A 138,843-nucleotide genomic window follows, 5' to 3' on the forward strand; every position below is an offset into this window, starting at 1 on the left:
TACTTCTGCATTGCTAACTTTTAGGTGCAGCTGACATCCTGTTGCACAAATGGTTGAGTTCTTTTAATTTCTTGTAGCCTCATTTGGGACCAGGGTAGTGATCAACGGCTCTTCACAGCCTCTTGCTCTCTGACGGGGTGAGCACTTAGTTGATTCCACTAAATTCTTATCTACAGGGTAGATACCCACTAAATTCATTATGCCCTAGGGAAGAAAACTCACCTGTACAGTGAAATCCAATTGTCTGAATCTATCTCGGGATTTGCTGATTTGTGTGCAAGGCTATTTTTCCTCATGGAGAACTCACAGAAGTGAGTGTGATAAGTGACAGGATAAATCAGCTCTGGCACTAGACTCCATGCGGGTGAGATGTTTGCTGTCCCAGCAGTGACATAGCTCCTGCTGAAAGCAATTTTATGAGTCCATACATGAAGACACAACCAATCCTTTAAGAAAGTGGTATGCTAACTTTGTGGGCTTAACCTCATGCTCCCTGTAAATAACCTAAGTGGGAAGTGAACTTGTGTAACTAAACCTTCTGTTTTGGTTGAATAGAAAGTAAAAAAATCTAAGCTGTAAATTAATGTGGGAAAGACTGAAAATGCAAAACCTTGCTTCTAGTGCAAGATTAGGGGATGAACTTATACACCTGGAGTTTTAGTTTTAGAGGCTATCACCTATTCTGGGTTAGAATAGGTAATGCTGCTCCCGAGCCAAACGGCTCTGCCGGATCACTGCAGGATGCCTATCCTAATGCCTCACCATTCCATCTGCCTGGGCTTGTAACTGTCTTGCAACAGAACAGAGAGAATGAAAGTTAAAATCTGAAATAGCACCTTAAGCTGCCAGAGCAAAAATGACAAAGTAATGCTAAGCAGAAATCTCAGTGCTGCCTTCTTTAGTGGGTTCTGAACCATCTAAGACAGTTTTCTAGATAAGAAGCAGGTCTGGTATCAGATGAGCACACTGATAATGTTCAGGTCTGCTAATACTCTTGTCAAGATAGGTCATAAGAAGATGTCCTGTTAGTAAAGATTGACAATCTATAGGTGAGTCAGCCTCTGTTCCTTCTTTGTGACAGAATCCCTACTCCTACTTTCTGTCTTTCTCTCCCAGTTGGGCTGCCTTTCCCCAGCAGTTGGTTGCTGATACTAAAGTAGGTGGAGACAGTAGTAAATACTGTGGCTTACAGGTTATTGTCACAGTTTCTCACCAAGACCTTGTGCCTGACAGAGAAGCAATATCACATATGTGGCTAATTCATTTTTCAGTGTCCAGGAATCATGGTTGTAGTTTGAGGGGTGGTTTTTTTTGTTTGTTTGCTTTTTTTTTGTTTGTTTATTTATTATTGTTGTTGTTCATAGAGACTGAGGGATATGTAGTGACTTAGAATGGAATCTGTTCCATTTTCCATTTTCCAAGAAACTTAAAACTTCATGTTTTCCATTGAGATTGCTCATGAGCTGCAAACTGAAGGCATAATATGCTTCACAGATCTTGTGGCGGGTCTCTTGCCTTGTGAAGTCGCTCACACCTTTGCAGGGAAGGTGTGGAAACAGCACCAGTTAGAGGTAACGATATTTGGTCACTGGGAAGCAAATCACTCCCGACTAAGAGGCAGTGAGAAGCTGGGCTCTGTGGTGTGTTGACAACTGGATATAGCTCTGTTGGGTTCTTGTGGATAAACTGCTTAAAAGGATCAGTGCTGAATGACACCATGGATAATAATAAAGTGATAACAATTAGCGCATAATAAAAACAAGTAGAATAATAGTAATAATAATAATAATAATAAAGCCACAGTAGACTGCTACTTAATGGGGGGGTTGCTTTTTTCCTTATAAGGTGATGATTTTCTGCACAGTAACATTAGTAAGGTGTATTAAGGTATATAAATTCCATGGCTGCTGCTGGCCATCTCTCCCACAGACTGAGCTGTTCAGGTGCTCCTAATGGGCTGTCATTGTCTTCTAACCATGAACAAAAGCTGCACAGTTCACTGGAGGTGTACAGTGTGCACATAGTGAATGTGATCAGGCCTGTCCTTTGCATGGCAGTTCCCCCTACACCCTCAGGCAGGACAGATGTGGCTGAGGTGCACTGCTTGTAAGGAGGGGATGGCAGATGTTGGTAAGGGACAAGAAGTGGTGAATAACATCCAAACGGAGCAATACGAAAAGTTTCCTGTGAGAGCTGCTTGAATAGTGTAGAAAGAGAAAGCAAGTATCTAGGCCTCTCTATTGAAAAACATAAGGAGGAAACATTTCAGAATGCCTATTAATTCTGAATGCATTACAGACACTGGTGAATATCATTTGGTAGGAAATGGAGACCTCTACAGACGCCTCATGAAAATGAGCTACAGTGGAGACATTATAATGCTTCACCTCACCAAGGGCACCCAGATGTTCATTTTATTCTGAGCAGTCTCATGTTCTGTGCTGAACTCAGCTTTATCCTTTCATGAAAATTAGCAGGTGAGGGGAAGACTATTTCACTAGGATATGAGGCACCATGCATTTATAAAGGGAGGAGGAAGGGGGATGGAAAAACCTTCAAATGGATGAACGCTGCAACCCATTTACTAGGCTGCAGAAATAAACTTCAGATCTGAGATGCGTATAGAGGTTCAGCTTACCATTATCAGTGCACCCTTAATACCATGCAGCTCTGTGAGGTCAGTGTCGTAACACTGATGACCCAGGTGTAGATGGAGACATCAGGGAACTCTCCTAAGGTTACCAATAATGAGAAAGTTGCTTTGCATCATTTTCTGCCACTGCACTTTCCTGATTTCCATGTGCAAATGTAAAGCACAGCCTACTGCACCACAAGGTTTTGATGTTCAATTCACTTGTATGACAGCACATCAGTCAGCAAAACACAGCATCTGTGGAGGTGGGCATACCTCTTTCACATCTCTAAAAGCAAAGTATTTGCAAACACCTTTTGACATTCTGAGATTTCTAATAATACCATCTCCGTAATTTGTTTTTTCTTAGCATTCCTATGTTTCAACTTACTTAGTCCATGATAAAAAAAAGTTTTGGGCAGTATTTATCAATGTACTTTCATAAAATGAAATATTCCCCACTTACTCTAGTAGAATAATTGGATTCTGTCCATTTTTGGGTTTGCTGGGAGCAGAACTACTAATACCAGTATTTCCAGGAGAATAATTCCTAGGAGAAGAAAGCTGGTAATCTGTGTTTTATATGCTAGCTTCCCTTTACTCTGAAAAATCTCTCTGTCATAATTCCATATTTTAAGTTACACCACAGCAGCTACTAGGGCTGTGATTGATGATAGTGTCCTCTGGACAAAGTAAAACTGCACCTTGAATTCAGAGGTCTAACGGAACTGGATCACTGAAAGAACAGCCTATCCACAAGGATATATAAAACTTCAAGTGAAACATGAATGTCCTAGAGTACAGTCTTTCTACACTCAGATTTCTCATGCAAAAATGTGAGGGCCAGTTTCTTAGCACATGCCAACTGGGGTATACTTATATCCTGACATTTCTTTCTCTTCCAGTGGTTAGTTACTTAACCCATGAAAATTGTACAAACTGAAAGTACTGACCATCAGATGTAGGACATTTATGGTTTACCACAGAGTTTATAAAATACAATGCAAGCCAGAAGACAATTGAAGATAAATTACTTTGAGGCTATGTCTTCCAAAAATTCAGTCCTCCAGGACTCTGAAAATTATTCAGGAAAATGTTAGCTAGCTTGTCTTTTATCCTCTTTAAGCAGGAATGTTTTCTTGAGATCAAACCTTGGTGGTTCACCATCTGACATTCAAGAACTACCAATTTGTTTACGTTTTCAGAAAGGGGTTCCTTTCTGAAAAGGATTTGATTACAAAGAAGAAAGTAGTGGAGATAAGGTATGATCATTGTCAGTGAGGGTTAGGATGCCACTTCTGCAGAAATTAAATTGTTCAAGCATTGACGTATAAAGTCAAGAGACTCAGAGGGTAAGGGATTCAGTACTGTGCTGATGTAGGGAGGGTGATCCCATGCCAAGAAGAGCACTAGGATCCTTCAATTTCCAAATATCCGATGCTGAGTGTCTTCTCTTTGAATTACTGAATTCTTATTCTCATTACTGCAGTCTCTCCCTTTCTTTCCATCTTTATTTTCCTCTTTTAGTGATTAAAGTGTGTTTTAATGCAGTTTTCAAGGTTTAGTTCAGCCCATCCTTGGTGCTTCATTTTATTCCTACATTTGTCTTCTAAGAAGTAGCTATCTTTGTATTCAGCCTGAGGCATTTCAGATATACACAGTCCTTCCATCTCTGTGAACAGAGTAACTCACCCTGTTAGTTATGAAGTCCCTTCTCACACTTAGGGGAAGCTTGTTTTCTGGAAGAAATTCTGGAAAGTTTCGTCTTCAGGGCCATGACTCCCCTGCAGTCTGTGTTACCGGGTGGTACTCTACTTGCACAACGCTTCTGTCTTTCTGGAAGTAAAAATTTTGTTTTTCTGCTGCAGCCGTGCTGTCTCACAAATGGTTCCTTTGATGACTAATTTTCTTTGGCATGCTTTTCCATAAGAAGCCTCTTTGTCCAAACACAGTCATAGCTCACTGATTATCCTGGGAGGACATGTACTAGCTCTCATACTCACAGCTCCTCAGCCTCTTTTATTTATTCTTTGTTTTTCAGTTTCCTCCCTGCTTATTCGTATTAATGGCACTGCATTGGCCTGCCTCTTCACATGCAGACTTTACAATCTCTTGTTATCCTGGTCATCTAACAAGGTAGCTGAGGCCTGCTTTGTCTTTTTTCAGTCTTACTATCAGCAAAGTAAGCTAAACATCAGACATTAAAGGTTCAGACTCTCCCTCCTGTGTGGAAGTCTCATCTGATTTGTTACATGAATGCATAAGATAGGAAGATTTCAGGAATATTTATGCAACCATTTTCTATAAATCACGAAGCCAAGCCTTGTATCTCTGATTAATTAGTAGTTCCCTCTCTCTGTTTAATGCATTTGCAAAATGGACAAGGGGAAAATTTGTAAAATGTGGACTATTCCAGATGGAAACAATTATGCTATGGGCTACTGAGTAGATTGGAGCAGGCTGATTCCTGTTGGAGCGGGCTGATTCCCAGTGCCTCTGCTGGTCTGAGGTCTCCTCTTGTCCATTCTCTCAGGGGCAAGGGGGTGTTGTTAGCCCCACCAGCTCCCTACTTTGTCAAATGTCATCCATTGATGCCCTCTTGAAACAAAAGGAGCTAAAATCCATGGCTTTTGTTCCAGGTACATATTTTGCTGGGCATCTGTCACAAGATAAAGAATAATTATCACATTCCTGGGTTTGTAGCCTTTGTGAGAAAAAAAGAACTCTCTTAAATTATACCTTATTTGTACCTTACCTTATTTTCTAACCCTGAATTTTCCTCCCAGTGTCTTTTACCTCCAATTACACTAAGGTCTCAGCATCATGCAATAACAGGGAAGGAAAAGACAGAACTGTCTATCCAGGTGCCTTGAGGGCAGCAGTAAGGGCCTGGATTAAGGGCTACACAGCAATTTGCAGACTGAATAGGTCGTGGAGCACAGTAGAGGTTCTAAGGCAGCACATATTTTGAGATGGAAGGTGTAAAAGGACCTTAAAGAGGCTAATAGTTGAGTTGTTACGCTGGGGAACTGTGGTAATGTCTAGAGGCACAGTAAATCCTTTGCATGGGAAGACCTACTCAGCATTCTTACAGCAAGGAAAAGGACTATCTGCAGAAACAGGAGCTGCACATGCCTTAATATCCTGCTTTCAAATGCTATTCGAAGCTGCATATATCTGGATATACACACAACTCAGTATGGGTGACAACACATGTTGGAAGCTGTCCTTCATCCACAACAGCAGAAATTACTCAAGGTAGCTTATCAGTGATAACATTTTTATGCCTTCAGTACTCAACTGTGGTTTTCCAGCATAGATCTATGGTCAGGATTTGTTTCTTACAATACACTTAATGAAAGATGTCAGATTTTGAGTATGTACCACAACCAGGTGCATATTTCTCTTACTGAAGTAAGATTGAGTCCACTGCCATTCTCTATAATATGCAATTCCTACAATGCAGGAAACTTAGGCAGTTGTATACTCCCCTCATCACTGCTCAAACAACTGCTCCATTCCTGCTCTGCATTTTTGTTTGCTTGTTTGTTTGTTTGTTTTTCCAATTTAATGAATATAGCTCCTAATTTTTCTCTCTGTATCATTAGACATCATACTGTCTTTCTTGTCTGGGGAGGGTTTTCCACTTGTCTTGTTGAGAGGTTGGAAGTAGAGGGGGAGAAGGCTTATGTGCCGCAAAATGAGTAGAGCTGGAGTTTATATAAGCAGAGAATGAAGTCAAGGAGTTGTACCAGGACCAGAAAGTGAGCAAGGCTAAAGATAATGCTCAGACAGAGAGGCAACACACTGTGACCATTACAGAAGCACAGGATGGCTGGGGTTGGCAGGGTCCATAGGAGATTGTTGAGTCCAACCCCCCTGTCAAAGCAGGTACCCTATAATAGGTTGTACAGGTTGGCATCCAGATGGTTCTCAGAAACTGCCATAAACTGTGGCCATAAAAAGAAACAGAAATGAAACTCCAGGAGGGGAGTAAACTCTTCAAAAGGGCTGACAACAGCAGGACTAGGGGAAATGGTTTTAAGTTGAAGGAGGGAAGATTTAGTTGGATGTTAGGGGGAAGTTCTTTACTAGGAGAGTGGTTAGGCCCTGGAACGGGCTGCCCAGGGAGGTTGTGGATGCCCCGTCCTTGGACGTGTTTAAGGCCAGGTTGGACGGGGTCCTGGGCAACCTGATCTGAATGTGTATGTTTGGTGGCCCTGCTAGGCAGGGGGGTTGGAACTACATGATCCTTGGGGTCCCTTCCAACCCGGGTGATTCTGTGATTCTGTGATTCTGTTTCTAACATAGCATGATGTCTTCTCTCAAAAGGTATGCATACCTTTAAACTAAGAGGAAAACCAGATGATCAAAGGCAACGCTTTGATGGTAGTAAGACTGCAAAGTTTTAGGAGTTTAATAGACAGATGGACATAACTGCAGAACATTTTAGGTAGCTGGCCATCTGCTACAATTCCTACTGACAACCAGCCTCAGTATTGTCTCCCACACAAAATACAACTATCTTTGCAAGGAATCCACAATTCCTGCATATGCCATAGAGATCAGATACATTACCAAGAACCCATGGTCCTCTGTAGAGAGTTCTGGTCCATGAGAAGCAAGCATATGCTCACCGATTTGCATGTCATCTTCTTGGGTGAGACAAAAGGTAGTGTAGAACAGACAGGACTGAGCACTTCATTTCAACAACTTTTCCAATTTTTCTCCTTTTAACTGTTGTACAGCCCTCTTTCAGATTTCACAGAATCATATTTGGGAGAATTTCCATACGATTCCAATAGGATAATAAGATATTCTAGTGATGGGACTTAACATTTCCTGTCACTGTCTGGTTTCCTGCCACTCAGACAAGTGAGAAGTATGGCCTTTGCAATAGTATTTGTCTTCAATAGTACTTAGCGTGCCATCTATGAGACGAGTAGTCATGTCCTCACTTTAGAACAAGACATCAGAGATAGAGGCAATAAAGAAGGCAAATATCTAAGTACACATGCATATATAATACAGACAAGGAAAGCAAATGTCATAGTTACGTACATTTATATATGTTATTGTATGTGTACATGGATGTTCCTGAAACCTTTGTAAGAGTCGAACAGGGCTAAATGACTCTAAACTACCAAGAATAAAACAAAGAGCAAGGTGCTGGCTTTAAACAGATGAACATATCAGAGCTTCAATGAGGTGCCAATGCTGAATTCAGTCTACCAAGGGAACTGTGAATCTAATGATGTAACTACAGAAAGGTCACCAAGATATCTCTAACCTAAAGGTTCAGGCTTGAGGCAAACATTCCAGGAATGCTCTTTTTCATTTCTAAATGTTCCAATTCTCTGAACTGTTGGAAGTCGGGTATAAAGTCTGCTCTCTATATAAGGAAACATCCAGCTCTTTAACTCACCAGACTTCCAGTAACCAAAACTTTTGGATTAGGTCTGAAAAGATTGCACATGCCCTGAAAAAGACCTTGCTTTCTCTCAGTTTGCACACTCCAACCCCAGCACTTAAAAGCAAATCCTTCTGCTGCACCAGTAGTGAAATCAGACAGCGGGTCACTCACTTGTTTTTGGCTGCCCAGTTGATTCAACTCAGCTCATTTCGCTCTCTAGCCAGTGCTCTCTGTGTTTTTCTAAAATGTACTCCTACACAATTTTGGCTAAAGGAAGGAGCCAGGCTCTTTCAAAGCTGTATATGTATTCACACTGTGGTGCAAAATCAGCTGAAATGCTGCTTATCATCACTGACGAACTGTAGCTCTGGAAAGAGGTAATTAGAGCTGGATCCGCAGTTGTGAACCAAACACAACACTGAGCACATGTTTTTGTCCTTTGCACAATGAAAGCAATGTGCTCTTTATGGCTATCTGTTTGAACAAAAATTATCTGCAGATAAAAAATATTGCTTCTAAAGATGCTGCAAGCTGTGCCAGTCCAGTGCAAAAAAACCCGATAAAGTGGGTTGAGGCTTCTTTGTTAGCATGCCTTTTTTTAATAACGACTCATGTTTCTCCTCCATAGGTTTATCAGCACAAAGTATCCCAGAAGCGTTTGTAACATGCGTTTTAATCTCAGTTCACTGACAATGATATCAGCACATGTAAGCTGATTTCCTTAGCCAGGTGTTTTGCTGCTTATACTGTTTATCCTGGCATTATTCTGCTTGTCCTGTGAATAAGATTTTCTAGCAAACCTTCTAAATCCCTCTTAATTGGACTTTGTGGACTTTTAAAATAAAAGTTAATGAATCTCTTACATAATACTGTAATACTAGTGACTTCTGACCTATAATAAATAGCAGCAACTACAGATTTATCCAAACCAGAGGAAAAGAAGTAAAGTATGCATGGATGTGGCACGCTTACTTTGGTGGAGGTTAAAGATACACCAGTCACTTTGTGAACCAGCTCTCTGAAAAGTCTAGCCCATGATTCAGTGCTCTATGTAGTCAGACTTGGGTTCCATTTACTATGGATCTTGGGTCTTGATCTTGAGTTCCATTTACTATGGTTGGTCCATTTACTATGGTTGGTTAGTTACTATCACTAAGCACCAGTGATTGCTGGAATGCAAAACTGAGCCTCTTTGATTTTCGTTACACCATATTTCTCTCGATCATTTCATTTTAATCAGTTGCAGCTTTTCATCATTACCATTCATAATTTATTTATGAGACTGCATGAGCAATTAGTGCCCCAAGATCTGTTCTTATGCCTTGGTACTAACTTCTATCTTCATCAAATAAATATCCACATTCTCATTCCAGAATTTACTTGGTTCTGGATAGAACAGTTCCATCACAAGTCAGCACTATTTCATGCAGAGTTGCACAGCCTTACCTGCTGCAGATAATTTAAATGCTGGAATTAAGATTCTATTTTCAAGCTACTTAGTAGAGACAGGCATGTAAGTGAAATAGCTGGCAGGGTGAGTGATTCTCCAAACAGTGCCTCTTTATAGAAATGCAGAAAGATTCTATATATGAGGTTTAGATTAAGATGCTTAGGTTCTCTTGTGGATGCCTAAATACAAGTCCTGACTAAATACAAGTACCTTGTGCCTTCAACTTTCTATCATGCAAAGCACTGTGTAATACAAAAGTGTCAATATTGTCTCCTTTTGTGTGTATCTGAAACTTACGGATTTCTGTGGTCAGGACTATTTTTGCTTTATACACAGCACAAGTATAGGAAACTTCCAACTCTTGCTGGATTTTTTAGTTACTACTGCAAATGAAAAAGATAAAGTAATCTACATCAAATTAACAAATTAATCCAGACAAAATTTAAATTCTGATTATAATGATTTACTGGGAGAAGGATCTCAAGGTAAGTCTAGCGAAGAAACACAAACCTGAATTCTAATGTTCCTTTTCTTGCTCTTACAATCACCTCTCAGGAGTGCTCATGGAGTTACACAAATTGTGCACGGCTAAGAAGAATGGCTATGGCACAAAGTGCCTGAAGGCTACCAGAATCTTTCTGCCAACCTGCAATTTGTGCAGATCTGCCCTGATTTGCACAAATAGATTTGTACCTCCTTCCTTGGAGAGAATTTTGCTTCTTCTAAAATGAACATACAGTTAAAGGGCAAGTTAGAAGAACTAAGTGGTTTTTGAGCTAGCAGCAACTGGCAGCACCTCTCCATCGGCAACAGGGAAGAACTACAGATGCCTTGGAGACATGAGAGTGAAGCACACAGGTAAAGAGCAAATAATTTCTGGTGGAGAGATGAAATGTTCTGACAAATTGGGAGCAAGAACAGAAAAGGAGAGGGTAGGAATAAAACTTGGCCTTCAGTGAAAATAAACAAAAATCAAAGGATGGTGGGAACAGGAACACCATGGAATTCTAAAAGGAAATGTGATCATAATCTCTTACTGTTTCATAAACTTGTTTACCAAACACAGGCAGAACAAGATGTAATTCTAGAAATAAAAAGCAGAAAAAAAAAAAAAAAAAAAAAAAGAAGAACAAGAATTGTTACTTAATGAGGTGACCAAACAAGAGCCATAACTTCAGATAAAGATGTAGTTGTGCAGGAAGTCACTGGGAACTGCTTCTTTGGTGACAATGAAATCGAGTGTTCCCTGGAGTCTCAGTCAAAATGGTGTCTGGTTGAGAACCACTTCAGTTCCAAGCAGGACTTAACTGGAAATTATTTGACTGAACATTAAATCCTGTCTTCCAGAAAATTAAGACTAAATTAAAGCTTCCTTAGAAAGCAATAACATCTCACTTTACAGAATGCCAGGATTTGCCAGGATGACAAATGGAATATTTTTCTTTGAATGTTGTAAGGGAGTGCTGGCTGCTGACTCAAGCAATTCAAATAAAGAAATAAATGAAAAGAGAAGACAGAAGAAACCTGGCAAATGAAGATTTGAAAGAACAGAGCAGAACAGCAACATCTGTAATCATGAAGGTAATACAGGTTTGAATGGCCTGTAAGAAAATCTATCCCAATGGCTTTAGGATTAAAAATATAAGAAGATGTTCACAGGTTGGTGAATTGAACCAATGCCTCACTGACATACGTTACAAGAAGGAAAAATACATAGTGATCATATAGCTTGCACTTTGCTCCAGGTCTTGTCTATCAGCACTGCTGGAGGTGCTCCAAGGTTGCGTTTTGTCTTACAGTTCTCCCTTACCTACAGTACTCCTCTGATGTTTCTATGTCTGTTGATCCTCTTAGCTCCTACATTATCTGTATGGGAACTGCTGAGTCACGGCCTGAACCTCTGATTGATCACCTGAGGTGAGCCATGAGTCAGCCAGAGGAGCACAGGTGAAGGCAATTCAGCTGTGCTGCCGGAAGGGGTGGAGCCAGGCTGCCCCCCTCCTGGACCTATTTAAGAGCTGGCTACCAGAGGGGAAGGATCTCTTCTGGAGATCCCTTCTTTTGGTGTCTTCTGGTGAGCTCAGCTTAAGGGTAAGCTCTTCCACTTATTCTCTTTTTGTTATTGTTGTCTGCTTTGCCTTATTCTCTTGATTATATTGCGATTATAACATCTTGGTTATACACTTGGTGAGTCAGGCAGGCCGAATATACTGAAATTAACATCATGTCTTTTCTATGGAATTTCTATAAATAGGATTGGGGAAAACCGAACAGGATGCTTTCCAACAAGCAAAGCTGGCAGTTAAACAAGCTCAGGCATTGGGTATATTCGATCCTACCCTCCCAGCCGAGTTGGACGTTCATGTTACTCAAGATGGCTTTGGTTGGGGCCTGTGGCAACGCCAGAGTTCTGTTTGGACCCCCATTGGTTTCTGGTCTCAGGTTTGGCACGGAGCAGAAGAAAGATACAGTATGATTGAAAAACAGTTATTGGCTGCCTATTTGGCATTACAGGCAGTAGAGCCAATAACTCAAACAGCTGCAGTTATAGTCAAGACCACTCTGCCAATTCAGGGGTGGCCCAAGCACAAACAGTGGCACGATGGGTCGCCTATCTCAGCCAAAGGAGCAGTCTGTCTTCATCACCCTTGAAAGAAGAACTCCAGAAGATCCTAGGCCCAGTTACGTATCACAGTGATGCACCAAAAGAAATACTGGTCGTTCCACCAGAGAAGAGTCACGTTCAGGAGGGAAAATATCCTATCCCTGAAGATGCCTGGTACACAGATGGGTCCAGCAAGGGCAACCCGAGCAAGTGGAGAGCAATAGCATACCATCCTTCCACTGAGACAATCTGGTTCGATGAGGGGGATGGTCAGTGCAGTCAATGGGCAGAACTGCGAGCTGTGTGGATGGTTATAACCAAGGAACCCGGTGATGGTATCCTGAACATCTGCACAGATAGTTGGGCTGTGTACCGGGGGCTCACTCTTTGGATTGCACAGTGGGTCACCCAGGAAAGGACTATCCACGCCCGACCGATCTGGGGCAAAGACATGTGGTTAGATATATGGAATACGGTCAAACACAGGACTGTACGTGTCTACCATGTTTCTGGTCATCAGCCCCTACAGTCACCGGGAAACGATGAAGCCGACACATTGGCCCGAGTTCGATGGATTGAGAATTCACCATCTGAGAACATCGCCCGCTGGTTACATCAGAAGCTACGGCATGCTGGACAAAAGACAATGTGGGCAGCTGCTAAAGCATGGGGACTGCCCATACAACTATCTGATATCGTCCAGGCATGCCAGGATTGCGACGCTTGCTCCAAGATGAGACCGAGATCGTTGCCCGAAACAACAGCCCATCTTGCTAGGGGACACAATCCTCTCCAGCGATGGCAGATTGATTACATCGGGCCTCTTCCTCGTTCCGAAGGGGCAAGATACGCCCTGACCTGTGTCGACACTGCAAGTGGGCTACTGCAGGCCTATCCAGTACCGAAAGCAAACCAGGCATATACCATCAAGGCACTCACTAAACTGATGTCTGCCTACGGGACACCTCAAGTCATCGAGAGTGACCAAGGAACTCATTTTACTGGTGCAATGATACAGCGCTGGGCAGAAGAAAATAACATCGAATGGCGATTCCACCTGTCATATAATCCAACGGGGGCAGGCCTCATCGAACGTTATAATGGTATTCTTAAGGCTGCCCTGAAGACAGAGTCCCAGTCCCTGCAGGGGTGGACAAAAAGACTGTATGAAACCCTGCGGGACCTGAATGAAAGACCACGAGATGGCAGACCCAGTGCCCTGAGAATGTTGCAGACAACATGGGCCACCCCGCTTAGGATTCAAATTACGGGCACTGATCATCAGGTAAGACCCCAGATTGGTAATGAAAATAATCTTCTGCTCCCTGCCCCTGAAAACTTAGAGCCAGGTACCCATAAAATAAAATGGCCCTGGAAGGTGCAGGTAGGACCCAAGTGGTGTGGCCTACTTGCACCTTGGGGGAGACTATTGGAGGTGGGAGGCTCAGTAGTCCCTCCAGTAATAGGTACATGGCCTACTGATATTGTGGTCAACACTCCGATCTTTATTGCTAAAGGGACCCCCATCATGTCCCTATGGCAGATCAGGACACCTCCTTTGGTGCCTGATATCGTTATGCAGCCGCAGATATCCGGCCAAAAGGTGTGGTACAGGCGGCCAGGACGTGCCCCAGTACAAGCGGAAGTGTTGACCCAAGACAGAAATACGGCCTGTATCTTGCCCTGGAGAGCAGACCTTCCCCTCCTGGTACCTGTAAAACATCTGTATTACTCCCCGTGAGTCTGTGAGCCTTCAGGACCACCGGAAGGAACAAAATGCCATCAAGCGTTCCAGTGTTGCTGTCAGATCACGTACAACACCTGGTGATGGTCTGCATGGGACTGATGGAACTGGATGGGCATTAAGGTCCCTTCCAACTCAAACTAAGGCAACAGAAAGCCAGTCTGAAGCCATCTGGGTCATACTCAGTGGCCCGAAGAGAGGCTCTTGGAAGCCCCTGGCCCCAGTGAAAAGAAAATGTATCTTCAATATCCAGAATACCACAGTGAGATACTCTTTTTGACTGCTACCTTTGCACAGAATGGCCACAGATGCACATGTGATACACAGCCCTAGAGCTTTCCTACACATACAAGAAAGGCACTGCAGGGCATTGCAGGGCCTTCTCTTGCACATTGGGTCTTTCCTTCTTTCATTAGTTCACTAAGCTGTTCAATATGAACAATACTTTGCAACTCCACTGACCTCACAGCACCATCTTGAGCACCCGCTGGCCCCAGAGTTCTTGGGTTACTCCAGATTCTGTATAGAGTGACTTGTCCTCACTGGGTGTAACAGAGATAGGCAGGTTCTTTTAGGCATCCCTGCTGGAATCAGGTCTGGCCGTTGAGTTGTGGCTGTAATTATAGCTTTATGATTACATACACACTCTAGTAATCAACAGAGCTCAGTATTATCTAGAATCTTTAGAAGTCAGCATAGCTTATTGTTACATTGATTTTTAATTCATTAATATAAATTTCTTATTTAGAATTTTTAGTCACTTTGAATTTTTAATCTGCTGCAAATCAGTCACCTCCCAATTACAGTACAGTAATCATAACCTAGGCTCAGAACTTACCTATAAGAGCATGAGTCACTCACTCCTTGGGAGAAGCAGACAACAGTGGAATTGTTCCTGGTCTTCAGGGTATCACAGTTTGCCATTCAGCAGCAGTTCCAATCTGAGTCCCACAGAGACATGCAGCTGCTTGATGTTATAGGCAACGTCTCACATCTCATGTGCTGCTACACATCCCCTGGTGTCACAGCAACCTGGCAAACCAGATTTTCAAAATGACAGTTGGGTAAAGCTTCTTATCACACTGCTGTCAGGAAGCTTTCTTGTTCTGTGATCGGTGTCACCACATCCTGATGTCAATATTGATTGGGCAAATGCTGTTCACAATGCCAAAAACGTAAAGAAAGGACAGGAGTGATACATGATCAGCCTGTTTACATAGAGTAGCCATTTGCCTTATTATTATGCCAGTGATATTATCAGAAGTCCGGAGCAGGGTGTACGTATCACAAACCAACCCTTAACTGTGAAGAACCCTGGTGATAAGTCTCTCTCTTTATCACACCTACAGCTTAGCAGTGGGGTCATAGAAGAGACTTACTGGTCACAGTGGTCCATATGTTGGCCAAAGCTGTTTACTTGAGAGGAGAATAGTGTACAAAACATTGATTTGAGTAGCTGACATACAAAAAGATTTGAAACATGATATAAAATAAAACAATGTATTTCCAGAAGCTATAACAAGAGTACAAGTATGCCTCCTTGTTACGCCAAAAGATAACCTGGAGTCCAACAGTTTTGAATGGTTAATCATGAAAGCCAGTAAATGTTAGACTGTGAATATTTTAAAGCATTTTAAATAACATCAAACATAGCAGAAATATTTACAGTAGCTATTTTGAGTTTCACAATACCTAAACCTGACAACAATGCAAGCATAAATTGATTGAATTTTATTTACCTGTCTACCAAGGGATTAATTATATTACACTTCTTTCTTGCAGAGTAATGGCTGTTTAAAAAGATAAAAGGATAACAGATTCCAGGAGTCGTCAGGAGTCTGATGAGGATAAATTCCTGGTCCAGGAATTGGAACAAACCAACCAGAGGTGAAGCATTACTAGATTTGGAGCTCATCAGTGCACAGGAGAACATTAAAGAGGTTAAGACTGGAGGCAGTCTGTGCTACAGCCACAATTCACTGGTTTACTTTGTAATCTTGAGAAACATCAGCCTGGCAAAGAGGGAAATCAGAACCTTGAACTTCAGCAGAATGAAATTCCAGCTGTGTAAGGAATTGTTGGATGAGAAATGTTCTTGGGAAATGTTCTTAGGATCTGAGAAACAGAACAGAGCTGGCAGAACTTTAAGGGTACTTTTCTGAGAGCACAAGAACTCTCCATTCCCCAGGATAAGAAATCTCACACAGAAGGCAGAAGAACAGCACAGCTGAGCAAGGACTGCTGGTCAGACTGAGGAACAAAAAGGTGAATTATAAGCAGTAGAAGCAGGGATGGGTGGCCTCAAAGTATATAGGGATGCTGTCTGGATGTGCAAGGATAGGGTCAGGAAAACCAAGGTGAAGATGGAACTGAGCTTGGCAAGGGATGTGAAAAATGACAGGAAGGAATTCTACAGGTATGCTGGTCAGAAGAGACAGGCTGCGGAAGTTGTACCCCCCTGATAAATGAGAGGGAAGAACTGGTTTTTACAGATATGGAGAAGGCTGAGGTACTCAACAAGTACTTTGCCTCAATCTTCAGTAACAATCAGGAATCCTATACCTCTCGTGTCCCTGAATCTTTAGGCAGAGGCTTAGGGAACAAAATCCCATACACTGTAAGAAACTGTTCGAGACTGAATGTGTACAAGTCTATGGAGCCAGACAACATGCATCACAGGGTTCTGAGGGAACTGGCTGATGAATTTGCCAAGCCACTCTCCATCATGCTTGAAAAGTCACAGCTGTCTGGCAAAGTCCTGGTGACTGGAAAAAGGGAAACATCATTCTTTTTTTAAGAAAGGGAAAAAGAAAGACTCAGGGAACTAGGCTCATGTTTGTGCCTGGGAAGATTATGGAGCAGAACTTCTTGGAAGATGTGTTGTGGCACATGCAAGACAAGGTCATCCAAGACAGCCAGCATGGCTTCACCAAGGGCAGATTGCGCCTGACCGATCTGATGGCCTTCTATGATGCAGTGATGGCCTTAGTGGACAAAGGAAGGGCAACCAACGTCATCTCCCTGAACTTATACAAGGTCTTGGGCATAGTTCCACACAGTGTCCTGATCTCCAGATTGGTCAGATGATGTGGAGTTGAAGGGTGGACTATTCCATGTTTAAAGTATTGGTTGGATGGTCAGAGTATTGTGGTCAGTGTCTCTGTGTTCATGTGGAGCCCAGTGATGAGTACTGTCCCCAGAGGTACATCTTGGGACCAGTGCTATGACCAATTCTACGATAAAATTTTTGATTGAAATGCATAGGGAGCAAGATATGCTAGAGTACAGCTAAAGGATGTAGTTTTTCCCAGTACAAGCATTGCTTAACTTATCTTTTCACTACCATTTATGATTTCCAAGCCACTGGGTGGCTGTGTACATCACTAGAATCAGTACGAACAGTGCTGGCTCCAGCTTCAAAAACTTGGGTAATGGGCAGTAATTCAGCCCAAGTTATCTTTGCTTTTCCATCAGCAGAAATGTCTATAGCTTTGTTGAACAAAACATGTTTTCTTACATAGACACTTCCATCTTTAAACTGTACTTCTAAAGTATCATTAGTGTTAAAAGGGAGCATCTTGAATAGGAATAGAAGATGGCATGTCTCTTATGCTCTCGAGACAGTCACATTCAAATGAGAGTCCTTCCTGAACAATAATTTTCCCAAGGGGCAGTGCAATGACAAATTTTAAGTGCACACTGCTGTACTGTAGACTTTTGGGCTACCCCTAGGGGTAGCTCTTGGCCTTCTACATGATCTTTAAAAATAGGCAGAGGGATATGCAAAGAATGATTTATACCGAGATTTACCATCTCCCTGAGATTGGTATAAATTGCCCTAAGCACCCTTCTGCAAAAGGGATGCGTTTATTTTGGGGAACTTGGCAGCCACTGACTGCTGAAATGTGAACAAAGTCAGATAAGATAGGAGTGCTAAGCATTACATTCTTACCATAAACACTGTTATCTCATTATGAGATGTAGGCAGAATAGGATAGTGGAATGATGGAATTATTATTATTTACATTAATTCTATTAAATGTGAATCATGGTTTTGTGACTGGAAGCCCATTCTCAGATTCATTTCTTCTTAAATAAATTATAGAGGCCAAGACAGTTATGAAAATAATGAGATTAGTCCTTAGAACAATTGCAAGAGATTTTTCATCTATTGAAAAAGACATATATAACAGGATATTGAGTGTCACAGCTAGGACTGATTTTTCTTCACCTTCCATTGGTTTCTTAGGTAAGTAACTTCCTGGATAGAGCCCTAATATTTTTCATGTGATATTCCCAGTCCTAATCTGGTTAAATATTCCCAACTTTGTGTGTGACTTTATAGACTTTGTAGACTAATTCTTCAGTGAAACCTCCTGTTAAAATATTAGCAATATATCACAATAAAGTTTTACCAGAAGGTAATGAAGTTCACAAAGCCAAAAGCAAGGTGCTGCACTTGGGTTGGGGCAGTCGCAGGTGTTTATACAGGCTGGGGGAAGAACCCCTTGAGAGCAGCCCCACAGAGAAAGACTTGGGGGTCCTGACAGATGAGAAGCTGGACATGAGCCAGCAGTGTGCTCTTGCAGCCCAGAAGGCCAACTGTGTTCTGGGCTGCATTAAAAAAGGGGTGGCCAGCAGGGAGAGGGAGGTGATTGTCCCCCTCTACTCAGCGTTGTAAGTCTCCATTTGCAGCACTGCATCCTGGCCTGGAGGCATTCAAGGTCGGGCTGGATGTGACTCTGGGCAGCTTGGTCTGGTGGTTGGCGACCCTGCACATAGCAGGGGGTTGAAATTGGATGATCATTGTGGTCCTTTTCAACCCAGGCCATTCTATGATTCTATGATTCTGTGAATCAAGGCAGCTTGTAAAAGATTTATTATGGACAACGCTGGCACCGTTTCTTTATCAGTAATTCTGATAGCCCATTTCATATTTTTCTTTTCACTTTTTTTTTTCACTTTTGTTTTTCGAATATTCACATCCAGTATATTTAGGTCTCCTAATAACATTTGATATTTCGGTTGAGCACTAAATGTGTTGTTTTGAAGCCCTCAATACAGGACATTATTCTATCTTAATCACGAATGGTTTTCTCCAGTATCTATAAATAAATCAGTTGTTAATTTATTGTTCAGTATGACTCCGAGGGTGGGGCAAAGTCCTTCTCTTGCAGCCTCCCAGTATTTAAAGGGAGATTTTAAGCAGGAGGGGGACCAACTTTTTACAGGTAGAAACAGATAGTGACTGTACATGGGGGAATGGCTTTAGATTGAAAATGGGGAGTTAGGAGGATGTTCTTTCCTTAGAGGGCAGTGAGGCCATGGCACAGCTGCCCAGAGAAGCTGTGGGTACTCCATCCTGGAGGTGTTCAAGGCCAGGTTGGATGGGGCCCTGGGCAGCTGAGCTGGTGGGGGGCAGCCCTGCTCATGGCATGGGGTTGGAACTTCATGATCTTTAAGTCCCCTTCAACCTAAAGCCATTCTATGATGCTACTATGATTTGTTCTACTTGTCTCATTCATTCTCACTTTGATTAAGAGATTATTATTTAGCGGTATCATTTTTTGATGTTTAAATTAGCCCACTGACTTTGCTGAGCTTTTGTTAAACCACTGATTTAGATTAAGGTAAACCACCTACTCCCTGTGAATGGGAGGGTCAGGATTTAGTTCTCATGCGACTGTCTGCAGTGGTCTGTCAGAGCTCTTGCAAAAAAGGGTTCTCACAGGTAAATTCTGGTGTAGTTGCATATATCCCTGTGGCTTCTTACCATACAATTCGCAAATGGGGATGCAGCAGGAATGTGCTATGGAATAGGGTCATCACCTTGGACTTCATCCTGATGCAGTGGTTTATTATTGGTGCTTGTTACAATGCATCCTGCAATTCATTTGGGCCTCACCAACAAACTGTAGGTTCATTGCCCTGATCTTAATAATATTAATAAAGGATCCCTTTTCACCCCTTTGATAGCTAAAGTCCATAAGGTTTGGAAGGGGAGGAAAATACCACGATGTCTGAACCCTTCTTTGTATTTGGCTTAAAGCTTGCTTTCTGAGGCATTTCTTGTGATAAGACTGACTAAGATTGAAATCATCTCTTGCTTTTGTAAATAGGGATACTCTTCACACCCTTTTATGCCAATGTTGGCAAAACCATTGAGCTATTGACTTTGTGGGTTGTTTTTTATATGTTCCTTGAATTTTCTGTAGATCATCTACTTTAAAATCTTGAGTTTTAGTGATGTCATACTTCTGCAGATTGTCCCTTTATGGGTCATCAGTGGTTCACAGAATCACAGAATTGTAGGGGTTGGAAGGGACCTCCAGAGATCATCGAGTCCAACCCCCCTGCCAAAGCAGGTTCCCTACAGCAGGTCGCACAGGTAGGCATCCAGGCAGGTCTTGAACATCTCCAGAGAAGGAGACTCCACCACCTCCCTGGGCAGCCTGTTCCAGTGCTCTGTCACCTCACTGTAAAGAAGTTCTTGCGCATGTTTGTGCGGAACTTCCTATGCTGCAGTTTCCAGCCGTTTCCCCTTGTCCTGTCTCCACTCACCACTGAAAACAGTCCGGCCTCGCCATTCTGCCCTCCACACCTTAGATATTTATAGACCTGGATCAGGTCCCCTCTCAGTCTTCTTTTCTCAAGGCTGAACAGACCCAGTTCACTCAGCCTTTCCTCGTAGGAGAGATGCTCCAGGCCCTTCACCATCTTCGTGGCCCTCCGCTGGACTCTTTCCAAGAGATCCCTGTCTTTTTTGTACTGGGGAGCCCAGAACTGGACGCAGTACTCCAGATGAGGTCTTACCAGGGCAGAGTAGAGGGGGAGGATCACCTCCCTCGACCTGCTGGCCACACTCTTTTTAATGCACCCCAGGATGCCATTGGCCTTTTTGGCCACAAGGGCACACTGCAGTTACTTCTTGTTTAATCAAAAGTCTAATTGATACTAGTAATTAGGAATTAATTATTTCTCCATCAGATTAATCTACACTATCCCAGATGTCTCTGTCACAACCACTATAATAAAGAGCTGTGCAAACCTTTATAGAAGCTAAATATTATGTTGTAATAGTTTTGAACAGTGCTGGAAAGTCTCTGGCATCCCAGCTATATGAAATACTGAGATGACTGAGGCAGTAAGTATTTCTGTGTGCAGCTGGTTTGCAGGTGATTTCTCAGTGATATTCTTGTCTTGGTCACACAAATGCATATTGCAGATGTCAAGGAGCAACAAGAGAAGGCAACAAGAGAAAATGAGATGGGAGCTGAGTGATACCAAAACAGGCTGCAAGAAGCAAGGATGTTGAGTCAGCAACCAGGATCTGTCTCACAGAGACAATTTTCTTTCCCCATAGGGGAAACCACATGGGAAAGAATACAGGTGTGTCCATGCTGGAACTACATCATGGGCACATGAGGGTCCCCTTCATTTCTCCGTAGGGGCTTTTTGAGGTACATTTGGGGTCTCTCCCAAGTCTCTCTTGAGTGACTCTGGACAATACCTGTAACAGACTGGGTGGAGAATACCTGATCAGTGCACCCAAACTCTCTCAGCATCTAACAATTGCATCTTGCCTCACCGAACTCTGTGTGTCCTTTTTAAAGGTGCCTCACACCTTCCCCATGACACATTTCTGACTTTCATAGCATTTAATATTTTAGTCACCCTCAAACTGCTCCCGTTTTACACCCAGTCCCTCTCAATGTCTTTGCAATACTTGGGAACATCATCAGAGGACTCCATGGAAACTTCTGCTGTTTCCCGAGAAAACTGGACAGCAATGCAGGTGAGAAGGCTCAATCCATCAGCAGCTTGAGATGATGCATAGTACCAAATAAGATGTAGCAGCAACATTCCTCTCCATGTAGGCCCAGAACCTAGACCCCTGAACCCTTCCACCTTCTCTTCTCCCAACTCAACGTACCTGGTTCCTTCAGCCTGTCCTCTTACATTATGAGGTCTGAACCCTAGACTACTTTTGTGGACTTATATAGACTATAGACTTGCTTCAGCTTAAGACTTCGTCTTGAGATACATTCTCACCAGTGCTCTGCACCTCCTTCCTGTTCAGCTCGTTGTTCACTCTTTTCCCACTGATCATCCTCCAGTCTGTTCTCTTGCAAGAGGTAACTGCTTCCAAACATGGAACTGTCTCTTCTGAACTTCAGGAGGCTTATGCTGGCCCATTCCTTACTGTCAAACTCCCTCTAAATTTCCCTCCAGTTTACTAACAATTATGGTCCTCTCAAACACATGGGTAGGACAAAGAAAAATTGCTTTAAACTACAAGAAGGAAGATTTAGAAGGAAGTTTTTTGCTTAGAGAGTGGTGAGGTGCTGGAATACGTTGTCCAGAGAGGTTGTGGATGTCCCATTCCTGGAGATGTTTAAGGCCAGACTGAATGGGGCACTGGGCAGCCTGATAAGTACTTGATCTAGTGGTTGTCAACCCTGCCTGTGTGAGGGTGTTGGAACTCGATAATCCCTGACGTCTGTTCCAACCCAAGCCATTCTGTGATTCTATGATTGGAAGAGAAAGAGAACTAGTCCAGGATGTCTGGCAGACAGACCTAAGAGAGTCACTGGATTTACCTTAAATAAACTCTTTATCTACAGGCTTTGTGGATGTTGACTTCTAGCTGACAGGCTAGCAACAACTTTCTGCTGACAAAATGATGACAGGGAGGTGTCATCCCTCAATCATTATCAATCTCCCAAAGCTGCTCTGCAAAGCTGCAATTAAGCTACTGTGCTTCTGTCTTGGAATTGCTAGCATTGGTAAGTGAAACACAAAGACAGTGTAAGACACGCGAGAAAGAACTGAACTCACTACAGGGTCCAGCAACTAGTCTGCTGTGATATCCTTCCCTTCTCACAAGAGACTAAACCCAGAATAATGAAAAAGAAGTAATCTGCAGTATTTCGTAGTGTGATCGTTCCACATTATTAAAAGAGAAACACCACATAAAAACAGGAGATGCTCTACTGCTCAGTCTGCTCTTCTCTTGCTCAGACAGACCTGTGTCATTTCTGTGGCACAGCTTTGAAATGCCCCAACTGAAGGTCAGCATGAATAACTGGCAGCAGCAGTGGAGGATTAAGGCAGGCTCTCCCCTGCCATCCAGCTATTGAGGAAGGGTTTCCCCAGAGGGTAATCAGAAAGGTGAACATGGAGTCACACTTTGGATGAAAGGTGGCATTTGCAGCTACTACTGATGTTGCCATCAGTATGCAAACAGTGTTTGCATCGACAACCTGCAGAATGACAGCAAGAGAAAGGGCAAACCCTGAACCTCATTGCAATATAGATAAACAGTACATAAATATGTCATTCTCCAACTGTTTTTCCTCAGAACATGGACACAGGCCAAGTTCTTTGAGAAACTCCAAGTTTCTCAAAGTGTGTGTTTTGTATCTCTGGGTAAGTACAGCCTCCACAGAAGGCTGTACTCAGACAAATCTTAAAAATTTTCCCAGTTATGGAAGGAAACGCAAGGTGCAGTACTGGCCAACAAAACTTCCATTCCCAACATACAGACGCTCAGGCGCCTTCACCGTGCTGAAATACTCACCAAAACAGAGGCCTAATGAGCACCTCTTTTAAAGACTGCAAAAGATGATTCAGCAGTATTTACACAGAATAAGCAATAATAAACTGGATTCTGTGAGCATCTCCAGCAATTAGACAGCAACATCATTCATACATGCACCTGTGCTGCTTTTGTTGCATCCTTGCAAAGATACACACTGTCCAAAGAATTAGTCAGGGCAGAACCAAGGCATCTGATTTTCTATAGCCCAGCAATAATATTTAGTACACCGTTAAGACATGCAAATACAAGATGTTTTGAAAAGCCAATTCAACTGTTCTGTTCAAAACAATCTAAGTACACATTGACAATTACAGGAAGAAATTGGAGATGTTTATGATTTTTTTAAAATAAACTTTTAATGTGCTATATAGGCATGATCACTACGAGATCGTTCACCCATATTCAATACTACACACCGCAACACACTGCATTTTCAAAGTACATTAAAACGTCTGGGAAGAATATTCCTTCACTGGAAAAAATATCATACAATCACTTAAATAAACAAAGACAACATTACAGTGCAAACAAAATCCTGGCTTTATTTATTCTGCAATTACTGAGTATTTTCTTTCTAAAAGTTTTTTTTTAAAAATAATTAAAAAACCTACCCACTGACAACCAACATTTTCTGAGATGATTTCCTTTTGCTCAATCATGGTCTGATCCTTGAAGCTGTAGTAAACTGTATACAGATCTGTATGTTGCACATTGACCTGATTTGTGCCAGGCTTGGGATCCCAACCCCAAACCTGCAGACAGCAATAAAGTGGCACTGCTGGCTTCAACAGACTTTTTATCAGCCTGTGTCAAGAAAAATTCAGTACAACAGTCCTCTCCATGAACTAAAGAAGTATAGGTAAGAAAGGGCAAGGTGTTGGTTTACAATTATTTTGCTTTCTGCTCCTAATTGTTAGAGAGTGTAGGGGCTTACTTTTCCATAAGAGAAGAAAAACAGTTGTAGGACAGCAACAATGGCAGATTTTTAAAAAAAACACTTTGCCATGGGAAAAAGGCAGTATCACATCCCTTTCACCCAGGAGGCATGTGGGCATTGCCAGAGTCACACAAGCAAAAAAGAAAAAAAAGAGACAGCAGCAGATGCAAGCAATCTGATTCCTAATCTGTGAGAGATCTGCCTTCATGTAGTCCTGCACCAGCAAAAACATGCTGATGTTAAAGTGCTTTTATGCTCCTGCCAATTGGGTGATTTTATGAGGAGAATGAAGGCATTAGGGAAATGCAAAGGGTGCAAGGTGAGAACACAAAAACTGGAGTAGTTGTTTCTTGGAGAGGAATGTTGTCTCTTTGTAAACTTCATTGTACAACCCTTCTCTCAGAAAACCAGTAAGAACCTCTGCCTTTGAATTCCATGTGAGACAGGGACAGCTTGACTCATGACTGTTAATATACAGAATGACACTAGGCTCCTCATGTACATATGGTCCGCTCCTGCTCAGACTGTGTTGGATGTCAATAAACAGAACAAGGCAGGTTTAAAAGACAGGCAGCAGAACATTCACCACTGATGACATTATATGTGACTTCCTTCAGGTTCTTATCAGATTAGACAATACAGTGAAGCACTACTTTTACAGGCAGTAAGTGATTATTTCATTACATTTTTTTTCAGATTTGCACTTCTACACATACATAAAAGAGAAGAAAGGAAAGAAAAGCTGAATTAAATAACACACAATTTCACAGTCCTTTTGCAGTCTGTAAAATACCTAAACTGCATGAAACCAGTTTGCTACTAAAACATCTGATAGGTTAATGCACAACACTCTAGATATAGGTGGGAGATGGCACAAAGTGAGGACTACCAGGCTATTGAATCCCCAGTTCCAATTGCTGCACAATTACAGTATTTCACTTATCAACGAGCACACAGAGCATGTACCAAATATCTCCCAAGTGAATGGGCACCGAGTTGGCAGGACTGAGGTAGAGAGCAGCTTCTGCAGTGCTTCTTGCTGGCAGTGTATGAAATACAGCAAGGGGAGTTCTGCTCATGGGGAAAATGAACACTGGCCAGAAGGTGTGTGTTGAGGCACCATGTTTTAAGAATGTCTTGCACACTGGAAAATCGAATTTCTGCTCTGCTACATACCACTGTTCTCATCTGCACAGCTGCGAAAGCCAGCTTGCGTAACGGCAGTGTAACACACACTTCTGAGTCTGCTACCTCAGTGTGACAACTGTTTGTTTCAGATGAAATAAGCAAGTGAAGATTTTGCCTACAAAAGCCTTTTAGAAGCCTTTGACCACCCTCATGCATAAATACTAACCCACATATTAAAATGACTCATTCTCAACTACTTAAAACATCAGGGTGCAACTTCCCCAAACGATATCAGCCACCTGCATCTAGGAATGAAACTTGCAAATGAAGACAGTAACCCTTATAGATTTATTATTGTACCAAAAAAGAAAAAAAAAAAAAAAAGGATAAAAATATAGAATAGACTACTTTTTTTTATTATATCCCCTTATTCATAAATAATTGACCATGACGTGCTCTCACAAAACTATTCATTAAGTTTGATGTGCCTAATAACATTTCCACATTTGACTACCCCAAGAAACACTGGGGTTTAAACTCTGGGCATTAAGAAAACAAAATGCACCAAGCTAAGTGACCACACTGAGCTGCAAGGATTTGCCTGCTATCAGCTCCTTCTCAGGTACACCAAGAACCTCACAGGCAGGTTACTTTTGCACTTGGAAAAGCTTCTAAGGGTAGGAAGAGAATAAATGTTGCTGGTGCTTTACTGTTGAGAAGAACTTGATTCAGTTTAAACCCCGGAGAAAGAACGTTTTGTTGGGAAGTATTTGCATTCACAGAGAAGCTCTGGGAAGGCTATCTGTTCTCTCTGTACTAAGGTAAGATTTCTTTCTCTTACACAGAAGCACAGTTTTAGGGGCATGCTGCAGCATAATATTCCCATACACAAAGTCCCATACGCAATTCTGTAGATGACCCACATGCCCCAGTCTAAAGGCAGTTGCTCTGCATCATAGACTTGAGCGCTGGATTCCAACAATGGATTTAGTGCAACCCTGCTTACCTCTCACCTCCCATCCACAGGAAGGGGTGAGACTAGGATATTAGAGGGTCCGCACAGCCACAGGGTAGAGCAGTGACAAGTGTTCTGCTCCTTTGATAGGAAGCTTTTTTGTAGTGTAGTAATGGATGACTTCAGGAACACTGTCGAAGGGAGGGCTATTCTGACCCAGGATGTATTTTTCTTTGGTTTTCGTCAGTTTCATGTGCATAAAACCTTGACTGCTCCTACAAGAAAAACAAAGTATTAGTTCATGATTTTGTACAGGAGGAGGACAGCACCACAACAGACTCATTCACAATGCAGGGGAATGTCAGAGAGCAAGACATTTTCTAAGTGACAGGTCTAGACTACTCCAACACACAGTGACTGTTAGTTGCAAACATTCAGAGGCAGTCCAGCACAAAGGCAAAGCAAGTTTGTTTTACCCTAGAGCTTACCTAGAGGCATGCAAGAGGACAGCCTCTTTCTCCTTCCCTTCCATTTTGCTGTGAGCATTTACTTTTCACAAAACCACCCATCATTTCTCAACAAAAGGTGTCACTTTTTTGTTGTACTGGGTCTATGCAGGCTGTAAGCCTCATTCAGATGAGACAGATCTTGTCCTAGGGAGACCTCTATGCACGGTACACCTTTCCTACCCTACAGCAATTGCCCAGAGTGTGGCCTTGTGCAGGCAGACCTGCTGCCTTCAGCTGGGGAAAATTCCTCAGATCAGCCCTTTACAGAGATCTAGGGCTTAAAAAATTCCATCTGCATTGTGCTTAGTTCTGGCTGTTGGCCTGCCGCCTTCCCGCAGGTGCAAGTCAGTATGAGATTTTGTTGAGGATTTTTTTTTTCACATTCTTAAGGCAAACTAAATACATGTTTTAGCTTAAACATAATAATAGTTAACTATCAATGCACGAGGCAAAATTCTACCACCATAGGCAGTTCTACAAGGAGTCTGCAAAGATGCACATCCTGAACTGACTTGAGCAGTGCTCTGGTCCAGTGGTCATAGCTTCAGACCATTTCTTACAAACAAGGGAACATCTGTGCTGCTTGTTTTTCCCTTCACTGCAAAGCAGTGAGGTATGGCAAGAACAAATACTTCTGTTATTATGTTACTCCATCAAAGCTCAGAGACATTGCTCAGAGAAGCTCCAGTGGTCCCATTTCTCATCAAAAGAAGAATTTTCTCGGCAATTTCTCTTTCTTTAGGTAAAACGTGTTTGCGGAGCAAACTGCAATCACAGAGAACTCCCCAGCACTGGTGCATCTCATTAGTGTATGCAGTGTTTGAAAGGAAACACGCAATTCATGCCAATGCTGGATACCATTCATTACCATAACAAAAAGCAATTTTTGATCAAAAGGCCTATGAAATACTGCTAATGAAATTGACCCTAGTAACAAAACCAATCTGCTTCTAAAAAGCCAAGATATTTAATAATACATGATGTAATTTTGCAGCTGCTGGTACATACTGCCCGCAGCTAATATGTACCTCTTACAGCTCTTACTTTTTCTGGTAATTGCTTGATGAATTTTTCATGAAAAATACAAGCCACACTCACCCTAGATCAATTCATTTCATAGCAGAATGACTGAAAAACCTTTCATACAAAACTGATATGACTGGAGGTAGAGGGACCACTTTCATCCTACAGAAACGGTAGTCCCCTTAATGTCAGCTACATGCAATTCATATTTATAGGATCAAAAATCCATCACTGTTTTCCAAGTCTTCTATTCTAACTCATCAGTATCTCAACACACATACTCTCTTTTCAATCAGACTGCACTATAATTTTTGAGAGGTGTAGACCTGCAATTGTTAAAACTCAGTAATGAAGCAAAATGAACTATTGGGAATAGAAGGATTAAACTGATGATCAAAGAACCTTTCCCTGCAGTCACTATATCATCATTTATGTCACCACTTAATCATTGTAGCCCTCTTGGATGCTGGCCTCACTTAGCCATTGAAAGATGAATTCCACAAGGCTAACACACCCAGGGATTTTATTTGCCCAAGGCTCTTCTATTAAAACCAATTGCTATTGAAGACCTTTGTGAAACTTCCCAGGTGATTCAACTTTCAACTGGTCACATGGAGATGAAAAACTGTATTCATTGTTATCTTCCATTATTTTCATTCTTAGCTATCTCCACTAGTTATTCAGCAAGATCTCTGACAGTTCTCAATGAAAGCTAGTTTTCTTTTAAAGGTATTTATTAGAAAACTAGTAGGAAATGCTAACCTAGTGTTCTGACTGTTGAAAATTTGGGATTCTGCACCTACATTTATGTCCCCCCTCCCTCCCCTGCTGAAGAAGATATAAAGAAGTCTGGTGTTTAGACAGCCCCAAACCCAGAGTTTCCCCTCCGCAGGTTTTCCCTGAATAGGTTTGAAATGGGGGTAGACCTTATTGTAGTTTCTTGTGAAATAAATACCAACCTCCCAAAAAACAAGCAGAAAACCAAAACAAGAAAACCCCCCTCACATCCATTGTATTTCCTCCCTTGCACTTCTGTGGTTTTGAGTTCTCCCCAAAATAGCATTATTTTTACTCAGTAAAACCCCATTTGAATGCACAGCCCTCAGAAGTAGATTTCTGATGTCCTTCTCTATGAGTGGCTAAGGAGCAGAGGTGCTAGCAGCCACATGAAGCTGATCTCAAAGCTTTGCAATAACAAGAATACTCGTTCACAAAAGAAAAAAGACTAAGAGGAAAGATCAGCATTCGACCAATGAACAGATTTTGCTGATTGCTAGTGTTTGTACGCAACAGTAACCACCACATTTTTAATGATGGAGTGAGTTCTAATTTCTATCCCAGCTGTCCAGAACTCTTTAAGCTGAGCGCTATTCCAAGATTACTGGCAGATGAAAGCAAAGATCATTAGAAGCTGAATTTTCTGTTTTCAGTATTTTCCTCCCTCCCTTCTTGCTTTCTTTTAAGTTTCCAAAAATTACACTGCGAATCTGTTATCTGCTTTCCTTGCTCCGAGTAAACTAACTGAGACATCATTTGTTGCAGCCAGAAATACCAAGATAGACATTTCCAGTCTTCTAGAATGAAGAACAAATTCACTCGGAAGGAAGTGGTGTGGCAGGTGGACTGAAAGATCTCTGTAGGTTTTTTCCAGCTGAGCCACTTAATTCCTTGTTGGAACCACGCCCTTGAAATTAGCTCTTCCAAGTGCCAAGGATTTCAAACACGGTTTGAAAGATCTCCATTCGGAGATCACAGGATTGGGATCCTGTGCTGTAAACCCTTCCCTTTTTGTTTCTGAAGTCTGCCTTACAGGCTCCCCTCTTCTGACATGCCTCAACTCAAAGAAAATTAGGGCCCATTAGTAACTGGCATGGACAGAATATGTCTACACTTGTTTTACAACACGACTTCTGTTAGACCAGTGACTAGAATTACAGGAATATAGTTCAGAAGGAAACTTGAAAGTAATATTCCTCCATCATCATCTCCTCCAAACCCTTTCAATTCATGCCTTGATCTTAGTAAATATAGAGGTTACTGAAATGTAAGGTAGAGATGAAGGAAAAGCTCTATGACTGAAGTGGCTGTAAATCAGTTTCTGCTTAGTTTTCTGCAGTGTCATTTGTGTTCACTTGAATTTTACAAGCACAAGCAAAACATGCCTTTGACAATGTATTGTCATGTTTTTGGAATCTGGATTACTCAATTATTTCAGCAACAATAGTTGCTAGAAACTTCCTGGGCTTCCAGGTCTGACAACCAAGAAGTAGAACCTAAAAGAAAACCCCAAATTGAACACATGAACATTGATGAAAGCCAGTGTCTTATGTAGATCTGACATAATCACTTTGCAAGAAAATATGCTGGAACCTTATTTAATTAATGTAACAAATAGTTCCTGTGTGACTTCCAAATGTTGCTATGATTTCACAGTGTTTCTCCCAAGTTTTTGTTCAGCTGAGAGTGACAAAACAAAGACAGCGTCAACACAGTGACACTACGGAAAACAATAATTCCTACCTTATTTCAACCATTCTCATGAGTTTCAAATGCAGAACTGGAGACCTCTTGGATACTGATCCCTGTACCAAACTGCTTTGGACTCTCTAGGGCAGGTGTTTATACAGACACAATACATGATACATGACTAATAGTCACACCTTGTTTAAAATGTTTTGCAACTCAACCATAAAACCAAGCGACTTTGAATTAGAGCTTTCCCACACATTTTACCTCAGGTTTTCAAAATCCAGAGAGGATGGGAAAATGGATTGTGCAGACTGCTCATCAGATCGCGCTTTGTTTGATCCTATGCCTGAACTCTGGTAAAAGAACCTTCAGGAAATATTAATTAGGCACTAAACCTAGCATTTTTTTTCCAGAAAATGCTAACAACTGTGAAATATTATTCGTGTTCACAATCAGGAAAATTGGTCAAGCCTTCTGAATACAGGTTTTGCTGTAGAAAGTGGTGTCTTGTCAGAACAGATTTTCTGCATCAAGGCATTTATAGTGAAATGCCACTCGGGCAAGGAAAAAGGCAACAACATTGCAGCAGCATCAGGAAAAGCATTCTAGCAATGCTGGAAATGAATGCTGTTTCATGTTGTCACTTTGAACAAAACTGACAATGTTTCACTGCAACTTAAAGAAACAAAGAAATGAATTCAAGTCTTTTCTGGAACAAACAAAAAACAAACCTGTTGTTTTCCCCCGTATATGAGTGATCAATTGAACAAATCACTTACTGGAAAAATCAAATTTCCGACCTGACTATTGTTCCTGTGGCTCAGCTCTGCTTTTTCAAACACAGAACACACAGCATTGTCATCCTGTGTCTAACAGCCATTATCTCCACTGTACAAGCATGTGTCACTTCCTCTGTAAAAAGGGTTTGCAGCACCATGCAAAACAGTACTCTGCAGAAGAGTGCTCTGTTGTGCCCAGGCTCTATTCTCTATAGCAATGCTAATCTGCTGCTAAGAAAGCAGGAATAATGTTTAGCCTGTTGGACTTCTGTAGAAGTGGCAAAATCCTCATCTGCTAACAGCCACCTCCTTGTAATTTCTGTTTAGGCTGAAAGCAGACTAGAAATGCATAGAGGGATAAGAATTAGGATTTTCTTATGTTACAACTACTGCTTTCCAAGAAGATGTTATGTGTTTTAAATTAACTAAAATGTATAGAGCCCAGGTTAATACAAAAACCAGAACCTACTGTAGAGCTTATGTAATCAGTCTTGAAAAACAGGACCTCTTCTACAAATCAGTCTTACATTTTCACACGCAACAAAAACTCTGCTTTCACTCTCCTATGCCATTTAAGGAAAACCACAAGTATATCTGTAAGCTCATAGGATTAGGGTTTTAGTAAACAACATCCTCCATGGATGACAAAAAGGCTGAATTCAGCTCTTCTCTCCCACTGAAGGCAATGATTGCACAGAAACTATTTGACAAGAGAGAAAGTAAAGATCATTCCTGGTTTTACTGACACTATGCACATTCAGTTCATTTCTGAAATAATCTAAAATTTAGAAGTAGTCACATTTCTCCAAACTGAAAAGTGTAAGGAAGGTGCACACCACTGCAAAGGGCCTTGGCAAAAGGAGACCCCGACTGAAGGAGTTAAACAACCCTAGGAACCTCAAAAAGCTCAAAAGCCAAGCAATTAAAAAATCACTCAAAAAAATGGCAGAGCATCTTGAAGGTTCTGATGAAACCTGATGAGTTGAGAATCACATATTTCTTGTGGCCACAGTCTCAAAGCCAGCAAATAAACAATGTTAGAGGCAACTGTACTTAGGGTTTTGAGATGAATTTTAAATACTGGAATAGATCTTAGGAGGATCAAAAGCATACGTTATCCTCTTCAGGATATCAAGCTGGAAACCTTTATTACAGTGAATAAGCATACTCAGCTGTACTATTAATTTTGAAATTACCTACCATTTATTCCAGAGAAAATGAGTCCTCACCACCTGTCAGGCAAGCATACTTCAACCACTTTCAGATCTCTAGATCTCCCTTTTCCAACATACTTACTATTATCTGGACAGTAATCAGCCATCTAAATCTGCTGGCTGTTTTCATGCATTCTGAGTAGCTCTGTGGAAGTCTGTAGAAATGCACAGTAACAAAGGCACTAGGCAAACCAAACCATACAGGATCTTCCCTCTTCCATTTTTAAAGAAAGTAGTCACCTTTCATCTCTGTCAGCACACACTGCTCAATGTCAAGTTTGTAACCTTTACTTCCTAACGCAAACCAATGCTCAAATACCAGGAAATGTTTTTTCACCACTACAGCGTCATTAAAAGATGACTGTTAAATTAAGAATTACAATAGCTGTTAATTGTTGTAACTTCAATTCTATTTCAGCTAAGGCTTACAGCACATCTATACACCTCCAGATGTGTGCTTCCAGCCAGTCCAACTCCTTGTCCGCAGCAGGACCTGCCCATCAGGTTGTTGAGTGTTTTGAACAGGCAGTTTCATAAAACCTGTGAGGATAAACATTTCCTGACCTCTCCAACCCAAGTCTCAGGGCTGCACTGTTCTCACAGGGAAGAAGTTCTTTCCTACATGCAATGAGAACTCCTTGCTGAAGCTTGTGACTCACTATCCAACAAACAGCCATATTCTTAGTAACTTTCCTGGTAAGGCATTCCAAAGCTCACCACCTCACTTTCTCTTCTGCAGGGCAGCCAGGCTCAGTGCCATGAGCTAAATCTACCGACCCTTCCAGTGACTCTGTCTCTGGACCTGCTCCAGTTTTGACTGGTCTCACAACAGATACAGCTTCATAAGTGTGCACACTTACGTACACACAGTCCTTTTTTTGTCCTTTTGCTTGTGCTTTAGCTATTACAGTCCAGCAGGTGGCTGGATTTCATTGAAAAAGACTGAAACTTAAGGCAGCATGTAAATTGAGATTTCCTACTGTTACGTTTCACAGTGCACCTACAAGAGCTTGATGTGCACTGAAGTCATGGCTGAACACCTGAAACACAAGTATGATGGCTCTCCTCTTGCTTCTATACCTCTTCCTGCACTTATTCTACCACCCTAATTGCTAGTAAAAAGCAGACCTTACATAAAGAAGCTTGCAACTGGGCATTTCATTGGCAGCAGTGACACAGTTATCAGGAGTACGGATCTCAAGTTTTCACTAAGCCTTATGCAATTAAAACTGAGTTTAAGGAAAGAGTGAGGGAGTATGAGAGAGCCAAGCACTTACAACCATGAAAGAATACACAGAAAACACAAGGAACAATGACAAATGGTGCTCATCAGTCAGTAGTGGAACCAGTGCCATTTAACATCTTCATCAAAATGGGACTGAGTGCACCCTCAGCAAGGTTGTGGACACATCTGAAGGGGGATGCCATTCAGAGAGACTTAAACAGCCCTGCTGAAAAGGACCTGGAGGTACTGATGGATGGCAGCTGGACCTGAGCCAGCAGTGTGCCCTAAGAGCCCAGAAAGCCAACTGCATCTTGGGCTGCACCAAAAACAGTATGTACAGCAAGGTAAGGGAGGTGACCCCGCCCCTTTGCTCTGCACTGGTGAGGCCTCATCTGGAGTACTGAATCCAGATGTGGAGTCCTCCGTACAGGATAGATGTGGACCTGTTGGAGTGCATCCAGAGGAGGGCCGCAAAAATGATCCCTGGGATTAGAGCCCTATGAGGACAGTCTGAGAGTGGAGCTGTTGAATCTGGTGAAGAGAAAGCTCTGGTGGGACCTAATAGCAGCCTTTCAGTAACGAAAGGGGAGATATAAGAAAGAAGGGGACAGAAGCTTTAGCAGGGTCTGTTATTATAGGACGAGGGAAAATGAATTTAAAGTAAAGAAGGAGAGATTTAGATTGCATATAAGGAACAAGTTTTTCACATTAAGGGTGGTGAGGCAGTGGGACAGGTTGCCCAGAGAGGTGGTGGGTGCCCCATTCCCTGAAGACACTCAAAGCCAGGCTGGATGGGGTTGTGAGCAACCTGATCCAGCTGTAGGTGTCCCTGTTCACTGCAAGGGAGTTGGGCTAGATGATGTTTATGGATCCCTTCCAACTCAAGCAATTCTATGATTCTATAATGTGTGGCTGCTGGAGGAGCTACCAAAGAAGACACAGCTGCCTCAGGTCTCTGGATTGTCCAGATCATCCACAGAAATGATATCTTTTGCCTCAAACACTTGTCATAATCAAGAAAAAAAAATCCTTGTTTTAACTGAGCTGAGCAATGGATGAACCTACATATTAAAGATCATTTAATGCCTCCAGAGATATCCAATTTTTAATGAATATTCACAATGAATGATATTAATGAATATTCACAATGAATATTCACCAGGTAAACAGCACTTATTTAAAACTACAGCCATTTACACAAGCAACTTAAATTAAAACAGATGTTTTATCTACAGGTGCATTATAACTTGGAAATGGAGTATCTTCCATGGTTGCTTCATACATGCAGAATAACCGCTTTCGTAACATGAAGCTGACAAACCACTCATGTGTCTGACCTTCTCAAAGACCACAGAACACAGAAAGCTTTCCTAATACCAGAAAATATGGTCTCTGGGGACCTCTCCATTGTTCATTTGTTACATTAAATGAAATTGAACAAGTGCTGCTGTCTTTTATCTTTTCAGATATAGGTAATGTTTTTGTAGATTCCCTTTGCCGGATATTGCTGTATTTCAGAAACCCTAAAGCTTGTCTCCTGTTGTCAGAGAGAAGAATACCATAAAATCAAAAACTGTTAAAAAAAAAAAAAAAAACACCATAAAATCAAAAGCCTTTTTTTTTTTTTAATTAAAAAAAAAAAAAAATCAATCTACAGAATCGTATAAAGGTACAGATAGATTTCATATTGCTGTCATTATCTCAGTTATCTCTTCCTTTTTTCAAGTATCAGAAATGTATCGATAGAACTGAAAACAATGCTGGTTTGTACATGCTGATGAAGGTCCCTGAGAAGCACAAACACACCAAAAGAACAATGATGAACATGATTACCTGGGAAAAGCACACAGCACCTAAATAGGCAACTTCTGCCAATAAATGATCTTAGAGACTCACAGCTACAAAATTACTAGAATTTATCTCACCTCACAAAGCAATTCCATATCTCACTCACCTACACATTAGGCACTTCCCCAATTTTTATGACTAAGTAGAATCACTGTTGTCTGAACAGTAAAAATAGAGAAAACACAGGGTCATCAATGAAGCAATGCAACCACAGAAATCAGAAGTAACTCATATGTAACTTAATGGATTTCCGTATCAGTTTAATCTAATACTGGAAACCTCATTGTAATGAATTAAAATGGCAAAGACAGTGCTTCTGAATGTGAGAAGTGCCTTTGGCTTCTGTATCACTTAAATAGGCTTAGAACTGTAGTTTAAAAAGGTCTGTTTCAGTTCTCTAATTTTGTCCATGTATAGCTAGTAGTCCAGCAAACTTCTGAGAATCTTTTTCCATTGGGTGATTTATTTTATTAAAGCTAAACTAAATCTCCACCTTTCTACTTTGTAATGTGACTGATCTACATTTATTTATTATTAGTTATTACTTATATACATTATTAATTATTAGTTATTACACAAGGACTATTTTATTGTCTCAGAATATGCCAACAATTTCTACATATTTTGAAGAAAAACACTTGTAGCACAGTCCATAAGCTTGGAGTTTGTCTTTTTTACTGTCAACCTCCATATATATAAACATAAAAATCATCTACATTCACAGAAGAGCTTGCTCTCAACACTAACTGGAGGATTTGCCAGGAGTTGGCATTAAATAGTCAAGTGCTTCACACAAAACATGGATGAACTGTGAGTTTACTCATGCATATGTGCATGCACTTGTATAAATTCAATATTTTCCCTATAGATGCTATTTTTCCCTCACAGATACTTCAATATATGTACTCCTTCACTTCATGGAATCACTCATGTGGGTAAACAGACATCTGGCCTGCTTCTCACTTCCTCCCAATAGAAGACATGATGTATATCAACTTTCATTTGCTCTAAAGGCCAGTTGGAGTCTAACTATCCTTTCATATTTTAATGGATCATGGGCAGTCCAAAGCACATCATCTTCTGAATTGGAGTTCTGGAGAGATCATCACCTCTGAGCTGTCAGTGTACTCAGCATATTCATTCAGGAGAGCACCATAAGCCTCCATAGTGATGTGCCTGCCTACCTGTTCCACTGCTTTTGTTAACCACAACTACTCAGGTCTGTCATACTTGTACTACCCAAGCCTATCTAAGAAGTGTGAAAAACCTCAGCCAGGTTGATGAATGGAACATCCTCTAATGGGAGGATGCAGACTACGGATAGCCAAGTGCTCCTCAGAGCTTTAATTCTTTCCTCAAATTTATTAAATTTATTAAAGTCACAGCAAGACATCACAAGAACAAATTTAATAATTATTTGTTTTACAAATCTAATCTGATGCATTGCTAAAGCCTGGAGGGCTTATCTCTTCAGCCTCACAGCCTCGTCTTCAGCACTGCTTTCCCATGTTCTAAATACAGTCACAGCAGAGACTCATTTGCATTTCTTCAGCAGTCTGTTGCTGCATGAACCAGTGTGGCTCAATTGAAAACACAGGCCTCAGGGGTTTCCAGAAGCAGCCCCACCACCTCCATTTGTAAAGCCCCAGAGAAACCACTCTTACTCCAAGACGGATACTCCTGGAATTGCTGAGAGTACTCTATCTTCTCTTTTTGGGAAAAAAGGTTGGCATTGCAAGTCCATAACCAGTTCTTCTAAGGTGCAAGCTTAGTGGGAATGAATCAAATAAAGTATGCAAGGCTTTATATTATAGGATGGAATGTGGATGGGAATAAACTCCTAGGTCCCTTACCTAATGAGAGGTTGGGCCCTCTTCACATGCCTCTATGATAGTCTGCCTTACCCAACTTGCTTTTTTAGCATCCAAGATTAGATTTGGAGTTTGGCCATAGGTAACAGGATAAAAACAAAGACATTCTCACCACATAAAATCAGTATCTGTGTCAGTTGCTACCCATTCTCCTGAGTGCAAGCATAAGCATATGACCCATCAAGTAGATGTTAGAAGATGCATCCACAGAGCTATTCACAACTTCAATTCAAGTGTGAAATAGAATGCTACCCATACCCATAGGCCTGAAAAGGCTACTGATGCCAACTCATGACAATACCATGCCACAGTTCACTACTGCTGGAATAAAGGCCTTCAGTGTTTTAAAAGGAGACGACAATATTTGCTTTTTGAAATGTACTGTTTCAGTGCTCAATGCCAGTCAGGCAGCAATAATTTCAATCAAATTACAACTGAATAATTAGAGAAGAGTTTAGCTGACAACAGCAATAACATACTGAGCTCTCACTCTGTTTACAGCTTTTATTTACCACGGTTTCCTATTCCGGTACTGATATATCTGGAAAAAGATACATTTCACGTACTGCTTCACTGCAGCCATGGCAACATCACACAAATAGAAATGCTGCTTTTAAATTTACCAGCAAGATTATTCTCTTATTGGATATCTGTTCTAGTTGAACATAGTGCAGTTACTTAACATCACTGACAGGGCAAACATAAATGTAACTTCTATTTCTTTCTCTCTCTCTCCCTCTCTCTCTCTCTCTCTCTCTCTCTCTCTCTCTCTCTCTCTCTCTCACAGGAGCAAGATGATACTGAAATAAAAAGATCAAGCTGTAGTCTGACTTCATGGAATATTCCCAAAGTTTTATAAAGCATTTCCAAAGAGTATGTCTCCAGTGACTTTTCAAAATAAATTCTGATGCAAGCAATGGCAAGTGAAGGAAGCTCCTCTCTTCATATGCCAGGGAAAAATGCCATCTCCTCTACAGCCTGAAATAAAAATTTCAGCCTTTCCTGCAAAACATACCATTATAGGGCAGGCAATCAGGACACTTCTTAATTTTCAAGGTAAAGAAAATGCTCTGACAAGAAGAGGGAATAAATAAATTCTCTTTTCTGACAAGAAGAGAGAATAAGTAACACATTATCCAGCAAGCATCTTATGCAGAAAAATAAATACATATAGAAATAAAAAGAACCGAAGTCACTATAATTATACTACAGGCATGCCACTGGCATAGTCTTTGGGAAATAGAAATGCTACACTTCTGATCAAAAAGCCTCTGAGAAACAGACATCAAACACCTGGCAGCCTCTCCCACAAGACATGACGACCAGAGCAGAATCACCAAACTGTGGTTTGTAAGGACACTGTCTATATTTTATATTTTAACACAACCTCCTATAAGTGTGTTCAACTTAAATAGCAGTCAGTTTACTGGACACAGCAGGCAATAGTTAAAACTGCAGTCATTTTTAAAGCCAGTAGTCTTGCATTAGCATATACTTGAGTCTCTGTCACATACTGCTTCCTGATAGGTCATTCCCTGGAAACACCAGCCTTATTCTTTGTGCAAAAAACACCACACAGACATACAGAGGAGGACATGGCCAAGTATGTAGTGCACATTTAAGCACAAGTGGAGTCCAATCAGATCCAGAAATTGCTCCAGAATTGCTTACAGAGTACAGCTTATTTTTTCCACCACGGCATCTATCAACTCCAGAGATATAAGAGACTTCAAGAACCATATCTTAATGTAATTACTGTAGGTAAATGCAACAATGACAAGGCTGCAACTTTGTAACAAGAGCAAATTACACATGGCTGGTGAGTATTATTTTTGCGCTATAGCTTTATTAACTTGTTTCCCTCCTAACTACTACGTATCTTCATAGTGTACTATCAGATTGCAAGACAGTCAAGGCTTTCCATTTCATCATAAACATGTCATAAAATAAAACAGAATTTTGATGCTGAAACTGTTCTAAAGTTCATTTCACCATGCACATTTAGCAGCAACATCCAAAAGACCCAATCCTTACAGGTCTCCCTCACAAGACCTCAAGCACCTCCAAAACTGTCTGGTACATGAAAAGTGAGCAAAGCCTCTCTTTCCAGTCCTGATCCAGCCTCACGCAGTGAGGAGGGCACTGGATTGTTACAGCAACACAAGTCCTGTTCTGTGTAGGAGAGGTGCATTATTGCAAAGTTGGGGTTGGCATTACCGAAGATACTGGCATAAGATACCTAAACACAACCCCACCCATGATCACACCAGCAGCCACATTCCTGCAGCTCTTTCATCTTTTTTTTTCTTTCTGATGTGAAAGCCAGTCTCACATTCTATTGATGACAATGGAAATCAACTACCTGTCAGTAATGTCATCCAGCAACTTCAGTTTGCACTGGAATGTTCCAGAGGCTCTTTTCTTCAAAGAGAAGTAATTTTATCTGTGGCAGTATGAACTAGGTTATACAGTTCCCCAGTACAGCCTGAGAAGGGGATGGCTGACTGCCGTTATGCCTGTGGTTAATCTTGCCAATTACTCCATGCATCTTTTCTGAGCACTTCCATACAAGCCACACATCTGTCCTGGTGAAAATGGGAGGTGAAACAGATTGTCTCATAAATCTCACTGAAAAGTGGAGTGCTGGGATGAGTGCAAAACCGTCTGAACACAGGCAGCCCTACCAGAAAACTTCTTAGCTTATTCAGTTAAGTCCGCAAAACTGAGTGACAAAAGCTTGAGATCTCTCTTATCATCCCACAGAGGGAGACACAGGACTCCTTAAGCTGTTGCTTCCATTGTGACATAAAGTACAACAGCAGTACACGATGTCACTTCTTTCAACACTCATAAAAGATTTCATTCTATCAATTGGAAGGATATCCAGAAAAACAGTATGCAAAGATGCACTTGATAAGGAAATACAGAGAAATGAAAACAAAACAAAACAAAACAACAACAAAAACCAAAAAACCCCCAAAAACTCACCAGAATGTAAAAGGAGTTTGAGACTAAAGCTCCCCAAAGAGATAACAACAAATACTGTAAAGGAAACATACATGCCAAATTCAGAGGAAATTTATGGGAAAAGGTGAAAAATTTCATAGTTTAGAAATGAGTACATACACTGTATTTCACATTTTAATGAAGGAAGAAGGAAATCCCACAAGACAAATGTATGAGATCTCACAAGAATTAAATGAATGAAGAGATTCTTGACTGTACCTGGCGCAAAATAACCTCATTATGTACTGATTAGTTACTGCTAAAGGAATCAGAGCCCCACACAGCAGCATGTTGTTGGTATTCTGAAAGGCCCGTTTCCTATATTTAAAAGTAGTCATACACAAGCCTAATTGATTTCCTTACAAACATTCTAACTAAAATCTGAAATCTGAGAATGTCACTTTTTGAGCTTAATGAACAAGAATTCTTCCATTAACAAAACTTTCAGAAGCCTTATCCTCCACAAGCTGATTTAAAAAAATAATAATATTAATAATTCTCTCCATTTGGAAAAGAACACAAAACGAACAATGAATTATACAACCTATACTGAATGGGGGGGAAAAAGAACTCTATGGCAGTGAGTAGGAATCAGGTGTCAGGGAACAGCAGTATCAAATATTAACTTTGTGAGTAGTTTGCAGATGGTAATGGTCAGCGAGATGGAAAGTAAAACAGAAGCAGGCTGCTAGAAGAGGAAGGAGGTTTGCACGATAACTAATATATGATTAAATAGCAAGATTTTTTTTTAACTAGATATTTTAAGACAAAACATTGGTGGCATTTGCAGGATGTCACTAGATGTTCCTAGAAAAAAAGGAAACTGATGACTGGGTAATGGATAGCAAATGAATTCTAAGTGCAATACCACGGGATTGAGAGAATAATACAGACTCTAGTGATGCCATGGGAGAATGATCATCACCACAGGGAAGTGGTACACAGAGTTACATCAACAGGTGAGGATTGACAGCGGATTTGATAAATGTACAGAAGAGCTGCTGAAAGGTATTGAAATCTTATTGTATACTCCAGAAAACATAGGTTGGAGGATGTCATTCATAAAGCAAATGCTGAGGAAGCTTTAATTAAGTGTCACAAGAAAAATCTAGTTTAGAAGATTCTAAAATACAACACACAAAAAGGCCATTAATGACCAGCATCCAGTTGTACAAATCTCTGAAATATGAAGAAAATAAAGAACACCAGCCAAAGTAAGGATAACTATGCATTGGAGCTGATTCACTAGACCTTAACTGTCTTCTTTTCTCAGAGCTTACCTCTTGTTAAATAACAAGAGCATTGTTCCAAGGTAAGAATTAAGTGAAACACTATGACATGCTTCAATAACAAAAGTTGTATTTTAAGACTTACAGAATATGAAAAGTTAAGCCCTACATACATCTGAAGCATATGGCAGCAAGCTTCCAATGTTTGAACGAAATTAGAGAAAAACTGCATCAGAGAACGCACAGATCAAATGACAAATGCGACAAGAGCTGAACTACATTCCTCAAATAGTCTTTTCTAGTTTAAGGCAGACATCTATTATACAGAGACCACAACTATGACAAAGGAGTTAAGATTTTAATGAATCCTACAAAATATCTGAACAGAATCTAAAAACTAGGTTAACAGATGCACTTTTACTATGTCTAAAATTGAGACAGAAAACAAATTTGAAATCTACTGCTTAGACTATCCAGCTAAAGCTAAAGACCCTGTATTTCTAATTAACCTAAGGATATACAAAATTCAGCAATGTATCTGAAAGTGTTACCATTATGTGCTACCATTATTACTGCAGTAAAATGTGCTTCAACAACTCTGTAAATAAACCATTTAAAAGATAAACTGTCAGGAGTAACACTGGTTTAAAAACAAAACCACCACCACTAAAAAAAAAAAAAACAAAAAACAAAACCAACGAGAAAGAGACAAGGTCTGTTTCTTTCCTACCTAGGAAAATCAGTTCCACATCAGAGCCTATCTTGGAAGCAGAAAAGCTAGTAAACAATTTTCTTTGCCCCCATACAGCCAATATGAAAGTCAGGGATCTTCCTGTTCTCGTGTGTGGAAAACCTGAGAATCTTAGAACTTCATCTGCTGGATATGCAAATGAGCATATGTTGAGGCAAAGATCTGTAACATACTCTGCTAAGCCAAGTTAGGTGATGCAAAAACCAGTACAAAAAATCCAAATTGGATTAATGTTTATTCCCTAATTCTTGATCTGGAGCTTTTTATTTCCAACGACTGAACCAATTTACTGTTGACCTCTGCAACAAAATGCCTTCCTTCCATGTATAAACCAAGTGCCTTTTACAAAAGGAATAACCCCGCTCCTCTCCAAATATTTATTCAACCTGAAGCAGAAGCAGGACAGCATTTCAAATCAGCACCAGAAAAAAAAAAAATCCAAGTTTATTTAGTTAAGTGGGCACCAAAAGAAGACTAAAAACCTCTTAACATACCAAAATTACAAGGTCTTAATTCAGCAACTGTCACTATACATCATGTAGGCTGACAGACTCAAACCCTCTGGGTGCCCTTTAGAGCTGAATTAGCGCAGCAACAGACTGAATAATTTTGCTTTCTTGCACCAGAGAAGTTATGGCTTTTAAATTACATTTACTATGTTTTACTGACAAGTACTTACTTCAGTGAAAGAGAATAGTCGTGCTTGCTTGTTTGACTGTTTCTTACAAGGTAGCTACACTCTTTACATAAACGTAAAAGGTTTTCTGCATCTGTCCGACTGATTGCTCCATGATACCATCTAGGAAAAATCAGAGATTAATAAAGACACGTCTCTCAACTCATACTACTTTACTACTTTATTTCTTTAAGGTGTGGATAGCAGTTAATACCATATGGATACATTTAAGATCTAATATATTGCAGATAAAAAACACAACGTTTGCTTTACCTGAAATTAACATTACCACTTGTGGAGGCTTGTAGTCTGTCTCAGCTGAAGGAAAAAAAGTCAGATCAGGAAAGCATGTGATAGAACTGGCACACTTACCAATCTCTAGAGTAAGTGGAATAGGTGCATCTTCTATGTAGAAATAAAGTGAATGGGGAGAGGAGGGTCCTTTATTAAACTGACCACTGCAAACAATCTCTTCAGTACCTGCTGCTCTGTATCAGCAAGCAAAATTTTGCAATCCAGTCGGAAGTGCTTTGTCCCTTCCCAAAATGTTCTCCAGTGAGATAACAAGCCTTGCCCTCCACAGGGTTGATTGCTTCTCTGAGAGATCTCCCCCTTCCTGCAACTGTAAGGTGCACCCTGAAGCACTACAGTGCGACACTTCCCCGTCTTCCCAAGCAAGATAATGCCTGCATCAGGAATGCTCCCATTCTGTCATTACCAGGAACAAAGACTGGCCTTGCGCAAAAGTTTCCTTTTGTTTGTTCTACATTTATTTCCCTGTTTAACTTACTCTGAGAGAAGCTCCAATTAAAATATAAGTGAATAAACAGAAGCACTTTTATCAGAAATCACTGAGCCAATGTCAATTCTGCTGTCAAATCTTGTGAACGTGATAAATGAAAATTGGTGTTCAAAAAAAAAAATTCATCTTGTGTCTAGCCACTGCTAAAGTCTATGATAAAGGAAGCTAGAAGTAAGGTTATCCTGCAGCATATTCAAGATGGAGTAGCAAGGGATACCCTAGACAGCTCAATCTCATCACAAATACCACAGAAACAAAGATGTTTCTGTTTTCAGGCACTTCATCAGTTATTTACTGCTGAAGAAAACTTCTCAAAAAGCAGTTTAAAGACTGAATTGTCTTCTGAATGTAAAGAAGAATACTAATATTGTCAATCACAAAATGCATTTGGGAGAGTATAAAAGCCACTTTTATTATTTAAAAATTGTATTTCTTTTTTTCTCCTGAAGGACCAATTGCAGCCAAATAAAATGTGACCTAGCCCAAATCAGGGAGGTACTGAAGTCTGATATTTAGAGGGAAGTATTTAACACATTCTTTGGGCTGCATGTTTCCCAGTTGGCAGGGAGGTTCACTAAGAGCAAGCACAGAGCTGGTTCCAGGGGAAAAAAACAACAAAACATACAACAAAACCTAGTGATCTGAACAGTCAGAAAAAAAACTACAGCAAAATCTGAAGACAACTGCTGATGGGAGAGCATCTGATTCAGAAATGATGCCTGGAAGCTGTTCTGGCTACAGCTCAGAGTCAACAGCAGTGCTGAGAAGTGTAATTGCTTGTGAATCATATGCCCATGTAAATGGGACATTTGGCTTGCTCCTGTTCCAGCTAGCTAAAGATAAGCATAGTGCTCTAATAAGTTTAAAGTTCCTGCCTAAACTGCAGTTTCAAATGTATTGTGGCTGTTTGCTCTGGGTGTGTCTATTTTTTAGATGTCAACGTATTGATATTTGTATAGAAAGTTCAAAGATTCAGAAGTGAAAGACCTGATAACAAAACTGTAAAATAACTTGTAAAACACACCAATGCAAAAGCACAGGACATGAGAGCCTGAAGACATGTTTATCTCCTAAGGCATCCCAGTAAACAACAGCATACAGTACAAATTTGGAAGCGAAATTCAAACACAATCACACATAGGCAAACTGAAACCATCCTGACCGTGGTTTATCTAAGTTCTTCCTGATTTGCCTTATTTTGTTAACGATCGTCTAACAGCCACTATATGGCCACAGCTCCACTGCAGAGAAGACAGCTGCGTCAGTCACGCGTTAGGTGTGATCAGTTACTACAGCTCACAGAAGGCACAATACTATTGTGTTTCTGAATTGGTTAGGGCAAAACAGGAAGTCAGACAGTGTGTGCACAGCAAGGAGAAATTCACTTTCAATAGAATGCACGGAATGCACACTTTCCTTTTTCACTGTTACACTGAGGAAGTGGAACAAATTCATTCAATTCCCCTGTGTCTGTGAGTTAACTCAGTTCATGGTTACGGATTCCTTAGTCACAAGCAACTAAAAGTAATTTCTTAATGCATTATTACATCTTGGACTTTCTGCCTGTTTAAGAAACTCCCAAATTACATACTAAAAATTCACTTGTTAATTTGCATGTTTTCATTCCTTGTGCTCCTCTCTACAATAAAAAAATCCATTCATAAGGAGAAAGCATTATTGCAAATAATCTAAAGTACAATAAATCCACACTCTTCCATTTTTTGACCAATTATTATTAACTGGTCAATCATTTCAGTATTGTTCCTGCAAAACAAAGAAGCAAAAATAATCTTGTGTGATTAACACTTAAAAAGGAAACTTAACACTTAAAGGAAATAAAACTAACTCTGCAGACTACAGTTCTAAACTGCAGTAACAATTGTATAAATCTGCTACAATAACCTATTTCCGAGTCTAAAGTTAACTAAGATTTCAACTTTTCACAATGTTTTAAATTTATTTTATGTGTTACTGTGGACTGAAACAATTCAAGTTTGAGAACTAAATTTTACAGCCAAGTTTGTAGTCATCAGTAATTTTTCTGTACTGTAAACAAGTGATTTCACAATAGTGATTACTATTTCTTCTGTTCTAGGTAATTCTACCCTTTGTTGATAGGCAGGTGCCTCAAAGGCTGAGGCTGGCTGGGTGGAAAATGATACGAGGTGGATTATAATATTCACTGTTTCAAGCTGAAGGTTCCAAATGCTAATATCATGTAATGCATGTAAAAATAGTATATCAAAGGAAAAGGAACTGTTGGAATCACCATTGTTCAGACTCAATTGACAAAGGAGATTCTTTCCATCTGAGGAATTGGAAGTGCAAAAAGGACTCAGTGCTCATCTTACCACTACCACTACCATTCAGGCATGTCCTCTCTTTCACTTGAAAAAAAAACCTCTGTGTCTATCACAACACTGTCTAGAGTGGGACTCCTTAAGGGATTAAAAACACACATCTCTAGCTTTACCCTTTGAACCTGTAGGAAAACTCACTGCTCACAAATATCAGCATAATCTGTGTAAATCACTCCACAATCCACAATCTTCATTTATGAGGAGTTTCGGGCTCCTTTCATAGGGCTACACTTTTGGGTCACTCCTTCACGCCCACCAGTCTGTCTGAATAAACTGAGGAACAGTAATGACACAGGACAGAGACCATCCTTGCAGATAATAGATTGATTAACTCCATGGAATTCTCCCAGAACTTGAATTTGGAGCTGACAAGGCTGCTTCTACATACCACCCTCAGATCTGACACCACAGAGCAGCAATAGTCTCTTTTATTTAAGCGTTGTCGCTTATCATCAAAATTCTCCCTACAGCAGCATTATAGCCAAATGCAAGGCATGTCCTGAGCTACTAGAAACACAATATGCAGTCATAAAAACACAAGAATTTACACAGCTTTAAAGCACAATTTGGATGTACATGAAAGGTACTTGCTTTTCTTAATGCCACACAATAAGTAGAATAACTGCACACAACTTACAAGATGAAATTGACTGTTCCTGAAAGATTCCTATTTAACTTTATATTGTTTTCCACAGAAGTTAGTTTACACCTTAAAGAATTAACAACGGTTCTGAGTGCACTAACAGAGGGGATGCAGAAGAAGTGGAGATGTAGTGGGATCTAGGATATCTGCTGCTGCTGTAAGCAGGAAACAAATTGCTGGAGAGCAATTACTGGTGTTACTTACATCTGCTTTTCCAGTGGAACAGTTGGATCTATTCTTTCTCCTAAAATCCCACAAAATTCTGGACTGCCATGTTTGATGGGTTTAAAGCCTCTTCCAGGTGCTCTTAACTGCCTGCGTTGGTCGTTTGAAGAAGAAGGAGATGCTTGCCGTTTCTCACTTCCATTAAATTGGGCTGCAAGATATACAAAAGTTACTTCTCTAGGCAAGTTTAACAAGAAGCAACATGGCTGTATTTAGAGAAGTTTCACACTTCCCAAGGAGAATAAGCATGCATCCATTAACATTAAAATGGTTTGCCTTCAAAGTTATATTTATCATCCAGAAACGTTTGTAACAATGCAAATTACAGACCTAAAAATCCACACACTTCTAAATCCTGTTAAAATTGTCAGTGCTTATGTTAACACCTGGTCTTGTCTTCCTCAGTAGATGATGCTGAGGAAATACTCCTTGCAGTAATGAACACAGGCTTTCACTCAGCTGCTACAGAACAATAGGCAAGTGAGAACATCACAAACTCAGCTTGCCTCAGCTTACATGAAATCATCCACACAGTGATTCTGGTGCAATTTCAGACTGGTGACGCCCATCTACATGCATCAGAAATGCTAGCAAGTAGCAAACAGTTTAAAATGTTTTCTTTTACAACACTGCCACAAGGTTTTTTTTTACTCAAATACTAGGGCATGAAATGCTGAAAAGGAAAAATTGCATTTGTAATGTTTCTCTCACAAACTGTATTATGTCAGGAAAAGCAATATGGTTATTTATCAAAGCACGTATGAACGAGGCCTGCAGCTTCATTCCCATTAAAAAAAATTGACACACTTAGAGATTCTACATATCTATAACTTCAAAGAATTCAAGGATCAAATTCTGACAGAAGCAGCGAAAGGAGCTATCTACACTTTCTAGACACACACTGCCTTCTGGGGTTTCTTTCTTCATTGTAAAATAACCGGCTGTAGATAGATTATTGTTCCTAAAAATCATCTAGGGGAGAACAGGTTGAACAAACCTCACTGTATCTGCAGGCAAATATCACAGTGCACACAGAACAGCTTTTAAACAGCTTTTATGTGAATTTCAACAGCAGCATTAGAGAAAATGAAAATATTGCAAGGACAATTACAGAGAATCACTATCACAGCATGTTGCAGATCATGTGCATTTAGGTCTCAGCTTGTAACACACAGACAGCTAGGCATGTGTCTGCTAGTACTTACTGCTTTAAAGCAGTTGGACAATCGGAAAAAGCTGTAATCTTCAATAATACAATTCATACAGAATAGATTTGTGTTGGACATGGAAAAATCTTGTGGAGGGTTTTGCTTCGGTTATTTTTATATGCTTTCCACATGTCTTGGGCACACTTTCAAATTGCCCCTCTTTTTTGAGAAATTAGGCACTGAACATTATCAAAATTGGACAGATACAGTAACTCACATTCCGAACTACACAGGCAGAAATACGGTTACATTTCAAAATGTACATTCACATTTAACCTTACTGAGAGCTGACTAGCATAACAAGGAGAAATACTGCATGTGTATATTTGCAAGTGACACATGAACAGCACATTGTTTCAACTTCAAGAAACACCTGGATACTGTAATATGGAAACTCTGTGAAAGTAGGTGATCTTAATGTTATCAGCTACTGATTGAGCAACATCTTCCAGATGCCAGAAATCAGTTCATAAAACAAACATGAAATTCAGTTCCTCACAGTAGCAGCAGAATCTTTAAAACATTATGATAGTTAAAAATAGGACTCGTTAGGCAAAAATAGCACAGACAAAGTTAAATTTCAAATGTTTTGAATGCTTTTGTCTGAAAAGCTCAGACAGTCTCTGGACTCATGCCCTATTTCTTTTTTGTGAACTAAATTGGCGGGAAGAAGCAGTCTAAGGGGATATATCCTGGCAGACAAAACTGGCAAGTGCGATAACTCAGTTCAGCACCAACCCATACGATGGTCTTATCAGATGAATTTTTAGGGCACTGTAAATACACTCTCCATGTAAGTTGCAGCACATATAGTGACAATTCATATGTTAAACTCCATGCAGCTAGGAGTGAAAAGTTAGTTACTGCACTGGTATTTGTGTTTATGTGGATGTCAGCTATGGAACTGACTGCATCCCAGTCTTTGCACACCATCCTCATGTGTTCTCTTCTCCTGCCTTTAGCTGGTGGCTCATCCTTCTGGAGTTGGTGTGGCAGAGCTGTCCTGGTCCGTGTTGACCAGGGTCCCTGGCAGTAACAGTTGCATCCAGTACATTTGGCTAAGCTTGGAATTTGAAGATCCTCCATCAAGAGCTCTGTGATGAAAACTACTACCAGATGGCCTGCTTCATATCAGAGGGCCACTTATTTTACTAAGCGATTCTGAGATAGGCTCTACAGACCTTGTGTGCATTTCCTTTTCCCAGAGGTCTGTTCTGCCCACAGCAATACGGAAAGCCTGTTTTCCCTCACACCCAAGGAGGGACCCATGTCAGACTGAAGGTACCAAACCACCTCTCTGGTGTTGCTATCTCCTTTTTCAGACAGACTTACTTTCCAGAAAGTTACTCTGTCCCTGTGATTTTGCCATACTCAGCTCTTCCGGCCAAACTAGTTTGCCTAGCTCAGGAGGTCTAACAAGAGAGGCCCCACACCTAATAAAGGCCTTTAAAAACACATTTCAGCTGAAGCCATTATTTCCTTCCTATTTTCTTCTCTGTACTGCCTCCAATGAGATAAAACCAAACCTTTTTGTGAAAGCACTCAAGCTGCAGACAGCCAAAATGCTGCACTCCATTCCATATAGCCACATCTTTCAGCGCTGCACATAACAGCTGCAGCACTCAGTCGGTGCTGCTCAGCCATCACAGCCTGTGCACACCTTTAGTTTGGCACATCTCAGATTCCAGGCTGGAGACAGACAGCTTCTCTCCATGCTTCAGCAACAAATCTTGAAGTCATGCCAGATGTACAAACGTCTTCCTAAAAAGGCTTGCATGAGTAGTTGACTTCATGGTAATTCTAGTGTTTCTTGCCATTTTGGCTTCTTTCCTAAATCCATCACCTAACAAATCAAAAATGTTTGCTGCGTAAAGCTCATTGTGTCTGCACTTCACATCACAAATGCATGCTGTTCCCTGCAAATAAACCTCTCAACAAAGGAAGGTTTTAGCAGGAGCTGCCTGCAGGTTCACAACCTCTACTGCTCTATGAAGTCAGACTTGCTCCTTGCAAGAATTTCTAATACCATTAGGCCAATGTGCTATTCAGAGAAATCCACCTGAGTTCAAAATTGAGCAAAACCCATCCAGCCTGTTTAGCTAGCTACATTACAGAACCACGGTATGCAGAAAAGTAATTCACACACCTCATCATAGGGTCAGTACTTCTCCAGTGCAAACATTTCATTGTTTCAAACTTAGGAGTTGGATCTCTTCTTTTCTTATTTTAAATATTTATAAATCCAAGGAATTAGAGTAAGAACAGAAAGAACGGGTTATGAAGCAGCCCGCAGACAGTCCTGATACATTGCTTTGTAACAAATAACCAGGTGCCTAAGACATAGTGAGCTATAATGAATGACACACCCCATTTCAGAAATCTTATTCATCTAAAAGCTTATTTTCCTAGCACTGTAAAACAGAACTCTGCATGTTGATGAGCCCATAGGGAATCCAACCATATCATAACACTTTTTAATTAAATTTCTTCTTAATCTGTTAATTTTGTACAGCAATGTTTTAACTTAATATGCTTTCATTAAAGTTTACTACATAATGCTTTAGAAGAATATTTACACACAGGCAAATGAGAAAATGTAATAATATCTATAGATTGTGCCTTGTTAATTTACATTCACGTATATACAAATTAAGAAGTACACAATGAAGAAAGAATTGACAATGCTAAGGTCTTTTTAAAATCAACACTCAAGAAAGACTATTTCAGAATTCACTCGTTAAAGATCAAAAAAGTTGGTCACAAAAACGATTACAGCACTAAGCGACTTCACAAATGCCAAGTAGCGCAAAATAAGAAATGCAATAGAAACTAATACATTTATCCTCTGAATTTAATTAAAACTCAGCATTTTCATATGATATGCACAATACATGAAGAGTAAGGCCTAAGATTTCCATGTGCACACAGGTCTTGGGACAATAACTTTTGAAGCCAGTAATCTCCCTTCTGTGTCTGCTGTATTACTAATTGAGAAATCTATGAGGTGTGATCTCACTGCAGACAGATGTGCCCTGGCCCCACAGAGTTGTACAGTAAATATTTAGCTTGTATCTCAATGTTGCTAAATAATGAAGTTTCTGTCTTAGCTATTGTACATACATTGAAAGAAAAATGACCTCTGGCTACACACAATTACTACCCTTGTGCTGGAAGATCACTGACTGATATTATTCTTAGTCATTGGAAAATTATCAAAAATACTACATAAGGAAAAGCTCAGTTCACAAGGCTAAAACTATACTAAACTATGCTGCAGAAAGAAGCTGCAGTTAAACAGCTTCAAAGAATTCTGCATTTAAGTATTTAAGTGTCACATACACAAGCATGTGTTTCTCTCCAACATCATTTTACTATTCAAGGTCTTTATTCAAATAAAACATTCTTTGCTCAAAAGTAGCTCTAGTCCCAAGTGGTAAGAATGGCTGGCTACACCTCCAGCCAAACCAATACTAGACAGAATGGCAAAAACTTGGACGTCTCTCAGATAACACATCCAGCCAAAAGTAACTGTTCGGTTTCTTTGCAGAAGCTCTTCAACAGCAATCTGTTGCCCCTGCAGAATTTCTCATGATACCCATGCTAGCCCAGAGGTCTACAAAGGCTGGGATGAAAAAAAAAAAAAAAAAAAAAAACCACCAGTGTGCAAGATGCAGACATAGCAACAGAGAGGAGAAGACAGGAAATCCTCTCTGGAATCAAGTAAATTCTCTGGGAAACTGTGCAGAGCAGCTGAAGATGTACTGCAAATCCACTGCCTATGGCACTGCACAGCCCTTGCAGGCAGCCTGTAGATCCTTCCAAGCAGCAGATACTCTACCTCTGCAACAGAGTTACTAGAGACCATGCTACAGTGTAGTAAGGTTATTGAATCAGGAGACTGATGCTGTACACCTGCTGCAGCCACTGACAGCTTTGCTGCCATCATAAGGAAACCAAAAGGCTCTAAGTAAGTTGGGCAGTGATACGTAGGCCATAAAAAGGCTGCAATAGGTCAGAACAAAGAAAGGATTTACACACATATGCAGGACTGGCTTTCAGAATCTGCTGCTGTAGTCCTGGAAACCCAGTGATATGTATCTCCTCAGAATATGGTCAAACTGACCAACCTATCCTGACACACAACAGGTATCTCAAATTGTAGCCAGGATCTCACAGACAGACAAGTCTCCCAGCACAATTCTTGTAAACATTTTAATTGGCCTAACAAAGGGGATGAGTCAGTTCAGGCTTGCCTGAACTGAAGCCTGCTGCCAACACAGCAAGGCTCAGGACCAGAGCTGTACATTCTATTTCAAGCCATATAAACAGGTTAAGAATTTAGTTAAGAGTTCATGCAATGTAGGGAGAGAGACTGTACTGCACAGCATGCAGCACAACTGGATGGTGGCTTACATCCAGGTTCTGAACAACTATTAGCATATACTTAAGGTAAAGTGACTGAGTATGGAATCCCACAAGATTATTTGTTTGGCATGCTGAAGCACACCACGCTGTTAGAAAGTAGAAATCAGTTTTCTCTATCCTACTTCTCTCTTCTGCAGGACTCCAGCAAGAAGCTTATTTTTAAGCAACTGCTTCAGGTTCACCTGGGTCTTTTGCTCCCAGCTCCTTCTTTCATTATAGGTTTCACAGACATCAGCTTGGTTTGGAAAAATGTAACACCAACTGCAACATAAAGACATACAAATAAACAAAGCAGAGGAATAGAATCACTCACACATCACATCTTCACTGCTTTATTATATTGTGCTACAAAAGAAATGCATTTGTGCCATTCACCTGCACCTACTTATCAGGCAATCAGGTTAGAAACACCCAAGCAGAGTAGTATCACAACAGGCTGTATACAACACTAGCCCTGTAGATCTGTGGAGACAAGTAACTCCCCATTTATGCAGTGTGGTAATATTATGGTACACAGATCTGCAATATCAGGGATTAATTCAGGTACAAAGACGCCTTGGGAGCTGCGTAGTCCAATTTGGCAGGGTCCACTATGTGATCAGGTAATTCCAAACTTTATACAGCCATCCATTCACACAGGATAAAAACATCTGAAGATGAAGACCACAAAATCTCCTTAGGCAATCAGCTCCAATGCTTGGCTGTCCTCAAAGAGGAGAAAACTTCTTCTCCATATCAAGTCAGAACCTTGCCTTATTGAACTTATGCTTGTTATCTCTAACCTTCTCATCACACATCTGCTCATCCGTGAAGAGCTTCTCTCTCTTCTTAATGACTTCCTCGGATACACTGAAAAACTACTTGTTTGAGCTCTCCAAAGTTTTCTCTTCTGCAGGCTAAGACCAGTCCTCAGCATCTCCTCACTGGTCACGTGCTGCAGTTTCCTGCCATTTTGGTGTCTCTCTGCTGAAATCAACACTTATCAACATCTCCCTGGCATCAGAATAGTAGACACAGCATAGCTGACTGCTCACGGTTTGGATGGGCATAAGCTCTGCTGGGTGAAACTCTGGCTGGACTGCTGGGCCCAAAGAGTTGTAGTCAATGGAGATAAATCCAGTTGGTGGCTGGTCACGAGTGGTGTCCCCCAGGGCTTGGTAATGGGGCCACTTATATTTAACATCTTTATTAATGATCTTGATGAGGGGATTGAGTGCACCTTCAGTAAGCCTTCAGATGACACCAAGTTGGGAGGGAATGCTGGAGGAGAGAAAGGTACTACACAGGGACCTGGATAGACTAGATCAATGGGCCAAGGTAAACTGCATGAGTTTCAATAGGGCCAAGTGTTGGATTCTGCATTTTGGACACAACAACCCCAGGCAACCCTACAGGCTTGGGGAGGAGTGGCTGGTGGAAAGGGACATCAGTGTACTGATGGACAGTCGGCTGAATATAAGTCAGCAGCGTGTCCAGGTGACCAAGAAGGACAATGTCATCCTGGCTTGTATCAGGAATGGTGTGGAGAGCAGGACTAGGGAAGCCATCCTGCCCTTGTACTCAGCACTGGTGAGGCCTCATCTCGAGTACTGTGTTCAGTTTTGGGCACCTCAGTACAGAAGGGACATGGAGGTTCTGGAGCAGGTCCAAAGAAGGACAACAAGGCTTGTAAAGGGCTTGGAGAATATGCCCTATGAGGAGAGACTGAGGGAACTGGGCTGTTTAGTCTGAGGAAAAAGCAGCTGAGGGGAGGCCTTATTGCTCTCTTCCAATATCTGAAAGGTGCATACAGAGAGAACAGAGTTGGTCTCTTCTCGCTGGTGACGGGATGAGGGGAAATGGCCTCAAGTTGTGCCAGGGGAGGTTTAGGTTGGATATCAGGAAACACTTCTTTACAGAAAGGGTTGTTAAGCACTGGAATAGGCTCCCCAGGGAGGTGATTGAGTCACCATCCCTGGATGTGTTTAAAAACCATTTGGATGTCTTTAAGCTCTTTCACAACCTGAACAATGTTATGATTCTGTTATTTTAACATTCCATACATTGTCCAAGAAACGTCAACTGAAGGGCTACTGGCTAAACTCCTGCTCACACAAGTGAAGATGCTGCTTTCCTTCATCACGACTAGGGGAACACTACTAGCCATGTTTACCTCACTTTCCCCAGGATTCCCAGCCCATTTCCAGTAAAGCTGTAAAATGGGAAGCCAGACAGTCCTTACTTTGTATCACTGAAGGGGGTTAGAGTCTGCTCCAGATGCAGATTTTTAAGTTTGTTCTAATTGGATTGCACAAGCTTATTGTCAGTCCATTTCTCCAGCCTGTTTTATTCCCTCTGAATGACAGCTCTGTACCCTTCTCATTTGAAGCAATTCCAAACTTGATGATATGCACTTCCTCCCCTTGACTAAATTACTGATAAAGACATCAAAAAGGGAGGGTTCCAGAATTGGTCCTCTATAAAATCACATTTATGCAGAGTCCAGGAAGAGTATCAGTCACTACCTTTTGGTAGTCCAACAGCCTGGAAGTACTTCCACTCATCTTGTACTATACCAATCTAGGTTATAGCATTTCGAACTAGGTAACAGGAATGCCACAGTACAATGTGTTGAAGGCTAAACCTTACGCAGATGATATCTACTGCCCTTCCTTCTCACTGCAAACATAGATTCTACCAGTGAAAAAGCTTTTGGCCTTTAGAATCACACCAGTGAATGAAGTCCCTTCTGCTTTTTCTGCAAAGCAACAGAAGGGAGGAAGGAGAACATAATCGACAACAAGCACAGACATTTGCAGAGAGAGCAATTCATTTTCTGCACAATCTCTATGACTGAGAAATTCTGCAATTCAGAAGGATTAATCTGAAAACAAGTTCTACAAATCCAGAGAAATGATGAACGATTAAATTGAAAATGACAGCTATCAAAAAACACTGGTGAGGAGAAGAACGTTACTGCAGGCACATTATATGGCTTTTTGTCCCACCCCTTTAAGAATTGGCCCACAATTTAAGGACATTGCAAAGTCACTCTCTCATCATAGATCCACCTAACAATAAACACTATCTGCATGACATTCATTAAAATAGGGGTGAGACTAAGAGGTGGGAGAAATGAGATGTTTATTAACATTAAGTAAGTGCTGGGATAGTTCACAATAGCTGAAGCACTGAACAGGAAAGTGCAACGTTGCACATTTCTGAAGATTTTGGACTATGCATATTTGTTTTTCAGAGATTTCTCCCCTCTCTCTGATCCCAAAAGAACAAAATATTCTAATTCTCCCAAAGGGAAAAACAAACACTGTGAGAGAGAATTTTCTGGCCAGAATCTAAGAATCCTACCTGCCAGAGCTGGGATGGTGACTTTATTCCACTCCCACGGCTGATCATACTCATCTGCAGGCCTGTCATCATCCTGTGGCAATTTGCTTTCTCGTAAACGTTGACTCACCACACTTTCAGAATCGGATTCCACACCACTACCTTCTGGTTCATAGGGTGTGTCATAAAGCTGCATGTTTTTCTGATGGGTCTTCATGCCTTCCTGCTTCTGGAACTCTGTTGTCAGGAAAGAGAATTGCATCAGTGTCACTACCCACAATGCCTTATCATCACTGTTAATTTTAGAGAGTTCAGCTTCCACATACTACTTAATTTCTACTTAATTACACATATTGCAAGCTGCTACAAGACTTTGAATTCCACCTCTGCATTTGGTTAACTGTCTGGAAGCAAAAGCTTGCTCTAGCTAACAATCATAGTACAGAAAGTCTTATGCCTCCAACACACCCCAGCTTGTGTAGAACCAGATTATAGGAAACACAGTACTTGTCAGTCTGTGCAAGGTACATTTACAAACACCCGAATGTAAATCCTCAAGAACACTGATATTTTGTATGTGGTTAAGTCTTCAGGAAGAGATAATTCAGATACAAAGACCAACCAAAATGAATTCCATAGTGTAATTAAATGTGCTGATAAAAAAAAATTCTCTAGGGAATGCAGAATATCAGCAAAAAAATGAACTGGAACTACAATAAGAAGATGCAACAAAAGCAGTGATAAATAGATCTTAGTTTACATTGTATTATGGGACAAAATTGACAGAAACATAGGGGATTAAAGGGACTTCTGGAGATCACCAACTTCAACCCTCCGCTGAGGCAGGTTCCCTGAAGTAGGTCATACAGGAAAGCATCCAAGTGAGTTGAATATCTCCAGAGAACAAGGCTCTTTCGGTTACTTCCTCCAGTGCTCTGCAACCCTTCCAGTAAAAAAGTTTTTCCTCATGTTCAGGTGGAATACTGATGAAAATCAGGACCCATTACTGACCACTAGGGAAAATGCCTCAAACAATATGTATTCCTTTAAGTTAACATGGACTTTGTTAAAAAAATAAGCATGACAAGCTTCATGGAAAGCAACAGTGCACTGTGATTCTGGTTTATCTGTTCCTGGGAGATTACAAAGCTGCAGTCACTCTGTCTACTAGTGGGGGCATTTCAGAAGACCTATCAACCCTGCGTAAAAACAACATAAAAGAAGGTTTTCAAGCTCTGGTAACAAATTTAATTCCCTCTTGAATATCTGTTTTGTCTAGAAAATGCATGTCTTCAGTACAAGTCTTCAGAAGTGTCATTTAACCATTAAGGTGAATTTTATATGTGCAAGTCAAGCCACTTGTGAAGTGTACAAGAGGTGGAAGCAGGGTCAGGTGACCTGGGAAGAACATATAGACAGTGACTGACTGCACCAGAAGTTAGAAATGCCAAAGGTCACTTGGATTTTATTCCTGTGAAGTCAAGAAGAAAGTAATTCAGCAGCAATGGGAAAGCTAGGATAAACGTGGGTCACAGCTAGATGTAGCAGGTGAACTAGATAAAAAAGACAAAGAAGAGGCAGAAACATTAAATTCCTCCCTCTCCTCAGTCATTACTGGTAAGACCCCAGACCCAGGAATCTCAGACCTCTAAGAATAGAGGGGAGAGTATGGACCAGGGCACCATCCTGGTGGAGAACTATCAGAATCAGAGCATAAACATTTGAAAAACCGGAAATGTAGAAATCTATGGGAGGTGATGCTATAAACTACAAGTTCTCGTGAGAACAGTCTCTATTGTCGATTGAATGGCTATGGTAACCTTGAGATACTGAAGAAGGAAACTGTAAGAAAGTAAATGGCAACTCCAGTCTTCAAGAAAGAAGATGTGGTAAACCAATCAGTCCCACTTCAGTTCTAGGAAAGGTGTCAGAGCATCTGGTCTTTGAAGCCATTTCCAGAGATGTGAACAATGATTGTGAGTACCCAGCATGGATTTACAAAAGGAAAACTGCTTGAACAGCCTGATAGCCTTTCACAGTAAGATGAGTAGCTTGGCAGATGAGGACAAGCAGTGGCTGTATGTTCTTAGTTGCATTACCTAAAGTACTGCCAGTACTCACAAGGTGGTGATATCTTCTCCCTATTAAGAGCTAGTGAGGCCATAGCTGGAGAGCTATGTCCAGTTGTAGGCCATCTGGTGAAGAAGAGGAGACATACTGCAGAGTATCCAGCATAGGACCACAAAGATGATGATGGGACTGGAGCATGTCTCCAATAAAAAAAGGTTGTGAGAGCTGAGGCTGTTTAGCCTGCAAAGGTAAGAAAGGATCTCTTAGAAAGGGTCTTCAGGTACACAAATACCCAAAGGCACAGAGTGAAGACAGAGCAAAACTCTTCTTGCAAAGCTCTGTGACAAGGCAAGAGGCAGAAAGCATAAATCAAAATACATTAAATTTATTCACTTACACAGCAGAAAATTTTTTGTTTTTTACTGTCAAACATGAAACAGGTGGCCTAGAGAGATACTATACAGATACTAGAGACCTGATTAGTATAATTGTAGGCATAATTACAGGCAACCTGTTCTACTGACTCTGCTTGACCGCAAAAAAAAAAAAAAAAGAATCAGAGAAAAGGAGAGAATTTTTTAATAAATGATGCAAGACATAGAGCAGTCCTCCTCACTTCATCAATTCATCAGTCAGTAACACTGATAGAGTAATTGTTCCAGATTATTTAAAAAATACCGTGAAATGTCTGTAAGAGGACAACACCCTTTTTGCTTAAAACAAACAAACAACTAAACTTCGTGTATTATAAATATACTAAACCTGATGAAACCTACATCACAGCCAATGATGTAAATACACACATCAGATAGGTCAGGATGATTCCTAGTTACAAATGAAAACCACATTAACACAGTCCAATACTGGGAAAATCTAGAAAACGGCATTCAAAAGGGTACATTATTTAAAAAGAACTGTGCTTTCAACCTGCCTGAAGCAGAACACAGTCCTTGTTTCAACTATCTTTTTAAAATGCTGCATTAAAAAAAGTATGCTGCATTAGAAAGAACACATGGCTGACGCTCTCCTGAACTCCCCTGGATCAAAGACAAACATAGTATTTCTTCTAAGTCACTAATCTTACATGCCTGTCTGTCTTCCAGTACTGTGAAGCCATCCATGGCTATCCCAGGAAGTTTGCATCACTGCGAACAGAAACCAGAATTCCAAATTGTATGATTTATATTCATTTTAAGTACCAAAGACATCTACACCGATAGCTGCCACATATAAGATTATATGAAAACAGGAGTCCATGATCAACATTTTTCACTTACAGAATTACAGCATCAGTCTGCACAGAAAAGATAATCTCATAATAGAAGGCCTTTCATGTCTTGTGGTCAGAAACCGCAATGAAAAAAAAACATCAATTTTTGATCCTGAAGCAGAAAATTTTACCTAGGAAAGACGCAGGAGTGAAAAGTGGAAGGAGAAAACGTATGTGTGTACATATAGATACATACTTTTTACAGCTTCCTATAAACTTGTCTGAAAGTCTATCTTTTACATAATATACTGGAAGTACATACGAAGTAATTCTACTGAAAGTAGAACAAAAAAAAAATTGTTCCTTTGTAGGCAGCGAAGTTGATACTATAACATGAGTAGTGTTAGACACTCATAGCTCAGTCAAGACTACACTGCATAATCTCCATCAATGACAGCTCTAAGTACTAAAATAGTCACAGTTAGTGACGAGGGAGTCCAAAACTGTATTATTGCACTGGCTTTGGACCTTTAAAAGGTCAAGTAGCAAGGGCAACAAAAAGTACATTGAAAATACAGTGCAGATTTGTACAGGCTGTTCTCAGTTCACACTTTAGTGTCTTGAAATTCCGATTTACTAATTATTTGAAATATTACTGCTGATACAGAAAAGTACATTTCTATAGAATTATGTTCTTTGTTACTCAGTAGAAGAAAAACAACTGACAGTTTGAAAGAACTAATTTTGGTAGTAGAGTGGAAAACATCATGGTAACTCTTGCTCTCTCAAATTAGCAGACATAATAGAATAAGGCCTCAGGAGACTGGAGTCTTTTGTAAACCAGAGAACCTGACCAGTAAAATACAGCAACAGAGACATCTGGTAGCACAAGATTCTGTAATACATGACTGAATTTGACATTCTTCCTTCTAGCTGGTGAGCAAATTCAGCAAAAATGCACATACAGAGTAGACCTTGAGCTGCACTGGATAGCCTCACAGTAAGGTCATCGCAAACCTTTTAATAATCTTAAATCCATCATAAGCACTACTCACTGATATGCTGTATTCCTGAGGTGAATTTGGAGAGAACTTGGATATGCCATCAAGAAAACAACTAGGCAGAAAACAAAAGTGAATTCTGAAGGCAGTACTTCTTGCTTTCAAAATCCAATAGGAGAGAATCAAAGGTCTCTGCCCAAGGGGATGCAACAAAACTGCAGATCCTCCTACAGTATACAGAAGCCACTGGATATTTCTTGCATCTCAACCTGAAGTGCCTGCTAATAAGCGGTGAAAGAATGTTGTTGCATTCATAAATAAAATTTCTGACAACAAAAGAATTATTTTTCCAAATGAAGTATGCCTGTGTGACTAGGCAGTAATAAACTCAAAGCAAATTGATGTACCATTTCACCCCCCCATCCTCCTTTGTAACATTTATTTGGAGCAAAAACAAAGCAAATGAGGCCTCCTGCAACAGCGTAAAGAAAAATGAAATTAAGCACCTGAGAAAAGTTTTTTTCTTTCTTGTGTCACAAAAGGCAGTGAGCTAAAGACTCTTGGTCAGACTAAAAACACCAATTTACTGTACTGAAGTAGAAATATCTTTCTTACCTGCATCCAATATGCCAAAAGGGAGGCTCCTGTTCAATCAGATATAAATTTCCTGCAGTCTATGAGGGCTATTTAATAAAGGATAGAAGTGGCACTAGCACATAGAGTTCTTGCCTTTGGACAAAATCCTCATACTGGCTCAGCTTAGTTCTAGCCTGCAAGAGGCAGTGCAGAAAATCAGATGAATCTCCCTATTTTTTCAATCCTAAGTTCCACAAGAGAGTATTTTCAATTCCTTATATGCAAGGACTTCACAGCATCTGTGATAACACAGATGTATGAGTTTCCTTATCATTCTGATAATAACACTTCTGCATGCTTTTTTAAGAAAGAGACAGCGTAATTAGATACAGACGCATTAACTTGTGGGCTGACCAGATGCAGTAAAATAAGGCTGTTTTGACTCATTACTATGTCAGATTCCAAAGTGTACAGATGCACACATATCAGCCATAACTGCATCTCCACTTCAGCTAACAATGTCAGGACTGATGCAGCATTTAAAATAATAGTCCTAATGGCTCCTCAGCTGCTTTCTCTATAACTGAAGTGCTACCCTGGTGTGCCAGATCTGCTATGAAGACAACATGCTAGAAATGGCATTGATATTCAGTGCCAGATTCTAACAGGTAGCAGAGAAAATGAATTTTAAACCAGAGTAAAAGACTATCAACGTCCTTTGTACTTGACAAACCTAGGAGCAGGACAAAGACAGTATGCTGAACAGCAATTGTAGTTACACCCATCTCCTTTCAACAGTAGAAATCGATGTAGATCAGACTGGTGGATAGAGCCTTGCACTATTCCTAAAGAATTACTGCAATCAACAGCCGTCAGTTGAATGAAAGCACAATGATTTTTTAAAGTCATTTGTGAAAGCACATAACTTTCATCAGATACACGGCCATCTGAAGTAAACACGGCAGTACTTCAAGTTCATTTACTTTATACATACAATTAAATATTTAAGTACTGTGCTGGAGCAGGACTATACAGAACAGGGCTGTTTATAGAAAAGATATTTAAAAATTTCTCTCTCCATACAGGTGAGCTCAGAATCTCTTCTGGATAGTTGCTCCACTCTTCCCAAATGTCAGCGTTTAAATAGCTTCAATCTTAGTGACCTAGATTTGGCTTCCTGCTCACACACATCAAGAACACAACTTACCACCAGCTACATAACATAAACCACAACCAACCTACAGTGAATACTGCTGTGATGCTTAATATATTTGCACCACCTAAATCTGCTAGGTAATTCCAGTGGCAGGGATCTTAGCATTGTAACAGTTGTATCTGGAAATTACAGATTTCTACAATTTCTGTAATTTCTTTCTGGCATCCAGTTTTCAAGGCACACAGAAAAAAACCCCAAACATTTATTCACCAAAATAGTCTGAAAGTTTAATTAAAACAAGCAAATAATACTTAGAGTCCCCTGTTTACATCTTGTTCTTTCAGTGCAGAAGTACAGTGAACTACAAAGCAAGGTAACATTACAGTAGTTGGGGAAAAGGCTAACCTTTCTTCAGCTAGGATAGTCAAAGAGAAGCACAGATGTTAAAATGTATATTTGAACTTTTTATACTTAAGAGCTCCACAGTAGCAACTTAGGTTAGGTGTTTGGAGGACTTGGTGCAGTACACTGGTTTCTATCAACAAGCCCGGAATAAGCAGAAGACCATCATGCTTAAAAAAAGAAAAAGTACCCAAGTACATAACTGAAGAACAAGCCTGTTTGTATACAATAGCCACTTGTATTCTTCACCTGCCACTAAAAACCTGAAGTTATCAGTGGGAGCAGAAGGAAACTCAGGAAGGCTCAGGCTCACATGAAGGGTACTGATGAATACCTGATGCATTTAACCTGACATTATCCTCAAAGCATGACTGTCTCTGGCAGAGAAAGGCCACATCAGGGCCAGATCTGTACATAGGAAGTCATGCCTGATTTGAAGTCTCTCTCTTTTTCTTCATTAGGGAACAGTTCTAACTGAATCGGCCTAAGCATGCATAGCTCGAGTTTTCCAATGGAGAGCTACTGACCTGTAACCCACTGGAGGTTACAGAGCTGTTTCCATTGGGCATATGTTCACACCAGGCAACAGATCAACCAACCAGTTTCCCAGAAGCATCAGATGCTACTACAGTGATCACCTTGCCATGAGGTTTGCTCTCACTGAATGTTCCCTTCTTCATACACAGGCCAGGCAGCTGCTTACTTTTTTCAAGCCTCACTGTAAATGTTTATTTTCACAGCTACCTCAGTAAGACCATGTGAAAACACTCCAGAACTCAGTCCGTAGAGTTCTCATCATGTCAGCAGAGAGTCTATACACAACAGAAGCTAAAATTGACCTCTGCTCAAATTTCACCTCAGAACACTGGAATTCAAACTGCTTTCTGCCATGCTTCCATGTCCAGCCAGATGCCTCCAGCTACTGGACAGAAGAGAGCGTCAACAACATCCCAATACAGCAAGGATAGTTTTGCTTGAGACTGCAACAGCTGCCTCCCAACTCCCACTATTCCAGAAAGCACTGCAGGATATTGCAACCTCTTTCCTCCTTTTCCCTTCTAAACACAAGCCAAATGACTCACAAGTGAGCCACTTTCCAGGAATGAACAACAGACCTTTACTGTCCATCCTTGGTTTGAAAGTTTGGCATAACCTCCTGATGTGAAAAGCAATGGCCTGAAACAGCTTGCACTGTAACGGATATCCTACTGAACTCCAGGTAGGACTCATTACTCCAGGAAACAAAGCCACTTTGCATTTCAACAGTTGTAATAAAGAGCATAATTGCCAACAGAGCGAGCAAGGGAGTAGGGGAGAAGTCCCTTTATGATTCAGTATCAAGAAACAAGCAACAGAACAGATTCCTATCTTCCACAGAAGGTATGCATTGAAATAAAATAGGGAAATTCACCCTGTCAAAGATGGCACAAAAGACATGTTCCTCTTTTGGGGGTATCCAAGGCAGTACAAGGATACTGATTAAAAGACAAAACACATAGGAAGAGTAAATCCTGGTGGACTGGAATAACAGTACTACTGTTTCCAAAGGATGTAAAACTGCCTTTGGAGTCGTATTTCTCTTATGGCAGATGCAGTGAAGTTTAATTTCTTCAGTTCTCTGAAGGCAGGAATTTATTCTATGAAGTCCTCCTCCCAAACATAAAAATTTCTACTAAATAAGCAGCGATTTAACATTATCACTGACATTTTAAAATTCAAAATTTCTGCAGACATTGTCTGCATAAGAGATGCTTTAGGTTGGTTAGGCAGTTATTCATTACAGTTTTCTCAGAGACCTTAAAGAAGAAAAAGGATGTTCTTTTTAATATTTTTTGGAAGGGGGAAGAATCCCCCTCAAAAAAAACCCCTCTTCATTTACTGGTAGTTTGGTCAAGTCAGCTCCGAATGTTGCTAAAGCCAGCTGCATCATCTGCTCTACATTTGTGTTTGTAGGATTTACTGACCTTTTCTGAACTGCAGGAATCAAGAATCAATGTTCCATGAGTTAAATGGGACAATTCAAATGGCAATAAAGCAAAACAGAGACCGCTTAAATCAAAACTCATATTGCCAACTCCATATGCAGAAACTTCTAAGCCATACAAAAGAGGATGTATTTCTTATGTCAAGTGGCAATGGAAGAACTCTTGGGAACAGAGCACTAGTATTTTCATGGACACCCATTAGCACAATTGTTCTCATTGCCTCATTAAATACATGACAGTATCTTCCCCCCAGAAAAAACAATCTGCACAAACAGAATCAATTCACTGAATGACATTTTAATACCAATGCAGGGGGTATTTTAAAAAACTAATACACTCCAGAATCAGGACAGAGAAGGTTTGAGCAAAGATGGCTATGATTTCCTGAATTTATATCAGCCAGCCCTAATAACCATGGCTACAACCAATGCTCACAACTTCCTGCCCTCTCTCTTCATGCAGAGGATCTCACCCCCTGACAGAAATCACCTTGAGAGGCATGGGGTGTGGAAGGAGGTTCCATTCATAATGTAAATGCAGCTCATTGCTTTCATATAACTAAAATGTCTTCTTGAAACTCACAAATAATCAGACACTTTGATGAGCAGATAGTTTACTCAAAACATGGAATGAGACTGAGCAATGAGCTTTTTAGCAGGTATAAATATGTATCTACATTTATACATTCCAAACGATTTTGCAAGGGATCATGGAATCATAGAATGGTTTGGATTGTAAGGGACCTTAAGGATCATCCAGTGCCAACCTCTTGCTGAGGACAGGGTTGCCACGCACAGGGTCCCCCCATCCAACCTGGCCTTGAATGCTTCCAGGGATGGGGTACCCACAGCTTCTCTGGACAACTTATGACTGCATGACTTTGTAAAGTCATTTTCTGGCTTTCTGGTGGGCACCCTTTAGATATATTCCCAGGCATCCCCAGAACCTTCTCTTCTGAAGGCTGAACAGGTCGCCCAGTTCTCTCAGCATTTCTTTGTAGAAGATATGCTCCAACCTTCTCATCACTTTGCTGCCTCTGGACCTGCTCCAACAGCTCCATGTCTTTCCCATTCAGGAGGACACAGGCCTGGGTACAGTACATCAGATGAGGCCTCAAAGGAACAACACCCTCCCTCTCCCTGCTGATATCCTTCTGTTGATGCAGCCCAAGATACTGTTGGCCTTCTGAGCTGCACGTGCACACTTCCGACTCATGTCCAGCTATCCATCCACCAAAACCTCCAAGTCCTTCTCCACAGGGCTGCTCTCCATTTTGCACTCAGCCTGTATTTGTGCTTGGGATTGCTCAGACCTAGGTGCAGGACTTCACACATGTGCAAAAAGTGATTTCATTAAAATCACGACAATATTTATCTTGTTCCCTGATATCTTCTTTCTTTAAACTTAGTCTCATTCAGGGAACACTGGGAAGTGGACAGAGGACTTCCTTGCAAACCTGAATGCCCAGTGATACAGAGTAAGGACAAAGTCATTTAAAAGAATTAAACACATAGACTGAGGCAGTAGATGCACCTAACCAAAACAGTTGCCATCTTTGGTTTAAGAAAAGCCTAACAAGGTTAGCTCTCAGAGTTGAGATACACTCTCATTTTATTTCTGCCACCCAGCAACATTCCCTGTTGAGAATACAGTGTAGGGAGAAGGGTTTCTGCTCAAAAACTCCTGGAGTTGATTACTTCCTAAGACAGGTGGCTACGCAGTCAAAAGCTACACTGAAATGTGAATTGAACATATTTTTAAATGAAATATCTAGCTAGTGAACAATTTTGCCAGTTATAACTTAAAAACAACAAAACTGAAAGCTCAAACACATAGCCTGAAGCTTCTCAGATGACTAACATCCATTAAAATTTATTTTCTCTTCGTTAGCAATTTTTCATAAAAGCACCATTAAAACAAAAAAGTCAAAGCTTTGGAGTGACATATGATGCAAGAGAGCTTTCCTTCTGAGCAGGATTCCAGCAACAGCAAGCACTATCAGTATTCAAGTCATCTTAAACTATTTTTTTCCTTGTTCACTGCAAGGAACAGCCACAGTGATTGTTCACCAGTTATTTGCCGTCTTGAAAACTGCAAGACATGTGGATCAGATACAGAAATTATTTACAGTTTTGCCCACTTGGTTTACTCCTCCAAGGAGAATGCCATCCTAGCTGCAGTCTTTGTCCTGTCATTTAAATTGAGCTACCAGTACAACCCAAGAGTTCAGTACCCAAGGACTTGTAATACAGATAAGCCATCCTCTGTTGGAAGTAAATGCCATCAGATACAATTCAGAGAGTTAGGAGATTCAGTAAGCTCGGTGTCTGGCACAGTCCTACGTGTTCATACAGCAACAGTCATCAACGTACACAGTGAAGGAAGGGCTAAATTTGCTGTTCAGTTCTGAAGATAAAGATAGTTTGACTTAGAATACAACCTCCACTTGAGATTGCATCCACCATCATGGACTTTTTTCTCTGACAATCCAAGGCCTTGCATGAAATGGAAGACAGCTGACTTGCTAGCATAGAAAAGTGAAAGGGATGTGAAAACTGAAATTACTGAGAAAAAAATGTTTCAGCTCAACCGCCTTGATCTATGATTCTTTCACTCATCAAGTCAGCTCAGGAAGAGATGGATGGGAAGCACAACCAGTCCCTGGCATCTATGAGTGTCAAGTGTTTTACATGGAACTGTCCAGCTGCTCTTGTTCAATACTTTGCATTTGTTTGCAACCTTACTGTAGTTGTTAGGATACTCAGACAAACCATGATTAGATGCCAATTTTTAGCTGAAAGCCTTCTTACAAAGAAATCTGTTAGTAATGCAGTTATTTTTTTTTCCCCCTAGGGGTAACACTTTCGTACAACAGTATGGAACCTGATGTGTTCTGTATGAATGTTTGCAGCTATTGACAAAACACACTAAGGCATACAGTCTTTTACATTATCATCCAAGAGCATCTGTGCTTGCACAAATACCTAACAACAGCAAATAAATCTGGCTAGCATTCAGTAAAGCATCATTAAGAACAGACCCTACTGTCAGGAAAACCAAACCACAGTCATGCAAACACCATTAATCAGTTTTCTTTCCTCCTTGCAACAGAAGCATCACAAATCATGAAGAGTAACATCTGGTACTTTCCACTGAGGTCAGGTCAGATAACACCATATTTTAAAATTCATTCCAGCCACGATCCTGCTGCATATTACTGAATCGACACTTTCTGATGATTTCTCCAGTTACACTTATTTTCCAGTATGTGCCTTTAAACCAACAATGAGAGCGCATGCAAACATTTCTAGAGCACAGAGCTGCAACCAAATAGATGACTGTAGAAAACTGTATTTGTTTCCAGATGTTACGTTCTGCTTTTAAAGAAAGACACACGAAGATCCCCAAAAAGAGATTAGGACAAACTGACTGTTAATCTGCTCTATATTCCACTATAACTCCAAGTTTTCTTGGTGGTGGTGCATCTTGTAGCCCAAAGAGAGGAGCACGTAAGATACGCAAAAGTAATGATGGATGTGAAAGATATTTTTCTTCACTTCTCTCCTTCTCTTTTCATTTTAATTGAGACAGAAACACAGACATCATCTTGCCCACCAGAGGCTGCATTACAGCTGTAACATCTTCTCCAGGCCTTTAGGAAATCTCCAGCAGACTCAGCTCTGCCATCACACTTAACTGCTGTGCAGCAAGTTCTAGACAAGTGCACTATGGTTTGACAAACCATAGGAAAGAGAACTATAGCACTAGAGCTACAAGATCCAGTGCTTTTTCACACAGCTTTCAAAATTACCTACTACACAGAAAATAAATGCAGAATTCGAAACAAGTCCAGGTTTCCTACAGGCAGGCCTTATTTCCCTGCAGTTTGCCTGGTTTGTTGTTAATTACTAGTTTGGCCTACAAGACTGAGTGTTTTGCATACCTACATCCTGCTTCATGATGCCAAGCTGTGCACAAACTTCTCATCACAATTTCACCAACTTATGACATTGAGCTAGGCAGAACCAACAAAAAACTCAAACCAAGTTTGAATTCTTCCATGTTCTTTTTGGATATTTTGATACAGCTCAAGAAATCCAGTCATCATGGTCCCAGAGCAAGCATAAACATACCAACCATTTACTAGATCTTTGTCTGTGGAAGTACAACAGAAACAAATGCTCTTATCAGCACATCAACACAGATCAGAACCAGAAGAGGCTTATCTGCCCCTACCAAGAAAGGACAGGCTGTTCCTGCAGAGAATGACCTCAAAAGTCAGCAAGCATAAAGTCAAGAAGTAGCTGAGTTTGTACAGGTACTTAAGATCCTCCAGAAGAGCTCTTTCAAGCAGAACTCTTGATAGTCAGAAACCAGAGAAGCTGTACGCTGCACTACCAGTCCACATAAAACACACGGAGCACAAAAACTGAGTTTCTGACCAGTTCCCATTGAAGTTTAAGACCATTCTGTGACAATGTTGTAAAGTCATAGTAAAAGGCTGCTAAGTTGATAAAGCAAGATGTTATGCCTCTGTAACAAGCAGACAGAAATGTCTGAATCTTCAATCTTCTTTTACTTTCAAAGAAAACCTTGGTTTGGACCACAAAAAAAAAAACCTAAAAAGATGCAGGAGAAACTGCAGCTATCAATTTATCAGATGATTTCAGAAACAGACAACATTTACTTAAGGTTTCACTCATGTATTGCCATTACAGACTTTCAGGGTTTGGTTGAAAAGCCAGCAAAAAAAGAAATTCTATCTGTTTACCTGCAAACTAGACAAAATATTACAGTTGCAGAAGCACTTTCTCATTCTAAAAACTATTGTGTTTTTTTCACCAAATGCTGAGCTAATATTTAGTGTAACAACTTGTTTTACTTTGAGCTAGCTTACCATTTCACTATAATACAGTGGAAAAGCAGTAACTGGAAAAAGAGAAAATTGGTAAGAGTGATTGTGTAGTATTCAGAAAACAGAAACCTTCACCAGTTTTAACAACAAAAAAGAAAATACAAAGGACTTCCAGCAGGACATTTTTCTTCAGAACCATCTGCTAAGGATAGAAATTCCTTCTTATTTCAAAAGTCAAAAAGTCATCTTTATGAGTAGTGACAGAACCCCCCCCACCAAAAAAAAACAACAACAACAAATAACCAACAGTTAACATCTTTGAAGACTTGTGATTCAAATTTTACCACTTAGTCCATTTCCAGGTTGCATCTAGTCCTACCAAAATGAAAGTGTTGAAAAAGACAACAAAAAAGGGCAAAAAAAAATCCCAAGAAAAAAAGACAACTTTTCAGTCTTACCTTAAACCCATTTTGCATAGTACATTTTTGCAAGGCAACAGAATCCTGTGCATCAGCTTAACATTCTTTGTTCTAAATTAGTAGCCAGAAATTACCATAAGAATTGGTACCTTTGCAATTCTGACTCCAGTGTTGAGCTCTTGCCTATAAAACCTACCTATGGGCAATCAATACATAAGATCTGTCTTCCCAGTTCCAATTCCAGACCAAAGCTGGAGGGGAAGGGTTACCCTTTCAGGAAAAGGCCAAGCCTTATATTTTATATTTACTCAGCTGCACATAGAAGAGAAGATTTGTTTCTTTTTATTTTTACATATTTGTAGGCTGGTATACACTACTCTAAGCAGCAAGCAACACCATGTTAAACATTAGGAAGAATGCTTTAAATTATTTTAGAGGAGGAGACAGAGTTAAATATAGAGAAATGCTATTCATTTTATGTACAGCTGGTTTCCACCCCCCACCCCCATTATGCAGCCAATTATAGCAAACACAACACATCACATTCCCTCCCAACAAAAGAATTTCTAGCTTTATCTCCCTGCAGTCACTATGGAGTGCAAAGTGCTCGTGGTGGCCACTGGCCACAAATCTAAAGTGATGCAGTTTCACAGCACATGTGAGATCAGCTGCTTTTCTTAGAGAGAAGGTGAGGACTTATATTGAAGCAGCCCCAGCATTATTTCTGCTCTGCCTCAACTCAGGCAAATCAGGCCTAGTGGAAAGTAAGGAGTCTTCTGTATTGCTTTCCACTACACAATAACAACAGGATAGTTAAGATGTTTCTAACAGAGCAAGAAACAACTTTAAATAGATTCCAAAGCACAGGAGGTGTCTAACTACATTAAGTTTTCTTAATATTCCAGTGCAGTCCTTTATAGGGCTCCTAACACGTAAATACATCTGCCTCATTACTAGTCAAAAGTTCTTGTTTGTGTGCTATTGAACTTCAAACTTCACCAGATGCAACTGTAAACCAAGAACTGAGAGAACATACACATCAAATTTCAAGAGTTAAGTTACCTTGCATTTTTTCCTACCTTGTACTTGAAGAACAACAAATCTTGCTGTGCCAGAATGACCAGCATGCAGCCACACCATTTGGCAACAGGACAATATATATGTAAGTCCTAGTGACAAATCCACAATATTATATGAGGTGGATTGATGATGGATTAAATTCCCATTTGGGGCCAACTTCTAACCATGACTGGCACGATATAAAACTTTCAAGCAGAATCTATAACAGGAGCACACACAAATGTAGGTGCAAGAGAATCAACTTGAAGATTTTTTCAAAACTACATCCACTGTAAAGCTTAGTGGATAAGCACACTAACTCTCACATGTTGGCTAGAGCTGATTTCAGTATTCAAGTGCAAGCAAATAGCAATTCTTAAACTGCAGGGCCATTATAGTGCTGAAAGATCACTGGTTGGTTTACTCAGTTCAGCCACCTTGAAGAGGCCAGAAATTTTTTTTTCTAAACATTTCATGCTATACACACTACTATATCCAGGCTAGTATTTATCAAAGCAATTATCATTGTTCTTTTTTGCATTATTTGCAGCTGGAAACTTGGCGCCAGCAAACAACGTGCCAGAGGCAACCTGGTGAAGGAAGAAGGATTTTACAAGACCTAACTCACCACCAGTGCACTGTAGTGACTATTCAGATGAAGCTACATGTCTGAACAAAAAAACAGCCTCTTTAGTTACAGGGGAAACTGACACTCAAGGCCTTCTGAAGTAGGTGCAGGTTCATGGGAATGCTGCTTTCTGTACACTCCCAGCATTTCTGTGATAGCCTGAAGGAAGACAGTCCTACTGCTCCCAGGATGCCCCATGGGGAGCTCCCAGTTAAGACAGATGAAGTTGTTCTTCCTAGGCTGTCTGTCATGCATTGGAGATGCTGCCATAACTCAGGCATGGACTCTTACTGCAGTACCTAGAAAAAAAAGCAATAAAGTGTACAAAGGTGTCTGCTGTTCTAGCACTGTCTGCATGCTTTCTGCACAAAAACCCTTGGTGTCAGAAAGTCAAACTTGTTCACTGTTCTTCTGCTGCATAGTCAGAATGACGTGGATAGAAACCAGGCAATAAATATACAAAAAAAAAAATAGAGAGGAGAATGGTAATGCTGTGAGCCTGTGGACAAACCAGTGAATTTTTACTTGAAATCCTCATTAGTATCACCTGCAAAGCTTTACTAATGGTGTAGATCCCAGGCAGGATGTGGCTGTGAGCAGCATGGCCTAGCGGCTGGCGATCCTGCCTGTGGCAGGAGGGTTGAAACTAGATGATCTTTGTGGACCTTTTTGATCCAGGCCATTCTATGACTGTGATTTTATGTGCCATCACCCAGCTTGAAGAATATGTTGAAAACCACAGGCAAGACTGTAAGATGACAACAGGCATTTGAATCAAATATTCTAAAGCTTCAAATAGAATTCAAAAATTCTAAAAGATTCATTGGAAGTCTTTCCAACTCCTTGAGTCTAGCATACGCAACTTCTTCCTGCAGCTGTTGGCCATTGCTGGAATATATACACAAGTTGATCTAGTCAACCTGTCTTGTATACGTTGGACTTGCACGGGGAAGAACGCTCCCCTTTCAGATTACATGCAGAAGTCCTTCTGGGACTGACTTACATCTTCCATTATCCAAGAGATATTGGCAGCATGCTGCTGTGCTGATTCAGGACCAACTCAAAAGCATGTACACTGGCACCTCCATACATCTTGTGAGTCAGCATATCCTACCTACAAGATCTAACACGTCCAGTTCAAGGACAACTAAGCAAGTACTTTCTTGCAAGAAATACATTAAAAAACCAAGCAGAATTCCTACTGCCCTATATCAAACGTTTGCCTTTAATTTTCCTGAAATAGCCTTGAGTTGCCTCTGAAGTTATCCCTAACAGAATTGTAAAATGGCTTATGTTGGGAGAGACCTTAAGCATCACCTAGTTCCAACCCTCTACAATGGGCAGGGCTGATACACACTAGATCAGGCTGCTCAGCACCCCATCCAACCTAGCCTGAATGCCTCCAGAGAAGACAGGCCCAGTGTGTATTTTACCAGTTGCATTGTGACGGACTTCTGAAGCCTGTTCACAACATAGCATTTACTATAAATGGAACACAAGGCAAGTTACATCTCAGAAAAGGTGACTATTTTCAGAAATGCCATCCACTGTAATCTGTAGCAGTTTGAAATACAAGAGGTGAGTTTTCTCCCTGTCTACTGCATCTCCCCGAGGTAGATACATGAAAGAGAGACCACAGCCCTAAGCAGAGACTGAAGCCTCTGGCCGAGTACTAAGTGATGTCTAAAAAAGCAAAAGAAAAACAAGGGGCATATTTAAATTGCAAGGCACAGCACAGTCCTAAGGCCCTATTAAAACCTCTAAGAAATGAGAGCACTGATGTACTTACTACATGCTTATTTCAACTTCCTAACCAAGATCCATGCTCAAAGGCCTTGTTTGCCCAAATCTTCCTTGAATTCTCCATATAATGTGAGGTTCTTATGAGCTCTGTGGTCCAACAAAAAGATAGCTATGTGTTGCTTTGAATTGGCATTTGATCAGAAGCGTGGCACATGGTCTGAAGATCTGACTATTTCCTTCTGAGAAGCATAGGTACCTGGAAGAGCTGAGTCACCACATGTAGTTGTCATAAGGTGGGGGAAAGGCACTACCCCTTTTGAGCTCCCCACAGCAAAGCTTACGTGGCAGTGATACAGTCGTATGGAATTTTGATAGGGAAAAGAAATCACCCAGATTTCTCTCTGCTTTTTAATTAGCTCATAGTGAAAGGCTAGCACATGTCAATTAGGGCATATTCCTCTCTATCAAGCCACAAGACAGGTTGTTTCCCTTATACTGTCCTCTACATGTTTAATACTGCATCTCAAGAACAATTTAAATCTTTTCACTTAAGGACCACAAAGCATGGAGAGAAACTCTTTTAACTGGTTCCCTTTAATTGCATTTTGAAGCAGTAAGCAGATTGCCCCCATTTGGAATTAGCCCATCCTTAACACAGTCAAGAAGGACTTCACTATGTAAGTTAAGCTAAACAGACAGCCATATAAACATCCACATCAGAGAGTATGGCTAACAAACACCACAAACAAAGCAGCAAACCAAACACTGAGGCCAGACTATAATCCAAATGATTTCTTTACAAGTACTAAACACTAAAATTCACCCGGGAAATACAAACTACAAGAACTGCCCAAAAAGACATCTTTATTTTTTCCTTTGTCAAGTAAAACAAATGTAAATTCCAATAAACAAATATAAAAATACATGCTTGAAAACAATGGAATATAACCTGATCTCAGAGAGACTTACAAAGAGACTTTATTTCTACCCACATCTGGGCAAGATGAATGGAATCCAATCACCCAGATCTCAACACACTAAATGTCTTCAGTAAAGTTTCACGCATTTTCTACTGGATCAATCAAACATATTTAGAACACTTACTATATTACTATCCATGGTTAAAGCACAGTTTCAAATGTGCATTTAGCATTTATAATGTTTGACTGTAACAAACGTTTATTTTAATACAAAGCAAATTTGACAGTTTATGAGCTGCAACAAACACTACAGTTGGTCAAGGGGGTGGGTGACAGCTTCTTGCAATTGCAAGGGTACGCACAACTACTATCCACTATAGCTATGCCACTCAGTATTGTACAATAAACCATCCATTTATTATGGCTAATCCTGGAAAAGAAGATGGCATAAGTTTCTGTTAGGAGCACAGAAAGAGAGAAATCAATGCACTGTAAACTTCAAAGCTGAAATTGCACTGGTGTGCAAGTAGCAAGAATTCATCTCAACCAATCTGTTTTTCTGAGATTACTCAGCTAGAATGAATAAATGTACAACAACAAGGAATAAGATGTCCCAGTCCGTCTATTGGAAATTTCAAGCAATACAGTCAACAAGAAATTTCCTTATCAGAGGAATCTATCAGAAAATCTACTTAAGAAGGGAAAAAGAGGAACACCTGCACGAAAAAAGGATCTCTGCATCTAACACCCTTTTGTCTTTCCCCATGGATTAATGTTTTGATTGCCCAGAACAGGAGCTGTTCAACAGAAAAGGAAAGCATACAATGAACTTATCTGGCACAGGTGTGACTTTCACCTCACAGTGACAGTAAAAGGATCAGCTGTAGAAATACAAGAAAAGCACAACCTATCTGCACAAAGGTATGTACTGCATCAAATCATTGTAAGTTAAAAAATTTATGTCTGCAGACTTCAGAAACTTTTAGACTACACAGCCAACAAATAGGGAATGGATGCAGATCATATCAGAGAAACATGCAGACAAGACAGCACATGATGACAGGACAAAGGGATCACTCCAAATTCCTACAACTCTGCAATTACAAACCACTTCCCTTCATAACACAGTAGGAAGACAACTACCAAGAACATCAGTTAAAAGGCTCACAAGCATCCTAAAGTGTCTCATTTCATGCATGGTCACAGAAAACCACTAGAGAAGGAAGGAAGAAACATAGATGTAGCTTTGCAGCTTTCCTGCAACAGAGTGAAAGCTGAGAAGACCGAATGTGAAGGAGGAAAAAATGGCCATAAGCAAATTGATCAATCGTTGCATTAATTCACCCTATTATAATCTCCTAATTCAACACTATGCTTTAGCTATTCTTGCTATGTACACAGATGATAACCTTGTCATTACCAAGAAGGGCAATGCCGACTCCAGCATCCATGATCACTTTTTCACTTCTCTACATGACAGTACAAACCATCTATATTTGACAGCCAGCTCCAGAGCAGTATTTTCAGATATCAAGGCAGGCACAAGCACATGAAAAGCCTTCACAGCAGTTACTGTTACTATCTGACATTTTGAGAAACAAAACAGTTTTGCATGTCAAAAGACATTTTTGTTTCACAGCAGTTCTAATATCCAAGTGAACTGCCATGCAGCTAAATCTTCCGTGTGCAATTTTCTTTTCTTACCTGTCATTATTCTCTGGGCTTCATATGGTTCCATATAGCCAGTGTTCTCTCCTTTAACCATTTTGTTCAACTCACTTTTGGCATCAAATGGATCTGAATAGTCATCAGCTATCAAGACCTGAAAGACAGGAAAGTAATTGTTACGAGATCTCTAGGCAGACTTGCAAACCAGAATGCAGTATCACCCTAAGAGCAAAAAATCTGAAGTTTCATTCAGACGAATGCATCATATGCCATCTTCAGATTACAATTATGACCTTGGTTCAGAGGACAGATAGAAATGCTGTGGACCATTGACAAAATGGTGCTGAAATATGCTTGCCTCTTTTCATCCCAGAGAGTGCACAAAAAACAGGCTGTGTGTCAAAAGTTATCCAATTAGAGGAAGATACAGAACAATTAGGATGGGCAAACTAGAAGGATCCAACCACTCACCATATCCAATCCAGCATAACTCTTAACAGAGACTTTTGCTATTATTTCGTAAAAAAAGCACACAATTCACAATATTACTAAACAATTTATCAGCTGTCAGGAATCATTTCTCCCTGTTACCGAAGGGGCTGAAACTATTGTTTCCAGAAGCCAACAAGGGAGCCAGAGCAATGAGAGAAGCCCTCATGTGGAAGTTACTGCAGAGCATGCACGTGTAAAGCAGGACAGGAAAATGAGTCTGCAGCTGAGAAAGCAGCAGCAGGTTACTATCTCTCACTGTCAAAAAACAAAGAACTGTGCAACCGTTCTGATGGGATCAAACCCACCCTGCCCAGTCCCCTGTTCAGGGCAGGGAAAGCCTTAAGGATTCTGCCCTGAAGACAAGTCTCCTCCAGAGGCATTTTTCAACCATGACTCCTCCTGTCCCACCAGTTTTACATCTTTAAGACCAGTAACAGTGGGACAGAAAGCAGATTGCTACGCCAACAACTCCAATTTTTCTAAAAAAGAACCAGGGGTTCAGTGCCAGCTCTCAGACTGAAGCTGCATCTGCTCCAACTCCTCCTGCCAGAATATCCCACCAGATAGAGGAAAAACACCACTCTCAAGCACATCCCAGCGGGAGATTTTTGAAGATGCATTTATTACCACTGACCACAAAGGCATAAGTGTTAGAGCAAGGCTTAGCTGTCCTCCAGTTAGAGGTTCACAGCTGGGTTACCAAGCAGTCCTGGATTGACATTTTAATTAGAAATCAAGTGTGTTTTCCATCACTTAGAGTTGAAAGTGCTTGGAAATCTGTTTGATGAAAGCATCAGACTGACAAGGTAATAGAGGGAGGAAAAAATACTTATCTCTCTGGTAGGAACCAAAATGATGGTCTCATTGTTGTGAAACCCCAAGGAGAAAAGCTCCCTCCCCCCATCACAGGCGACATATGCCCAAGCAGCAAATCAGCTGCAAATCAGAGACGTGTCAGCTGCTGCGCAGACTTAAGACAAAGGCAACAATGTGCATCATGCAGCACTAATTTCTGCTCCTCAAAAGGCGAGATTTATCTCTAAAAGCCCCGCAGCTGAAAATGCCCATCCATTTACGCTTCTGATGCAATCCTGTCAAGAGCTGATTGTAATATGGGCTCCCTGCTGTTCTCCTATTACAAATGTCAACACGTAATATCTGCCTATCCTCAGCATAACTATGCCAGAACATGAAGCAGAAAACAGTCTTACAGTTTCTCGATATTTCTCCCAGTATATTTTTTGGCCAATTAGGAAGAAGGAAAATTATACAGACAAAATGCTGTCAAATGAGGTAAAAATCTAGATTGATAATGTTAACAGTCAAGACCTCATGATACCTAATGTGAACACAAAGACTTCAGCAACTAACTTGATATTCAGAAGAGATTAATAAAACAAAATCTGCTTCCTTGCAATTAGAAGATTTGTTGAAAAAAAGTCCAAATCCACATTATTTCATTATTATATTCTTTATAATTAACATAGTATCCATGAATCTGTCCCAGAACAGGGAACTTGTGTTCCCCAGTATGAAAATCTCCCCTAGCTTGAACAGTGGTGCAACTTCTCCCATCCAGAGGAATAGTAGCGTCAAAGCACTAAGCAATTGGGTACAGCAAATTATAATCATGTTTTCAATCAGATCACCTATAAGAGTTATCAGACTGAGCAAACTTCTCTCCAAAAGACCTCTGAAGAAAACACAAATAAATCTCCAACCCACTCTACAGCACAGAAATAGCAGTCTGTCTCCCCCTCCTCAAGCTGTGCACCTGTACTTCTCTATTAAAAATAGCTCTACAGATAGGAGCTGTAAGAAAGCTTCAAGTGACTGTTATGGTTTCTGTTTATATTCAAATGTATAAATTCTCAACCTAGATATGGCAGCTGGCCAGTAACAACATCTGATTTCTTCCGTACTTGTTAACAGCTACCAATTTTACACTTCTTTCCAAAAAAAGTTTAATTCAAAAATGCCATCAAGACCTTAAATTAATATATTTGTTAGTCCAATAATACCAATCTCACCAAGAACTATCTTGCCAGTTGATGGTGCACGTTCTGCTTACCAGCTGATATTCACCACGTAAACGCCTTGCTGTGCAGTGAGGCTCTGCAGACCTCTACCTTTACGCCACATGGAAAAGATGCTGCCATCCTTCTCACCACAGGCACGAGGGAACAGGCCTTTCCATACAATAATGAAGCGCCTCCGCATTCATGAATGCTCTTCAGCGTTTCAGATGGAGATGATGGTGTCATGCATTTCTCTCTCAACAACCTTCCATCTACTGCCTAGAAAAGTGGTCTCAGTCATCTGTTCTGTAGTTCAAGGGGCCAAGGCCAACACAGGTGACAGAAAAATGTGATGAAAGTGGAATTTGACGATTCCACTTTAGATACACAATGCATGATCAAGGGATGAGCAAACAAATACCACGTACGGTAGGAAAAGGGTGCCAAATCATAGCTCTTAGGACCCTGAGTGAACGGGTTTTGCTGACCACTTTCCAAACCTGCTACATGCCAGCTCATCCAGCCCCAAGTCACACCGCCAATATTATTCTCCTTTTCCTTCCCTAGAGTTAAAGCAAAAACTTTCTGCTTCATCTTCGAGCCAAAGTATACAGAAAAAAAAAAAAAAACCCACTTAAAAACATCAATAAAACTACACTCTCACCCTACAGAACAGGTAGAAGCACTCCAACACACAGCAGACAGCAACAAGAGATCCTGAGGCATGTGCCTTATTTTGAAGGTACTCACCTGTCTCAACATTTTCTGGTTTTCCCAAATTACAAACACCAGCAGAATGATTAACTATATCAGTGACTGAAAGTCTAACCAGGTTTTCCTAGTGCAAAGGAGGAGCACTTCAAGTCTTCACCATTCTAGAGTGCTCAAAAGCAGCTCCATGTAAAAGGAGGAACCTTGGCAAATATTACACCTATTCAAACCGAAGGCTGAGATTCCGTCCATTCAGCATAATTCAGGATGCCTGATGAATTTCAGACTTAACTCAGTAACAGTCTTTGTCTTTAAAACGGAAGTAATGTTTTGAGTATAACAGCTCAGACCCTAATACACTACGGATTGGTTCCTCCACCACAAAGGAAGACCATGAATTTTAACAGTGTAAACACTGTGTAGGAAAATTGGGCTGAGTTGCGTTACTGCAGGAAGCCAGGGTCTGGGAAGCCTGTATTTCAGATGCTATGCGGTGAACAAGCCTCAACACTGAGGCCATTTAAACTCCAGTTTCAGAAATAAATTTAGAAAGAATTTGTCTAAGCGTAATCCTATCATTTAACTGAGCAGAGTGCAGGCAGACAGAAGAGGTAAGCCAGCTACATAACTCACTTTCCTACTGGTCTGTACAAAAAAACCACAAAACAAACAAACAAACAACTTTTGCTTTCAATCTTTTAAATAAACTACTTTTCCACTGAATGTTCCTGCAGTGTAATCCATTTACAGGTACTTACACTTATCTGATTACATTAATCTTTCTTTTCAACAAAAGTGAATCTGTGCTGCCTTTGGAAGAATGGTATACAGGAAAAAAAAAAAAAGTCAGTTGAAAGACAAAGTCCAGAAGCATAGCCAACATCTTCAGAAACTAGGATTACCAAGTATCAATCATATGAAGGAAATTCCAGACATGTTTAAGAATTCCTCAACAGAAAGAGAAGAAAAACAATTTGGCTTTCTATTACATAGATCTAGTAACACTTAAGGTATGAATAAACACAAGTATGACAAATTCTGAAATATAAATAGAAGTCCAATGATATAAAATTAAGTGAATCTTATATTTGACCTTACTACATCAGAGACATCAACCAGGAGTTAGGGAACACTTCCAGGAGCTGTCCCAGGCAGGTAGTCTTTTAAAAGGCAAAAGAAAATGAGCATGGTTTAGTTACAAGGTAAGCAAATTCCAAGCAACAGCATCAGTTAAGAAGCCAATTAGAAATTACAAGATGTTTTCAAAAACAAAACTCAGAAAATTAAATAAAGCTGAAATTCAGTTTTAATCCTATACTATGTACTAACTAAGCCGCAAGCATCACTGTCTTTCTCACCCACAGTCTTACAACACTGTACAAGTCTACATATGTCATTATGTTCTATACAAGTTTAATTGTGTTCTTTTATATGAAAAAAGCATGACTTGCATAAGAAATCAGTGGAAGAAAACAAAGAGCAAGCCTAATGCATGATTTTGCAAATATCCTTATCTCATTAAAAACACTAAAAACCTCTCCTGGTAGCCAAACCTTTGGGAGACTTACTATTAAAGATCCTTTTTTTGGGGGGAAGAGGGGAGGGAGGGCGGGGGGAAGATTCACCATTATTTTGTAATTAAATCCCCTACTAGAAAAATTGCAGAAAAAAAACAGACTGCACAGTCTGCCTTTTCCAGTTTTTGTGACTGGCAATTAAGTCTACTAATATCACAGACAAGAACATGCAGCTGGCAGCAGATACAGAAGGAGCTCTCATTTAAAATGAGCCCTCTCACGTTTCGTCAAAAAACACACACTTAACAGACCCCAATGAAAATTCTTCATCTTCTCTGAGAATTTACAGTCACAAAAGACCAGTCATTAGGTACAGTAGAAATCACTCTGTGTTATGTGCTGCTTTCCTTTTTGTTTGCTTCTTTTAACTACCATGTGATATTTTTGGCATAACCAGATTTCTCCTTGTCCCAAAGAGATTTCCAGGCCTCACAACCCAAACATGGCCTAGACAGACGTTTCCTTAAAAATAATACTTTCAAGTAATGCCCATGCAGCTACACATCAGAAAGGTCTCTGATAAGCTCTAGAAGGACTTCAGAATTTTAGGCTGTGATACTAAGGGAATGCCCCACAGATGGTTCTGTGTAGGTACAGGGTGATTTCTTCCACACCTTATCTTGCATGCTGGAAAGACCATTTTCAGCTCTGCCCTGGAATAAGAGGCCTTATTCATAGCTATGATCACAAAAGGGAAATGCACTTCTGGTCTAAAATGTGACTGGGGCACAAATTCAGGAAGGTAGCTCCTAAATTACTGAGACAGTAATTCAGACAGAGTAATTTAGACAGATACTACCCTTAGAGGGTGGACGGATGATAAGGCACTGAAAAAAAAGTGTTTAGTAACACTCACCCATCTGTAAGGCTCCATTCTCACAGGAGACTGCAGTTTGCAGTTTCCAAATCTCAAACAAATGCATTAACCTCCACCTCACACTAACAGAACCCAACCAATAACAATCTGAGACATTAACAATAATTCTTGCCTTCTTGTCTGCTCATATCCCTTGTCCTAGGCCCTTGGTAGCCTGTAGTTCCCTGGCACAGGATCACAAAATGGCTTGGGTTTGAAGGGACCTTAAAGATCATCTAGTTCCAACCCTCTGCCATGAGCAGGGACACTTCCCACTACATCAGGTTGCTCATACTCCATGTGTCCCTACTTCACATAGGGCAACACAGGCCCAAAAACTGCTGCTAAAAGCTTAGAAGGAGTTCTGTTTTTCTTTCAGCAGTGAAAGGGCCCAACCTTGAGCTATTCTCTATTATTTTAAATTTGAAAATACACTTTCCAGACAATAAGTTACAAAAGTTACAGAAGAGTGGACAGATACAGCTTAACGTATCTTGCTTCCTTTTGAATACCAGGTTAAAACAAAATCCTAACCCTCCCTCCCCCCCCCCCCAAAAAAAAGCTTATATCTCATGGACCACTGTTATGAGAATTTTTATAAGAATTCTCCATATTTCATACACAATGCACAACTGTTCCAAAATCATGGCTTGCATCCATTTCCATGTTAATGGGCTGTCCTGCTGTAACCTATGGAATATCAAGGGAGATGTGGATTGTAGTCCCTTTCCTGTCTGTCACCAGAATCCACCACATACCTTTTCAGCTGTCAGGGCTGGCATTTCTTCTGTCACTAGGACAGCAGTGCCTTAGGCTCAGCTACAGGATACAATCACATTGACACAATGTAGCAAAGAGAAGAAAAAGTCAAACCCTTCTCTTTGTCACGGCAAAACTGACCACAGTTCTGTACTAACATCGGGGACCAGGCACCAAAAGCACTGCTGCTGGTCAAGACTTGTCCAAAGACGTTCAGAGACATAAGTCCCTCCAACAATCTCAGTGAACCTGAGGAGAAAAGGCGCTTGTAAAGATACAGAACAGGCATTTTGACAGGGATAAGAGCAAACACAACAGCAAGCTGGCCATCAGCACAAGGTCAAATTGCAAACCAGAAGTTTACTAGACAGCTTCATGGTTAAAAAGAAACAGATTTAATTCTTACTTTTCTAGACTTTCTTTCTCATTAATCGGGTTAAAAGCCACTTAGCTAAATTTCTACACATGTTCTTACTGTGCCTGCCTTCTCATTTAGAGGCCCTTTAAATCATAAGAAACTAACCTTATTCTGTCTACACAAAGCTTCCCTGTCCACATCCACATTACAGTAGAACAGTCCTAACTCTCTGCAAGTCACCCTAAAGCTGCATGTGTAAATAACTGTACTGCAGACCTCTTTCCTTATCTGAGCAGCTTAAGACTGAAGACAGTATCTGTGCTGCCAGACAACACTAAGGATGCCGGATTTATGGTGGCCTAACTGTAGAAACTGAGTTGTGTAACGCTGATGCCTCAGCGGATGTTGAGCGTCTCAGTATTTCAGCACTAACATGTACTTAACTCCTGCACACACCCGCCTGGAAGTTCAGAGGACAATTTACAGAAGCAAGCACAATGCTTTCCTTCTTGCTGATCAGTATTCAGCCCTGCTTTGGTGTCCTCACAATACCATTCTCCCCCAGTGACTCACCCTGCCATGCCCAACTGTACACACCTGATCTGAACAAAGCCCTATTCATTCCTTTATGTTCTGCAGAAGAAAGTAAGCTTGAACCAGGGAGACCAAAGTTGCTGTAAGTCCACCTTCACCTGCTGCAAAGATTGAACTGCAGAATGGTGAAAACATTCCAGCTTGACAGAGCCGTATCTTGCATCCTACACTACTCTTCTTACAGGAATGCACTACATTAACATGTTCGCAGCACTCAGACTGCAGGGCAGGTTTTGAGCATCTGGCATAGACACAGAAACAAAGGCTTGGGTTGTACGATATCTTTGAAAACAATTATATCAATCCCTTGTTCAAAGCAGGGGCTCATTGTTCAGGGTATTGCCCACACAAGTTTTAAAATGTTCTAAAGATGGAAGTTTCATAACCTCTTTTTAAGCAGAATGTACATTTATGTATAGCTACATAATACATACACCATGTTTATGTGTATACCTATGACAGAATCACAGAATCATTACTGCTGAAAAATTTCTCAAAAATCACCAAGTCCAACTGTCAGTCCATTCCCACCATGCCCACTGACCACGTGCCTTAGTGCCACATGCAACACCTCCAGAGGTGGTGACTCCACCACCTCCCTGGGCAGCCTCTGCCAGTACCTCATCACTCTTTCTGAGAAGTTTTTCCCAATATCCAACCTGAACTTCCACTGATGCAGCTTAAGAACAATCCCTGTCACTGTTACCTGTGAGAAGAGGCCAAACCCCATTTCACTACAATCTCCCTTCAGTGAGTCCTGGAGAGCAGCAAGGTCTCCCTAGAGCCTTCTTTTAAATATGAAAACATTACAAGTTATTTAAATATGCAGCAACAGGGAAGCCTACATTTGAGACAAAACAAATGAAGAATTAAAGTGTAATAGACAGACTGCAGCAACAGTTTTAGATCAGACAGAAGATGTGTGCACCAGATGAAGCACCAAGTGTGTATTTGGATTCCATTCACAGTTTCCTTGAAGATGGAAGGCATGCAAGCACCACTCCAATAGACTGTGCTGGACATTTGCCCCAGTTCCCGCTCTGCTCTCGTTCAGTTTAGAGAACTCTTTTCAGAAGCAATGCATAGCATCTATCGCTTATTTTTCACTTCTATCTGAAGTTGGAACTTGCAGGACAATAAATCTCCTTTCATCTGCCTTCTTTTGCTGTCCATGCAAAATCCCAGTATTGCATTATCTTTTAGTAATATTTTCCTTCACGTCTACTAGACACGTTCAGCCTTATGCAAACTGTGTTACTAACGTCTGAGGTCAAACAGCATGCCTTCTCCATGTACCCTTGTCTGCTACATTTATTAGTTTGATCAGCTTCAATTAGAGTTGATATCTCAACACACAAGCACAATGACAGAAGTGTAACCACAGGGACAAGTCTCACCACTACTATTAACATTATTCATTCCTCTAAATCTTCTGGTAAGCTAAGGCTTGTAACAGAAGCAAGGTGAACTTCAACCAAATGCTTCAGGGCCCCCTGTCTGACATGAACTATCTATAGAGACTGGGAGAACAAGCACTGCATTTGCAGCAGCTTTCTCTTCTGTCCCCATGCATTTGTCAGCTACTGGAATGAGGTCAAAGTCATCACTATTGAATCAGCAACAGGCATCCAGCAGTAATACGTTTCTTCACTCTTTCCCCCAGCTGGCTTTTTCAGCACACATCATCACAGCAATCACCAGACAGAAAGATTAAGTGGTGGCTTTATGCAGCAGAACTAAAATGCAAACCAACCGTGAAACTCCTAAGTCAAGCTCATAAAGGGCATGCCAGTGCTGAGGCCTGGAAGGCCCCTGGTGCAGTGATCTCCCTGCAGGGACATCTCTGCATCCTGCTGATTCCTCAGCTATATGGCAGCAACCTGCTGAGCCGCAAAGGGGCTGCAGGGCTCCTCTTTCTGCAGCAGTGTGGGAGCTGAGTCCTCCCAGAAGCCCAAGCATAGTTCCAGTCTAACACCTTGCCAAGGAAATACAGCCAGTGCTCTGCCATGCCATTCTGCCCTGTATGCAGATAGCCACTTCCCAAACAGGGTATCTCACCTCACAGCCATATACCATCACAGCAGCACGTGGCCCTCTACACCTTCCCTCCAGCATCAGGAGCACATGGTCTCCTGCACAATAGATCACAACCTGAATACATCAAGCCAGCAACAGTTGCCCACTGCCATAACATTCTCCAAAATTTGTGTCAGTGAACAATAATGCCCCACCTGCTGCCATCCTCTCCTCCAATTCTCTCAGTAACACAATGATGGCAACAAATGCCATTGTCAAGTGTGCCTGCTCACACCGTAATATGTGCCATTTTGTTCCTCTTTATGGTTCACACTGTTTCATTCAAATTCAGTGCAGCAACCCAAAACAAGGCAGGCTCGCAAGGCAGCATGTCCATTCTCTTGCTAAAAACAGATTACAGAATAAACCAGTGAGCAAAAAGGTCTCCCAGCCTGAACACACAAAGAATATTTAGTTTGAGAGACCACTCATTTTGGTAGCTGAACTGGAGGGTCTGCCTAGCAAAGGAGACGTCCTGGTGGAGGTGTGTGAGGCTGGTATGCAGCATGGATTTGGCTGTTAGTCCACCCCAGGGGGGTGAGAGATCTCATCAATCTGAGCTTTAGCAATTGCTTAATGTTTTACTTTTCCTATTTGTTATCTGATTGCGCTCTTAGCTTACTGAAGGCAAAACTAGTCTTTTATCCCTACAATAAATCACTGTAAATCCGGTATTGCCTCATGTATCATTTCACTGCTCAGTATCCAAAGAACCCTTTTAGAAAATATACCGACAGCAAGTCTAATTTAACAGCACCTGTGTTTCCTCCAGTGCTCTCCATCACCCTTGAAAGCCAGCTGGAAACTTTTCAACAACACCTGTGCACTTGCACTTCAGACAACCCAGACTATGAGACTCATCAATTTACCTTTCAATACACATAGAACCACAATGATGAACAGGCCAAATCAGCTATCCATTCATTTTCAGTGCTGTATTATGCAGGAGGCCCAGCCTCCAGAGGCTGCTCCAAGTCCCCTACTAGAACTTCCCACGTGAGCTTCATGACAAGAGTGCGGGTGGGAAAAATTAAAAGCGTTTGGCTAATGCTTTGGGGATGATTTTTTCTTCCTAAGACAGAATGCAGTAAGTACTTTGGGTAGCTCTCAACTGTTTAACCATGATCTTGGAGCATGTGGCAGGTCATATCTTTTGATCCTTATCCACCTTCAAGCTGTCTAATCCTCCCAATATATATATATATATATGAATGATTAGCCAAATAGTGGGGAAAAAACTTTTTTTTTTTTTTTTTCCCCACTATTTGGCTAATCATTCAGCTTCTCTTCTTCACTGCTGCTGCTGTCTCGGCAATTTTGCATTGCTTCTGTGTGTCTGCTAGGCACAGAACAGCTTCTCAAATGAATTTCAAGTCTTACACTGACTGCTGGACAACTGTGGCAAGCACTGTGGCTAACCATGTTATTTAACGCAAACATGTCAGAGGATGGAAGACAGGAGAGGAGCAAGCTCGACCAATGCTTTCTACTTGTTTTGGTATCTCTTTCTTTAAGTCATCACTTGAGGAGGACCCACTGCAATGCAGCACTTACCAATCTCTACAATATTAGTCCATAGAAACTACTCACAGGGTAAGTAGGTAACACAGTACTGGGTCCATCATACCTCATTCAGACAGTGCATGTCAGATCTTCAAAACTATGTCTGTCACACTGTTGTGATCTTCTTTGAAGAGAGCTCTATTTAAAAAAAAAAAAGCCTCAAAAAACCAAAAACCATGCAAGATTAAAATACATCCTGGAACATCTCAGAAGAGCAGAGATCTTAGTAATCTTTCAAAGATGCTCCTCCTGTGGTACCTCAGCAGCATATAGTGCACCATCCTTAATAACCATCACATAATAAATAGTAAGTGGCTGAAGCCACTCAGTGGTCACCATCATTCCCCTCCCATACATGAAGCCTATTAAATGTTTTAATACTTTCAAGATTACTGTAGTCACTGGTAATTCAATAACAGGTATTTTTGCAAAATCACACAGAAAAAATTCAAGCATTACTGCTTGACTTCAAAGTCTGGAATTCAGCTACAAAAAAAACAAAGCAGTTCAGCAGGTATTCTTCACTCATGCCAAACAGACCACCACTATTTTTTAAAGAGTTAAAGATTAACAAGTTATTCACCTTATGCTGGCTTCCATCCCTCCCAAGAAAGCAACACAAGTACCTGCAGGCCACAGCAGCTATGAGTAGTTCTGCTGTTTTTTCAGTTAGAAATAAAATACCATGGTCAAGAAGTGAAGATGACTGGCCTCGTATGCAAGAAGAACAGTGAATATTATCTGCCTAGCCTCACTCTGCTCCATGCTCTAGGGCTCAATGCTGGGTCCAGCTCTGTCTAACATCTCCATTAATGGTCTGGATGATGGGGCAGTATATCCTTAGCAAGTCTGCAGATTCCACTGGGAGGAGAGGTTGGTATAATAGAGAGCTGTGCTGCCATCCAGAGGGACATCAACAGGTTGAAGAAATGGGCTGACAGGAACAACGTGAAGTTTAACAAGGAGATGCTTCAAGTCCTGCTCCTAGGAAAGAACCAGGTGCCAAGACCTGCCTGTGGGCCCACAGATGAAAAAAGGTTTGGCAAAGAGGAATCTGGAAATCTTAGTGGACATGAAGTTGAACACCAACCACAAAGTGTCCTTGACACAAAGAAGACTAATAATAACCTGGGCTGCATGAAGCAAAGCATTGCCAACTGGACAAGGGAGAAGAGCCCTCCTTCCCACTCAGCCCTGGTGAGTCCACTCCTGGAGCACTGTTTCACTGTTCCCCAGTAGAGAATAGTCATAGACACACTGGAGAGAGTCTAGCAAAGGGCCACCAAGAAAACTAAGGAACTGCTCAGACTGGAACAGAGGCGGCTCAGGGAAGATCTTATCAGTTTATATAAATACCTGAAGGGAAGGTGCAAAGAGGAGAGCCACAGCAGTAATACTGTTTGACTAGATGTCCTTGAGATATTCTTTCCAACCTAATCTATTCTATAACTCTGTCTCCTGCAATAAAGGATGAAGTCCTGGTGCCAACTTCATGTATTTTGGTAACCATTTGAAAATGTGACTATGAATACAGATGAGGAGACAAAAAAAATCAAAGCACCAAGCACAGACTACCAGCACACATACTGGTCAGCTCTTAGGCCACAGGATGTTCAGAATACAGCCTGGAGAAACAGAAAAGCACACACCCTGTTGTCTGGCAAGAGCACAGGCACATAAAATCAAGACAGAACTGTCTATGATTAAAGATGCAATCAAAAACCTAACACTGGGCAATTCTAGGAAAGACACAAGCAGTTTTAGCAAACAATTTTGTCTGAGTTTTTGTCTAGAACTTGCAGCCTCAACCTCCCAATTAATATTCTGTCTCATCCTCACAGGATGAGACAAAGGGAATAAGCAGTTTACCTCAATTCATGAGTGCAGAGATTAAGCACATGACAAATCAGAGCTACTATCACCAGAAACAGAGTGGCCATGCTGCACTTGGAATAATATCCCAGCATACACACAAGTCTTGCTTGCTTCCTCATAAAGCAACAGAAGGAACATGCAAAAGAGCACTGCAGGCATATGTTTCTGCCTCTTGAGCACCAGGTGAGCACGGTTCATGTATATTAGATACTGATGTTGCACAGTAGGGGGTTAAAACTGGACAAAGGTCCACTGCTGTAACATTAGCCCTTTTCAGAATGAGGCCACATGGAACATGTAAAAGTCTTCCAGTAAATGATTCAATAACGAGTTCAAAAAAAGGGCAAGTCGGTCATTTTGTTTGAATCAAGTAACTGAGGAGCTTTCAGTGTTTGGATCTGTTAACTGTAAAGGTATACATACCATGCTCTTTCAGGAGATCACCACACCCTTCTTCCATCTCCATGTTTCCAACAGCTTCAAAACTCCCTTCAGCTAGCCTTTTTCTGCTTCAATTCTCTTTGTCCAAGAGTATGAAAATCTGATCATTTCCAGACCTAAGATGGTTCCCAGCTGGGCAATACAATGAGAAGCCAGGCCCACTTCTACCCAAACAGGCCACCTCAATACTTGTAACAGACCTAAAATTTCTAGCACTCCACAGGTTCGGGTAACAACTAAGTATCTTACCATAAGACTCTTGATAATCCCTTGATCATGGTGCTCACATTTCTAGAAGAACACATTTCTAGCAGGGTCTTACTGCCATAGCATTGTGAGATACGTAGAAAAAAATATAGCTTGTATAGCCTTGCACAAGCCACTCTTGAAGACTCACAAGACCAGCAGCCTCCGGTATCTTCTTCTCAGACATGTGGCTTAAAGTCAGAGCCATATGGCAATAAGTACCACATGAAGAGAGAAGGTAAGCTTCAGAGTACAGCCCATTGGAAAGAATGGCAGCCTGACAGTCTGCTGAAATGGACTGAACACAGGAACACAGCAGAGTCTCATCAGAAACTTAGAAGCTTTGAGAAGTATATAACTGAAATAAATAACCCTAACACTGCTTAGATATGTTGAAATGCCAGCTGAAAGATTCTGTTAAATACACCTGACTTATTCCTACTTGCAAGACCAAATACAGCTCAGACCTGGATACAAAAATATAACAAACATCTTCTCAACATTTACATTTTCTCAATGTTTACTAAAAGGTTTTAATCATACACAGATGTTAATGCTGCAAAGTTCAAACAGCTTTTCCATAGCCTATTGTAATATAAGAAAGGCAGATGTTTGATGCAAAACATGGCTTTAGCCCTCACACTTAGCTAGCATTCAATCTCTGCACCACACACTTCCGAGATGGATTCCATGGAAACTAAGTTTTCCCTTCCTGCACAAACGCAGGATTCACATAAGCCTTTACACCTCTGGAAATCAAGTCAGCAGCTATACTGCCTTCAACGGTTTCCTGCTGCCACGCGACATTTATAGGTTCTCTCACAGCCACTTCTGCAGAAATGGATCTTACAATTTGCAATGCCTTCTGCACACACTATCTAGATCGGTTGCGCAGTTCTAGTTGCAGCACACAGAGAGGGAAAAATGTTGCTCATTATTATGAAATAATCATCTTTTACAAGAAAAGTGCACTACAGGTCCACCTCTTAAACAGTAAGAACTTACAGCAATGGAGTGTAATGTAGTTGCTGTCTGAATAGCTCTTCAGATCCAAAGCCACATATAAGTATTTAGGTAAGAAAATATACAAAACAACCTTTTATACGCTTAAGTATTACTACTTTCATGGACTTACACCAGAAAAAAAGATCACTTAGAGGACATCAGTTCACTCTTTACTAACAGGTTTGTCCACTGAGTGATGGCAAGCTGAGTCTCACATCCATTCTTACAAAGATGCATGAACCTGGAAGTTGCTGTGTATGGACACGCCATTCCAACTCACCTAAGCTCATTTTTCTGCTCCAGGAGAACCGAGTATTTAACTTCTCCCAGGCCCACACTGAAAACAGAAGCTAGTCATTCCTTATTGTCTATACTAGAGCTATTCAGATAAATCTGCCACAAATTATAACCTTGCCCAATCTCCTTTGCTTTCAGATACACATCACTGCTAAAGCCCCCAGATATGTCTGATTGTACCACCTAGGTAAAAAAGTCCACAAACCATTCTGAATTCAAAGATACCTGGCAGTGATGACACCCAGCCTTGCGTATTTCTTGTGAAGGTTGTTCACCTCACTATTATATGTGCACAGCCTGCTACCAATCTGGCTTCAGTCAGCATCTTTACCTCTGCTTATTAAGGCTCTTCAAGCTCAGATGAGTTACACCTCTGTGGTTACTTTTACAGCCTATGTCTGCAGTCTTGCCAGATGCAGCCAGGCCTGCCATTACTTTTAGTATGTATCTCCTGTACTACTCAGATTATCTGGTTTATCATTTTCCTAGAAATGTATACTATCTAGTTTGCTGTTATTTACACTTTGCTATTTGTCCTTTACATGTAACCTGAACCTGTACATTGAACAGGCATCTTCCTAGATCTACTACCCATTCCAGAATCTCTCGTAAGTTTAACCCACAGCAGTCCTACCCAGACATCAGAAACAAAGCTTGAAAAACCACTCATGGAATTTGTGAGAAACCATAGTTCTCTGTAAAAGAAAGCAGAGCATTATAATTGTATATTCAAAAAGAAGAAAAACAAAGATTAGAGGTGCTGGAACAGACCACAAGACTTTAATGAACACTCCTGGATTATTAAACACTAATATCTTTCTGTGAGAAGAGCCTTATACAGCAATTTTATTTTCTTTCATTCATAATATAAGTACTTAAGTTACGCTACTCCCGTTGGTCAAGGAGGATCTGGTCAGAGGTCATCTAGGCAAACTCAACACATGCAAATCTATGAACTCCAAAGGGATGCACTCACAAGTGCTGAAGAAGCTGGCAGAAGTGACTTCAGCCACTTTCTATTCTATTTCAAAGGTCATGGAGAACAGCAGATGTGGCCAAGTACTGGAGAATAGCCAGAGTTACTCCAGTCTTCAAAACTGGCAAGAATGAGGACCTGGGAAACTACAGACCAGTCAGCCTCATCTCCATCCCTGGGAATGGGATGGAGCAACTTGTTCTGGATATCATCTCCAAGCAAGAGAAAGCAGGGAAGGTTATCAGGAGTAGTCAACATGGATTCACCAAGGCGAAATCATGCCTGACCAAACTGGCAACCTTCTAGGAAGTTGCAACTACCCAGGTAGATAAGGGGAGAGCAGCAGATTGCATATCTTGACTTCAGCAAGGCTTTCAACAACGTCTCCCACAACACTCTTGTGAGGTAAGCTTAGGAAGTGTGAGATAGATGAGTGGACATCTACAGTGAGGTAGATTGAGAACTGGCTGACTGGTAGAGCTCAGCAGCACAGAGTCTGGCTGGAGGCCTGTAACTACTGGTGCTCCCCAGAGGTCTGTACTGTGCCCTGCCTTGTTCAATATCTTCATCAGTGACCAGGATAAAGGGAAAGAATGCACTCTCAGCAAGTTTGCCAATGATACAAAGCTGGGAGGAATGACTGACACGCAAGAAAACTGTGTTGCCATTCAACAAGTCCTGGACAGACTGTTGAGTTAGGTGGAGAGGAATCTTATAAGGTTAAGCAAGGGCAGGTACAGAGTACCACAGCCAGGAAGAAATGACTGCATGCATTAGTACAGGTAAGGAACTCTGGAAAGAAGGACCTGGGCAGCTGGTGGACAACAGGATGACCATCAGCCAGCACTGTGCCCCTGTGGCCAAGGCCAATAGTGTCCTGGAGCACATTACAAAATGCGTGGCCAGTAGGTCAAGAGAGGTGATCCTCCTACTCTGATCTGACCTGATGAGGTTTCTTTTGGAGTTCTTTTGGGCTCCCATGTTCAAGATGGGGAACTTAGAGTTCAGTGGAGGGCTACAAAGATGATTAAGAGCCTGGAGCATCTCCCCAGGCAAAGAGGCATGGAACAGTTCAGTCTGGAGAAGACCGAGAGAGGATCTTAATAATGTTTACCAATATCTAATGGTCAGGAATGAAGGCAGAGGTGGGCAGGCTCTTTCAGCCCAGTGACGGGACAACAGATTGTGACCACAAACAGGAACACAGGAAGTTCCATCTGAACATGAAAAAAAACCTTGTGGCAAGGTGAGGATGAGCACATCTGCCTCTTCAGAAAGCTAAGACTTCCTGCATGGCATGTATACTCTCTCTCAAAACCAGAAGGAATGTGGTTGCAGTATGAGTATTCTGTTTTTTTCTGGGGAATCATCCTATCTTACAGAAGTGCAGGCTGCTTATTCAAAGCAAATTTTAGAACCAGCAGCATACATTTATAATCACAGAAGCTGGCAAAGAGGGTTACTTGAAACAGATGTTATTTCCATTTTGCAGATTGAATCAGTTGGCCTAAAATATAAAGATAATAGTAGTAAATCCTGTTCTACATAAGAAGAACAGCAGTTGCACTTGGAATAGTTTTGCCCCCAGCAAAGCAGTTATTTTTCCTACAGCGTGAAGCTGTTGGAAGTATTTGCCTGAGAGCACTTGGTCTAAACACAGGTAATTGACAGAAGAGTGAATACACTGAGACTGTAACTTTAACGATGGTTCACTTCCGAGAAAGAAGTTGCTTCCAGTCAGGAGCTACCTGTAAAGTGACAGACTGTGTAATAAATGCTAGTGTTTTAATATCTTGTCACCATCATGACAAACTGATACATTGGTAATTCCACCTGGACAGGATATAATTTATCACATTGTTGCAGAAATGTGTTACCACTCAATTCAATCTTTTTACATACTTAAACATGCACCCACACAGTTAATTTAAATTGGTAAGTTCAGCACATACTTAGAATTCCTGTGATGAGACTCTTAACGCTTAAGTTTCACAAGCCAATTTACAAACTGCAGAAAAACTGATCTTCAACACACACACACACGCAACACAACAAAAAAAGATGTACTTAAAGAAAGAGCAGAGGCACAGTGCTTACAACAGCAGAGCTGCTCTAGCCTCTCCTAAGCCTCCCCTTGTAACCTGAGTTCCTGCACCTGGAACCTTCCCAGCACTGTTCCTACAGTGTTTTTGTAAATATTTGTAGAGAACACTATGAAAGACAAGAGAGCATTTGCAGCCAAGCCAGTGGCTGCAGAGCTTGCTTCAGCTGTCAGCTGGAGACATAAATGTCCAGGGAAGTGTTGTGCTGTTGTAACACAGGACTTTGAACAACCTCACCTTCAGCAGTGAACAAGGAGGTGAAGAAGTTAGAGCATGGCTTTTTTTTTTTTTTTCCAGTAAGGAAAGCGAGGAGTACACTGTTTTTCTGACACAAATTTTTCCTGTAAATATATGTTAGATAAAGACCTCCTCCAGCAGTTACAGCCAAAGCCTGTAGCAAGCACTAAAGTAGGCAGATTTGCAGAGGATTAGTAACACATAAAGAAAACCTCTTCTAATGTTGTACACAGTTACAGCTTATGCAGACCTTAGAACAGCCTGTACCCTGCTCTCGAGACCTTACCAACTAATTATTCCTCACATGCCAAAACAAGCACGATGCTGGTACACAGCCTGACTTGTGCAAAACTGTCAAGGGGCTGTGAGCGACTGCAGGAAAGGAGAGAGGAAGAAAAAACCACTACAACCACACCGGGAACACTCCCTGCCACTCACACTGCAGCACCAGGAGGCCAACCAGCCCTCAATCGCCCTTGGCCCAGGCCTGCTGTCACCCCAGAAGCTGAGCTGATACAGTGTGATTATAATCACAGTACGCTCTGAGAACGGGCGACACACTCCATGTTCCTCCACAGCACATCTACTCTAAGACATATCAGAGTACTAGCAAAAGACAGGTTTGGGGTTGGATACTATGAAGAATTGCTTCTCAGAGTGGTGATGCAGGGCACAGGCTGCCCAGGGAGGTGGTGGAGTCACCAACCATGGAGGTGCTCAACACCCACGTGGATATGGCACTGAGGGACGTGGTGAATGAGCATGGGGAGGGTAAGCTGATGTCTGGACTCAGTTATCCTAGAGGTCTTCTCCAACTCAGCGATTCCATGACTCCACGACACGCCCCAGAGCTTGTCGGCGGGGTAGGCATCCACAGGCACCGCCACGGAGGCGCCTGCCCCGCACACAACGATCCGCACCACGCACAAAGGCCTCCTCCATCCCAGCAGCTCACCCAGACGAACGCCTCCCCGGCCCCATTTCCACAGCCGGCCCCGGAGGGCAGGGCCGGGCCCGGCGCTCACCTTCTCTTTGGCGGGCGCGGAAGCCGCCAGCTGCTCACCGCCGCGACCGAACTTGCCGCCGTCGCCGATCTCCACGCGGATCAAGCGGTGCCGAGGGGAGATGTACCGCACCTCGGGCGGCGTGCCGGGCCGCCGCTCGCTCTGGCTGCGGGCGAGCAGCGGGGAGCCGGCGGGCGCGGAAGCGGCGGCACCGCACGAGGCGGAGGAGAAGGCGCGGGGGGCGGCCGGGCCCGGCTCGTCTGGCGCGCAGGGCTCGGGCCGGCACAGGGCGCGCAGCTTGCGCAAAGAGGAGCCGGGCCCGCTGTAGGGGTCCTCGAAGTCGCGGTCCTTCTGCGCGCGGTAGGCGCGGAGCAGCTCGCTTGTGTCGTCGCGCAGGTGGCGGTGCGAGAAGCCGGGCGAAGCGTGGTGCTGGTGGCGGTGGAGGTGCGGCGGCCCGTCGGGGCGGGGCGCGCCGCCAGCACCGTTGCGCTTCTCCCGATAGTCGGGCCGCGGAGGCTGCGGGGGGCTCTTGGTCTTGTTGTTGCCCAGGCTGAAGTACTTATTCAGCCATTTAGCCATCGTCCCCGCCGGCCGCGGCCCCTCAGCGCCTAGCGCCGCCCCCGCCCGCCGCCGCCCGCATGGAGCAGCTGGGCGGCGGGGCGGGCGGGCCGGTCGCCCCGCTCCGCTCCGCGCACCGGCGGCTTCCCCGCCGCCGAGACGCCCCTGCTCCCCGCGGGACGCAGCCGCTCCCGGCCGCGCCGCAGCTCCGCTCTCGCGAGCGCCGCCGCCGTGCCTGCACCACGGCCCGGCCTGACCTCAGCACGCAGCGGGGCGGGGGACGCGGCTGCGCGGGGCGGGGCGGCAGGGGACGGGCGGGCGGGGCGGGGCGGGGCGGTGCTGCCCGAGCCTTTGGGAGGAGAGCGGTCGCGGTACGGAGCCGATCCTGAGTGGGGTGGGGCGAGTGTCATTTCCAGCGTGACAGTCACCGCAAAATGTTGCCATTCGGGGGGGACATAAGGGTCATAGAATCAAAGAAATATTAAGGAAAAGACCTCTAACTCGCCGAATCCAACCGTCAGCCCACCCCACCATGCCCACTGACCACATCCCTCATTGCCACATCTACGCGGTTCTTGAACACCTCCAGGGACTGTGACTCCACCAGGTCCACGGCCAGCTTGTGCCATTGCATCGCTACTCCTGAGGAGAAATGTTTCCTAATATCCTACCCAAACTTCCCCTGGTGCAACTTGAGGCCATTCCCTCTTGTCTGTTGCTCAGGGCGGTACCCACTGTCCTGTGCAGCCCATTCCACGCCAACCACCTTTTGCTGCAGATTCTTTCCCTGACCCCCAGCTGCCCTCCCCTGACACAGCTCCATGCCGTTCCCTCGGGCCCTGTCGATGTCACACAGAGCAGAGCAGGGCTCAGCGCTGCCCTCCACTCCCTGTGAGGAGCTGCAGCCACCATGAGGGCTCCCCTCAGCTCCTCTGCTCTGAGCTGAGTGCACAAAAGGTCAGCATCTTCTCCTTCACCATCTTTGTAACCTCCCTTTCTGTGCTCTCTCACAGTTTCATGTTCTTACATTATGCCGCCCAAACTGACCCAGTGCTCAAGGGGAGCCTGTACAGCATGGAGCAGAGTGAGGCAGTTCCTTCCCTTGTTAGGCTGGCAGTGCTGGACCCGAAGCAGTGTAAGGTCACCACCATTATTGCCAGCAGCAGCAGCAGTGTCCCTCTGGGAGACCTCATCCCCCACCATGAGGAGGCAGGAGGCATGAGCCCTCTTCCTCTCCCAGGTGGGCTGAGGCATGGATCCTCTGTCTGGAGAAGCTACAGGCCTGCAGCCAGGGCTGTTCTCTCCTGCCACTTTCCTCGGTTTGAGCCCTGAGCTCACAGCCCCACTGCCTATGTGTGCTGTTCCCTTCCGTGACACAGGGGTCTTTGACCATGTCCCCAGGGAAGGGCACCAGGCCCTGCTGCTGGCTAGGGATGGTGCTGCTAAGCAAAGAGGACATTGCGATATATGTCAGTAGATGCCTTTCCCAAGTGAGTTCCTATCTATGTGCTACAGTGAGTTGGAGATGATATCTGCATGAATCACACTGGTTTATTTTCAGGAGGGTTTTTCATGTGGGCCACTGTTGTTGTGATCGGTTAATATTCCTTGCTGTAACTTTCTCCATTTGCCCAGACAATTAGCAGGCTCTCCCAAGATTCTGAATTGCTGTGTTAGTCTCATCTTCGTACCTATCACTGTACAATACCTATTGCAGTAATTATTTGGTCTGGTCTTGAAGAAAGCTGAAGGCGTTGAATGGATGTTCAAGTGGAGTTATGAACATCCTTATGCTGATCCCCCTAGCCCCTCTAAGGCCTCTGCAACAAGAAAGAAGTTAAGATCAAAGAACTCTCCAGGTGGGACCTAGTGCTACAATTGTGGGAACTAATCTGGGACATTGTCTGCTCTGGGTAGGTAGGATTCAGCTTACAAAATGGTGAAAAAGTCCCCAGTAATTACATCTTTGGGAGGCTTCCAGCAGCCAGGATTCAGACCACCAAAACAAGCACTAAGAAGCTGGTTCTTCATTATCCCCTTTTGGGATAACCATTACCACCTCTTCAGCTCAAATCAAGTTTATGACAAGTTTTTCAGATCCATGCTTTCATATGAAGGACAGCCTCCCTGTTGCTTTACCAAGTCCATTAATGCAGAGCAATGGGCAAGTGGGGAATCTGCAGCTCAGGATTTCTGTTCTTTTGGTAGAGGAAAAAGCTCTGATGAAGACCTTCCCAGACTGAAAGGAGCCATGGACAAGTACTTGCTTTCTGCACAGAAGGGTAGCTTGAAACTAGAGCCCCTTCCAAAGACAGGAAAGGCAATGTTATGCAGGGATATAGGCTAGCCATGCTCTACACTATTACCGTTAATCACTTGGGCCCTCTTTTTATCTTGCACTTTATATCCTTTAAGGGGGAGAGAAGAGAAAACCCTATCTGCACAGGATTACAAGTCAGCTGTGTAGTGCTCTGCTTGCATTTTTGCATTCTTGAAGTCCAACATCACAGTTATACCTGCAATATATTCCTGAAGGCAGAACAAAGTAAATTGTGTTCATAACTTCATTAGCGATAGAGTTTCACATGATTTTTTCCTCGGGTTTTGTGGGCCATTTTAACCTTGTTCTTGGCACATTCACATAGCCTTATTCTCTTTTAAATGCCAGAAAATTTCTTGGGCTCGATCACCTTGCTCAGACTAAGCCTGAATATAGTCTATATAGTTGTATAGTCACCTTCTGACAGCAGAGCTCCTCCATTTCCAACATAGGGTAAAAATGACCATAGTTTTTCATAGAACAGCCTTCCTGACTGAAATGAACACTGAAAGGCATCCACCATTTTACCTGGTGACAGCCAGGGTCCCTCAGAGGGCTGAAAAGCTCCCAGGATTGCTATTTCTAGGAATGGCCCTTATGCAAGTGTGAGTTTCTGTCCTGAAGGAAGATGAGCTTCAATTTCTTTAAAACTCCAAGGACCTCATTGCTCAGAAAGCCAGCTTCCTAATTCCTGTTCTGCCAGTCTTTCCACCAAGAATTTGGCTCCAATATGGGTGCATGGGAAAGGCAGGAAGGCCCTAGGAGTACCACAAGCTCAGTCCAACAGCCGTCTCTTATGGATGTATAAAGAACTGCATTTAAACATCTCTTTTGCAGACAGATTGGTGAGCAAAATGCTACCAATGCAGGGCAGTTTGTCTAATATTCTAACAGTTCTCTTAATTTGCCCACCTTAAAATCTCATCAGAGTATGAAAATAGGAAACTGGGGAGACTGGGTAAGCCCAGGAAAAGTCCAGCCTGGGTGCTAACTGGTATAAATGAAAGTAAAAGTATCTGCAAGACAGCACAGCATAAAAATGAGATTAATTTTCTATCACCTTGCGCCAACCTGAGCCTGTAAGGACCACAGCACTCCTGGCTGCTTTCCAGACCCACGCTCATGCAGGTGTACCTGAAGTACTACTAGTCTCTGCTCTGTGACATGTGGATCTGTGGAGGAACCAGGCTTCATCTTTTCAGAGCCTGGAATGGAATTATGAATTCTGGCTGGTTAATTAATTTTAATTATTATTGTTGTTTTTTAAAGCCAGATATGGGAAAGAAGGATCAACAGTTCTGCTCCTGTTTAGCTCTTCATCTCTTGAAGTAGAAGTACTAGGAGAAGTTTGTAATTTGTTCCAACTTTGAGAATGAGTAATACTGAGATTCTTATTGCCAACGAGTCCAAAAGAAGAGCTGGCATTTGATACATATATATTATTACATGCAAGTGTATATTATTTTGCATTTGTGCTGAATATGCACACTGCTAATTATATTTATTTAGTTAAATTATGAAGTTAAGGAGCAACTTCTTGGGAATTTACAAGACATTTATTTCCCCTCATGCGTCTTGTTTCCATGTGTAATAAGTATTGCTGTATATTTTAATTGCATTTCAAATTAAGATAAAGAGGAAAAAGAAGCAAGTGCCATACACAGCAAATAACTTTCTGGCTTAATAAACACACAAGCAGTATTGTCATATGTAATTTCACAGTTCTCTAAGAAAACATAAAAAAAAGTCCAACATTGTTCTGCATTTATTAAGTCTTCCAACTAAAATTCTTACAAAAGGGATGGAAAACAGGAATTATACTGTTTTTTTGCAGCTTAGGGCTAGGCAAAAAAATCACAAGCATTCAACATATTAAGAGATGCCATCATAAAACCAAAAATGCTCACTTTATTGATACGCTTCTTTCTTGGTGACTGATGTTGGATGTTTCATAAAAGGTATGTAGCATCCACAATGTGTTCGGGTTTCTCTAAATTGTGCATATTGCATCACAGTCATGTAATGATTCCAGATTAGTTTGTGACCCATGGCCTATCAGAATTCCAAATATTTTCCTTTCTGTGTATGTATGTGGCTAAATGTGAAAATCTGATTTTTCTGTTTTCCAGGGAGACCGCCTACAGCAACTAGTTCACTTCTGGAGTCACTTTTGGTTATTGAAGCCCATCTGATTCTTCTCACAACTGTCTTACTGTAGGAAAAGAATGGGCGTTGCTTTTCCTCTTGTATTTTTTCTTTCAGATAATCTCTTTTCTCCCAAGAGCCAGTATAGTTCATGTCCAGTGATCTTTTCTTTTATCTTATGGACAAGGAGAGATTTTGAAGTTTTTCTGTCACTTAAAGATGCGCTGTAGAAAGAATTGCTCATAAAGCCAGCTAGCATTAGGACTCTGTGCATTTGCAAGCATTCTGAAGATTTCTGGCTCAGGAGAACAATATGAGCTGCATCACAGGTTTGCTTTGGATGTGGGCAGTCTGGAATCATAGGATTTGAGCTTTCCAACACCAGCAACCCATCAGAAAATGATTAGGTCTGACAGAGATGTAGCTGCAACAGCAGAAAGTTCTTCATGGATTGTAAAATCCGTCTGAGACCTTCATTCAGCCTGTGAGGCTGAGCATTTGCTGGCTCAGCTGGATAAACAGTCATTTTGTTGCAATGATTTTTTTTCCTTGCTTTGTGTTGCAATATGCAATAATCTCAGAATTTCTGCTCTGAGGCTCAGTGCTATGCATCATGGCAATAATGCTAGTGATGAAAAGTTGGGCACTGCCATAGGGTCCCAGAGTGGCACTGTGATATCCACAGTGAGTAGCTCAGACCTCAGCTGAAGAAGGCTCTGAACATGCAGATTTATCCTGGCCAGACTTTCACTGGTAGATTGGACCTAGGTTCAAGAGATTCAAGTCCAACTGAAATTATTCTGTGCATCCATGAATCTGCTCTCCTTTCTATGTACTCTCCAGCTACTATGCTCTTGTGCTGCGTAAGACAGAACATGTTCTGACCTGAAAGCCTCTGCAGGCACAACAGGAGGATTTTCCTGATTGATATGCTTGATGGCTGCCCTACTGAGATGTTGTTATTCATCCCGAACTAAAGCTGTTATAGTACTCCACAGTCATCCCATTGCTTGCTGCTTTGCAGTTGCCTGTATATGTTTTGTTGGTACTTCTCACTTACCTCGTTTGCTTAGAACTTCTTGGGAGATTCTCCAATTCTTCGCTATCTGTAGGAAACCTACATAAATTAAAGTCATCAGTGTGTTTTGCCAGTTCAGTGTTCAGACTCTATTCCTGGTTATTATTAGCAAATATCAGCAATCTTAACATGGATCCCACAGGCATGCTCTTGTTAAGCTCCTTCAGATGCAATCATTGGCCATTTATTCCTTCATTTCCAATCTCTTAAGTAGTTTTAAATCTCTCACAGGGTTTCACTATTAGTCTTTCCTGATTCTTTCAATTCCCTGATTCTCTTGTGAGAAACAGTACCAGAAGGCTTTTGAAAGCCTAACTACACCCTATACTCAAGCCATGCTTTATCTATCACTTCAACATTTTCACAGAATTCTAACAGTAATGATGCATGGCCTCACTTTCCAAATTTTCTTTTTTACATTGATCCAGGGGCTTCGTGCATGTTCATATTAAAGTGATGCACTTCAGGTTTTGAAGATACTTTGCTGTTCCTAATTACACTGTTTTCAAAAGTGCTTAGCAGAACTCTCAGCAGTCCAGTGAATTACAGAACCAACACATCACCTCTACTGGAGCACTTTTGTGCTTACAATACAAATGGGACCATGTTTTGTCTTGGTATGCTGGCTTTCCCATGCAGTATTCATGTAAAAAAGGCTTCTGTTCATATTACACTAGCAGCATCAACAAGGGCTGGTCTTTCCTGAATTTAGAAGTGTACCCTTCCAATGACAGAAACAAGAACTAAATAATAGTATCTCAAAATTGCCAACATTTTTTCCAGGCTTTAGTTCTAGGATAAAAACAGCTATGATATATTTTGATTATTTCCTCTATACACCTTTTGTAACACTTACCAGTCTAGGCTAAGGCAAGAAAAGCATTGTCTCCAATTTTCCACATTGTTCTGCCATGAGAAAACAGAGGCAAAAGGAAACCAGGTTCACTGACATCTTCCATTCTGAACAAAGATATATGGCTTTTGCACAGACCGAACACTGACACTGACAATCCATGACATCAGCTGACTTGCTAAACCACCAGAGATGTGTTTACTACTAAATTTTGACAACATTAGTTCTGACAACATCTAGTGCAGCATTGCACAGGCAGAATACTGTGAAGAGTAATCACTAATGCCAAAATACAGATTTTCATTGTGACACATGAACTGTTTGCACTGAAGCATTTTATTGATAGAAATAGATTTTACCATTTGTAATTCGTATTCATTATTTTTTTAGTTAACTTTCTATTTTACCAGAAAATGTATGCAGTAATATGAAGTTGGTTAATTTTCTCTTTCATCTGCATGGTTTAGTGAATGAAGTGTAGTCATTAGCCTCCAGTGTTGTTGGAGGGAAATGCACAAGGTAGGAGCTATTCCCTCACAGTTTAACAGGGGAGTGCAGCCATGGTACTCTGATGCAATTACACAAATGAGAAGCCATGGGGAGAAAAAAGGAAAATAAAAATTCGATGATCTAGTGCCATCGCAGGAAGTTTGGCTTTTTTGACAGTGGGATGGTTTACCCAGTGCCTGATCTGATGACTGCTGATGAAGTCCACCTGGGTCAAAGGGATAAAAGAGTTCTGGTCTGTGGCTCACTGACTGGGTTTTGAACCAGGTTTGAAGGGGGAAGAGGGTGATGGCAAGCCTGCCCACTACAAGATACAGTACCTAAGTTAGAGAGCAAGATGCTAACGGGGGCCCTCAACACGCTGCATCTCATGATGATGAAGGCAACAGGGAGACTGAGGGTAAACACTTCAAAGGAATTAAGGAGTTATCCTCCAGGAAGGAAAAAAAACCATCTGTTCAGTTGAAGTACCTCTATACCAATGCATGCAGCTTGAGAAACAAACAGAAAGAGTTAGAAGGACTATGCTATTAGAAAACCATGATGTAATTGCTGTCACTGAAGCCTAGTGGGATGATTCTCATGAATGCAATGTAGCTATTGATGGCTACAAGCTGTTCAGAAGGGACAGGCAAGGAAGGAGGACAGGAGGCATTGCCCCCAACATCAAGGAAGGAATAAATGGTGAACAGCTGTCCCTGGAGAATGGCCATGAGCATATCAAAAACCTATGAGTGAGAATTAGAGATAGAGGCAACAAAGGGAGCCTTGTGGGTGGGATCTACTACAGCCTGCCTGATCAAGTGAAGCCTGTTGATGAAGGCTTTTTCCTCCAGCCACAGGAGGTATCATATTTGCAGGCTCTATTCCTGCTGGTGGACATCAATCACCTTGCATTTGCTGGAAAAGTAGTGCAGTGAGCCAAGGCTCCTGGAATGCATCAAAGATAACTTCCTGAGCCAGGTAATACACAGCCCCACTAGGACAGATGCAATACTGGACTTGTTTCTCACTAACGCAAGTGAACAGATGGGTGACATCAGGACTGGAGGCTGTAGTGATCATGCAGTGATGGACTTCACACTCCTGAGGGATACTGGACAAGCATAAAATCAGGAAGCTTAACTTTAGGAAAGTCAAACTCCAACTTGTCAAGGAGTTAGTTGACAAAACCCCTGGGAAACTGTTCTCGAGAATAAGGGAGCAGGGCAGAGCTGGCAGATCTTTAAGGAGACTTTCTGTAGGGCACAAGAATTCTCCATTCCCAGGCGTAGAAAGTCAGGAAAGGGAGACAAAAGACTGGCTTGGCTGAACCAGGATCTGCTGGTCAAACAGAAGAACAAGAATAAAATGCACAGGCGGTGGAAATGGGCAGGTAAGCTGAAAGGAGCATTGGGATGCTGCTAGGCTGTATAGGGATGGGGAGAAGAGTGAAGACACCAAAACCCAGCTGGAACTGGACTTGGCAAGGGTCTCAAAGAAGAACAAGTAAAGCTTTTACAGGTACATCAACCAGAAAAAGAAAGTTCAGGAGGGCACATTTCTCCCAGTAAGCAATATACGCAGTCTAATAACAACAGACAAGGAGAATGCTGAGGTACTCAACAACTTTTTGCCCTACACACAGTCTTCAAGTGGATTGTTCAGGAGGTGGGAACTGAAGGATCAATGCCCCACTTGCTGTAAGTGAAGTCAGGTTCATGACTGCCTGAGGAACCTGAATGTCCATAAGTCTACGCATCCTGATAAGGTGCATCCCAGAATTCTGAGTGAATTGGCTGATGCAGTTACTAAGACAGTCTCAATGGTATTCGAACAGTCATGGCAGTCAGTGACTAGAAAAAAGGCAGAGTTGCACCCATTTATAAGAAGGGTAGAGAGGATGACCCAGGGAACTACCAACCTGTCAGCCTCATCTCTGTGTAGGGGAAGATCATGGAGCAGATCCTCCTGGAAGCTATGCTGAGGCAAATGGAAGAAAGGGAGGTGACATGGGATAACCAGCATGGCTTCACCAAGAGTATGTCTTGTCTGACCAACCTTGTCACTTTTGTGATGGTATAATTGTATCAATGGATAAGGGAAGAGCCTTGTCATCTATCAGGATAATGTCATCTATCAGGACTTTAGAAATACCTTTGACACTGTCCCCCATAAGATCCTTGTCTCCAAATTGGAAAGAGATGGATTGGACATCCAATCCACGATTGGACCTGATTATGAGATATTGCCCAGAGGGTTATGGTCAAAGGCTCAATGTCCGGATGGAAGTGGTGTCCCTCAGACAAGGAATGCCATGCAGAGAGACTCAGACAGGCTCAAGCAGAGGCCCAGGTGAACCTCATGAGGTTCAACAACTCCAAGTGCAAGGTCTACACCTGTGTCAAAGCAACCCACACTACGAGTACAAGCTGGTGGCTGTGAGAATAGAGCACAGCCCTGCCAAAAAGGATTTAACAGTACTGGACATAAGACAGTAATGTGCCCTTGCAGCCCAGAAGGCCAGCTATCCTGTGCTGTGTCAAAAGAAGTCTAGTCAGCAGGGTTCTGCACTGGTGAGACCTCACCTGGAGTACTGCATTCAGATGTCGAGTCCTCAGTACAGAAGAGATGTGAAACTGTTGGAGCACATCCAGAGGAAGGCCACAAAAATGATCCCAGGGATGGAACATCTCCACTACAGGAACAGGCTGAGAGAGCTGGGGCTGCTGAACACAGAGCAGAGAAGGCTCTGGGGAGACCTCACAGTGGCCTTTCAGTATCGAAAGGGAGGCTATCGAAAGGAAGGGGACAGACTCTATTGCAGAATCTGATGAGGTAGAACAAAGAGAGATGATTCCAAACAAAAGGAGGGAAGATTTAAACTGGATACAAGGAAGATGTTTTTTACAATAACTGTGATGAGGCACTGGGACAGGTTGCCCTGAGAGGTGGTGGGTGGGTATCCCATCCCTGGACACACTCAAGGTCAGACTGGAGGGGCTCTGAGAAACCTGATACAGCTGTAGATGTCCCTACTCATTGCAGGGAAAGTGGACTAGTTAATATGTAAGTGTCCTTCCAAGCTCAAATGATCCTATGATTCTAAAATCTTTCATACTGTACGGACATGTAGTTATGTTTTAGGAAATAAAAGCTATTAAATGTTCAGGCCATTGATCTTATAGAAAAACCTATCTTAATAAACTCAAATTTGTGATGCAATCAACTCAGTGAGATTTTCTTGTCATCTGAAACAACACCAACCAGTTATTAACCACAGCGTTTACCTCAAAAGACTAGTTATGGAATGCAAGAACATGGGACTTTGGCATTCACTGCCAGGAATTTCTGGTTCTTCAGGAAGAGCACTGAGTAAAACCCAGAGTCTTTTGTTTACAGTTAACAATGCCTGCCCTAGTCAGACAGCAAGGTAAGGACATGAACTAGAAGCAGAAGTGCATAGATACTATTCCTCCTTAGATTACAGAGCCCTGTGTTGTCCACCTTTGGAGGGAGAGAACCTATGTTCCCCAGATCACTGGTGCACAAATTACGCTATCATAATTTATCATTATAAATAAGGCAAGTCCATTCGCTTTCAGTCAAATATGAAGGAGACTTACTGAAGGATCTCTGTAGTTCTAATGAGGAACTTAAGCTACCATAAGGAGTGGGAAGTAATAGATTGTCACTGCTTATGAGTAGCTGAAAGTAATTTCAGACCTTTAACTGCACTATAACTCAAAGAAGAGCTGTTGGTGTTTTCTCCCTTCACATTAAATTGTCAGATATGACTTGAACGTTACAGAGTATAGAACTGTTGAAACCGTCCTAAACAGGCCTTTTCGGTCACAAAAACTGCTATTATTATTCTCATGGACACACACACTGCTTTAGATGGATATTGCAGAGTATTTTAAAACATCAGGCATGAAATTCCACCCTTCTCGCTTTCACTGTGCTTCCTTTCAGCAAAACTTAAAAATAAGATGCTGACAACATCTTGCGTTTCTGCAGTGTTCTTGAAAATTGATATAGAAAGCCTTCTGTTCTCCCTTAGTTCTACATTGGATTAGCAAGGGATCTGAGTTTTGACTTTTCTGTCATTGTCTGAAGACAGTAGGATTAAATGCTAATACGGAGCTTAGAGTTAATCACATTATATGAACTTGCCTGTGTGGTGACAACAGTGGCCAAAAGAGGTTTTGTGTTTGCCATGTGTAGAGCAAGTACAAAGAAAAATGCAACAAGCATTCTTTGTGCTATATCCTTGCCAAAGTCTTCCTTTGGCAGAACAGTGACCGGCACAGAAGCAGAAATGCAATATAAGGTAGGTGCTCTACATCATGAAAATGGGGCAGCAGGCACAGTGCATGGTTCTTTCTGTATCTCAATAATGTAGGTAAGCAAAAAATGGAGTAATAAAACAGCAGTCTTAATAAGATGGCATAAAAAGAGAACAATAAATAGTGAGTCAGTCTTAAGTCCCTTCAGATGCTGGGAGCTTTGCTTTCATGTGGCATTGGAGAGATCCCAAATGAATTTTCCCAAGGCATGCTGTGCAAGTTCTGTCCTGGAGATGTTCCTTCCCCCTCCCATTCCATGGTGTCTTTTATCTTGTGTAAATATACAAAACCACAGATCTTCTCCTGACAGGCTGGAATGTTATCTCTGTTACAACATTCATCAGCATGCAGCGCAGGCTGGCACAGACACTTAGCAGATTCTCTTATGGTGACTACCTCTGTTAACACACAGGCTACTCTTAAGTATAAGGGCTGTTAGATCAATCATGACACAATCAAGATGGTTAACTCTTAGAATACAATGTTTTCTAGAAGGCTCTCCATACCTGTGTACCCTGACACAGGGTGGTATCATGTGGAAATGAACATTAACAGAATAAAGCAAAGAGAGAGAGAAAGATGAGAAGATTGTGTTTGACTTATTTATGGCCTTGTAACTGTCCCAAAAGATGGTATATTACACATGAAGATAACTACCACAGTGGAAAATACATACTTTCTGTAAAGATGCATTAGACAACACATCGGAACAAGATCCTATCAAGTGGTCAAAGCCCTGTGGAAGAGGTGGAAGCCCTGTGGATTTCCTTTCAGCAGAAATGGAAGCTCTTAATAAAGCACAAGGAAAAATACAAAAGTCCAGATGCTCTATAACTGACAGCATTAGGAAAGTTCCTGTCACACTGAAAACAGAGCTAAAGAAACAACTCCTTTATACACCAGAAACAATAAGAATTAAATGGCAGAATACTCACTCTGTGGCCACTGCAAAGGGGGAAAACACAGTTTTAATTTGTTGATTGACCACAGAAATTGAACAGCTGTTTGGAAGAATCTGACACAGTCTGTTGGTACTGGCACTAGGTTTTAAATCTGAATGAAATCTGCAGACAGTATCTGCAGATATTTCTGTTTATATGTTTCAGAAGTTCTGCTTCAGCAAACCACTTGGATTCTGTCAAGCACCTGTAGTATCTGTGAATTAAGTAAATCCTTTATTTGAGTGTGCTGGTGGCAATTTGGGCTCAGTGGAAAGACTGGAGGAGGTGAGAAAGAAGAGAGTGGATCACAGAGGCAAATAGAAGTTGATTCTAATAATTTGTGAGCAAATCAGTAAAGAGAGCAAAACTGGGGTCTGATTCATATATAAGATGATTTAGTTTAAAGACAGTTCCAGCAAAATGTGAAGTTCTCCCAGTGATGCTTATTCCTCTTGCAAATCACAAATCTTGAGCCTGTCCTGCCTGTACTGTTAGAAGACAAGGTTTAAGTCACAGGTTACTTAAATCAATATTTTGATGTAAACTGGGAAAGGGAGTTCTCAGATCCAATAGTCAGTTATGACTGGAAAGACCTGTAGCGTCACAAAAAACATCTGAGTGGACACATGTTGATCTGAAACCGTGGGAAAACAGACATTCATGCAAGATTTTGGAAAGCAAAAGAGAAAAACAGCAAATTAATTCCATCCAAGCACATCTCAGATCAACAGTAACCACTGACCTCCCCAGATAGGATGACACAATCTATTAACAACATGACATTATTTAGGGACAAGCTACATTTTGTAACTTGGATTTAGGCAGTTCACTGAAGGCTAGTCAGCTGCTCAGTACTCTTTTTGGTTATTTTAAAAGTGACATGCAACATAGGCAGAGGAGTCCTGTTTCACTGTCTCTGTGATGGATTAACATATGTTTTCTACCAAAGCTGCCAATCCTGCCCGTATTGGCCATACCATGCCTACCTTGGCTATATCTAGCCTTACAGTGTGATGAACCATGGTCAATCGGAGGAGAAACTACCATGTTTCACAGAGGATTAGCATGGAAAAAACAGACTCGGAAGAAATTGGTTAATTTTGAATATTCTTGAAATCTGCGGATGGAAAACCTGCATTTATATTTAGTAACATGGTGGAGTTTTCTAATTTGACTTGGGACCGTGTCTGCTAAAAAGTTCATTTCACTGTGAAGAAAAAGGAAAATTCTTCACATTAAAGTAGCTTTTCTCTCACCTGCACAAATCCTGTTCCATGGTTGCCCATTGTGCATCCTACTGACAGTGGTACTCATGCATTGCTTTAGGATTGTTCAGGGGGTGTAATTTTAAAAACATTAAAGTGAATTTTCAAAGAATTCTGACAACAAATAAAGGAGTGAAATATTCCCCTACTTCTTCCTATTGCTATTTTACGAGATAAATTGCTTTGTTAATGAGGAAGCGCATCTTGTTTCAACGGATCCACACAATGTTTTTAGAATGTGTAGAAGTGACAATTTGAATTAATGAGAAAAAATAAATTAAAAAAATAATCCTGCAGCACTTTTGACCCTTTTTCACATTAAGCTCAGAATACCTAATTACTTTTTCAATACGAGGATGAAGAAGAAAAAGCACTTTATAGGAGTCTCTATACTCTCCAATAAAAATATCAGGAGTATTTTCTTCATAAGTTACTAATAACCCATTTTTACTGGGCATTTCTTCAGTATAAGCTTATCAGCAGAGAATTAGAATAGAAACATAAAACATTCTGAACAAGAAGAAAAGTTTAACATGCCCTGACCAATTGCTTTAGCAGGGGACTTGAAGTAGATGATCACCAGAGGTCCATTCCAACTCTTACAATTGTGTGATTCTGTGTTTGAATTGCTTTAATAACACTGCAAAGAGTTAAAGAGGTGGAATTTAAATCCAGAGACTCCAGGAAATGAACACATCCACCCATAAACATTTACAATCCTCTAAAAAGCTGAAGTAGATAGTGCAGCATGCTGACTTCAGCCTCAGAAATTGCACAAGTAATTATCTATAGATACTTCTGAAATGCACAAACAGTAACTACTTGGACAAAAATATAATAAAATAAAGTAAGGGCATTCTATAATCTTGTTTTTGGAGATGGTCTGTACAGTAGTATGAGGTGAAGCCTTGTTCTATGTGGGAATCAAGGAAGGAAGTTAATACTGAGCATGGGCTCCCAACATGCAATTCATTCATCTGGTGCACTAATTGAGTCTGGGTTCTATGGAAACACAACAAAATTCTGCAATTAAAGACTGAATTATAATACCTATAAGAAAGTTGTTAAATTACGTTTCTGCATGCAACTTTAATTCCAGCATTACTCAACTTTACAATGCAAGTGGCACATTCAGTTATATTGCTCCTTATTTTAGCACTACCTTCCTTTAAGCAGAAGGGTGGATTAATGACTTCCAGAGGTCTTGTGCCACCTCACTTGCATGACCTCTCAGTAACCACAGAAAGACAATTACAGATTCTCCAGCTTGATTTTTTAGGTTGGTTACGCATTTGCCTTTAGACCTGTCAGGACACAGGCATGTAGGTTTTGCAGTTGATTTCTTTCTCATTGTGGATCTAAGGAAGAAGGATATTACTCCTGCTAATCTTGACCAAGTACTGCCTTTGTACTGCCAGGGGTCAGCAGCAGTCGTTTGCAGCGCCATTCGTATGGCCAGGCAGACTTGGAGGGGTGAACAAGTCCTGACTGGCAGTGGCCTGACACATTGTAAGGCATTTGTCTTGTGTTTTTAGCCACTGACAGAAACACCCACTGATGTCACAGACAGTGCTGTTCTTCAAGCCCTTCTTCAGTTCATGATTCGCAACTTCTCTGTCATGTTTCCCGAACTTGCAAGAACAGAAATCTGCAAGTTGGTGTTGCTTCTCAATGCCAACATTTTCCTATGCCAAGTATCTTTCTACTTTAGCTTGTACAAAAGAGGTGAATGGTTTGTAACCAGACTGTACCAAGACATATGTAATGTTTGAATTTCTGCAAAGAAAACATAAACAGATACACTGCAAACACCTGAAATCCTTATTCCAGAGAAGGAAACTGTTCAGTGACTTATATATATGCTGCAGTACACCAAAAGAAACTCTGTTCCTTTAATAAATTATTCCTATAACTTGATTCAGAACATTTATTCGTTCGTCTCAGTGCGAGGTATTTAACCTAGGTTTGCCACATGCTGTTACTGTTTAATTTAAATACAATACCACTTTAATATGTCCTTAAAATGCCATGGCGAACCTACAAATAATTTATTTCTAGCTTATTGTTTTCCCACTTACCAAAAAGGGCATCCCGGTTGCTTTCCATTTACCCTTTCAAACCAGAATTGGCCATGGATTACAGAAGTTGTAGAAAGCCACAGTGCAGCAGATGGGCGAGCAGGGATAAGAGGGCAGTAGGCAGATCTAGAAACATAAAATCATAGCCCTACTTTGTCAGTACTTTCCAACGAGACCCTTTGACTGGACAGTGTCATTCCTGCCTCCTAGACAGGAGGCAGAGCCTGGATTAGGCCTGATGTATGCTGGGCAGAGTTGATCACCACTGCTGTCCCCAAGTAGGGCAGAAAGAGAGGAGAAAATCCCAGAGAGTGAGCTACGGCCTGTCTTTGGCTTGGTGTGGAAGGAACCAATGCACGCAGAGGGCAGGGCAGCATCTTCCACCTGCACCCAGCTCTGCTCTGGCCCCTGCTGCCCCAAGTGCTGAACCAGTTCTTTCAGGCTGACAACATGGCAGCCTCTGCAGCACAGTGCCTTGTCATCTCTGGCCTGCATTTCTGTGGCTTGGACAAGGTAGTGCTGGCTCTGTGGCTGCTCAGCTCCCTGCAAAGCCAGGCCACCACCTTCGCATGGAGTCTCATTGTCCGAGCTGTGTAGTGGTGCACCTCACTATTCACTACTCCGGTATTGCTCCTCTGCTGCAAGTAAACCCCATGGAAAACATTCCTCAAACTCCAGCAGCTTGAGGCCATGTCTACAGCCCTGTGCAGTCCGTTCCATGCCCACCGCCCTGTGCTGCAGATCCCTTCCCTGACCCCCAGCTGCCCTTCCCTGACACAGCTCCATGCCATTCCCTCGGGCCCTGGGAACGTCCCTGTTGCTGTCACACAGAGCAGAGCTCAGCGCTGCCCTCCGCTCCCTGTGAGGAGCTGCAGTTTCCATGAGGGCTTCAGCTCCTCTGCTGTGTGCTGAGCACACAAAAGGTCCGCAGATGCTCCTCATGCATCTTCTTCTCTAGACATCATCTTCTGTTTTGGACTTGTTGGACACCCTCTAATACTTTTACATCCTCTGGCACCAGGTGGAGCAGTATTGCTGAAGGGGGCCATGGTACGCATTCAGATTGAAATTTTTTTCTCCACAGCAAAAGACTTGTACTCACAGGCCACTCCAAAGCTGACTGACTACGTACCCAAAAAGGTTTAATAGCACAGCAGTAGTAGCTGAGCTTGTTTCTACTTAGCATCAGGAACAAAGGAGATTTTTATAGGATTATAGAATGGGGATGGATTCTGGTTTCCCACAGAGGTTCCTAGCAGAGGCCTGCCTACTCTGAGTCATGGAAAAAGCATCACGTTATGTGTGAGCCTCCAGTAACTGAACCCTGCTTTGAGGGACAACTCTTGCTGGTAAAATGAACAGGAAATAATACAGGTATATTTATCTTTCAAGATAGTAACCTGGGAAAACCTTTAACATGATAACCAATTTGTTAATTACCCTTTTAGAGTTCCTTTCATTATGAAATAGCACTTTGCCTTTTACACTGACTCAGTATTAGTCATTAGTGAGGGTGTCAGAGGTTAATATTCTTTGAATTCCCAATTCTGAGATATTACTTAAGATACCCAAGGATCCATGAACCTGCTTATGTCAAAGAAGGGAATGGGCATTATGATCCTTAATTGTCATTCATTCTAATGATGACATAGACTGCCTTTCTATGTTTCTACTGAATTAAAGAAAATTCTCTCAATGTAATCTTGTGTATTCAACAAGTTGCTTTCCCACATTGACCTATGGTGCCAGAAAGAGAGAATCATTGCATGTCATACCATCTTTCTCTAAATATGGAGAGTATGGAAGAACGACTACAAAGACCCTGCTCACGAGTCCTGGAAACCCAGGATTGATCACCATGTTATACATGCTTCCCATCATGCATTCTTGACTAAATTTTATAATGTTTTGTAGTCACTAGTCCAAGCACTTCTTTTTCTTGTTTCTTATCCGTTAGTATAAACAGCATTGCTTTTCTTTACTTGTTTTGTGTCTCATTCCATCCTCTCTTATACCAGTTTGCTACAGGATAGAATCAACTGAGCCAATATATATATATATATGTATGATCAACAAGGTTAACAATCCCAACTAAGTACACTTCAGTGCTGTCTTAAGAGTTTTTTCTTAACTATCCTTCTATTCATGGGAGTACTTCCCACCAACAACAAAGCTTTTTAAAAAATATTTAATACAGTATTTGAAGTTTACCTCAAATGTTATGCATGTCTATTTCTATTCTCTGATCTTGGTCTCCATATGCGTAGCAAGTTCTATGAACTATACACATATGCCTTGAGGTAGTCTAGGGTTATTTTTTTTGCAGGATTTCTTGAGATGCTTGTTTTATTGCTAATATAAGGCTGAAATAGCGTTAACCCATCTCCTCTAACTCTGATACTATTAAAGGAGTGCTTGTGAAAACTGGTGGAAGCCCATTTATTAAGTAGCAAGTAGATTTCGCAAAGAACATTTTGTCTTTCATTCATTACATTAGGTAAGTTGTGCAAATCATTCCAGAAGAGTTCTGAATGCACTGAGGAAGGGAAACCAGGGAAAAAAAGTATTCTATTGTTGTAGGTGCCAGAGTAACAGGTTTAAGAGCCACATGTCCTCATAATCCTTCATTCCTGAGATACGATCATATTACAATTCTGACAGGTGAGTTTATGACCAGTAACAATAAGAACACAGTGCATAATCCTAGAGCAAACAAACCTACAGTTTCTATAAACAATCAACAGATTGTGGTGATATCAATAGGGTCATCAAAGTCTGTTTGCAGAGTTGTAGGTTGTATTGTTGTCAAGGTTTGATCAAAAAAAGTGCATACAGATCCTTCAGCTCTGCTGTCACAGGTGTTACACCTTGCATTGTGTCTGAAGGTGATGTGATCCTTTTACTCCAGGAAGTACAGACCCAGCAGAACACACCCTTGCACTTTACTGCGGTATTAGTAATTACAAGTACCTAATAAGGTTCCTTCCAGTGCAGTCAAAGTATTGTTTTCACTGGTATACCTTCAAGCAGATCCAGTCTTCAGTTTTTGAGGAGTGACACACTTCAGCAGTGTGCTCTGGAAAAGCTCCTTACAGATGTATGGAACGTCTTTGCATATTTCATTAACACTCACAATTTAAAAGACTGTTATCTGTCAGGTTTTGGTTTGAAAACCAAATGTCAGGGATTTTGGGAAGCATGTCTGAAGTGTCCAGGTATGTAGTGTTTGCCATTCATTAAATATGTAAGAAGCAGTTTGAGTAGAGATTCTGGGTTACCCGCCTTCCAAGATTTTAATAGGCAGATATATGCAAAAGTTAAGCACCTTTAACTTTCATTCAGTCAAAAATAAGTTTTTCCTCTTTACAGCCTTCTTGAATTGGCAGTGTTAGGCATAATGATAGGCTGTATAAATTTTTGCATCAGTTTTCTGTAAAATGTGTTAGAGGAATGCTATGTAGTGTTACAGAAATATTACATACAGAAATTACTTCTCCCAGCAACTTTTTTTTTTTTTTTTTTTTTGCAACAGTTACACCTGAATATTTACAAAAATAGGCATCTAACCATCCTGAGAACATACTTAAAATGACAAACTCAAAATAACAGCATTTAGACATCTTATTAAAATCAATTTGCAAATTTACAAACGGCCACCGTGGTTTAGGACATGCAGCTGTACTTCTACTATTTTATATTATTTTGCTGAAAAAGTGTTCTAATAACTTGACTACCATCATGAACCCTTCTGTTCTCTTGGTAGCCCTACCAGGAGCCTGGCCCTCTTCCATCCCTGCACCACCTGGGATATAAGGTGGAATGGTTGGTGTTGCTGAAGGGTCAGGGATAGTACATTATATATTAACACCAAGTACTAATCTTAGTTGTGACACCTTGATTTAGGTGCCACAACTGAAGTTTTGAAAGAATTTTTGTTCTGATTTTTACCTAGTTTCATCTTTCCAATATGTTCTTTTTATTATTATTATTATTTATTATTATTATTATTATTATTGCCCTGTATGCTAGCTATTGTAAGTTTTTGCTGGTGGTTTTTTTCTCTTCATACCATAAAAAAAAAAAACATCAACAACAAAAACAACCCACAAGGACTCCTTTGTCTCCATTTACTTTCTTTTGCGGCAACGATAAAGCTTAAGTTACTTGATCAGGATCTCTCTGGAAACTGCAGTTCTTCAGGATGAGTATAAACATTCCAATGTTGGGAAGGTGGTACCCATCACTTGATTCCATTTCCTCCCAGTTCTATGTCATAACTGTGGCACATGGAGCCTAATGGACATTTAGAATCCAGACCGGAAGAATCCTACATGTTTTCCTAAATGGTCTTTGATTTTTCTAGGTGGGGGAATATGAGGCTAAGGCAAAGAAGTACTATTTCTTAGTAAGGAAGAAAAAGTTTTCATGGTAAAGAGATAGAGAAGTTTGAGCATATGCAAGAAGACATAGGTTAGACTTGACACTTCAAAAATGAAAAGCTTTCAGAGCCTAATCCTTCAGGCTTTGGCGCCCTTACAGAACTATAGCAATCCCATTCCTGACTCCAAACTACTGGGGAATTTTTACTGTACCCATTAAAATGAATTATATATATTTGTGGCTTAGTATAAAGACATTTAATGAGCAATGCATTAGACAAAGTCCTACCACCATGTACAGTTCTACAAAGAGCCTGCAAAGATGTACCATGATCCCTTACATACACTTGCCCCAACATCAGTCATGAGCATGGGCATGGGGAGTCTTCACTTGGCATTGAGTTCATCCCCCAGCACTAGCTCTGCTGCCTAGAGGTGGCTTTGAGTGCATGATCTCCATAGGACAGCGCTGTGTCATTTTTCATCTCAGCAGCAAGGGAGACTTCGTTCCCTGCATGGAGCTTTTGCATTGCTGCTCCCCATCAGTTCAACCCATCCTGCAGCCAGCTTTTCTTGTCCTCCATGCCAAATCATCTGCTGGCCACAAATTAACCCCTGCTGAACAATTACAGCTTGAATTTCCCCTTCACCAAGTAACGAATCTGTTACATAGCCTGCCTATTTCATTATGAAACATCCTTCAGAAGGTTGAAATTACTCCTGAAATCACCACTGAACTTAATCCGTACCAAGACTAGTAACAACTCAACAATTAGCTATAGGAACTTGATTTGGCCATGCAGGGAAAAGTCACAGTCATCTGGAGTAGACAGAATATGAGATTTCTGATTTGAGTTGCAGGGTCCTGCAGGTTGCATTCCTATCTCTCAGAGTGCAGATTATTGGATTTTGGAAGAAGACAGATAGAGTTTATGCCCCTTGTCCAAGCTGCTGTCATGGTGAACTGTTGTACTGTGTCACAGCACGGGTCACACACTCAGTCCTGAAGCAACTGTGAGGATGCAGAAAGAGGACCATGGTTCTTCATCCTAACTGTAGAGACATGTCACCTTCATTTCCCACAGCTGTTCCTTCTGGTCCATAATCATAATGAAGCGTTCCCAGGTATAGTATTACTACAGGTGAGACTTCAGTGGACCAGATAAAAAAGTACTTCCTTAAGGCAGAGCTGTCAAAATGTCCAGAGTCATTGGACACTGTGATCACTATGGATCATTGCCATTATGCATAAAAGCAGGATAATTCACCTCTCTCAAAGGAAGCTGAAAACATTTGGTGGCAGATATGAGGTTGCCTCAACACCCAGTGTAATCTTGATAATTTTTGCATGGGAGGAGAGCCTTAATAGGAATTTGGATGTCAAAGCAATAAAGAACTTGCTACCTGAACATACCTATACAGAGATCAAAGTATTTATAAATTTGCAATGTACTTCTCTCTGAAATATGTGTGTCTTCAGATGGTGTTACCATTTGCCATTTGGTAAACATCAAAACCAAATGCCTCAGCTTGACCTCACTCTGATCCAGACTTCCCAGTGTGAGCCCCTTTACATGCACTGTGTAATCTGTATCGTTACTCAGGGTCTGAGGCAGCTGATCTCCGTGGTCCAGAAATTTGGTTGTCCTGTGCATCTAAGTTAGTGCCTGAGATTAGCATGTAGATTTCTTTAGAGACACAAATGTCTGTTTCACTCTATAGATGCACAGGCAGGAGAATTCAGATTAGTCGAAACAGATTGCTTTTATGTTTGTTTTCTTCTTTCCTTCCCTTTTCCTTCCCTTTTCCTTTCCTTTTCCTTCCCTTCTCTTTTTCAGCCATACTGAGTCCTGGAAGAGTTGTGTATGCTGGAAAGATTAGGTGGGAGGGATAAAACACAATGGCAAGGGAAAAAAGCAGTAATTCTCTGCTTTTTGCACTTCTAAAAATAGTCAGTGCTACTTAAATAGATCATTTCCATATCCTGTAGAGTTTTAAGGGGCCACTGAAAGCAATGAATTGGACTCACTTCTGTTGAGATTTTCTCTTGGACGTTGTTATTCATGAAGAGGGAAATTCCATTTTCAGACTAAAAGAATGACCTCAGAGGAAAACAGAATCAAACGAAAGTCTCTGAACATCTGAATCTCCTTATTTCTCTGTGTTGGAGTAATGTTGCACTTGACTTTTTCCCCTCTCTAATCTCAAATCCAGTATTTTCTATTTATTCTTAATCTTTTGATCTGTCAGTTAGCAAAGTTGATTTTCAAGTATGTACAACTGCAAGCTGGCTGCATGTACTTGCATTTCAGAACAATGAAGGTGGTTCCATTTTGTCTACATGGATAAGGGCATAAATGGATTCAGAATGAGCAGGTACACCTATCTAAGGCTTTCCTGCATTGGGTTTTCAAAAAGAATTCTAGTAATCTTATAAGGAAACAATATATGACTTGTAGCTAAATTTCTTTTCCATCATTTTTGTTTCTAGGGATTAAAAGCTAATAATTAAATTTATTGAACACTGATGAATGCATTTTATTATTCCTGATGAAACTGAGGCAGGCAGGTTTCTCTGTGCAGGTGAATTGGCTCACCATGGCCTCAAGAAGAGAAGCTGGGTAGGGACTGATAGTCCCTTACTTGCTACTGAGATATGGACTACCACAACTCTGGGATCATACCTTTTAAAGAAAGGTGCCTCTAATGGAGTACAGGACAAAGCTGCACTTCAGCACCAGAAACTAATATTGAGTTAGAGACTGTTGGGCAGGTGGTTTAGTTTCTTGCAATGTGGGTCTCTAAGAGATTCTTCTTTCCAAATTGGAGAGGTATGGATTTGAGGGATGGACTGTTTGGAGGATTAAGATTTGGTTGGTTGGTCACAGCCAAAGGGTTGTGATCAATTGTTCTGTGTCAGGGTGGAGGCTGGTCACAAGCGGTGTCCCTCAGGGGTCGGTCTTGGGACAGGTGATCTTCAACATCTTCATCAGTGACATAGATGTTGGCATCAAGTGCATCCTCAGCAGATTTGTAGATGACACCAAGCTGAGCAGTGCAGTTGACACATTGGAGGAAAGGGAAGCCATCCAGAGGGACCTGGACAGGCTGGAGAAGTGAATCCATGAGAACCTAATGAGGTTCAACAAGGCCAAGTGCAGGGTGCTGCACTTGGGCTGGGGCAATCTCAAGTGTTTATGCAGACTGGGAAGATCTCCTTGAGAGCCACCCTGCGGAGGAGGACCAGGGGTCCTGGTAGACGAGAAGCTGGACATGAATGAGCAGTGTGTGCTTGCATCCCAGAAAGCCAACTGTGTTCTGGGCTGCATTAAAAAAGGGGTGGCCAGCAGGGAGAGGGAGGCGATTGTCCCCCTCTACTCAGCTCTTGTGAGGCCCCATCTGCAGCACTGCGTCCAGGCCTGGGGCCCCCTGTACAAGAAAGACATGGAGCTCTTAGACGGGATCCAGAGGAGGGCCACTAAGATGATCAGGGGACTGCAGAAAGATTGAGGGAAATGGGCTTCTTTATCTTGGAGAAGGTTCTGGGGAGGCCTCACTGCAGCTTTTCAATGCATCATAGGAGCTAAAAACAGAGATGTTGGAACAGTTTTTATAAGACCCTGTAAAGACAGGACAAAGGCTAATGATTTTAAATAGAAAGAAGATAGATTTTCTTTAGATATAGGGAATATTTCTTTTACATTGATGGTAGTGAGGCACTGAACAGATTGGCAAAAGAAGCCATGAACACCCTATTACAGGAAATGTTCAGGGTCAGGTGGGACGGGCCTTTGAATAACTGAATTTAATGAAAGATATCCCTGCCCATGACAGGGGGGTTGAACTGGGTGATCTCCAGAGGTCACTTCCAACCCAAACCGTTCTGTGATTCAATCGATCCAGGGATCAATTTGGCTACAAAGAGTAAAGAAAATAGCTGATATCAATCATACAGAGGTTCCACTGCAACTTTTGATATGAATTGTATTTCTCAGGCTGTGCAGGAGAAAGGGATTCTGTGAGCAAAGTTTAAATCATCAGGTTGTTTTATTATTACAAATGTACCCATTAGGATCCAAGTTTAGCAAGGAAATTATTAAAATCCATCTGTCTGTAAGGCAGAGCAAAGGTTCTTTTCATCTTTATTTAGAAGGCCTTTGGCTCCTGTGGCTGCTTGGTAGAACAATGAATTCTCATTGTTTCTGGCTAGAGAACTTTGTTGTTATGAGTCATCTTGTTACACGTTTGGGAGTTGACCAACTTTTTGTATTACTGTTTGTGCTTTTCCTTGATAACCACTGTGGCAGGTTGGACAGAAAAGTTTGGGAGTGTCCCAGGATTTGGAAGAGCCTGACAGCCCTTTTTAATCTCTTTTTTCCTAAATCTTGGGAATTTTCTGCATGATAAACCAAAGATTTTGGTAATGTCTGTAACTATTCTTTCCTGAGCAGATATTTCCTGTATCTAGAGACATTATTCTTTCAGCTGTTGGCTTTCCTCTTCCATGTCTCACTTTCATTAGAGGTACACCATTTACTTCTCTTCAGAACTAATCAGGAAGAAGATAATTATTCTCTGTTGATCACCTTCCCATGTGCACATGTAGCTATGATTCTGATTTATATTTTATGAACAATCATAAACCCAAGGAACTGTGCAATATGTGTAAATGAAATTGTATCATGTCCTGAGCTGTACATATTTGTCTTCTTCTACAACTACTGAGACGCTGAACAGCTGATTCGCACTTTGAGGGGCTGACATTAGAATGTGCAGTTTGGTGTTGTTGCTGCTCAGCCATTTTGATTACTCATTCTGATGTGTAAAAGAAAATCATACATTGATTTTTGTAGAAATAGCCAGGCACTTAATACAGGAACTGTTTGGTACTAGGAAATGAAATGGTCAGAAAGAAAGGGATGTAAACATCTTGTAAACATCAAAGAGTGGTAAGGAGGATCTGGGGAACTATAGGCCTGTCAGCTTGACCTCAGTTCCAGGTAAGTTTATAGAGCAGAGGGATCACACAGCATGTGCAGGACAAACGAGGGTCAGGCCCAGCCATGGGTTCATGAAAGGCAGGTCTTGCCTGACCAACCTGATCTCCTTGTATAATCAAATGACCTGCCTGGTGGATGACATAATTCTGTTGACATAGTTTGCCTAGACTTCAGCAAAGCTTTTGTCACTGTCTCTCACAGTTTTCTCCTGAAGAAGATGGCAGCCTGTGGCTTAGACATGTACACTCTTTGCTCAGTAAAGAACTGACTGGATGGCCAGGCCCAGAGGGTGGTAGTGAATGGAGTTAAATCCAGCTGGTGACTGGTCAGGAGTGGTGTTCTCCAGGGGTCAATACGCAGACCTGTCCTCTTCAGTATCTTTATTGATGACCTGGATGAGGTCACTCAGTGCATCCTCAGTAAGTTTGCAGATGACACCAAGTTGGTAAGAAGTGTCGATCTGCCTGGATGAAGGAAGGCCGACAGGGCGACATGGACAGGCTGGACAGCTGGGTTGAGGCCAGCAGCATGAAGTTCCACAAGACCAAGAGCTGGGTCCTGCACGTTGGTCACAACAACGCACAGCAACTCTACAGGCTTGGGGCAGAGTGGTTGGAAGACCGTAGAAGAAATGGACCAGGGGTTGTTTGCCGACACATGGCTGAACATGAGCCAGTAGTGTGCTCAGGTAGCCAAGGAGGCCAATGGCTTTCTGGCTTGAGAAATAGCAATCATCCCTCCGTAATCAATCCTGGTGAGGCCGCACCTTGAATACTGTGTTCAGTTTCAGGCCCCTCACTATAAGAAAGACATTGAGGCCCTGGAGCATGTTCAGAGAAGGGCAACAAAGCCAGTGAGGGGTCTGGAGTATGTCACATGAGGAAAGGCTGAGGGAACTTCCTACCTGAAGGGAGGTTGTGGTGAGGTGGGTGTCAGCCCCTTCTCCCATGTAACTAACAATAGGATGAGAGGGAATGTCCTCAAGTTATGCTGGGGAGATTCAGGCTGGGCATGAGGATAGAATTCTTCCCTGAGAGTAGTCAAGCACTGGAATGGGCTGCCCATGGAGGTGATGGAGTCACCATCCCTGCAGGTGTTCCAGAAACATTTTGATTTTGTACTCAGGGACATGATTTAGTGAGAAATACTGGTGATGGGTGGATGGTTGGACTGGATGATCTTGTAGGTCTTTTCCAACCTTAGTGATTCTATGAGTTTATGATCTTTTATCCATTCGTTACACTACTCCAAGTCATGGGAGATATCCATATGTACCTTTGTGAAAACCCAAAGACAGTGCAATCCTGTGTCTGTACATAAACTTCTAAATTCTCCTTTCTTTATTCCTTCCAGCTCCTCCTATTACTGATTTCCCAGACCGCATGCCTTAATGTACAGAAACTTTAGAGAGGCACACACTGATGCTGATTTCCCAGAAAAGGTTGGGGAATCTTTTCCTGAATGCTGTTTCTCTTCTCTTCAACACAAACACACGCAATGGTATCCACGATATTCAGTTCTGCTAAACAGCAGAAGAATTCTGTAAAAGTTGTATTTATTTATATGCCAAAGACAAGGCTTAAACCTTGACTGCTATTGCTCTGGAGAAGCACAGGTACTGCTAATTCACCACTTAAATGCATTTCAGCCAGGCCTCAGACTTTGTTGCTGAAATGCATCTCAGAATAGGAAAAACCAGCATCCTTTGTGAAAGCTTACAGGATCTTCTTTTAAAAAAATGCTCAGTTTGCATTGAATTGGCCACAGCTGACTATGACAGAAGGTACTGAAATACTTTTTAAAAAAGATGGCCAATTTTTTGTCTTATTTTGAGAAGAGTTATCAGGCAAATAGTTGTATATAAAATCTAATATCTGTCTTCAGCCTGTGTATTTTCATCACTGTTCTATGAAAGATATCATTTGATTTTAATGTGCTTATAAACAAATGAGTTGTGGGAAAAGAGGCCTTATTACTCATTGTCCATTTCCAAGAAACCTTGGAACCTACCAGTGTGACATCAAACAGCAAACATCTCCCTCTTGGAATGATAGCTCCCTTTCTCCTTCACTCATGTGGGATAATTGGTCCTGGTGCCCTCAGCTGTTTAGCTTTTTCACAGATATGATCCTGGCCATTCTCATTCACATTCTCATTCTCCTTAGGAAAACTCCAAACCAACAAAAAATGATGTGAAAAGAAATTTCCAAGACATTTTTGCCGTACAATGTGAGTCCTCTCTTGAAGGATCCCTGCTGACAGGTGTTCATTAGAAATATCTGCGCTACTCCAGCCAAAGGAACTATGAACCAAATATCTATATCTATGGCTTCATTTATTTTTGGTGCACATTGTACTTTTTGGTGTCTTAAGTGTTTTTTCCTCTGTCCCATCAGAGTCCATCATGAGCTTTCATTATCATTGTCACACATTGCAAGGATCTGCATCTGAAGCACCAGTCAGCAGCAGCTCCAAGGGCTCTTTCCATCAATGCAGAATAAGAAATTGCTGTCCAGGAGAAAGTCCATCTGCCACCTCACTGTGGACTGTAGCAGTTCTGAATTAGTTCTGTTGTACATCACATGTGGAAGCGTAGGAAAGAGCAGCACTGCTTCTCCCCAACAGAAAATCTCTTTAAATGAGTTAAGCAGTCAAATTTTTTTGATTGCATGGGGCTGGGCATGTGAAGCAGTGAGGTCTGTGTGTTCTCTTTCTTCAGCCTTTGCTTGTCCCTTGGGTCATGTTCTACCAAATATTCTAGTACATGAAAATAGATCCGGGTAGATGGAGAGAGAAAATATCTTGCTACTGCCAGTGTATCCTCATATAGGTGGATTGTAATGAGGAATTTTATGAGTATATGGTCCAATCACCTTAGCTGACATATTTTTTTCCTTCTCCTATGCTTTCCTCTGCCCCTAGACAAGCACTCTTTTAGCAAAGACTTATCATAGGTAAAATTTACCTCTCCACTGCTCCAACAGAGTTCTGTATCACAAGGCAACAGGAATGAGAATTTCTAGTTTTAGGTCCATCATGACAGAGTTATATTATGTCCCAGTTTTACTAAATACTTAAGCCAGTGAGATTACTGTCAGACTGAATCAGGAGTCTCCAGAGCTCAGTAACTATGCCACTTTTTGAGTGCTGTAACTTTTCTCCACCTACTTACGCTGTGCTGGTATTTGAGATGGAGAAGGTGTCCTGATGTAAGACACTCACCTCAAGTGGCTGCTCAGAATGGGAAATAATAGTAACTGTACATGAGATGTACAAGGTGAGAAATCCCTGCTATAACTTACAAAAGCTTGTTGTTGGGTTTCTCTCCTTCTTTCACCCAGATTCATTCTGGATTGGCCACTTCATCCCTCAAATACTTTCTTTATTTTCTTGTTTAAAGATGAGAGCTCTACTGATACCTTAGCCTGAGGCCTGCACAGCAACTTCAGAACTGTACGTGACAGGTCCCAGTGCAGAACCAAAGCATCCTTTCCCAGACTGCTGCCAGCTTCCTCAGGGAATATAACTCTGTGGTTAGTGTAGCTTAATGGATTGCTGCACTGTCTTGCCAAAACAGACGTTATAAGGCTGAGAGCCTCCTCTGCTGGATATCTAGACAGCTGGTTTCAGAGCACACAGTGAAAAGAAATTTTGAGCTTGGATAGGATTGGACTCACTTCATTTTTTAGAAAGTTTAAGCACAACGATGGCAACACAACTATCAGTAAATGCAAACAAGGACCTTGTCGTAGCTTATTTCAGAGTAACACAGAGTGTCCCAGGCATGGGACGTGAGGTTACTCATGTGGGCTTCATTTTAAAGCCCATTTGTAAGATTTAAGGGAAAAGCTCAGTGTTTTCCCAAGCAAGCTGTTCTCGGCTTAACTTACCTGTAGGGCCTACAGGGACTGGAAAGTCAAGACCAGGTGCCAGCCTAGACTCTGTTCCTCTCTTAAGACTGCTTTATAAGTTCTGCTCTGTCTCTAAATCCGGGCAGAGCAGAAACCAGACTGGCAGTAGGAGGAGGAACTGTGTCTCATATATAAGTAACAACCTGAACTAAGATAGCATGGAGAAGTTGATGTTGTAAGAGATTATTCTTTTACATCATTGTCTCAAAGCTTGCTGGGGACACAGATGAACAAGTCCAGGCAAGGAAGAAGTCATCTCTTCCCACTTCTGTCTAAATGCTCTCTGTGCAGCTCTCAGCACTTTGCTTCTCTTTTCATAGTTTTCCCTCCAAAGAATTATTAATCTGCAATAGCTAAAATGCAGCGAAGTCACATTTGATAATGCCTAAAGATATTTGCTTTCTGCAGCGACCTGAGATGAGATGCATACACTCAAGGAGAAAGATGTTCTGCCATCATAAATGTTTCAGTGTTTGTTTAGGAGCTTCATTTAATTACTTTATTAGATCACTGAAAATAAATACTATATAAAATGTTTACTGGTAGTTTTCAGAGAGTGCACAGCAGTGTTTAAGAGAAGTAATAATGTTTACTAGTAAGTCACAGTTAACAAATACCATTGCTACTGTTCCTATGTATCATGTTATAATAAACGTTTTGTTTGTTCTGGCACTTCGCTCATGCTTTTCATGGTAAATGAGGCATGTCAAGGATTATAATACTTGTCATATTGCAGTCACAAGATTACAGCAGAAGAACTTAGTACATAACGCTGTACTCTTATACCTCTAGCACAGCAAAACTTGTCCTGTAGTTGGATTTAAAAACAAACATATGGAAGAAAAGGAATAAATATTGTTACAGTTAATATTTGTAAAGCATCTTTGAAATACGTTTTCCCCTGTTACAAAGAAACAGGTTTTGATTTCTCACACTGATTTTTATTTTTTGACATATTCATCTTAATTTTTCTTGCATGTTGATTCATAGTAGTGGCTTGAATGACCCATGCTCGAAGGACAATGGTATTCAAACACAGAATTATACTTTATGAAGCCCATTACTGTAGGTACAATCAAAAACTAAAGTCACAGATTTACATTCCCCTCACCTCAGTCACAAATGAATCCATGGAAAAATTCAGTTTGAACACTTCATCAACTGATCTCATCCAGACAATGAACAGCACATGGTACACAACTGACAAAAACTGGTCTGCCAAGTGCGTGGGTTTTTGCTCATTCTGGGCAGGTACAAAGCAAAAAAGGTCAGTTGGTATACTAGATACAGAGCTGTCACAAAATTAAACTTTCCGGGAGTTTCTGGGAGCTGCTTCTTTCCTATCAGATGTGCCATGGAAAAGAGCGATTTGGAATTTGGAATTTTTATTTTCAATCTTACAGATAGTAGATTTGTGATTTTTTGGTGTCAATAAACTTTCCACTGTGAAGGAAAAGCATTGAGATAGAAGGAATATTAAAAGAAAATACCTCATCTTGATACTTGGAAAGCTTAACTATACATAAAAATTACAAGAAAGCAAAGAGAGCAGTAGCAACAGTAATCACATTTCAGTAAAATATGTAGAAGTTTCTCATGGACTAAAGCCATCTAAACTAAAATGTGTTTTTTTTTTTAGGCTTTATCACAGTGTGATCAAAATTTATACAATACAAGTTTGTTTGTTTGTTTGTTTTCTAATTTAAACTCTCTTGGAAAGGGTCTTCTGTACCCTAATGTGAAGTTCTGTCACATAAAAGCAAAAGAAAAAAAAAATTAGTAAGTCTAGAGAACTTAATTGGTCTCAGCTATAGGCCTGAGCTTGTCACTTATTTTATTTTGCATGACCTGAGCAGAACGTGGAAGCACAGCAACATCCAATTTATTCTTGCTATTTTTTATTTATGTGGAAAATTGATCTTTTTGGGAAAGCCAGAAATCACTTTCTCTGCCACAAAAACAGCTGTACTCTGTCATTATCCTAAAGACCAAACCAGAAAATGTACAAGCATATGAAAGTTGAAACAGGAGAAATCTGAATGGAGTTGAGGACAAGCCATCTTAGATGTGAGAACATATAACTCATTAGAACCACTCTGTTATGTCTCCGTTAACATCTTCCTACTTGTAGGTTTATTAAGACTGGTTTCTTTTTGCTTGCTTTCTTTTTAGATGTTGTTTCAAATGGAAATGAATTCATGGAGAAGCTCTGTGTGTAACACGAGGGTGCTCAGACCAATGGCTCACAGTTTAGTCTTCCTGGCCTTTTAAACTTGTAATCTAGTGAAGTACTGGAATAGGATGCCCAGAGAGATGGTGGATGCCCCAACCCTGGAGACATTCAAGGTCAGATTGGACCAGGCTCTCAACAACGTAATTGAGCTGTAATTGAACTGTATGCAAAAGCATAGTTGCTACAGCCAAGGGTGCCTCCAGTCTTAAATTCATTCATGTTATCATTAATGTGAGCACCAAGCTCACACTTTTCTTCTGGTTGAGTAGTCTAATACCTGCACCAGGAAGTTATCCTCCATACATGCAGGAGTATCCTAGATTGCTTGCAGCTTGACATGCTGTTTTCCCAGTGGATATCCGGGTGGCTGAAATTCTGCATCCAATTAAGTGTATGTGTGATGTCTCTTGTAGCTGAAGCAGGATGGCCTTATTAACAGGCTCCCCTCAATGAGCTGCCCACGACCACCAGATGTTTAATTTTAACTCACTAGCTGTCAATCTGATGATGACTGTTTCTCTAAGGCCACTCCTTGCAATGTAGCCACTTCTTAACACACTGAGCAACTCCCCCAACATTCCTGCCCCTATCATATTATTACCCTTTATCATATTATTCCAGTAGTGCAATTTGTCCTACTGTGTACCTGTGTTAACAAATAGGTCATACTTTTGTAACTGGTTCCCATCTCCTCCTGCTTATTTCATGCGCTGCATGCATTAGTGCAAAGGCACTTCAGCCAGGCTATCAGCTGTGTAACCCTCTTGGGGGAGCCATCCCAAATTCCTCTGGAATAAATCTGAAGTTTTCCTCCATTGCTTCCAACAGTGGCAATATTTCTGGGCTCTTCTCCATCACTTGGATGTACAGCCCATTCCCCCATTGCATCTAGTCTAAAGCTCTGCTGATCAGGCCAGCCAGCTTGTTTCCCAGAACTTCCTTGCCCTTCCTGGTCAGTTGCATCCCATTTGATGTCAATGCACCCAGTCTCTGAAAAGTGTGTCAAAGATAGTAGTGCCTGAAGCCCTGAGTACAACACTATCTATGCAGCCTTTCATTCAGCTCTTTCATTCCTCTCCTTCTGAACACATCCCAGTTCCTAACTGGGAGGACCAAGATGGTTTTTAGGCATTTTAGGGAAAAACTTGGAGAAAGATTCAGTTTATTAACAGCTAGAAAGTGATATAGCTTTCAACTGGAGATACAGCCTTTCACCTAGCTGAAACGATAAATACGGTTAAAATGAAATCTCAAATGCCATTTACAGACATCTGTGGTATCTATTACTTCTAAGCTACTTATAAAGATCTTGTAACATCAGACCTGATCATGCCACATGCAATTTTTATATGTTTTTTAATGATCTTTGAAAAACTTTATGGGAATTGGTAGACTTTTCAAGAAGTATTGTGATTGTCTGATAAATTGCCAGTTGGTAAGTCTGCAATACTTGGGCCATGAGCAGATATCACCTCATCATACTTTCCACAAGGGAAGATTATAAAAAATAATACTTATGAGAAGCGCTGTTTCCTGTGTCCTTCTCCTACTTAGGCTATAAATTTTACTTTTCATTTCTGTCAATTGCATGCCCTACTATTTGAAGTTCTATTTGAAACTAGTTTTAAGTGCTGTAATTTCATTCACGTAAATTCATTCATGTAAAATCATTCACTACTTGCAGATCAATACCCCATGACTCTGAGAGTGATGATTACCTTGGAAAAACTCCCTTCCAGTTTTATTACTGAACATGACATTGTATGGTGTAGAATATCTCTTTGGATGGTTTAGTTCTTCCCTTGTTCCCTCCCAAAATCTTGCTCATCCCTAGCCACTTACTGCAGTGAGCAGGCTGAGAAACAGAGAAGGCTGTGACACTGTGCAAACACTGTTTGGCAACACTGGTGTATTATGAGCACAGTTTTGGTCACAAATCTAAAGCAGAAATCACATAGACTTCAATGAAAGAATTTAACTCCATCCCTATAGTCCCTCCAGAAGCCGACTGGGACTCCGTTAGCCCATCCAGTAGCCAACTGCTGCTGTCTTCTCATCTGCAGACACATGCAGACAGATACACAATAGAATCATCTATGTTGGAAAAGACCTCCACGATCACTAAGTCCAACCTTTCACAATACAATTCCTCATGCTGATGGCCCTTGGCCTTGCTTCTGGTTGGACATGGGGTCTAGAGCTGCAGTAGCCTCATCTGTCACCAGTCTGCCAGGTTGGCCCTGTTCCCCAACACTACCATACATGGATGCTCAATATACAATGCTTTTCTTCTGTTCCTGGCAAAACATGCCTCAGATCAGCTAAAAGACATACAGAGTCCCCACTCTGAGTCATCTGCAGCCCTGAGTCTGCACCAAAATGTCACTGAGTAGTGGCAACAAAAAGGCAAACAGGAAAGTTGAAAGCAGCACAGATCGTATAGAAAGAAACAGAGAGACTCCCTCAGAAATGGTTAATAGAAATATGCAGCAGAAAGCACCTAAAGAACAAAGAGCCCTGCGGAGTAGTGTCATTGGCATTTCCTCTCTTGATTACAGACTTGAACCTGTACACTTGGCTAGTGCTGCAGTTATGCAGATACATGTGCCATTGCTTGCTTCCACCTGCTGGTCGAACAGGGAACAAACATGGGTCTCACCATCAAGAAAGTGCTGATTTATGGACCTGTCATTTGAGCTCACACAAAAGTTGTCTGCTCTTTTTGGCCTTGGCGTCTCTTGGAACTATCTGTAGCATGAAGAAAAACTCCTTTGGCTCAGGATTAAGGGAAGAAGATGAAAACCTTTCAAAAATGCAAAAAGTCTCTGGATAAATCCAGTGCAAATCAAACTCATCTAAAAACTCACTGATATCAGAAGTAAGGTAACAAGAGAATTTTAAGTTTTATTAGAAAACGTGACTTTTTTTTTTAATTTTTATTTTGAGCTTCAGAAGTAGACATGCATGTCTGTTATAAACCTCCAGAAAGATGGGAAAAAAAAAAAAAAAAAAAGTCTTGTATAAAGAAGGAAGTTACTATAACTCAACATGTATTTGCAGCCAGTTTTCCAGGCTACTGAGGTGAAAATGAAACAGTAGCTTTAGTTCAGGAGACCTATAATCCCTATTTGCTGGAAACCAATCAAGGCAATTAGTCAATTAAAAAATCACTCTTTATGTGCTCAGCTTATTTTGCAGATTCCTTAATGCCTGTATATTGTTATATCTGGGAAGTCTAACCTGTAACTGGTCTTGCAAGTGGGAACAAGTCAGATGTATTTGACAGAATCTTGCAGCTGGCACTTCAAGATGCAATGTGAAAGACTTACAAAATACCTAAGCAGTGTTAGGGTTATTTATTTCCAGATATGTACTTTCTAGAGATTTTAAGTTACAGATGAGACTCTGCTGTACTCCTCTGTTTAATCCACTGAAGCAGGGTGTGGGGCTGCCACTCCTTCCAACTGGCTGTACTCCTGTATAATTGCAATTAAAAACAGGAGACAGACGGAGTGGATCCAGGAGAGTTTCCTGCACTACTTTATTCTGGCACTCTAGGGTCTCTTGGACCTTTTCATGAAGAGTTTACAGCCTTCCTTACAAGTAAAGGGTGAAATCACATACTAGTTGAAGAGACTAAAGCACTGCACATTTCACTCTTAAGAGGATGACAGAACACCTGTTGGCCTGCTAGCATACAGTCCAATTTTATAAATTTGTGGGGACAGAGTTTTGTCATTGTTTACAACACTGGGATTACTGAGAGGATCTAATGTAGGCAGGGTGGTTGTCATCCTGTATTTGAGAATGCTTATTTTAAATTTAAATGATGGTCCCATGCCATGGTGAGTCCAGAGGCAAACTACAAACACAGATCATACTGAAGTAAAATTGTACCAACAGATCAATCTCTCTTCCTTTAGTGGCAGCTCTTCTTCCTTTATTTATTTCTTTCTTAATTTTATTTCACCTTAGTCACAGAGATTCAAGTTGCTTTCTCATGGGTGTACCTTCTAACATCTGACACCCTACCTTTGTTCCATGTCCTGTGTTTCCTAGGAGCTGGGAGTGTTAGTATTATCCCAATTCCATTCTTTTTCTAAGTATATGTGTGTGATAACAGTTGACAGGGTCAAGCCTTTGCCCTGTGCAGCAAAGTAAAGTGCTTTCTTGCCTGTATGACTTAAGATCTGATTTAACCATTCTCCCAACTGATCCCAGTCAGGATTTCCCTAATTTTAGTTATCTCATCCACCCTTTGATTCCATTGTGTGCCTGGATGGTTATCCTTAGCATGGGCTTTTACCCCTCCCATCTTAAAAGGTGTTTTCTTGGCTATGTCTACTAAAAATTGCCAATCCTTTTTCCTTCAAACTGGGGATCCGTTTACTTCCCAATTCAGGGCATCCCACTGACAGAGCAACTGTGTGGTACCAGCTCACAGAGTGTAAGAATTTACATACATAATTTTTGCTCCATTTTGGGCTTCTAGTACAACAACTCTTACTTCTCCTATTTGTGCACTGCCTTCACCTTCCTCTACTACTTGTTTGCCAGTGGTAATATCCAGTGCAACTATATATTGCCATTTGCCATTTTCTCTTTTGGATGGGCTACAGAATCAAATAGAACCACCAAGGTTGGAAAAGATCTCCAAGATCAACCAGTCCAGCCATCCACTATCACAAGTATTTCCCACCAAAACTTGTTCCTCAGTACAACATCCAAACGTTTCTTCAATACTTTCAGGGATGGTGACTCCACCACCTCCCTGGGCTGCCCTTTCCAGCATCTGACCACTTTCTCTTGAAGAAGTATTTGCCAGTGTCCAACCTGAATTTTGTCTGAGGCAACATCAGGCCATTCCCTCTAGTTCTATCACCAATTACAAGGGAGAAGAGGCTGATTCCCACCTCACCACAACTCTCTCCTTGGGAGATTACAGCTACCAGTAAAGTAGAGGACACAAGGGTTGAGGACTTTAAACCAAGTGTGGAGTTCCTCTGTGGTTTCTTTTTCACCAGAAACTGTGGTTTCTTTTCCATCAAGAACAACAGAAATGACAGTCAGCAGGCAGGTCATGCTAGACATCTGGTTTTCCTCCAGTGCTAGGTGGACAGCAGAGACTGGGAGTGGAAGACTGGGACCTGGTGAACTTTTCCCCATGGGGGAGCACCATTCACAGGAACGAAGGGATGATCCCCAAGTACACCTGCCCTAGAGACCTGGAATGGGGCCTTGAACAGCATGATCACGTGTGGCAGTGGAGAAGCATGCATTCTCTCCAGCATGTCTCTGCACATGGCTATCTCTGTGACTGCTAGCTGTGCCCTGGGGAATCTCAAGAAGAAAGAATGGTACTGGGGTCACAGGACAAGAGAATGTGAGACCAGGGGATCAAGGGTCTCTGGGCACAAACTGCCTATGCAGGGTCTCCATCCCAGCAGCAGTTTCCTTCACTGCTGTAGGCCTAGTCACCATCAGGCTGGGAAAGGCTGGATTCTCACCAGCCCTTCTCCTGCTGCTCAGTAGCCTGGATCCTCCAGCTTGGAGAGCACCAGCATTGCTGGGCAGATCATGTGGCCGAGCAAACTCCACCCCTACAGGAACCTAGAAGCTTTACCCAGGGGGCTGCTCATCTGGACTTCTGAAGGAAGTTAAATAAACTCGAGCCCAATATTCTCATTCTGGAGCAAAAAGTAAATTATTTGTCATTTAGATTTCGACTTTACCTAGCTGCTGAGAAAACTCAGCATGAAGGAAAAAAAGAGTATGATAAATATCAAGTTGACATTGACACAGCAGCTTCAGTGAGCTCAGTGTAATTTCACAAAGTGCATTTTCAGGAAAGGATCTGAGCTTTACAGAATACTGAGCTGGGTATGAGTGGCATGTTGTCAGGTACCAATAATTAGGCCAACACCATTTAATGTAGTGATTAGCCACCTGGATGACAGGACATATTGCCCTCACAGATGCACAGACACATACACACACACGAAAAAAAAGTACCACCACGCAGTGGGAGCACTACATATGGAAGTCAGAGGTGAGGGTAACTACTCACATGGAACCTTGACAGACTGGAGGAATGGGCTAAGTACAGACCTCTTAAAATTCCACAAAGACAGTTGTGAAGTCATGCACATGCAAGGGATTAAGAACGTGCACTGGTATGGGATTGGCACAGAACGAAGAGCAAGTAGCTTTGCAGAGAAGACCTAGGAACCTTAAGGACAATAAGTTCTACCTAAGTCTGCAATGCATTCTTGGCACCATTAGAGACCAACCACATCCTGGTTGGTCTCTGTTAGCAAGAGTGTACCCAGCAGGCCAATTTCAGAACAATATTCCAGAATTAAGTGATTCTTTCTCTCTGTTCAGCCATTGTAACATCATATGTAAATACTGGTTTTGGATTTTAGATTTGGGGCTCCTTGCTATGAGAAAAATGTGTCCATTCATAAAATGAGTCCAAACAGGGTCAAGAAGGGGGCCAAGGTGCTGGAGTTTGTTTGACCTCATGAAGAAAGTTGAATGGGAAATCTAATTGCTGCCTTCAGTTACCTGAGGGGAAGACATAGGAAAGGGATGGATAAGCCAGAGCCTACCTGAATATGCACAATGGTGTCATGAAACACGACAGACACGGGTGATACAGGAGTCTGTAAATAAGTTTGCTAAGTTTGTCCACCAGCAAATCATTCTGCTGCAGGGAAATAAAGCTGAAATAATGCTATGAGAAATAAGTATACCATCAGTACACATTGTAGTACTGCATGTGTTCCCACATGTAAGAAAGCAGTATATTTCCTGCTTCTACGGTTTTGGTGCTGAAGACTGATGGAACTTGAAATGGAAAGAGACCACTCAGGATTCAAGAGTTCAGAAACTCATTGTCCATCCCACATTTGTTTTGCCTGTTTCCAAATCTTGCGTCAGTGTTGGCAATAAAAAAGTTGGAAGCCAGGAGAGAAAAACTTTTCATTTTTGTGGTGCAACCACACATTCACTAGCAATAACACAAAGAAACAAGTAGGACTGTGTGGTTTGAGATGTGAGACAGTCTCAATTGGTAAGGTGTGACCTTACAATCACATAAGCTAGCAGTGAAACAACCACTAACTAATGGAAAAATATTTCTGCTCACTGGAGTTGTCATTCTATTCTAAATTCCACAGAGAAAATTTTTGAAATAAAAGCCATTGCTACTTGGTTTTTGAGATCAAGAAAAGTCATTTTGATCTTACAGCATCAGCCTGATTGCTTAAAAACCTAAAATACTTTAGTAACTTGTAGGAAAAAAATGGAATTTTGGCTGTTCTTAATATTTTGGTCTGGTCCTTCAAACTGTTTGATTGGATACTTCATTTCCTCACATTTGCTCTGATCCTAATACTTATAATTAGACTATTAATTTTAATTTAATGTATCCATACTATGAATCTTTAATATTAACAAATCATTCTCTTTGAACCTTTCATACTTTCAAAATGCATTAGAATTCATCTTTTCATACAAGTCAGAAGCCTTATTTAATACAAGACTGTGCTTTTCACATAAGCTCACTTTAAATTGTTTGCTAGATTTGTGTTAAGTGATGTAAATTCCTTAAATCTATACTTTATTACCAAGCCTTGTTTCCTTCACTTTCATTTCTATGTAATATCTAGAAGGCTTAAGGACTCTCTGGAAGACTTATCCACTTGGTTGAATTAAAAGTCCTAAAGAAAGGATAAAGGTTGCAAAAATATTTTTTTTATTCCAATACATAGATTTGACTGCATTTTTTTTTTTTTACAAATTCACACAGAATTTAATTTTTTTCTGTCAGTGAGAACACTAAGTCCAGTTTGATTCTTAAGCAGAAAAAATATAATAAAATAAATGACATAATTTCTGTTGCGCATTACAATTGATAGAGCCTAGTATGATGTCTGCTCTATGTGTGTTACATGTGTGGGAATTAAACAACTAAACCTTGTTGCTTAGTGAAACTGAAGTGGAGCTTGGTGATACACCACCCCAAAACAGGGACATCTTGTCTTCTGGTTTTACCTCGGATAATGTTTGGCAAAGTGCTTCATTCTGATGGTCCCACTTAAAGCAAGGACAGATACAGAATAAGCCTGCAAATGGAATTATAAATATTAAAACCAGTGATATATAGCACTAGCCTCATTAGAAATAAATCACCTACCTCTGGCAAATCATCTTTCTTCCAGAGAGCATAGCTTTATTTTCATGTTTGAATTACATTTTATTCTTGGAAACCTCAAAACATTTGAAAAGATTCCTGTATATTCTCAGTTTTTAAGTGAGTCAATCAAATTCACATAAAATGAGATATGTCATCCTCTGTTAAAACCCTTCTGTATTGCATTCTACAAAGCTGCTTCTCATGACCCATTACATGTATATAAGAATTCAGTAACATTTTCTTTGCAGCATATTGATAAACTCTGATACAACCTTACTACAACTAAGAGCAGAAGACTGACCAGAGCTCTGCTCTGAACTTAAGTAACAAACAACAGCGGAAGGAATCATCACTTTTTAATTATATATACATAAATATAGAAGTAAATTATTTTAAAAGGAAAGCATAAAAATCTCCATTGCAGTTCTGCAGAACTGGAATGATGTGGAGATGTATTTTATTGAATATAATCACTTTCCTACACAGTTTGTTAATAACAGCTTTTAAGGCAAGAGTTCTTGTATAGTCTTTTCAGACTTGACAGCTATCATGCTGCAGAAACACATTAAGCACATCAGCACATTAAGGAAAACTCCAGTTGCTGTGAAATCAGCTTAAAATTTACAGTTTAGATAACAAAGAGAAGATTCAAATATAAGGCAATTAACATAGGAAGAGCAAACTGCATGCTTTTAAAAACAAATGATCCCTTTGTTGTAAATAGAATACAAAGCCTTTAAAACATTCTGAGAAATAACTACTTAACACTTGATTTCCCTTGTCAAACCAGTTGTGTTTGATTCTTGAGATTGTAACAGTACCTCCAGCAAGGTTCCCTGCAAAGATTAATCATATGAAATTTATCATTTTTAGCACAAAGGTGCACTAGACAGTCAAAGCAATGGCTCAAAAGAAATCTGACTGCATTTTGAACCGGTTTAGTTTGGCATCAGTTGCATTAAGTCACTATTTAATGCACAGCAGAACCTCTCTTTCAACAGAAAACATGTCCTGACAAACTGTATTTTGTGCAGAAGCTTCCTTGAAAAATTGCAGATTTTGTTTTTCAGCATCCACCAAGAATTTTGTTTTGAATATGGAGGTATGTTAAAAAAACTGTCATCCAGAGAACGTGCGTTTCCTTAGCACATTGGGTAAGAACACGAGAAAACAAAAGAAAAGCATTAAGTAGTGGCCTTAACTGTACTTGCTGATAATAAATTGCATAAAAGCTTTAACAATGACTTACATCCCATTTCTGCAGGCTAATGGGGATGTGTGCAGGTGATACCAAGGGTCATAGTCTGCCAGCTCCACTTCATGCTGCAGGTTGGAACGCAAAGTGACAAAAGATTACTTAAGAAAATATACAGCTACATAATTAAACAAAATAGTTCTTTAAGTGAGCAACAGAATTAATAAGACGTGGTTGTCTTTATATCTCTTGATTCATTTCAAATTCTTGATTGAAGATTTTCTTGCATGTAGTTACTTAGGTGCTCCCTGTCTCTTACATTCTTCTACAGGCACAGTTGTAACTGTCCCTATGCAAGGATTCTCCAGTGTTTATTTCACACCGGAATCATTTTTCTAACTGAGGAACTTACAGTACATTTCCTCCCCTAGTTTTATTTTAGTTCATCTGCTAGTAATTTTACCTCCTCTGTGATGAATTTTCTGTGATAGATGTGTTGTATCTATAAATGGGCTCAGAACTTTTGAAGGACACAAATAATGAGGCAAGATAACTGTTAATTTAACTACCACGTCTGCAAGAAGAAATGTAGATCAACAAAGATTGTAATAACTCCTCTGTGGAAGTAGCTGCTTATTTTGGGTACACCTACAGAATTAAATCGATGGATGGATGGATGGATAGATAGATAGACAGACAGACAGACAGACATGATCTATTTTGAAAGCACTGTTGTGGATTGCATGGGACAATATCCTGAGCAGACACTGGCTGCCAACAGCTGTAGTTATTGGGAGAGGTGTTGAAGTTACGCCATTGTGTGTATGGCAATGAAACATTTTCAGCTATAAAAATAAAACCTCATGTGAAGGAGAAAACTAAAACCTTAGTCTGTGGAATTAACTGCCTAAGTCACAGAATATGGGGAATTGCCCTGCTTTTGCCCAGGCTTTAGGGACAAGTATTTGTTAGGGCAATCTTTGTATTTCTTCCTAATGTTGTTGGCCATAAGCTTCACCAATCCCACACCTGAACTCTCTTCCACATATTTTAGCAAGGCTTGTGAAGTAACTTCCATGCCTTCAGACCTCTGGAGTCTTAGATAGCTCCACAGCTACATAGCTCCATGTTCCCTGCAGTGTAGCAGATCTGACTGAACACAATTGGTGACTTCCCACTGCGTCACAGGCACCCAAATGTCTGCCTGACACTTGTAATGCTCACAGATCAAGTCTCTGTTCCTCTCACCAGAAAAACAAATCAGAACAAAGAATGCTTGAGTCATATTTCCTGCTGTTTATAAGCTGAAATATCTCAAACATTGTTTAGAGAAAGCTGGTCTTCAAAGATGAGAAAGAGGCAAGATTGCTAGAAATTGTATTTTGCTGAAAAGACTCAGCTAAGATGTTGCTGAATGCAGGCCACCAAACAAATGCAAAATATGTCACTGCATGTGCTGTAAGGACATACCTAGGGATTCAAACATTTAAATAAATGTTTATTCTGTATCTTAAATAAAAAGATTGTGTGGCAATTGCTGGCTTAATGGCAGAAAACAAGTCTTCACCTTCTTCATTTTTATCAATCACTTGACCCACTAGAACCATAGCTGAAACTGTATTTTGCAGTGAAAAGATTCTGTAACTTTTGGACACAAATTTTTATAGTATTGCAGAAATTCTAGCTTTCTAATTTTAACAGTTATAACTTCAGTTATAACTGTTCTAAATGTTCTTCTGTCAATTACACTGAAATTCTTATTTGCCTAATACCAGACAGACATGAATAAGCACTACCATGAAATTACCTCTGAACTTAACTTTATCCATATGAATATATTCTTTCAAAAATTGATTTTAACAGGAACATTCAGATATGGAAATTTCTCCTCATGAGCAGGACCTCATTCTGGCTCTTCAGCTTCATTGAGATGTGTCAGGATAAATAAGGATTAGAAAATGAAGAATGGTGAAAGAGAGCAATGAGGAGCTCAAAAAAGTCATTCAGGCCTCTCTGCAGTCTGTGTGTGGTACTGTGTAGGATCTCAGCACCCTGAGTCAGCTCTGTCACTATTAATGCTTCTTTAATGTATCTAAATATATGTCAGGCAAGATCAGTGCTTAGAAAAGAAACCTCTTGGGATGTTTCAAGGTGTTAGAAGCTTTGCTGATTTAGTAAGTTGATAACAAAAGTGTTTCTGAAAAGGACAAGCAGTTTCTATGTCATGGTTCAAGGAGTGTCATCCAGGGAGGGCCCAGCATCAGGGCTACTCTAAACTCCAATGTGAAATATAAGTAAGATATAGGCCAACTGCTCCCTGGGGTGCACCACGCGCCGGCTGAGTGAGGGGAGAGGTTGTCCTGATATGCTCTGCACCTACAGCACCAAGTGTGCATTTGGGTGCCACTGTGTAAAATTAAATGATTAGGGAGCGTTTAAGGGACAGCTGCGAAGACAGCGAAGGCTCTGGAGGGCACGATATGTGAGGAGTAGCTAATGCCCCTTGGTGCACTCAGCGCAGAGCAGAGGAGCTGAGGGGAGCCCTCATGGCAGCTGCAGCTCCTCACAAGAGCGGAGGGCAGCGCTGAGCTCTGCTCTGTGTGACAGCGACAGGGCCCGAGGGAACGGCGTGGAGCTGCGTCAGGGGAGGGCAGCTGGGGGTCAGGGAAAGGGGCTGCAGCACAGGGCGGTGGGCATGGAACGGACTGCACAGGGCAGTGGGCTCGGCCCTGAGCTGCTGGAGCATAAGGAGCATCCAGATATGTTCTCAGACATAGGGCTTATATTTCGCATGGTGCTGTGTGGAGCCAGGAGTTGGGCTTGAGGATTCCTGTGGGTGCCTTCCAACTCAGGATATTCTAGCATCGTATTATTCTGACATGAAACATAACTAAGATGCAGTTTATGCTGCAGGCACGTCA

At 41.3% G+C, this 138,843-nt stretch overlaps 1 protein-coding gene across 1 annotated transcript; it reads right to left on the bottom strand.

Annotated features, from left to right (window-relative positions):
• Positions 1 to 23,781: 23,781 nt before the first annotated feature.
• On the bottom strand, positions 23,782 to 95,593 carry SHB (SH2 domain containing adaptor protein B). The gene is made up of 6 exons (XM_048931719.1): positions 94,953 to 95,593; positions 75,781 to 75,898; positions 56,074 to 56,289; positions 47,075 to 47,246; positions 43,069 to 43,188; positions 23,782 to 26,740 (listed from the first exon to the last, which is right to left on the bottom strand). The coding sequence occupies exons 1-6, from the start codon at positions 95,508 to 95,510 to the stop codon at positions 26,557 to 26,559; spliced, it is 1,368 nt and encodes a 455-aa protein (XP_048787676.1). The 5' UTR covers positions 95,511 to 95,593; the 3' UTR covers positions 23,782 to 26,556.
• Positions 95,594 to 138,843: the final 43,250 nt, after the last annotated feature.

The sequence above is a fragment of the Lagopus muta genome, chromosome Z, assembly GCF_023343835.1.
Source record: "Lagopus muta isolate bLagMut1 chromosome Z, bLagMut1 primary, whole genome shotgun sequence".
Taxonomy (NCBI): Eukaryota; Metazoa; Chordata; class Aves; order Galliformes; family Phasianidae; genus Lagopus; species Lagopus muta.

What these genes read in the sequence shown, in the direction of transcription:
- SHB (XM_048931719.1), bottom strand. Translation starts at nt 95,510, where the DNA reads ATGGCTAAATGGCTGAATAAGTACTTCAGCCTGGGCAACAACAAGACC. An exon ending in CCGCGCCCGCCAAAGAGAAG is followed by an intron (nt 75,899 to 94,952) that starts GTGAGCGCCGGG and finishes CCTGTCTTTCAG; the next exon opens with GTCTTGATAGCTGATGACTA. An exon ending in GACTATTCTCTTTCACTGAA is followed by an intron (nt 26,741 to 43,068) that starts GTAAGTACTTGT and finishes TTTTTCTTGTAG; the next exon opens with GAGCAGTCAAGGTTTTATGC.